The sequence below is a fragment of the Glandiceps talaboti genome, chromosome 18 (assembly GCF_964340395.1).
Source record: "Glandiceps talaboti chromosome 18, keGlaTala1.1, whole genome shotgun sequence".
NCBI classification, from domain to species: domain Eukaryota; kingdom Metazoa; phylum Hemichordata; class Enteropneusta; family Spengelidae; genus Glandiceps; species Glandiceps talaboti.
The window spans coordinates 15,780,001-15,885,338 of record NC_135566.1 but is presented as its reverse complement, the minus strand read 5'-3'; the positions used below and the strand labels follow the sequence as shown (position 1 = coordinate 15,885,338).

The window sequence follows — 105,338 nt, the reverse complement described above, 5'->3', positions numbered from 1 at the left end:
CAATTTGATTTTCCATGAAACTCTTCATTATAAACAAAAACATGTTTAATAACTTCAAACCCAATAGGCCAAAAGCCAACTTGTAGGACTGGTACTGTGTGAAAAACAACATTATAAATATGGTTACATATAAACCATTGACAGTTGTGACACCCACTTCTATTAAGTTGGCAAATGTCAGCTTCCCCATGAATATCACGAAATTAATCACATTAGCTAGCTGAAATGAAATAAAGTGAGTTTAAATCTTTCATATCTATTAAAGGCCCTGCAAAGTTCAATCAAATCATATTACATGCCAAGGTCACCCAAAGTATTAAAACCAAGGTCAATATGATATTCTGATATATTTCCTGGCACTGAGTATTTCATTCACGGTTTGTGTTTGATTTTCACAAATTTGATTACAGTCTGTAACTGGTGGAAACAGTGTCATTTTGAATAATGACTTGGTATGACTGGTGAGTCAATATCATGCTGTATTATCATAACGACATGAACTTGGTCAAAAAAAGTCATTGCATTTCGAAGTAAAATATAGTATTTTTTATAGCCAAGTTTTTATCATGACTGTCAGCAGACGACAGGTTATAGCTGTGAATTTTATTGTTTTTGAAAAAATTGATATTTGTGATCAAATAATTTTCTCTACCCATCTTGTTGTCAATTGTATGCAAATCTAATTTGTAGTAGAAAAGTAAAGAATACAAGTATTTTTAAATGACTTTTGTCGGGATTTTTTATTTGTAAACTAGGTTATCCTTTTTTTTGTGTCTCGAAGATGAGTTTTTAATTTATCTTTTCAGACGTGATCTGTGACGTGTTATGATATGACATCATGATCCCTGATAAGCTGTGACGTCAGGGTGAGAGAACAAATGGGCGTCGTTTGCACTCCGAGTTTTGCCGAATTGTACCGAGGCCACATACAAACAAACATGGCAGCTGCAAGTTTGTTGGAGTGGATGCCGGAATCCTTGTACGATTCAGCTATCCGGGCTTTAGTTACTAAGTACTCAAGATTTAGGAAAGAACTCAGATATCTTCCAGACAATATACAATTCGATATTTACTACAAGGTAGGTATACCTGACAAAAGTTGCAGACACGAATTGGTTGTGTACCCATCCGGAAGTCGCGATAACTTGATTCGCGTTGTCCAAAATTACCGGGAGAGTTTGGGGCATTAAATTCCATTGCAGAAAGTTTTCTACGATTATGATAAAATTGTTTATAATTTGTTTCCACAGGGTAGTAAGCACGCCGTGGTATCGGTTGAGAATGACGCTATGAAACAATATAATGTCGTCGTAATATTTGATGTCAATGCGTCCTATAGTGTTTAGTGTTGATGTGCGGTTTGAAAGCTATTCACACATCACAGTTCGATTGTTCGTGGAAGTCGAAATTCCATATACAGTGCATTATATTATGATACAACTTACAAGTATGAGAAAATGTCGAATTTAAATACTAAGTTTTAGCCGCAGTGCATCTGTAACTTTACTCTAAATTACGTGGCATGCAAAACGTAGACGACTTAAGTATGCCTTGAAATGTAAATAAAGCAAAATACAACCCGTAAAAAAATTCGATTATTTTGTAATGTCAGTAAAATTTTACTTGAACATTGAACTGATGGTCACTCATTTTGTATATTTTATATTTTTCAATGCCGATGTTTTTGTGTCTTATTGTCAACAGTATATTTAGCTTGTACTATGATACCTTTATAACAAGTGTAGTCAGTTTATACCTGAGAAGGTATAGATCAATACAGTATATTCCGGCCCTAACTTAAATTGATATAATAACACCAAGGCCTAGGGTGAATAGGTATATCATTCTAGCCACCAATTTCTGCAGATTTAACAGCTATTTCAAAACACAGAAAGTGATAGAGTTGTTACAGTTCATGTATTGTTAGTCTAGAAATGTAAATTTAGAGTGCAAACATCAGGGTTTACTAAAATCCGTGATGCCCTAAATAGTATGGTTCAGAAAGGGAATATTGAATAATGTTGATAATATTACTAGTTCTTGACTCTTAACAAATTTTATACAGATTTCATTAAATATGCAAATGTTCCCAGTGAATTTCAGTATTATTTAAAAATTATATGAAAATCCTTGCCCAAATTTAACGTCACATGTCATTTTATGTGAAGTGTCTTTTGATATGATGACCTCAATCGTCCATAGACAGTTGAAAATGCAGGTACCCAAATAATAGAGCTTTGTCCAGGAACTATAGGCTGTAGCACTAGCCTTTTATGTGTGCAATACAACATATCGTAAACTCAGTAGTTTTTTTGAAGAGACCACTGATCCTTCTGTAGTATCAGCTTGAAGATCTGTATAGCCTATAGCTATGATATAAGTGTGCAAGCCATGATATCATGCTAGAAAGCCTTACCATTTGTGAAGTGAAATACTGGCACTTGATAGTTTTATTCTTGTAGTTAACAAGGGTAAGACATTCATGTAATTCTTTAATTCTTCTTGGGATTTGCTAATATCAAGACATATGTGACCTCATCTTGTGAATGACTTAGCTCTTTAAAACTCTATGCTACTATAAGTCAGTCAATCAATATATCATGTATTACTTTCCCTTAAATATCACTTTCCTGATAGCCCACAGCTTGTCTGTTCATTTAGCCTGCCTATTTTCATTTTTGACAGTTTTTTTACACAAGGCAGATTGTGTTCATTTACGTTGCATTTCGCTTTTCTTTCTGACAGTTATATACACAAGGCAGACTATGTCAACTTGGAATGGAATTCTGTGAATTAGATATCTTTTCTAAAGTTCTACGAGCTAATGATAAAAGGTATGTGAATAAATTATGTGATTTTAGCAGACAAGGGTGGCCAGACATATTTCTGTGTTTTTCATAGTAACACCTTAGAAGGATGGGTTGTCTCTTGTTAATAATTGAAGAAAAAATAGTTTGAAAAAAGTAAGTGTACATGTTGGTAATGCATTCATTTAATAATTGTAGTACTTTTAACAGTCTGGATAACTTAGAAATGACAAAGTCAAGTGTTTTTTGCTGGGATTGGGTAACAGAAAGGGGAAAGAGGTAAAACTGGCAGTGTTTCCCCATAGAATCTATCATAATTTTGCTAGGAAACCCTGGTAAAATACTACGGGAACTTTGGTACATTTTACCTACTACCGCCCGTGAAAAAAAACACTGAAGTCAGAAGGAAACGATGAACCATTTGTTTAATTAAAGGTTCCAAATTTCAGAAATACATGATCATTTTCGCCCAAACATGTGCTTTTAGGGTAATGTTACCATCAGTAACATTGTGAATTTTTTTCTAATCCTGGCCATAATCAATCTTTTGAAATTATTTTACTTGATATTGAAGAAATACAGCATGCAGGGTCATGAGAAACACAGAAATACATAAAATTGCTCTTATAAGTAATACATTTATGGAATAGTAGCAGTCGGTGAGTTATTTGAAGTGGTTTGCTGTATGAATAGTGTACTGTGTTTACATGTAATGTGAACTCTTTTCCTTTCACTTTTTGTCAGGCACAAATTACATCATTGTTTTCAAGCTTTGATTGACCATGGTGTCAAAGGTACAGCAGTGTTATCAGATGCCTACTGCAGTTATTGTGAATCAATCAGGAAACTACCAGTAACAGAAATTGATAAAGCTGTGGCATTGGGATACTCACTAGGTAAGATCAAAACTCCACTTCTATAGAACTCCAATGATAGACCGGTTCCAAGATGCATTGCGCGTCTCTCCATACAATGCCATGTATTCTGTATGCGCGGAGGGGTTTGCACGCGCTACTCAGGGGGGATGGTTGTCACATGACGATACCTTTGGTTTACCGGTAAAATCCCTCTCTGTCATCGATGGCATTTAGTCTTTGTTTTATAAAATCACCCATAATTAAAGGTCAAAATGTCTTACCATCATTTCCTGCTGAAAATGTTATTTCAAATGTAATAAAGACAAAACAAGACTAAATGTAACAACATAAGTGACGTCCTTTCGCGCAATGCATCTTGGAACCAGAAAATCGACTATTATTGCTACTCTGTAGCAGATTTGTATCAGAAAAATGGAACTTGATAATATGTATATTAAATGCTACTTTGTAGACATAGCTTTGTACATTATGTTTAATTTGCTATTTATTTGTATGGGAGAAATGGAACCTGGTAGAGATGTACCTAACCTGAAACTTATTAGTTTTACATATTGTATCAGAAAAATCGAACTTGATGAAAATAGTAAATTTCTAGCGGTTCATTGAAAAGCGTGAAAATGTTGTTTTTGTTAGCATGGTCAATGTAATTATGTTGAGCCTTGGAGAGGCTTTTGTAATTTTTGATGCAAATGAAGTAAAGTAAATGGCAAGGTGACACCGCAGTGACGTTGATGTAATCTTGTGTGGTGGGATTTTCATGACCAGTGATTGGTCACAAGTTTGGGAGTAGTCATTTGGTTAGCTACTGCATTAGGCGGTTAGCGTGACTTCGAGAATTGGTGCCTTTCCAGGCTCATGCACGTAGGTACGAAAACATGTAGTAGGAGGCACAGACACGGCAGAATAAAATGTGAGCTTCCTCCTATATTTATTGCATTGTGAATAATGACTACTTGAGTGTGTGGCAGCATGTGAGTGTAGACAAAACCGTATCGTAACTGAAAATTTGTTGTGCTATCAGAAAGGATAAAATTTTGTGTTTCTGTTTCTCTGCGGTGAAATTTGTATCAGATATGTAAAAACTTCCTGCTAAGCCACTGTTGATTTGTACCAACACAATCAAGAAAGGTCATCATTCAAGTACATATGTATTTATAAAACCACTCTTTCTTTGGACAAATGGTTCAGGGTCAGCACCCAGGTTCAACTCTGGTTGATTGAATAGACTTCAAGAAGACAACAATCACCATTGGGATGTTTGCAGTATTTGCAACTGTGCTATGTAGTGTAGTTTACATTCATGATATACATTAGTCTAGTCAAAACATGGCAAATGATCAGGCATGTAAAAGGGGTATGAGGTTCACAAGATAAACAAAGGGAACATATACAACAATGTCAAGGTATCAGTATATGAAAGGAATGTGAAGTTCACAAGGTGGACCAAAGGAACATTTATTTAAAAAATGTCAAGATATCAGTACCGTATAGGAAACTTTTAAAATTAACTGAATGTGAAGTTCACAAGGTGGACCAAAGGAACATAGGATCCATAAAAATGTCATGGTTTACAACAGGTAAACATCTTTTATAGTTCCAACCAATGGGTAGAGTGTTGTTTCAGAGAAAGGTGTGTGTGTGTGTGTGTGTGTGTGTGTGTGTGTGTGTGTGTGTGTGTGTGTGTGTGTGTGTGTGTGTGTGTGTGTGTGTGTGTGTGTGTGTGTGTGTACGTGCATGTGAATATGAAAACTTGAAATGATTGTGAATAGCCACCAATTTTGAAAGTCTGTGTTTACTGTACTTTGTGGTCTCAGAGGTTTTGATAAAGTGGACATTGATTGACTATCTTGTTTGACCATAAGGAGGTGATATTTTGTATGTATTTGATGTAATCCTATAAATGTGGTGGTGTCATTCATTTCTCCATGTTGTCTAGTGCATTGTGTTCTTCTGTACTCTAATATAGTCATGATTCACCTCATAGTCATACATGTGTATATATACATGTACTGTATTACTAATTTCTATAACAGTAAATTTAATATTTTCTGAAAATTATTTAAAAACTTACAGCTGTGATTTGTAGTGATATAAATATGAAACAGACCAAAGGGCATTATGTAATAGAAGGACTTCCTTTTCGATCGTAGTAGATCCATGTTTCAAGTATGGTGAGGGAATTAGAATGCAGACAGAGTAGATTAGAGAAGGATATTGTCAGTAGATTGACGTTAGTGTCATCTCTGTGTAATTGTCATTGTAGCCTCTCACCTTGTGTTCAATACACCTAGTCAATTACCTTGACCTTGACGGACATATTCACTTTGCAAGAGAAGACAAATGTATAATCAGTATATAGAGATATGATAACATTGTAAAGCTACCTGAGAATAAAGATGCAAATTGGTCGAAGGAAGATTCATGGCGATGCAATGTCATTTGGAGGGGAGAATATGCAAAGCCAGCTAAGAATAGATATGCAAATTTAGAGTGGCAACAAATTGCAATGTCATTTGAAGGGAAGAAATTGCAAAGCCATCTAACTTCTAAGAATAGATATGCAATTTAGTGAGTGGCTATAAATTGCACTATTATTGGAGGAGGGAAGAAATTGCATAGTTATAGAATAGATGTGCAAATTTAGGATGGGGAGATAAATTGGGTGAAGGGAAATAAATTATTCTTTTACTGGAGGAGGGGAGAATTTACAAAGCTTCTGATAAATAGATTTGTAAGTTGAGGGAAAGGAGACAAATACAAATGCAAATTGCTGAAGAAGAGAAATTGCATTGTTATTGAAAGCGGAGAAGTTGTAATCATAAAGTCATTTAGAGATAGGGACAAATGCACAGTGATGTCATTTTAATAGAGATAGGTACAAATGTATAGTGATGTCATTTTAATAGAGATAGGGACAAATGTATAGTGATGTCATTTTAATAGAGATAGGGACAAATGTATAGTGATGTCATTTTGATAGAGATAGGTACAAATGGACAGATGTCATTTTAATAGAGATAGGGACAAATGTATAGTGATGTCATTTTAATAGAGATAGGTACAAATGGACAGATGTCATTTTAATAGAGATAGGGACAAATGTATAGTGATGTCATTTTAATAGAGATAGGGACAAATGCATAGGGATGTCATTTTAATAGAGATAGGTACAAATGCATAGGGATGTCATTTTAATAGAGATAGGTACAAATGTATAGTGATGTCATTTTAATAGAGATAGGGACAAATGTATAGTGATGTCATTTTAATAGAGATAGGGACAAATGCATAGGGATGTCATTTTAATAGAGATAGGGACAAATGTATAGTGATGTCATTTTAATAGAGGTAGGTACAAATGTATAGTGATGTCATTTTAATAGAGATAGGTACAAATGTATAGTGATGTCATTTTAATAGAGATAGGGACAAATGTATAGTGATGTCATTTTAATAGAGATAGGGACGAATGCATAGTGATGTCATTTTAATAGAGATAGGGACAAATGTATAGTGATGTCATTTTAATAGAGATAGGTACAAATGTATAGGGATGTCATTTTAATAGAGATAGGGACAAATGTATAGTGATGTCATTTTAATAGAGATAGGTACAAATGGACAGATGTCATTTTAATAGAGATAGGTACAAATGTATAGTGATGTCATTTTAATAGAGATAGGTACAAATGTATAGGGATGTCATTTTAATAGAGATAGGTACAAATGCATAGTGATGTCATTTAGAGATAGGGACAAATGCATAGTGATGTCATTTTAATAGAGATAGGTACAAATGCATAGTGATGTCATTTTAATAGAGATAGGTACAAATGTATAGTGATGTCATTTTAATAGAGATAGGTACAAATGTATAGTGATGTCATTTTAATAGAGAAAGGGACAAGTGTATAGTGATGTCATTTTAATAGAGATAGGGACAAATGTATAGTGATGTCATTTTAATAGAGATAAGGACAAATGCATAGTGATGTCATTTTAATAGAGATAGGTACAAATGTGTAGTGATGTCATTTTAATAGAGATAGGGACAAATGTATGGTGATGTCATTTTAATACAGATAGGGACAAATGTATAGTGATGTCATTTTAATAGAGATAGGTACAAATGTATGGTGATGTCATTTTAATAGAGATAGGTACAAATGTATAGTGATGTCATTTTAATAGAGATAGGTACAAATGTGTAGGGATGTCATTTTAATAGAGATAGGTACAAATGTATGGTGATGTCATTTTAATAGAGATAGGTACAAATGTATAGTGATGTCATTTTAATAGAGATAGGTACAAATGTGTAGGGATGTCATTTTAATAGAGATAGGGACAAATGCACAGTGATGTCATTTTAATAGAGATAGGTACAAATGTATGGTGATGTCATTTTAATAGAGATAGGTACAAATGCACAGTGATGTCATTTTAATAGAGATAGGTACAAATGTATAGGGATGTCATTTAGAGATAGGGACAAATGTATAGTGATGTCATTTTAATAGAGATAGGTACAAATGCATAGGGATGTCATTTTAATAGAGATAGGTACAAATGCATAGTGATGTCATTTTAATAGAGATAAGTAGGTACAAATGGACAGATGTCATTTTAATAGAGATAGGGACAAATGTATGGTGATGTCATTTTAATACAGATAGGGACAAATGTATAGTGATGTCATTTTAATAGAGATAGGGACAAATGTATAGTGATGTCATTTTAATAGAGATAGGTACAAATGTATAGTGATGTCATTTTAATAGAGATAGGTACAAATGTATAGTGATGTCATTTTAATAGAGATAGGTACAAATGGACAGATGTCATTTTAATAGAGATAGGTACAAATGTATGGTGATGTCATTTTAATAGAGATAGGTACAAATGTGTAGTGATGTCATTTTAATAGAGATAGGGACAAATGTATAGTGATGTCGTTTTAATAAAGATAGGTGCAAATGTATAGTGATGTCATTTTAATAGAGATAGGGACAAATGTATAGGGATGTCATTTTAATAGAGATAGGGACAAATGTGTAGTGATGTCATTTTAATAGAGATAGGTACAAATGCATAGGGATGTCATTTTAATAGAGATAGGTACAAATGCACAGGGATGTCATTTTAATAGAGAAAGGGACAAGTGTATAGTGATGTCATTTTAATAGAGATAGGTACAAATGTATAGGGATGTCATTTTAATAGAGAAAGGGACAAGTATATAGTGATATCATTTTAATAGAGATAGGTACAAATGTATAGGGATGTCATTTTAATAGAGAAAGGGACAAGTATATAGTGATGTCATTTTAATAGAGATAGGTACAAATGGACAGATGTCATTTTAATAGAGATAGGTACAAATGTATAGGGATGTCATTTTAATAGAGATAGGTACAAATGTATAGTGATGTCATTTTAATAGAGATAGGTACAAATGCATAGTGATGTCATTTTAATAGAGATAGGTACAAATGTATAGTGATGTCATTTTAATAGAGATAGGGACAAACGCATAGTGATGTCATTTTAATAGAGATAGGTACAAATGGACAGATGTCATTTTAATAGAGATAGGTACAAATGTATAGGGATGTCATTTTAATAGAGATAGGTACAAATGTATAGTGATGTCATTTAGAGATAGGGACAAATGTATAGGGATGTCATTTTAATAGAGATAGGGACAAATGTATAGTGATGTCATTTTAATAGAGATAGGGACAAATGTATAGGGATGTCATTTTAATAGAGATAAGGACAAATGGACAGATGTCATTTTAATAGAGATAGGTACAAATGTACAGTGATGTCATTTTAATAGAGATAGGTACAAATGTATAGTGATGTCATTTTAATCAATATCAATCTTTATTGCATAACAACATGCCACAGCAAGCATGGTAAAGCATACATAAATAACATATAATAGAGATAGGGACAAGTGTAGGGACAAATGCATAGTGATGTCATTTTAATAGATAATCAGACGGGACAAATGTATAGTGATGGAAAATACAATATTAGTAATCAATCACAGATAAACACAAACTGTAATGTCATGGAGGGGAGGAGGATGATTTTACAATGTAAAGAGTCTTAGATTTAGGAATGAAAGGTATACAATAGCCACTACTTTGGATGACTAATTGTGTATTTGTAACGTACCTTTAGTATAATGGGTACTGTTAAAGTGTGAATGCACTGACAGAGGTCACCAGACAGTATCTAAATGAATTGCCTGAAGTACATTTGCATGTCTTAGGTATGGTAGAAAACTGCCAGGCATTATAAATGAATGGCCTCAGCCCTGTGTATAGTGTACATGCATGGTCTTGGATTTAGAAAAACTGCCAGGCAGTGTAGATGAATGGCCTGTCTGTAGTGTACATGTATGTCTGGGATGTAGAACACCACTAGACAGTAGAAATGAATGGCCTGTCTGTAGTGTACATGTGATTGATTGATTGATTGATTGATTGATTGATTTTTATTACCTGTACAAGAAATAATTACAGATCACTTGGGAAAAAAATATTTATACACAATTTATACAGGCAATAGGAGTCAGAAAATAGCTTTGCTAATCAAGTCTGACCCCTATGTCTGGGATGTAGAACACCACTAGACAGTAGAAATGAATGGCCTGTCTGTAGTGTACATGTATGTCTGGGATGTAGTACCATCAGACAGTAGAAATGAATGGCCTGTCTGTAGTGTACATGCATGGTCTAGGATGTAGAAAACTACCAGACAGTATAAATGAATGGCCTGTCTGTAGTGTACATGTATGTCTAGGATGTAGAAAACTACCAGACAGTATAAATGAATGGCCTGTCTGTAGTGTACACGTATGTAATGTCTGGGATGTAGTACCACCAGACAGTATAAATGAATAGCCTGTCTGTAGTGTACATGTATGTCTGGAATGTAGTACCACCAGACAGTATAAATGAATGACCTGTCTATGTGTACATGTATGTATGGGTGTAGAAAACCACCAGACAGTATAAATGAATAGCCTGTCTGTAGTGTACATGTATGTCTGGGATGTAGAATACCACTAGACAGTAGAAATGAATGGTCTGTCTATGTGTACAAGTATGTATGGGTGTAGAAAACTACCAGATAGTATAAATGAATGGCCTGTCTGTAGTGTACATGTATGTCTGGGATGTAGAAAACTACCAGGCAGTATAAATTAATGGCCTGTCTGTAGTGTACATGTATGTCTGGGATGTAGTACCACCAGACAGTATAAATGAATGGCCTGTCTGTAGTGTACATGTATGTCTGGGATGTAGAAAACTACCAGGCAATATAAATGAATGGCCTGTCTGTAGTGTACACATATGTCTGGGATGTAGAAAACTACCAGACAGTATAAATGAATGGTCTGTCTGTAGTGTACATGTATGTCTGGGATGTAGAAAACTACCAGACAGTATAAATGAATGGCCTGTCTATGTGTACAAGTATGTCTGGGATGTAGAAAACCACCAGGCAGTATAACTATAAATGAATGGCCTGTCTGTAGTGTGTGTGCATGTATATCTGGGTTATAAAAACACCAGAAAGTGTCTGTAGTATACATGAATGTCTGGCTTTTAGCTGTCTGTAGTTTGTATTGTCTGTCTGGGGTGTAAAAAACCACCCTAGTAAGACACATGATCCTACCCAAATCATTACACAAATGACTAACAATCACTTTAGCATGCCTACTGAGTATGATAGTTATTTTTTCCCCATTGAAAAGTGAAGTATCCTGTTTCAGTGCATGTTACCTGTGATTTATATTAGCAGACCTATAGAAATTGTAGTTGTTACATTAACAAATGTTTTCTCCTAGCATTTAGTGTAGCTCGGAGAGCTGTCCTAATGTATTCCATTCTGACATTTGTGTATCAATTGATGTGGGAAAATACTCCATTGAATGGCGAGTTGCAGAGTAATCTTGAGTTTATACAGCTGTACATGTACTTGTATAGAGTCATTCAGTTGTATGCATTTATTCATGTCCCGTAGACTAGCTGAGGTACTGACAGTCGTGTCATCTCCATATCAAAGAGTTTGATCACAGTATAGCACGTGTACAATCTCTGTACAAGGCAGACCACGATAGTGTGAATCTCTTAAAGAAATGTGTTATTAGTACTATTTGACTACATGTATTTGCTTATCAATAATGCAAACACACACACACACACACACACACACACACACACACAAGGAGATGTTCGCCATCACAAAATTTTGAATTGGAGCAAAGATCATACTGTGTACATACAGTCTGTATCTCAAGTTTCAGTGTGTGTTTGGATTAAAATATTCAGCGTATAATGACAAGAGGATATCATACACAGAGACAGAGTAAACAAACTTAGGTGTTTTAAATGAAATGTATTTAATTATTTTGACGATGTTTGTTTTGAATATTATGTATTTGTCCTTGATTATTGGTTTCCATAAAATGCACATGTATATGATGTATGCATCACTTAATTATACTGGAAACTGAGTTATGTCTGACAAATTAGGTTGTAGACAGTTGACTTATCACGACCACAACCATGTTTTTTTTGTTGTGAAGAACAAGAGGGTACACTCTGTCTGAGTGTATGAGTCACCTACACCTGTGATTCTCAACCAAATTCATGGGGAATTCGACAGGAAATGTGAATTTTACAGTATTGTCTCCAGGGTTGTGAAACCATAGTAAAACGTTGCATGGTGTCAGTACAATGCGACACATTCATTGGTTTGTTTGAATACTGGCACAGTGCCACGCTGTACCAGGGAGATTCTAACATGTTAAAGATATTCTGTATACATACATGTATATGTACACATTAAGCAAAACAGAGTGGAATACTAATATTTGATAAAAATCCATACTTGAAGACCACACTGTAAAGTTGATTATTTAGCGATGTCAATTACATATATAATATTATAATGATAGATCCTCCATAAGAAGAAAAAAGTGATGCAGTCACCAGTTGTTGCCTTGGCAACAATTATTTACTCTTCTAATGTAAAGATGTATGTATTGATGTTTTTTTCAAATCGACTTTTTTCAGTCACAATTTTTATTAGAAATATTAAAGTAGAAAATCATAATTGTTATGTTAAGTGATGTTTTATGTTAAGTTCACTTGACCCTTTTCTTGAAATGTAACCAAAGATGTCGAATGTGGCAGTGCCGTCTTCAGAGATTGCATGTATCATAGATAAATGAAAAACATAAAATTTTACTAGATGAGTGCATACATACAGCAATTTTCTGATGAAAGAAAATCTGTCTGATGAATGCTGCGTATCTTTGTACATGTAGATGTTTCCATGGTAACAAAAATCACATGAAGTCAAGGTTGCTTCTGTATGTGGCAAGGCAAATACATAATTTTGAATAGTGTATCATATACAGACAGACACTGTATAGTATGTAGATACATGTACATGTATGTCACCAAAGTACACGTAGCAGTGCATTGTACTTCTCCGTGAATGTCAGTGTACATATTAAAAGCTGTGTCTATTCTATAGACAGCTAAAACAGGGAGTGTTCACCAAAAGACTATACAAACACATATACATGTAATGATTGCCATTGATCATTTGGCTAGTTGAGGTTGTCATTTTACTTACTAGGTAAGAGCCCTTTTATTGGTGAACACAGCAGGATCGTGACTGAAGAGCTTTTGAAGACTTCCCTCAATAACAATTATGCTGTGTTCAGCAGTAAAACTTGTCATGTATGAAGCAAAATAACCTCACCTCCATAATGATCAACTTTGTTTGTAAATGTACATGTTATTAGTACTGTGGTAATTGAGCCTTCAGTTTACTAAAGATAGATACAAAGTAAACTTACTGTTGTTGCAACATGTTGATACAACAGTGATAAGCTATTGAATGGATAGTCTTGGTATGGAAATGTTGCAGTATTTTATTGACAGAGTTCCATAAACGTGCAGTGTACTGTTTTGGGACTTCCAATGTTTACGCTATCTTGATCAAATGGTGATTAGAATTGCACAACAGAGGAACCGCTATCACCCACTTGAGTAATCTACCATATTGAAGGATGATAGATTTAGTTTGTGTCTACATATCTAGTAAACCGAAGGCTGGATTACCAGAGTAATACATATGAGTCTTCTGGCACACACTGCCTACTTTAGCAGTATTCCCTATATCAATTGTCACAAGTAGATGACCTAATGTGTCATCTGCATTTGATGACCAGATCTGAACTGCGCCAATATATTTACTTTGTCATGAAGTATTGTTGTATTTTAAGCTATAGCTAACTTTCAAAACGTAAAAGGTAATAAAAAGAATATGGCAATTTATTTCCTCCCTGGAGTCGTAAATTTGTACTTTTCATTCTTGATTTTCAGGAGGATTTTTTGCTGAGGCAGGCTGGTATCTAGCTGCAGAGAAAGTCCTTGTAGCTTGTGAACAAGTGTGCTCAATATATAATGATGTCACCCAATGGTTGAAAGCGTTGGAATGTTGTACTAGGTGAGTATGTTACACATTGATTGGAAACGTTGGATTGTTATACTAGGTATGTTACACATATTGAAAGCATTGTAATAGGTATGTTGCACATACCGGGTAGATCCAAAGGACTGTAATGTTATACTAGGTATGTTGCACAGATTCGAAGGACTGTAATGTTATATTAGGTATGTCGCACATAGATTCAAAGGACTGTAATGTTATACTAGGTATGTTGCACATAGATTCAAAGGACTGTAATGTTATATTGGGTATGTTGCACATAGATTCAAAGGACTGTAATGTTATACTAGGTATGTTGCACATATATTCAAAGCATTGAAATGTTGTAGGTGAGTATAGTGCACATTGAGTGAAAACATAGGAATATTCTAGGTATGTTGCGCATTGATTAAAAGTGTAGAGACATAAACCAATTTCGAACCAATTTAACTGAATCAGTTCCATTTATTTGAAACAATTTTGAACCAATTCTGATGAGGACAGGGATTATGTGTCACATAAAGCTTGAAAGGTTTGTATGTGTCACATAGGCATAAAGGTTTGTAATTATGTAGTAAGTATACATGTCACATAGAGCTTGAAAGGTTGTATAAGTCATATGTATATCACATAGGTTGAATGGTTTTTTTGTGTCACATCGGTATATATGTGTGACAAAGCTTGAAAGGTTTTAATGGTGCACTGAAAGTACTGTATGTGTGACATACCTTAAAAGGTATTGAAGTCAGCTGTGGTAGTTGTGTGTCACATTGAATGGTTTGAAATTATGTGATATACACTTAGGTATATTATATCACATACATGGTTGAAAGTGTTGGAGTACTTGTACCGGTATTTTGTATGTGTCGCATAGCTTGAGAAGTTTTGAATTATGTCCTCAGAGTTGAGTATATACATGTAGTATACTATGTTATTGGTACTGTTCATGGTTCACTATGATGAAGTGAATTTTGTATAACAAATGTTTAGCTCTATTATAAAATCAAAAGGATTTCATTTAGCACTAGAAACTATAAATGTACACATGGGGTTGTTTCTAAATCTCTCTCTCCATGTATACATATAGTCAAATCGACAAATCCTACAAAAAATTGAGCTAAATCTCGTGCTGGGGAAAGGGTGAACACGTAGACAAGCAGTTGTAATTGTTTACTTCATTTTCATTTTATTACAAACTCAACCTCCAGTCTTACAGTAAGTCATGTGAGAATGTAATAACTTATATCACTGTAGAGTGTTAAACTACTGCTGTCGGTGGTAGAGAGCAGAATGTTGTGCTAAAGACTCAGAAAGCCATTTGACTATATGGTGGAGAGAAAGATTGTAGAAACCAAGTCCTCACATATATAATTTCTAGACTAGACTTCACCTTGAAAAGTGACAACTTGATATCTAATCTGAATGTGATGAAATATTTATTTATTATATATGTCTGTATTGCTAGGTTAATGCATGTAAGGAATGCTAATTGTAAATATGACAAAGCTGAAGAGACGTACAATCTAGCTAAACAATACATAGAGAAATTGACAACCAATGGAATATCTGTCAATCTATCGTCTATACATGGAGAACTGTGTGCATTGCTGTTTGCCAGGAGTCACTATGATGAGGTATGTCCTAAAGACTTTATCAAATATGCTCTTTGATTAACTAGTATTCACAGTTTTTATAGCAAAGTTTACATGGTTTTGTCACATATGGATATTAACTCATTACTCTTGTGCCCCCCCCCCCCCCCCCCCCCCCCAATGTGGTAGGTGAGCCCTTTTGGGGATAGCTGAGGATGCTCTTTAATTAAATACCATATTCTGCCTTAATCGTAAATGCAAGTTTCTTCTTGCCATGGATGGATGCTTTACCTGATTTTTAGAACACTGGCATTTGAGTAATTCTACATACCTCTGTACCTGGATTAAAAGTCGCTAAAAGACCCAGTTCTGATTGTGATTAAAATTTGGGAAGAAAAAAAAATTGTCTGACAGAGCTGTAAGGAAATTGGTTCTGAACTTAAGACTCGTCCTAGACTGCTTGGCCTGCTGATACAACTGTCGATGAATGGAACCTGTTACAAACATGGAAGGTAAACAAATTAATTAGATTAATAACACTTGGCACAGCATGTTGGAAGTACAGAGACTTGTATTACATTTCATAGTTTGATAAGAACATCTTTATGGCATTTTTACTTGTACAAAACATGTACTTGAAATGCCAGGGTTACTGGTAATTTGTTTGTGAATGTGAACTATTATGTAAAGAGGCCATATAGAACTGTTCTTTTCAAACTACGAAATGTAATACAAGACTCTGCTGTTCCAACATGCTGTGCATGTTATTAATCCAATTGATTTGTCTACTTTCCCTGTTTGTAACTGGTTCCGTTCCTCCATGGGCTGATGTCAGCAGTTGTAACATTATTACAATTTAAACCTCTGTATTTCAAGGGGACTAAGCCCCTCTCCTTCAGTGGGGCACAAACTAAATTTACAGGAGATATTACCTGTTGGATTATTCCTATCATAGAATAGTGTAAATATTACAGCTTTTGAATACTAATGAAGATAGTAATTAAGTGTGGTTGCTATGTTACTGAGATAGCACTAAGAATCTGCAGTTGAAACATATATTAGGGGCCTTTAAAAATCAGCTGTGATGGAAATGATTTATTTTCTAAAAAAAGACAAGTATATTAATTATTATGATGAATGGATGTATATTATATAATAGAAATATATTATTGTTGAAGGGATATTCAATTATGGTGAAAAGTATCACATTGCAAGGTCAAATTACTGAAAGCATTTTTTTTTGTGCATAAATGGTTTCAGTAGGCTGACCTTGTTGAAATTATTGAAATTAATATGTAATAAAACCTGATGATCATACTAGATAAAATATGACTATACACCATCAAATGACTGAAATAATGTCTGAAAAGATTTTAAATTGTAAAAAAAATGAAAATTTCTACTCACAGAGTCCAAAATGTTCACTGATGTCAGGGGTATACTGCAGTGACAATTGCTAATGAGATGGTGGCGAAAAATTTGGATTTGTTTCCAAAATTTATTTAGGTTCTGTGAGTCAAAATTTTCGTTGTTAACTATGAACCCAGAGTCCAAGAACATCTAAGCTATTAAAGATAAAATGAAATCCTGACCTACCTTGCTACCCTATTTTCTGACGTCATGTCATCGGATAGTTTTTATTTTTTTCCTAAATAAGACATGTGACTGAAATAGAGTAATTGTTACTGTTCTCTGTTGTTATACTTGATCAATTTATACTTGATTTATACTCGGTGCCTGCAATAGCATTTTACCTCATGCTAGTAGAGGGTCAAAATAGAACGAGAAGGTCGACTTATTTTCACTAGCGCTTATAGTAATGCATGTGAAGCATGTGAAGCAGAAGTTATGGTGTTGACCGAGAAATCAAATGTTCATTATTTTTATGATGCACCTAGGCAGTAAATGTTCTATTTCAGGTACCGAGAATGCATTCAAAAGCTTGCACATTATAAGTTCCTCCCTTGATATGGTTTATATAGCTGTATGATAAATCTGAAGAGTCTAATAATAATGTCTTGTAGGCAGCGTGCGAAATTAACGCCGGTCCTTCGGCCCGAGACCAACAGATTTCCGTTCGGACCGACAGTTTTTCAGAATTACAACAACGTATCGGTCCTTATGACCGACTGAAATTTGGAGTAAATAATAACATTTATTCAAAGATATATCCAATTTCACCTACATGAATCTGATCTTGTGTTACCTATTTTACTCTCGACATCTCGTTCAAGTCAAGTGACACAGAGCTAGCTCGCTCCGTGTTGTTGTCAATGTTGATATCATGTCTACATATGACGTAGCACAGCATTTACTTTATGAAATTATGTTAGCAAACACATGATTGGCTGAATTTCTCTAATTATTTTTGTCTTGTCTAATCAGAACGTCTTACACATTCAGACTCATTGTACGCATTCGGTGCATGCGTCTTTTTCCGCCATGATATCGTAATCATTGTTGTAAAGTTTACTGTTCGAAGTGTATGAAACTTTTAACGTGTTTGAGACAGTTCCACGTTGTATTTATAAAGTATGTGGCGATATTTAGAAGGCGGCAATGAGCTTCCGAAGAAGAAGACGAAAGAGACACTGTTTTTTTTAAAGGCTGGTATTAAAGCCGGTAAATGTTAGCGGGTTTCCCGATCAATTTACCGGAGTTCCCCCATGTGTGTGGCCATGATCAAAACAAACTGACGGAAAACATATAAACTACTCTGAAAATGGCGTTGTAACTAATAAAAAAGGCAGGTACACTTCGTAAAACATCTTCAGTACGATAGTTTTGTTTTTGTAAAAACAGTAAAAAAATGCGTAGTCTGATTGCTTTCAATTTGATGCATATGATGATGTATGTCCTGTCATGTTGTAATCAACGTACTATAAACTTAGAAATGTTGCATTTTTGTTGCCATTGTTGTATCTGGAAAATTACTGCATCATGCCAAACACGGGTACATATAGTGGATGACACATTATAGTACAGTTACCATATCACGTTCCCACGTCAAAAACAACTCGCACTGTAAGACATGTTTAGCCATGATAGTTCTCTTCATCATGGTCAGATTTCTTACACAAACAACCAGAGACGATACTCAATACACCACGGTAGGGTATACGGGTAGGGCTTTATGGGGAGGGGGGGGTGGCTTCTGTACATATTTGTAAAGACTGAAGGAAGACGAAACCGCTCCGTGTCACTGTGTGGATGGAAATTGAAATAAAGCAAATGCACAGTTTTCAAGAGGGATAGTTATGCGACAAAACCTATAGTCTATAGTCTATAGGAACAGATTATGCGAGAATGAATATTCATAGTCTCTGGGTTCATAGTTACAGATGAAAACTTCTACTCATAGAGTCAAAAAGTACTTGCTTGTGAATCCAAAATTTACTTCCAAGATATTTTTTGACTCTGTTAGTGGAAATTTTATGAAAAAATAGTGGATAGTAAACAATTCGTTGTACTCTCTTTTACTTTTATATCTAAAGATATGTTGTATCATATTAAAGTTCAAAATCATTTAATCTGTAAATGGGGGGGGGGGGGGTAGATACAGGTAGTGAACGTGAACTGCATTGAGTATGGACCAGCAGTTTTCCTTAAGGACCAGCAGCATTTGCTACATGTCGGTCCTTGTGACCAGTAGTCATTTTCCCTTAAGTTCACACACTGCTTGTAGGTACAATATCATAATGAGATGTCCTAGAAACAGTATTAATAGGACAGTCAAGTACATTTGTAATTTGAGTCACGAAATAATCCTACATTAGTAACGATGTGAAGTAACAACACCCAGATGATTCTGTTGACATGTTAACACTAATAAGTATCATGTTTTAAGTTATGGTTGTGCATACTTGGTGGGCAGCAATAACAATGTACATGTAATGTTGAGAGTGAAAAATGAGTCTTAGCCTAAAATTAGATGATTAGTCAATTCTTTAGATCAACAGCATGTATGTAAATTGATATCAAATGAATTACAAGTACATGTACAGTCATGTCGAAATGAGTCAGAATGATAAATCGTTGTATCTATTGAAAGTTAGATGATTCTGTTTTCTTTCTTGTGTAGTCTCTGCAACACTTTGAAATGATTTCAGTTCTGACCAAAATTATTCATCAGCTTGGTAGATCATATGAGATCACATATGATTTACAAAGGTTATGACACACAAGTAGTTCAAAGTTTTTGGCATTGAGCTTTCGATCTGTTTTGGTCAACGATCCTCATCAGAATGACAAATTCCATAGTTATAGCTGATCACTGATTCCACTTCTGTGTCTATGCATGATGGTGGAAGTATTATAGCTTTCTTCCCTTTAAAAATAGCTCAGAGACTTGTCTATCTGACTCAACATACTATTACTAGACATGTGCTAGCAAACGACATTTTATAGCCAGAGATAGCCAAGTCTGTGAGCTCTGTCATAAGTGGAAGCTCATGAAGAATAACACCCTCACTTAAATTATTAATACAATTTTTGCTATGAGACTCGAGTATTAGAAGCTTTTGAAAAAAAGAATCTTACATAAATAAAACTACATGTATGGAAAGTGAAACAAAGAGAAATCGCTATATTGTGATATTTGTTTTGGCAATATTTCCTGCAACCCTTGTATGTCCTGTGTTGCACATATTTATCACAGTATAAAGTGTAAATTTGTATAAAGTGTAAATTTGTATAGAGTGTATATTTGTTTTTGAGTTGCGCACACAAGTGTATCATTCAATGGTAAAAATTGTATTTTAGTGTACAGGTCTATACATGTATAATTCAGTTTGCGAGACTTTGAAAATGTTGTAGTTAATGTAAAATATTCACTCGAAGTATACTTACCTATTGTATGATTTTCAAAGTGTGTGTTCAGTTATTTCAAAAAAATCATTCTATATACAAATGTATGCCATATTGATTATTCTGTTCATTAGGCTTTCAAATTTTATTAAAAATCTCTTGTGAGAAATCATTCCCAAGTATGCTGAAATTTATTAGATTTCGTTGTTTCAAACTGGCACAATGTGTGTTCAATCTCTCAAGACGTCAATCCCCTGAATATTGAAATGTTGTCATTTCTTATATTGAACAGGCTTTCAAAGTGTGTGTACAATCCCTTCAAGAAATCACCCCCTGTATGCCAGTTAAAGCTGTCATTGATGTCCTCAGGCAGGCTTCTAAAGCATGCGTTGTCAAAAGGGAATTCAAGAATGCTGAGATGTTGATCAAACATTCTGTCTTTTTGGCAAGGTGAGTCAACTTTATGTCAGTGTCATCCATCTCAGTTCAGGTTTGTGATTTGGTGTGATTAGATTTATGATAATGATCAAGTCTAATGTTACTATGGCAACATCTAGGTTTTATTGTAAACCTGGAAATCTTCGCTTATTTTGCTGGAAAACGAAAACTCAAAAATAAATAGTGACTAAAATGCCTTCTTGTACATGAACACAGTGTACAGTCTGGTCAAATAAGTAGTGACTAAAATGCCTTCTTGTATCACAGTGCAGTGTACAGTCTGGTAGTTAGTACAAATAAGTAGTGACTAAAATGCCTTCTTGTATATGAACACAGTGTACAGTCTGCTAGTTAATAAAAAATAGTCTTTGGGATCTAGTTGAAGACTGTAAAATTTGCAAAATTTTCTCACAGAGAAAATATCTAGGTTTACAGTGTTGTATACCCATTATCTTTAGCACAACTGAACTACATGTAAGTGTTATTGTACCAAATTTGCATGACAAAGAGTTTGTGTTTGTCTGTCTGTCTGTCTGTCTGTCTGTCTGTCTGTCTGTCTGTCTGTCTGTCTGTCTGTGTGTGTGTGTCTGTCTGTCTGTCTGTGTCGTTGTGTATCCATTATGCTGCAGCTTACAATGGTGATTAATTACATTAGTCACCAATATCATCTGATCATTCTTCATGGTTTTGTAAAATACCATAACATGGGGGGGGGGGGGGGGGGGGGGGTCACTATCTCGTTTCAACTCATAGTAACACCCACAGTCACTTGCATATTCCTTGACTGAAGAAAGTAAAATATTGGCAAATAACAGCTAAGTGTTAGCGTTATATTTAATATTCTTATTTAGTATGATTAAACAGGGAGAAGAAAATCACAAATTATTGAGTTTCCTAGTACTAAGGCTATACACATTATAACCATATAAGGACACCTACTGTAAATCACGTTGTAATCAGTTTGACACCTATCGAAATACTATAGTCACCTAAGTTCACCTTTACTATTATGAGTCATTGACAGGATGAACTGTTAGACCTGTAATGGGTAGATCACTAAATTTGTTGTCATTTCCTTCTAAGCTGTGCATGATTCTAAGTGATCCAAATAAAAGAAATGATTATTATTATTTATTTTTTTTGTTATTCGTAAATACATCTATTTGGTAACACTGAATTAACAGGAACCATCTTTCAGCAGGTTTTAATTTATTACTGTGTAATATTTATTATGTTGAATTATTCAATGCTAGGGCAAATAATAGAGTTTATATTCATCAAATGAAGTGGCTACTCATGCTTCAATTTGTGCCAAAATGAATATGAATCTAGCAAAAAATTTTATTTTAGAATGTCGCCATCTATTAAATCATCGTTTTTCTTTCTCATTTTACCCTTCATTTTTTTCTTCTTCTTCGTTTTGTGATGTTGTGGTGTATGCCATCATTATTTATAAAGGAAATGAAACATTTAAGAAAATAAAAAGCTGTTAGACACTAGACTTTACTAATTCAGATACATTGTACTTAGAATGTGTAGAGCTGATGTGTATGATGTTACAAGAAAAGTAGCGTGTCAAACACACACTGTCTGTACATGATTTAGTTTGTTAAATTCATTTTACAAGTTAGGAGATTTGTTTCAATGCTATGAGAATTAAAGTGGTAGGATTTTAATACCAAACAATTTAACAGTTAATATGTATGGTGTTACGAGAAAAGTAACATGTCATCACATGCTATCAGCACGATTCAGTCTCTTACATTCATTTTACAAGTATGATAATTACATGTAATAATATGTTAAGAAGTTTACTACCAGAAAATATGACAGTCTCATCGTGTATGGTGTTACAAGAAAAGTAACATGTCAACACATACTAGCTATCAGTATTACAATTATGTATACATATGCATGTAGGTTTGGAATCTAGCTTTAATGTTATAACAGTAATTATTAAAAGTTTAAAACCAGAAAAATATTAATTCTCCATACCTGTAGTTGCATTTTACCTCATGCTTGAAGGTCACAATAGAATGAGAAGGTTGACTTATTCTCACGTGTGCTTAGAGTAATGCATGTGAAGCAGAACGTCTAGGTGATAAAATTGTATTTCGGGTTGCAAGAATTAGTCATTCTTGACAAAGCAGTGTATTAACAATGACATATTTGAGGAGTACACTGTGTTGACATCTTAAGAAGACATTGTAGGTGAGCAGCCGGCCATGCTTTAAAATTGTGGCAATAATTGTGGTACATGAAGAACTAGAAGTGTTTGTAGTATCTGAAAAATATGAAATAGTCATTCGTGACATAACATTAGATTAACAACTGTGTTAACATCTTAAGAATACATTGTACAAATGTAGGTGAGGAGGGTTGCCTTAACATTATGACAATAATTGTGGTACATGTACATGAAGATTTAGAAGTGTACAGTAATATCAGCAAAATGTGAATTAGTCATTCTTGACGAAACAGTATATTGACAATGACATATTGGGTTGTACATTGTGTTAACATTGTAAAGAATACATTATACATGGCATAGGTTTAGCCTTGATTTAAAATTACAACAATAATTATGGTTGGAGTTTAATATCTGAAAAATGTGGATTAGTCATTCTTGACATAAAATTAGTTTAACAATGAAATGAACAGGCAAAACGTTACTTAGTAACAAAAACCGTTGGTCATAGTACAAGAACATATTATTACAATGACGTATTGGGTTGTACATTGTGTTAACATTGTAAGAATACGTTGTACATTACATAGGTTAGGAACCTTGATTTAAAAATTAGAACAGTAATTATGGTTGAAGTTTGATATCTGAAAAATAAGAATTAGTCATTCGTAACATAACATTGGATTAACAATGACATATTGGGTTGTACATTGTGTTAACACTTTAAAAGTACAACCATGCAGTGACTTAACAAATCTTTGTAATTTATGAGATATTTATGTACTAATAAATGTCAAGTAACAGTTTGATTTACAGGCATTATGTTTCACTAAATTGCTGGAGGATATCACGTCCATGTAATGTGTCATCCAGGCAATACATGTCGGCTTCCTATCAAAGTGGTCATATGGATGAAGATTGGGTATTTATTTATGTTGGATTTTTTAATTTATGAAACAATTTCGTGATGGCTTCCTACTTGAAAAATAAAAAAACTACATATGCCAAGTTGTTGTTTGTAGCTAAATAAATTGCAAAAGGATTAATGAACTTCATTATGTATTGAGTTCAAACACAGATTTTGTCAATGTTTTTCACACGTAGTAGGAAACCATGATAAAATTGTTGCGTAAATTACAAAAATCCAAAATAAATACCCCCAATATTCATCCATATGGCTGGGCCTCTTGAAAACTGCACTATCTGTAATTTGAGTATTATGTTTTCGATCAGAAAACCAACAGTACATTCACTGAAAATTGTTAAAATACCGATAATCTGATAAAATAGAAGTCAATTTTATTCATAAGTACCGTAACAGGCTGAAATCGTGATTGCATTTGGAGGTGATTCTGGAGTGCAGACCCAAAAATCAATTGGATTTATGATATCACATTATATGTACAGCTACATAAATGTGTTTACTCACATATTGTTCAGGGTATACAATTATTATTGTTATTATTATTATTAGACTTTATTTGAACTCGATAGACTGTTGAGCCAATGGTTCTTGTCACACAGTGTCGAGATAAAAATATACAATATATACATTAAAAATACCAAGAAGTAAAAATACAAACCAATGAAACGCATACAAAAGGCTGTAAATGGCAAAAACCATACAATATAAGGATCAAGTTATTACATCTTAGAAAATTGTTTCATGCAACATTCCAGTTGTGTGTCTACATGTAATGTAGTTTTAAAGGCTCAGTTTCAAAGTGTGAAAGACAGTTGTCTGGTAGAGCTATAGAAACATTTGTCCAGAACAAAAGAATGATCTTATGTATCAATGTTCCATTGATGAAATGATGAGAGAACCTGGGATTGAAACCCTGGCCTTTAATTTCTATATAGGATAAATTAGTGGTAGTCTGGGTGCCAACATGGTCTCTAACTAAACCAAAGCCAAAGTCCCTCAATCAGCACAAAAAGTTGTTCATCCAATCAATAGCATTCTGAGCTGACAGATATACCATATTTGGACATTACATTACTGCCCCCAATAAGCACTAACTTTATGAGGAACTGTGTTATTTATTGTTCGAATTTTGTGATTGGTTAACAAAGACATGATGTTAATGACTGTGCAGATGACTGTGATTGAATTTTAAATTGCATCTCCTGCATCTCAGGACTTCTAGAGTAATGACTTTGACTATACTGTAAGTGGAGGTGTAAATTGTAATGATACCATATATAGGAACTAGAATAGGTTAGATACACTTGACTGCTGGGTGATTCATTGCTGTAATACATGGATTTATGTCTACATGAGTCACTTACAGACATTTATCATGTACTTTCACGTGTAAAACTAGGAAATGTTTTATTCATGTGTCAATTTATACAGATTGGTATTTTGTATACCATTTAACTTGTGTGTCTAAATGATATGTTATTAAATAAAAGTAATGTATCTAAAATAATGAGAACTGTATCATTTTATAAATGTACGTACTGTATTATAAACACAAAGGGGCTCAAGCTGAGTTTACATATTTTGCAGATATAATTTTTTCTGCGTATTTAGATGTTATGCCCCAATATTTTTCTTTGTTCAGCCAAGGAAAATACGAGTGACCTAAAGTGGTCTTTGTCACTACGAGTTGCTAGACAAGTAGTGACAACCCTTAGGTCACGAGTATTTTCCAGCTGAATGAAGGAAATATTGGGGAATAACATAAGTATACCAGTACCATTCATATCAAAGAAAAATCAGGGAAAGTATTGGTAATTTTGGATGTTTTGACTCGTATTTCAAACACAGCAGAAACAGTGACATAGACACATGTTGTCGTTACATAGGTGCTAATTGTTGTGATATAGAACAACCAGGGTATAAATTCCATATTTATAGCTTGCGCATGGTACAAGTGTAAATAAGTATGGCACCATATTGTCTGAGGAATCTATTCCTGACATTTCTGATAATAGCAACATGTCATATAATGAAACTTATTCAAAATTTACCCATCAGGGGATTAAAAAGGGGTGGGGAGGGGGGGGGGGGAATGCACTTATCAACAAAGAATAAAAGGTATAGGATATTTGCAGAAATTTAAAATCCTTAATGGTAAAGAGTAAAATATATTGCTCATTGAAATTTACACAATGCTGTAAAAAATGCAGTAACTTATTTACAACGTGTGTTTATACTCTTATTTACAGGGAAAACTTTGGAACACGCCATCCCAAGTATGCAGATACCCTGCTAGACTATGGCTTTTATTTACTTAATGTGGACTCTATCAGTCAGTCTGTTATTGTCTACCAGGTAAGATGATCTCTCATGTGTATATGAAGTACATAATATCATATTTCCAACAGTTTATGTAACTGTAATCATAACGAACAAGAAATGAAATATATCGATCATATTTCCACAGTCTGTTGGTGTAATCAGAGTGAAGTTAGTGCGTTTGAAAGCATAAATTGTGATATCACAACTTGAATATATGATGATAAGAGATTCATTTAAAAGGTCATGGGTCAACTTGAAAACACTGTTATAATCTAAATGTGAGAGACTTTGATAAACTTTATCAAGCATTGTATGGAGGTCAATGTGCACCATTGAATGAGTATGACTTCTTCATGTACCCGGTAGCATGCAACTTGCAAGTTTGTTGTATGTGCATTCTCTCTCTACAATTATTTTAGAGTGCCAAAGCTTTTGAGCACCTTGTAAAAATCTCAATTTAAGAGAGGTACTACTTTTCGTATATTGATAATGAACTTCACCTGCCCATCAAGTATCATGGCTGTTCCTTTCTGGAGAAATTGCAATACATGTATCACAGGGCTCGAATTTAGCAGTAGTCCAGCACACATAGACTACTAAACATTGTATCTAGACTACCAAATTAGCAGTAGTCCAGGACACATAGACTACTAAACATTGTATCTAGACAACCAAATTAGTAGTAGTCCAGGACACATAGACTACTAAACATTGTATCTAGACTACCAAATTAGCAGTAGTCCAGGGTACATAGACTACTAAACATTGTATCAAGACTACCAAATTAGTAGTAGTCCAGGGCACATAGACTATTAAACATTATATCTAGACTACCAAATTAGCAGTAGTCCGGGGCACATAGACTACTAAACATTGTATCTAGACTACCAAATTAGCAGTAGTCCGGGCACATAGACTACTAAACATTGTGTCTGGACTACCAGTATATGGTACAAATGTAGTCTTATGAGGCAAATTGAAATCAATAGAAATTGCAGCTTAAACAGTTCACATGGCTAAATCTGCCTACAAGCATAGAAATTAAATTCAAGCCCTGACTATGTATATTGACGTGTAATAATGGTACTTGGAGGACTCAATTTTAATTGGTCGTCTTCTTAGAGACATCATTAATATTATCAAGACTATAAATGTTACATATTTTTTTGCTGTTGATAGACTGCACTGAACATTCGTAAAGCAGTGTTTGGTGGTAGAAATATCCATGTTGCGATTGCCCATGAAGACTTGGCCTATTCATCCTATGTTCATCAGTACAGCTCAGGAAAATTTGACGATGCTCAGTAAGTATATATGAAACTACTGTGTAAGTAACACTTTGAACAAACTTACTGATTGCTGAATTGACTTATAGGATTATGCCTGTGTCTAAGCACTGCATTGTAATCTTATCAAAAGGTCTACTAACAGTCAAAGACCTGACTTCTGGTATAAGCTGTTTAGAGTAATCTTAGAAGGCAGACATTGTCATTAATAATTGATGGAGTTAGAGGTGGAGTTTACCACCTGTGTGGTTATTGTTAGCACCTCCAGGTCCTAATCTGAAAAATTAAGAGTCAGGAATAGTAAGAGATTTTCAGTACGATTAACGAACAAGCCCCAGTCTGATCATGTTTTGTCTAAATTTGCATATACCATGTATAAATATCAACTTTGTATAACAACGCACACATTCCCAAGACATTCACATATCCACACATACCAAATTTATTTACTAAAATCACCAGCTGCTCGTTGTTGCCATGGATTTTCGTAGAGAAATCACTGCATTGTTCACTGTATGCATTCTAGTTTTACAATAACCCCCCATTAAGTTAGGGGCCTTTTAAGTTTTATACCACTGTCTCACCTTTAAGATAACAATATTACATGGGAGGAACCCCTACTCATTATTATGGGCAGAATTATCAAATTATCTTAGATCTTAAGACAAGTCATTAATAATAAATGTAGTTGATATTTTGATATTTTCCAATGAATACTTGTATTGGAGTGTGCTTGCATACTATTGGTATTTGTACAGCAGTGCAGTACTGAAAACGTTATTGCATACCTGTATTCTAATGAGTGTGTGAGTATTTCATGTACACTCATATGAACACACAGTGCTAATTTTATGACTGTTTTTTGATACACTAATGTTACAATAAAAGAACTTCATGACACTCGAGTACCAGAATATTGTAAATATTAATGTCTTTAAAACTTATTTTTTGATTTATTTTACTTGTAGTTACCACGCAGAGAAAGCCATTCACATTATTACTCAGATTTTACCATCAGATCATCTACTACTAGCCTCATCAAAGAGAGTTAAAGGTAAAGTGTTATCTTATTTTACTTCAGATATTTCTAAGACCATAGGCGTTCTTGTATTGAATCTTACATGTAGCCAACCAGAATCCGTCGTACAATATAACACTTAATATTCCAAATTAAACAAACAGAACCACCCAAACAATAACAATAACATTGTTGTCTGTGGTCTGCACTTGAGCTCTTTTCGAACAGAGCATTCTGAGGTACTGTATCCATATGTTTCGGCACATAATGCATTCTCATTGGTTCACTAAATCCACTCCACGCTTGTGTTTTGTACGAGAATTCTTAAGATAATGCATCAAATGTGGGTACAAGGCGTTTACAGAACAGAAAAAGAACAAATGACAATAAAAGTAGGAACCGGGGTAAATTATCATGCCAAGTTCACTACATCAGATTTTAATCAGATTGATCTTAACTTTACCAAAGGAGACATTAAAAGTGATGCTTTCCATTGTTAGTCATGATATGAATTTATTGTATCCACAGCACTAATACTGGAAGAAATTGCCATAGACAGTCATAACAAAGAAACAGAAAACAAACTACTCCAAGAATCACAGGATCTCCACTTATCATCACTTAACCTTGCTAAGAAGGCATTTGGAGAAGTTAATGTGCAAACAGCTAAACATTATGGTAATTTAGGAAGACTTTACCAATCTATGCACAGGTTTAAGGTAAGAGTTCAAAGTTTATGTACAACAAGTGAAAAGTAATGAAAAATGACATGAAAGACTACATGTGGTATTCAAAATGATTGAGCCACGGGAGATCAAAGCTATCTGTGCGTAAATTTGATGGCACAAAACAATGGAAATAGAGGTAAATAAAGACATCTAGCCAATTTCACCACATCAGATTTTAATCATATTGTGATCATGGTGTACAATGTTACGAGTAAGTTATTGTACCTAACGAAAAACTTTTTCAAAAAAACAAACCCATTCCAGTTGCAGCTAGTGCATCTTCAAACAACATCTCCAGGAACATTACATAAAGACATTCATTATGCAAACTTGTTGTTTTGGTGATTGTAGGAAGCAGAGGATATGCATGTGAAGGCAATAGAAATTAAAGAGAAGCTTCTAGGAGAGGAAGATTATGAAGTGGCCCTGTCGGTTGGTCATCTAGCGTCATTGTATAATTATGATATGAACATGTATGAAGATGCAGAGAAATTGTACCTTAGATCCATTGCCATAGGTAAGTTGTACCTTAGATCCATTGCCGTAGGTAAGTTGTACCTTAGATCCATTGCCATAGGTAAGTTGTACCTTAGATCCATTACCATAGGTAAGTTGTACCTTAGATCCATTGCCATAAGTAAGTTGTGCCTTACATCCATTACCATAGGTAAGTTGTACCTTAGATCAATTGCCATAGGTAAGTTGTACCTTAGATCCATTGTCATAGGTAAGTTGTACCTTACATCCATTGCCATTGGTAAGTTGTACCTTACATCCATTGCCATTGGTAAGTTGTACTTTACATCCATTGCCATAGGTAGGTAAGTTAGATGTACATAGTGCTATAGACATAACAGTGTCTGTGTGTGTGTCTGTGTGTCTTTGTCTGTGTTTGTATATCTGTGTATATATCTGTATCTGTATCTGTGTGTGCTTGCTTGTGTACATACTTGTCTTGGTATTTGGTAGGTATGTTGCTATTGTGAAATAGCATACTTCTATTCACATAATGTATTTCAGTTCAAAATTTATGAAAATGATCGTTATTAGTAATATGAATTTTGGATGATATTTTGTCACTTAATGCATCAGACAGCAGGTCATATAAAGAACAATGTGTTATTTCATTTCAGTGTGTATATCCTTCGTTGATTGATTGATTGATTGATTGATTGATTGATTGATTGATTGATTGATTGACTGACTGACTGACAGACACTGACTGACTGACTGACTGACTGACTGATTGACTGACTGATTGATTGGAAAACAACTAAGTATTTATACATTTGTGGCTTGATGTTATAATGACAATGGCATAATGTATTTGTATTTCCCAGGTATGAAATTGTTTGGTCCAGGTTACAGTGGATTGGAATATGATTACAGAGGACTGATTAAACTGTATAACTCAACAGGTGATTTTAACAAAGTACTTGAGTTCCATCAAACTCTGTCCAATTGGAATCAGCTACGGGAGAAAACAGAAGGTCCGGAAGATGTGCTTGATGACATTGCTAAACACAAAGCTGAGGCAACCCCAGAGATTGTCAGAGTATTTTTACAAAGGTTGGAATGAGATCCAAACGATGTCGGGGGAAACTTATCAACGAATCAAGGATTGACCAATACAATAGATGCCATTATATGATTGACTGTTATCAAAATTGTAGAGTAGTATGTTTATATTATATGAGGTGAGCGATGTACTGCGATTGGTTGACAGGTTGTAGATGTCAGCTGATTGCCATTCTGGACCAATTGTTTGTGGAGCTTACAAACCTGATGCAGGCCATCCAAGGTGTATCTGCTATCCCCTGTGTACTATGGTTGTGGGAAGCTGAGTGGAGCTGAGAAAGCAAGCAGCATTGAACAATCAGTGAAGTGTGTGGCAACATATTCGTAATGGCAGATCAATATATGGTATACAAATGTAGTTGTATGCATAATAGCGCCACCTAGTGGTAGCTTTAAAACTTTGTGAACAATTGGCCATTATTGTGATTAACATTCAATATAAGTAGCCATAGAATACAAAGGTGATATTTGTGTACAAATGTATGCATAAATTTGAAGGCCCTGGAATAAAACGTGATGTTGATTTTGATTACTTTGTGTGTATAGATGTAAATCAGTATGCAATATAGTAATACAGAGCACCCTAGCATAGTCACTGGTGATGGTTGGGTTCGTGTACAAACCTGATTTGGTGAGGCGCATGATTTACTTGTAGAATATGATGGCTATGATTTGTACATTGGTGATTGACAGATCTCTACAAGACTCTTGATGATTGACAGGTTTGTGCAGGGTTGATTGATAGGTCTAATAATGATTGACAGGTTTCTGCAGGGATCAGGTGTTGATTGACAAGACAAGTTTGGGCAGGTCTCTTATGTCGATATCTGCCATACAGACATTGGTAGCACTCTTTACAAACTAAACAAAAGATAGACATCACATCTTAAAGCAATTTAGAACACTTATTTTCAGACCGATTACATCCAACCACTGAAATGAATATGAAATCAAAACAAAACAAGAGTCTACTGTGTATGGTTGTTTGCTATCCCTACTTCACTAGCCTTTGTTAACATGTCATGTCAGACATTCTGTTGTTTTAGTAAGACAGTTACATCAGTGTTATGACTTGTTGTGAAACAGTTACACTCTCCAAACATTGGTGGCGCTCTTTACACTTCTTCACCACTGCTACAGTTGGGTTGCCGTTAGGTGGTTTGATGAAACATCGTAATAAAAAAATCACTAGAGAATGGTTTTGACAAAAATATCGTAAGACTATGCTATGATAAATTATTAGGCAGTGTTATCAGCTGTTTAAAGGAGAGGAAAATAAAGAACTACCTTATGACAGTAAGTCACCTCGGTGTGTCAAATTTAAAATAAAATATGTGTACTATGTCACATGATATGAGTATACCTGTGTAGGGAATTGTCCAATTGTTGCAGTGGTGGAATTACACAGTAGAGCGCCACCAATGGTCAGACTGTGATTTGGGCATGAGTGATTGAGTGTGTATAACATGAGGAAAGTACTAGTGTCATGAAGAAAAAAAAAACCTAACTTGGTGACACATTTGCGGCTATCATTACATGAGAACTCATCATCAGGTGAAGTGGTGACATGGGGGCAGTTCATCAAACAATGCAAGAAGCAACTTGCAACAAGTTGCAGAAAATCCAACATGTTGAATTCCTTGCGTCGCGCTAGGTGGCGTCGCAAGGCCCTGCAATAATGTGCATACGCCAAACAATTTCTTACATGCAATGGATTACTTAGTATGTTGCTCTCCAACTTGTCTCGTGTAACTTGGTCTTAAAAATTATATTATAGCAAGGCAAACAATTTATTTTAATGTTTGTTGAGGACAGCTGAAAAAAATCCTGAATAATGTAATGTAGATGAAATGCAAGCGTTGATTTTCTCTCTCCATCACAACCTTCTGAAAATTACTGAAATTGATACAGTTGTATATGGTATACAGTGTATATAATTGGTCAGATCTTTCCTCGAGACCCCTATGTATTTTTATAATAATAGTTATCTGAAATCATTATCAATACAGTTAAGGTAACACGTCTTGAAGTCCTCATCAGGATATCATTTTGTCCTAGCCTACATTCTATAGTTGATTTGGGCTATTATCCACAACTCGCAGCCTAGAATTATACTTCGAATATTTTACTTTAATGAAATCAGCCAGAAATGCAGTGCACATTTTTACTGGGTTTTATAGTCCACTCATTGTGTCAAATGATGTCATTAGCGTCATCTCATGATAAGACCAAATAAGGAGAGTGAGGCTGTGCAATGCAAGCATTATTATTATTATTGTGGTAATCCAGCCTTCGGTTTACTAAGATAGACACAAACTCAATCTATTGTCGTAACATGTTGATTCAACAGTGGTAAGCTATTGAATGGACATTGGTTTAGTGATAGTTTCAGTAGGGAGGCATTGCAGAGTTTCATTGACTTGAGTTCCATGAACTTACAGTGTACTGTTTTAGTACTTCCAATGTTTACACTATCTTGATCACAGGGTGTGATTAGAATCACACAACAGAGGAACCACTATCACCCACTTGTGTAAATCTACCACATTGAAGAACAATAGATTTAGTTTGCATCTTAGTAAACTGAAAGCTGGATTACCAGAGTTGTATTTTACCCCAATGGCATGTTTTATGAAACCACCCTTCTATACCAAACTATGTTATCTGACATATCTGTCAATTTGTATATAAATCTATGATAGCTTTTACTAGTATGGCCCCCATTATTTGTGCACACACCAACTTTTTACACCGTGGTATTAAATTGACTTCACCTCTGATGTCAAGTTGTCCAAGAATGATAGGAGCATTTGTACTTTATTTTAAAATTTTATTATGTAAATTTTGTCACACTAGTTTGGGGTCAATTAGAATGCAACTGGTACTCTACATTTTGTGAATGGAAAGAAAGCTACCATCGTCGTCGTAACCCATGTCTTCTTTTATGGCAACGTCCTTGTTATTTTGCAGTGTTGCGGAAGTATATAACAGCTCTGGTTTGCGAGAATGAACGCTATGTACTAGTCCAAAGTATTGCTATAAAGCATTTATGGAACAACTACTAGTCTACATAAATGATACATGTCTGAAGGGAGAACTTATCGAAAAATATAGCTCAACGTTATTTACGGTTGCAACTAGTAATTGATGTATTGATAGTGCAAGTATCATTAGAAAAGTGTAGCTCAGTCGTACGACTGGTACTCGACATAAATATTGTATGTAGATGTGAAGAGAACAAGGGGTAATGGCTAGATGGAATCCAGATTTGAAGTATGAATGTATATATGGGATTGAAACTATTACCTGTGATTTTAGTCACGATGGAACTTACATTAATTGTGTTATATCATATATAACAGTTTTGAAGACAAGACCCGTAGTGTTCATGACATGGTGAATGAAACCATCTGTTAATCAACCAAACTGTCGAGTATTAACCATGATATTACTTGTGATGGTTAGTGTTTTTGTTAAGGGTGGTAAGCAGGTAAAATCTACCTGAGTTCCCCTGTCGTTTTACCGGGGTCCCCCACCACAGTTATTGTGTAATGTATGGGAAACTATGCCTGTTTTACCATATTTCCCCCTTTCTGTTACCAGGGTTCCCGAACTTTAGCACAAACACTGATGGTTCATAAATTGAGATACACCATCTGGTATAGTTTTTAAAGACAAGCATATAAAGGAAACCCTCTGTTTATCAACTTGAACTGTAAGATACATCTCTCAGTTCTGCCCTCATTGCTGCCTTGTTGTGAGGATTAGCCGACATGGTATTGTACAGACTTTTAATCAATGACACCTACCCTGGTATGTGAAAACTAGACCTGTAGTTGCAAAGTTCAACAAATGTGTGAAGATAGGGGGATGACACTTGTTAAATCATGTGTTATATCTTACTTCAGTGGCAACCATGGTTTCAGCTTACTGAAAAAAGGTACAAACTAAAACTATTGTTGTTTGACAAGAGGATGTGTCTGTTTTAATCACACTGTTATCACAATAGTGTAAACACTAGAAGTCCCAAAATGTACACTTCCAAGATCATGGAAGTCATCAGAAACGACCACTCTAGTACAATTAGACCATTATCCATTCAATAGCTTGTATCAACGTGTCACAACAAAAGTTTTAAATTGAGTCTATTTTAGTAAGCCAAAACCTTGATTGTCATCGTCTTAATTTGAATCCTTAACAGATTTAGATAATGGTGTGTTTGGTTGGTGGAGGGTCTATGGTTTGGACAAAGAACCATCTGTAATGGTTGTATTTTGTGCAATCTTTTTATCGTACAATTAATTTTTTGGGGCAAGTACTGTGTGTGTGTGTAACTTTACATGTAATCGACTTACTAAATCTTTTTAAGTTATAGATAATTTATTTCACTATCTTGTGGTCATCATGATATATAATATTTTTCACTGTCAGATAGTTGGATTGTGTAGATAATGAAGTGTGAAACATTAACTTGTGTTCCAAACACTGGATCAGATGTACTTTTATTTTATTTGCAGATAGTAGGAAAATACTACTAATGGTTATTCAACTCTCAATTCGTAACTGCCAGCACTTAGCATATTTATGGGGCTGTCGAGATACGTCGTTAGCTGGTCGTACCTCCTAGCCCATGTCTTTTTATAGCCTGATTACGGTACTGTCGAGATACTTCGTTAGCTGATCGTACCTCCTAGCCCTCGTCTTTTCATTGCACTGTAAACAGGCTATGAGGGCTAATGATGTATCTCGACAGTGCCGTAAACAGGCTAGCCAGCACTAATATTGACAATGTGATAGTATTATATTTGTATTCTGCCATGGCATTATTTTGTATCTTTCTTTACATGGGGTTATCATACATCCATTCACAGCAACTCCTATTGAACTGTCAATATAATTAGTATCCACAATACTATTGTATGTATTGTTTATCAGTAGTATTACATGTAGATGTTTTCATTACATTATGTCCATGTTTCATATCTTGTACTTTACATCATAGACTGTGTCCACTGTCAATTACATGAAGTGATGGACTTCACTTAGAGCAGTTTCAAATCTAGCCTGTTTTCTGTTCTTTTGTGTTACATTGTCAGCTGTCGTGTCTTCAGTCTCAAGACAAGCATTGGCTATTAGTTGCAGCGGTATGACAGGTATAGTCTGTACAATGGGGCGCCCTCACACATCGGTCAACCCCTCAGGTGGGCGGTACGACATGACGTTTCTTAGTCCGTTACAGGTAATGATGTAACACAAAAGCAGTGTACAGAGTACTTAATATCCAACTGCTATCTAACTAACTAACAACACTAGTATACACAGTATGATTGTATCATGCTGCATCAATATTTTATACCATACATGGATTGATGGAACATTCACTTATAGCAGCTTCAAGCTCCAAGTGGTGCTATTAAATTAGCACTCTGCTTTTTTCTATATTATGGAATGATATGCAAACATTACTTAAATTCATTTCATTGGATCCATGCTTGATAATATTATGTAAGATTACTGTACTACCAGTATTTCTGTAGAAATGCATATACCGTACTCATTGTAACACTTTGCCTCAATTCAAAAGATATTACAGTGCTTCCAATCAAAGTCTGAACGATAAACTACTGCAACATATTGATACATTACCAAAGTAGGTCTGTGTCTTTGTACAGAATTTAGCAGGGTCAGATCAAAGATGTCATTACTAATAACTTCAATCATAACAAATTTCACATTTGGCGCCTCTTACAGTTACCAAGGTTTGTTGTCTAATACATCACTTTGTATATCTAGCTATGATGATATCTACCAATAGACATGGTTTATTTGCAACAATGAATATTGTGCACCCTTTTGGCTGTATTACCAATTTTAAACTGTTATTCAACTTTGCAGCAGAGTAGGCAATGTTGTGACAACTATAGCTACAATCAAAATGTAATTCTACATCAGTGCACCAGGGCAAGTTCAGTAATGTATCAATTAATATATTGCAGTAGTTCATCGTTCATACTTCAATTGAAAACACTGCAACACTGTAAATAGTTGTTGACCCAATCAGTGTACACACATCGTATAATTGATAATTGCGTTGATTTCTATGGTAGTTTGTCTGTGTATAAAGTAGTTGAATGGTGTAGAGTTATGTAGATATCAAATAGTACTTTGAAATGTACATGTAGACTGCCCGATGCAACATGTAGATGTAATAAAACTTGAAATAACTATTTCATAGTGTAATATACAGACTTTATTGATTCCAAGACAACACTTCATGTTACTGTCAATATCCTTGTGCCTCAAGTATTATCATCTCAGAAGTTCAGATAGTTGTGACTACAAACTTCCATTGTTTCAATAAAAGTCCTGAGATGAAATCATTAGAAGTGTGGATGTGTGTTTCATTATTTTCAGATTTGATTTGTCTGAGTGTTAATGTCTGGGTGTGCTAGTCACATAGATGGGATTTGTTACTTGTTTCTTTTTTCTGAATTTTGACCAACAGGCTGATTGGCTAATTGTATGTCTGAACTTTGACCCACTGCTGGTTGACTAATTGTATGATTTCTGAACTTTGATCCACAGTGCTGATTGGCTAATTGTATGATGTCTGAACTTTGACCCACTGCTGGTTGACTAATTGTATGATTTCTGAACTTTGACCCACTGCTGGTTGACTAATTGTATGATTTCTGAACTTTGATTCACAGTGCTGATTGGCTAATTGTATGATGTCTGAACTTTGACCCACAGTGCTGATTGGCTACTTTGTGTTGTTTCCGAACTTTGACCCCACAGTGCTAAAGAGTCCACATGTCATTCATTCTATCATTCTTGCCTCCAAACAGTCCTACAGGTACTTCAAATTCCAATGGAACCTTCCTCATTTTCTTCTTAACTTCCTTGTCAACAAGCTGTAAATACATAATTTGGTAGAAATGGAATTGTTTCAGTTGAGTGAATGTAGTTCTGATGACAAAGAAGGTCGTTGTACCAAGCCAAGTCTTTCACAAATGTAGTTCTAAATAGAGGACATTCAAAATAGCATAAAAGACCGGAAAGTGTACAAATACATACCCAAAATAACAAATATGTGTAGACGTGTATAATGAGTTTATTAAAATAAACTACAAATAAAGGAGTAAGTATGTAAATGTGACTCATAGCTAACTTGGGCCTTTATTACCTGGATATTATCATTTTTGGGTTTCACCAGAATTGTTGCCTCATACCCCTGGTGTGAGTGACACTGTAGCATACTCAAGATTATTACCAATGTACCAGAGATTACTTGCACCGATGCATGCGTATACTAGTGGTATTCACACTGCAGTGCAATACCGAAAACATAATTGCATACCTGCATGTAAATGATATGCAAACGGGGACATGATCATTCGTTCTACACAAAAATGCATGTTTGCATAGTGTCATTTTATGGAAATTTGTTGTTTCAGATAAACGAGTACCGTAATAATTATAATAACAGAGCCTCATGCCATGTGAGTTCCAGTGTGGGTACTCAGGGGTATTTGCACTCATGCTTGCAGTGTTTTCTGCTGCACTTTCAACTTGGTGTTTCTATGAAGTTACAAGTAATTGTAGATGATGTAAAATCATGAAGTGACTCCAGAACCCATAGTTTACGAAAATATCTCTATACTCCTTAAACAGTGTTTACCTCTGATTGGGTGAGTTCCAGTAAGTTTCCTATCTCCCATTCTTCTTTAGGAAAAGCTCTATTGATTCTTGATGCTGATGTGACCACTTCATGATAATAGTGTGACTGCAGTGTTTTCAGTTCCCATAACGAACTGTCCATAGCGTGACATTTCACTGGATCTGATTCCTCCATGTTGTAGGGATCATCTGTTAACTCTGTAACAAGGTACAAGTATGTACAATGTACTGTCATTTCATAGGCCTAACAAAAAAAATTGTGTGGTTCCGATTACACCCTAAGGTAGGGTAGGTAGATTTTTGATTTTGATTTTGTTTATATATTTTTTTTCATATGTGAGTGTCTAGTTCAGGTAGTTATGTTTTCTGTTGTTTTCCATATGGTCTATATGTTATTGGTTTCTTCTCGTCAGATGTATAGCTATTACAGATTGGAAGAACAGTTTTATATTGTCTTTTTAAGTTGATGTCAGTTTCCGCATCCACTATTTCTTGTGAGACTTCACAATTTTTGTGATTTTATCATTTTTTTTCTCAACTATGTAAAAAAAAAATTCGTTCAGGGTCGACAGTGAAAAACTAGGTGGGGTCGAGTTACTGGAACCAAACTATTTTTTTGTAGACCTTACTGTAGGAGTAGAGTACAATTTATTTGAGTTGTTACTTTCATGTGTACAAAGTTTCTTAAATAAAACTTATGGCCCTAGTCAGATTACGATTATAATTCTGGTTATGAAAACTAATTGTCTGGCAGAATTATAGAAAAAGTTGATCTTGAAAAGAATGAATCACATGTAATCCTTATAGCACAACTGGTAAGGGATCATTAATGCGAGAACCCTTTTCAGACCAACCTATCAAAATCTACTCCCTTAAACTATGAAAAGCACTCTTAATTGCATACCCCAAAGGGCAGCACATCCATAAACATATACCCACATTTAAATGGAGCCCCCCCCCCACACACACACACACCGTACATGTGTATATTCATGTGTATTCATACACTTGCTGAAGTAGAGTGGATGTCAAATGATCACCTACTGAGGGCGCCCTTAACACCTGCGCCATTCCTCACAAGGGTAATTGTGACATGTTTACCTGTGGGTCCATCTTGTCTGTTAATGAGTACACTCAGATTTGGATGTCTTTTGATGAGGTTACACACCAGTGGTATGACTAGTAAGCTGCCTGTAGGGGGCGCTGTCAGTGAAAGTCGACTCAGTTTCTTCACAAATGCTGCTACCAAGTACGAAGGTATATATCTGTAAGGAAGAAGATAATATTGGGAAACCAAAAACTTTGGGACATCAAGTAAAGCAGATGAAATCAGTCTCGTCTCCGTTCCCCTTTCACAATGAACTGAAATTTTCCTTTTTCTCACATTAGGGATACTCATACTCTGTTGAACTTTCTGTTTGCTTTCTTTACAACTTCACAGAACATTTCCCAGCGTCAAAATAACCCTGGATCACTTTTGTTATTTCTTTATACATACATCAGTGTTTGCCAAGAGTTGATCTGTAAAGTTATTTGATGTTGATACTTACGTTGACATCAGAAAGAGATCTGTCAGATAAAAAAATCTTGCTCTGTACTTGACATGGAATATTGATGGTTCTAGTAAGGCATATAGCTTCTTGTAAAAATCAGGATATTCTCTGTGAATGGAAACACCCAAATTTGAATCATTCATGAAGTCATTGCAAAAATATATTCACAACACAAACTAGAATACGACATCTCCTGAAGAAAGCAACTTGTTACAATGTACATTATGTTGATACCCTCTATCAGAGGATTAGAAAAATCACAGTGCCACTGATTGTACAATGGTGACCCCAAGAGTGAATAACTGAGCAAAATTATCATGCACTGCTGAAATTCAGGAACTTAAATAAAATAAATGGTTCAAAGTTTCCTTCTGACTTTAATTGTCATTTCTAAGTCATTCAGCATGTTAACGTATGATTATGAAATTAAAGTAAAACCAACATGGACATATGCACTTACTTATTTAATACTTTTTTTTAAAAAATGAATCAACTGATCACCCTTCATTTTTAAGGTATTACAAAGAGAAACACAGAAGTAAATACAGACACCCTATGATATTTTCATCACAAACCAAAACAAGAAAATTTCAAAATGGAAATTACAATGATCTGTTACACAAAAGTTAGTCTTTACATGGAAATATCAAAACAATTAAATATGAAACGATACTTACAAATTATGTTTATGAATTAGAATAAATAAACCATTCAAGGCAAGTAAACTAATGGCACCACCTATAAGAAGGGGGAGAACAAAACAGAGGGTCAACAACAACAACAACAACAACAACAACACTTTGCAAACATTTCATGACCATATCTTTGTGACAATACTTTGAATATCTCATGATTTCATATAGTCTAGCTGCTAAACCCTCAAGTTATTCTGCTAACTTTAAAAACGACAGCAGGTCGCATAGCGTCAAAGGTGATATCGAGGGCTTGCTGCACACCAGTGGTACTGTCATCCCTGGGTTTTTATTCAGCAATCTTCCAAAGACAGATCCAAGGTCTTGTTACAAGACTAAATTTCATATTACTAAACACTATATCACAAAATCAATTCAATACATATTTAGTCAAACAATGGATGTAGATGTACCTATTGATATACCAGTAGCTTGGAAAATATCTAATTGGCTCCAACAAAGTTTTATCAGTGAAAAATATACGTAGTAAATCTACCTACAATATTACTGGGAAAACATCTGTATTTATCAGTAAAAATATATGTAATGGGACTGGTATCATTCGTGTGTAAGCCTGCAACAACAATAGTTTAGTTTGTGTCTATCTTAGTTTGCCTATAGCTTGATTTCCATAGTAGTATTTGACATTGTAATTACTAGGTGGCATCAGTGGGTAAAGACTTACCTATGTTATACGACACTGTCAGGAAATCAATGAGTAGCAATGGACTCCTCATATGTGGTATAACGTGTTCATGCATAATTAACAAAACCTTCTTATAAATAGATGTAGGTAGAGGTAGTTGTAGGAATGCCAACCATGCATTGTCAAATACCCTCTTGTGTTCCTGAAATGTACAAGTGTGTAGAGATCTTTATGGTGATAATAGTAGCATCCAGGAATGTCAACCATGTATGTATCTGTGTGTGTGTGTGTGTGTGTGTGTGTGTGTGTGTGTGTCTGTGTGTAATGTATGTATGTATGTATGTATGTATGTATGTATGTATGTATGTATGTATGTATGTATGTATTTATGCATGTATCTATGCATGCATGTATGTGTCACTGTATGTATGTATGTATGTATGTATGTATGTATGTACGTATGTACGTATGTATGTATGTATGTATGTATGTATGTATGTATGTATGTATGTATGTATGTATGTATGTATGTATGTATGTATGTATGTATGTATGTACACACCCTGTTCAAGTAGCATTCTTGCCCCCACCCTATGTCACACCCACACACACATACACACATCCACCCTACCATGCCATGCTTTGTTGAATCTGTCATGTTCACGTAAAGTCATAGAGTCATACAGAAATGTTTCATGTTGTACATGTATCATTAAACTGTAATATACATTGTGTCATTCCATCCTCACCAGAAGGCGGGGCTGACCATTGTGTGAGGGCACCCTTTCATGGCGTACCTTACAGAGTTATGTATTATCTATCATAGATACAAAATTTGCTCTGTCTTAGAATCACATTATGCACAGAATAATAAAATGCTCTACATTGGTCAATGTGGCAAAGTATGACAACAATTTTTCTATGGTAAAGTGTATCTTGTGAACTGATTTTCAAATTAACACATGACATCTGCCATCGTCCAATGTCCCATCTTCTAGAAAACAAAAACTTTGCCTAAGGAGTTCAGTCATTCATAAAAATGGCATTGGTGAGGTTTGAACCAGCACCTTACAGATACCAAGCTGGTCACTCTAACTGTTTGACCATCATGTGATGATGGCTATACAGCTAATTATTAACCAACTACATATCCCAATTTCCTCACCCCATGGTCAGACCAACATGCAGCCCCATCTGAATATATCCATCCAATTCTGTAAAAACATCCCATCAAATACACTATACAGTGTAGCAACAATGCAACAGCAATAGTCGATTTTCCGGTTCCAAGATGCATTGTGCGAGAGGACGTCACTTATGTTGTTAGATTTAGTCTTGTTTTGTCTTTATTACATTTGAAATAACATTTTTATCAGGAAATGATGGAAAGACATGTTGACCTATTTGATTATGAGTGATTTCATAGAACAAAGACTAAACACCATCAATGACAGAGAGGAATTTTACGAGTGAACACAACCATCCCCTGGAGTAGCATGTGCAAACCCCGCAGCGCATACACAATACATGGCATTGTATGGAGAGATGAGTAATGCATCTTGGAACCGGCAACAGGTCTATGGTCTCACCTTGGGAGATGCAGCATTATGGCTGTCACTGTCTTCTGATAACTTGGTTAGGAAATGATCCAAATGTTCATCACCATCTCCTGGCATACATCTTGATATCTGTTCCAACAACGTGAACAGATTCTCCACAATAAATTTATTGTCCTAGGATAAAGACATATTAAATGAGTACTAAACATATCAATAATGAATTCAACAATTTTGACATAACAAAGAGGATAAAATAAAAAAAAAACATTAATTATGTTAATGTACATTTCTGATGCGATCAATATTTGCATAAAATTAGCATATACTTTTCTGACCCCTAAAGTATCATTATCAATGTCATTGATAGAAAGTTTCAATTTGTAGCACCAGCATTATTTTGTACATTTTAATCTTCAAATCTAATAAAAAATGGGTTTGATCAATTTACTATGTCACCTATTTATTTGCAATAATGTCAAAATCTAACAATTTGAAATCTAAAACTAGCAGACAAATGTCAAAACTCATTTTTGAAAATCTCATTATTTCTGCTTCTGAACAGCACCCCTAGTGGCCAAACTAAAAAATCTTTTGTCTTTCTGTTTTACAGGAAAATGATATTTTGTCTCCTGTGCTAGGAATTGGTCAGCAATCTGTACACATAACTTACCTCTGAACTCTTGTGTTTTTTTATATAAGCTGCTCTTACACTGATTTTGTCTAATAAATAATATCTGATGTCGTCATATTCCAAATATTCTTGAAACCTTCCAATGAGTTGATGTCGAACTATGTCCGATGATAGAAGTCCGTCTAGTATTTTCTGGAAATGGAGATTGTCAAGGTTAATCATCATTCAGTATAAGAATTATAATCAGAATGAGAATTAATGTATTTTAATAATTCCAATCCACTCTGGGTCAAAGTAATACACCAGCTCTGATAAACCTAAATGACACACAGTCACTTGTAAACTGAGTCAACTTGAAAGCAGAGATGTCCTAGTACAAAATAATTCTGTAATTACCAATAGCTGTGATAGATCATGCATACAATATTATCCCCTGTAATTGCAAAAGTAACACAAGTTAAGAAACAGAGCAATGATCAACCCTGCGATCTATGGTGTTACTTTCATGGTTCTGTTTTTGGAACAACGCTTTATGAAAGTTCTAAAATAGCTAATAACACAATTATTTGGTATTAAGACATCCATGACTTGACTCATAGCTTACAAGTGACTGTCATGTTACAGATTGCCTGTAGACTAATTCAAACCTGTTACTGTTAAGACAGACTGTAGAATGCATTAATGGGAGGTGCTCAACTAACTACAGTATGTAGTATGCCAATTATGGTGATTATATTTTACAGTCTACTATTTCTGGTTTATATAAAATACTATCCTTCTATATCAGGAACTCCGCATGATAACAAAAACATTCTTGACAGAAGATACAACAACTTTATTTTACAATTTGCTATAATTACAACTTTTTGAATTGCCTTTAAAGTTTACTACATTGAAATTAATGTGCATAAATGGTAGAAAACCACGTTGGTCTTTTCAATTGTATTAACTTTCAATTATTAACATCAATCATAGAAACAATATTTACTCAAAAAAAAATCAGGGATATGATCAAGTGACAACAGTCCCCTGGAGTAGTGTAAACACAGGGTATCCCCTTCTGCATGTACAAAATAAATTATGTTGTATGGGAAGGTGGGGGATGCATCTTTGAACCGACAACAGGTAACGATTAATATTTTAATGACTTACACTGAAGAGTGATTGGGGAAAGTAAAGTCCATGTTGCAGTTTCTTGACTGGGTGTCTTGACTGAGTCTCAACAAACTTCATTAGAGTACACAATGCCAATTCCTACAAATAAACATACAGCAAAATATGAATACTTTGAATCATTTCTATACTTCTATTTCCATATCAAAGGCAATCACATGAACTAAACAGTCAGTAAATATAAGTATAAATAAATGAAATATTTTTATATTATATTTTATATCTAAATTTATGAATATACATGTACTATATATTCAATTCTATAGTATATATCAATAATTTGATATTTCATAAATATGATTTAATAAATTTAAATGAATTAAATATAACTCTATTAAATGAAAATCAAATATAATTATGTCTGAATGTCTCATAATTATTTTGATAAATAATGACTTATAGAACATTATTGTCACCTGTACGTTAGATGAGGAATGATCCATTGCCTTCACCAACTTCTGGATACAATCTGTGTATCTTTCAAACAGCCATAGTTTATACTTGTTGGAGGCTGTCATTTTCTTATCTGGTTTACTTTCACTTGTTCCATCATAGATTTGATTAGTTGATAGTAGACTGATACAGATCTTATGGATTGATTTGATGGCTGCAATTACAATACCAGGTTCATCATTCTGTATAGATGGGGAAAAGGAGGACAAATGATTTAATTCGAGAAACAAGGGGGGGAAAAAGGAAAAAAAGAAATTGGGATTCGCGTCTAAGAAATGTTTTGAGTCAATGAGTAGAAATTTCAATTAGTATTAAAGAAAAACATATTAAAATTTGCAAACATTATCCATAAATAAATTGGGTTGAAACAATACTGTGATGTTATACATCTGTAGTTAGTACATTACACTTTACAAAACTCATACACTTCTCTATGACCCCCACCCCACCGCCTCATCTATTATGCAGTTGTCAGTCTATCTCTCAGTATCAATCCATTGGTAAACGTATGTAACTTATGTTATGGGGCACACGTGTGGTGATGACCACCGTCCAGTGTCAATAGCTTTCCCTCTAGACCAAGCGGAATACATCGAAACAAGCTCAATGACTGAAGTCACTCACCTCAATATATTCAAGAATGTCGATGATATTATTAGATTTTTCTTTACTGGCGAGGAATTCTTTGGTTTTCTGTTTAATATCGGCGATCGTGTTTTCCCTGGACGGCGCCATATTGGAAATGGTTTACTTTCCCAATCTGTGTATTCGATCTCAAAATTACCACGGCACAATCTCTTAATTAGAATATCAATATATAAATTACCATACTATAAAATCTCATTGTAATAAAGTACTGCTGAATCTAATCGCTTTACTTTTTTGATAAATTAAATAATGTCAAAGTGACGATTATTGATATTTTGGAAAATGCGTACTGACAATAGCAAGCTACTTCTACCACATCATCCTGCAGTACGTCGGAGTGATGCGTTTGTTGTGATATATTCACAGAAAATTTCGCTGCCGAATTTACTCCAAAATAGACAAGGTCTTCAGAGAAAATAGTAGATAGGGTATGCAGTCGATCTAACATTTTATGTGTCAAGGAAAATGGCAGCTGAGGACTCGATACAATCTGGTGTTGGGGAGTTGCCCCCGGAACTGGCGTGTCGGCCTCTCGGATTTATCGTATTGACTGGCCTGGATGTCGTATACAACGCTGTACATAAAGCTATCTGGGATTCATTCAGTGCTGGGAGACGTCCTGACCGTGTTCCATTGTCATTCACTGTATTCCCAGGTGACCATGAATATCCGAAATGTCGATCAAAGGTAGTTTTATATATTTAATATCTGTACATGTATTTGTTTTTTTAATTTCACATTCAGTCACAGACAGATCTTCATTTAATTAAATTTGTCATGATGGCAATATTTATATGTGTACATCATAATAGTATTTTAATGGATGTGTGTGTGTGATATGTACATGTATGTATGTATGTATGTATGTATGTATGTATGTATGTATGTATGTATGTGTGTGTGTATGTATGTATGTATGTATGTATGTGTATGTATGTATGTATGTATGTATGTATGTATGTATGTATATGTGTACGTTTATGTACATGTATGTATGTATGTGTATGTATGTATGTATGTATGTATGTACATGTATGTATGTATGTATGTATATGTGTATGTTTATGTACATGTATGTGTGTATGTATGTATGTATGTATGTATGTATGTATGTATGTATGTGTGTATCATGTGTATATATACATGTATTTATACTCACACGCTCACACACATTATTAATCGAGCAAGGAGGTTGCTAGTTGTTGATTGGGACTTGGGAGTTTCACACACATACACACACACATATGTGCACATGCTCATATATATGTTCATAGTGACTATTAGACACATTATGAAATTACAGGGCTTGGCAACCTAATTACTTCGAGATTTGCTCTGGGCGAACACTGGATTTCCATGCCTTGTACCATCATTTTGATAGTTAACCTATATTTTGTACACTATACTTACTCCCCTCCTCACTGCTAGTGCTACACGTCACTGCTTGATGTGCATTTCATTTTGATTTAGTTACTTTTTCATTTTTTTTCACTGTACCTTGAATTATATATCTAATTGTTTGTTTGATATCCATCCAGAGAAGTTCATATGAATGGTATATTCCAAAGGGAATATTGAAGACTGGTTGGATGAACAAACATCTAAACTTGGTACCAGCTGTGGTTGTTATTTTCTTTGATTTGGATTGGGATGAGACGATGTGGAAGGAGAGACAAATGGAGTGCGCCACCAGAGTTGAAGTTGTTAGGTGAGTAAGATTACAGCAGCAGAAACACCGGTAAGCTGTGTAGGAACAAAAGTGAGAACGGACACAATTACTGCTTGTGTCTGTCTCTTGCAGAGAGTGATTTATATACATTGTAATACAGTTGTTGAATCTATCCATCTCTTGAGAGGGTGATTTACTAAATAAATACTACATGAAAAACAGTGGTCATTCCTGTCATAATTTTGACAAACAGAACAAAAACATGTATCATATCCTGTTGCACACTACATGCAGACTATAACATGTAGACACGTATGCATCATGCAACAATGTATATAAATCACCCTCTGCAAGAGACAGACACAAGCAACCATTATATAATATCCATTCCGACTTCTGTGCCTTCACAGCATACCCTTATCTGCTGTGTACTGGGTTTCATAAAATCTTTTGTATTATGAGCCACTGTTGGATAACTATTGTCCAGTGAACACTGTATTCTGTACATATCACATGGCAATCAAATCATGACTTATTACAAAACATGACAACAAATTTATTTGATTGTTTTTCCTCAAAATAGGAGGTGTTTCTTGACAAAAAATATTTGGTGGCTTACTCCGTCTTCTCCCTTAAAATTATGATAGAATTATGAAATTTACAGAATATATGTCTTATAGTGCATCAGTTTGTTAGTATCTGTAATGAACACGTTATATTTGATGACTATTTACAGATCCAGTCTAAGTGGACGTGGAACCAAAGTAGCCGTTGTACTCATACAGAAAAATGCACCTCTACCACCAGGTACGTAAATACATACTTTGAGACAGACAGACACAGCCAGACATACATATATTTTACATACATATATACATACATACATACATACATACATACATACATACATATATACATACATACATACATACATATATACATACATACATACATACATACATACATACATACATACATACATACATACATACATACATACATACATACATACATACATACATACATACATACATACATGTAATTATATAATGAATTTGATATATTATAATTTAATGTCATGTTGTTTGTGAACACTTTAGGTGAAGATATGGTGGCAGCAGAGAGAGCAGCAGCTTTATGTAGTGCATGTGATTTATCTGCCAAGTCATTGTTTGTACTACCACATACAGATCATCTATTTGGATATACAATTAGGTAAGTCATTTTAACAGTAAATAATGATGATGATAATAATAGTTAACTTTATTTTAGACTTGATAGCCTCATACTGTCATAGGTAAATTCCTTTTTTCGTGAGGGTCAAGTTATCATTATCCCTAGCAAGGACCTAAAATCTATACCAGGTCCCAAATTATACAGCTGGGTTGACTGAAGCACAATCGTGGTTCAAATATTGCCCTAAGGACTTTAGCCACTCAGAGACAAATGGCAGAGGCAAGGCTTGAACCTGCAACCTGCAGATTCCAAACTGACCAATCAAACCATTCGACCATCATGAGTTGATCATATTTGAATATTGTGATATTTTGTGTATATGCCCTGTGGTATGATATGTGTATACAGGTCCTGTGTTTACAGGTTAACAACAGCAAGCCATATATTGAAGACCACACTTTTCCTCAGTGTACATATATGTAAGACTACAGTTATATATAGACTTCAGTAGAAAATACTGTTATTCTGTTGCCAAGTGTCAAGTGCGTTTACTAAGGAGTAAAGAAAATATGGACAGTCATGTAGTATTATAGATATGCGAGTCTATGAGTAATCTACTTAACCTGACTATTACTAGCATTAGTCTAAGAACTGTTTTGTCTTTGTTACAGGTTGGAGAATGCATTCTATGAACTGGCGCAAGGATACTACCATACAGAAGCTAGAAGAGTTAAAGCCCACAAAGAATTCTTAAACAAAACAACACACCAGGTATGTAGAGTAAAGTCCATGTTATCAGTAATAGACATACATGTTTAACAGGACTAAGGTACATAGTCAGTTTTCAGCTTGGCCAGGGTGGACATTTATAACAATGGCAGCTGCAGGGTTCTGCCAACATCCAACTTGAATTTGACGAACACCTTGTTTTGTGGGAATGAATGTTCATAGACTCTGGGTTCGTACTTAGTATTGAAATTTCTACTCACAGAGTCAAAAAATATTTTGGAAGCAAATCTGAAATTGCTGACGAGATGTTGGCAAAAAATTAGGATTCACTTCCAGATTGTTTTGACTCTGTGAGTAGAAATTTCATTACTTTATTTTGTATTCTTCCCCTGTTGTGCATAGATACTTCCCACATACACAAGTACATGTACATTGATTGATGTACTGAAGGACAACAAAAATAGTGTGAAAAGCTTTGTGAAAAACAGTTGAAATCCTTGTGAAAAAAAATGCATGTGTGGTGCTTTATTTGTAGTATAGTGTATTTTATATGATAGCAGAATTTGATGTACATTGTTGATATTTAGTAGTAACATGAGTCACAATCAAAATTCAGATTTTAACATTGGTTGAACTGTTTGCATCATGTAGTCTTTGTCTGTCAGAATTTACTAATAGTTATCTATTGACCATAACATTGGTTGAACTGTTTGTAACATGTAGTCATTGTCCGTCAGAATTCAGATATCTAATGACCATAACACTGGTTGTAACTGTTTTATCTTATAGTTGTTATTTGTCAGACATGCATTCAAGACTGCTTTCTTCAATGAATTAAAACAAGACACCCATACAGCATTGAAGTAAGTGTAATACTGTGTACTTTGTAATAAGGGTGACCATATTTTGTCCCCTGTTCTCATTACATGACCAACCAAAATGTTCAGCTCCGACATCAAAATATGAAGAAAATTTATTTTCACCTGCCCTTAGTGTTGAATAGCGCCCTCTCTGGCAAGAATAAAGAAGTGTCCAGACTGTCAGCGTCATCTACAGTCATCAAAATCGATGTGCCTAAAAAAACTCCCTGATTTTCTAAAAAATATTTTGATTTGAAACAAAGGTTGTAAGTGGTTGAAAATGTGAGCAATTTTTGCCATGAAATATCAAGAACTGGAAGTGATAATTTTTCAAAGGAGGCTACAGTACCCAGTTATCATGGCCCTCACTTTTAGTCTAAAACCTGTCTCCGAACAGCACTCCTAGTGACCACACTATAAAATCTTTTGTTTTTCTTATGACGAGCCTGTTATTTATTAACATTCCTGTATTTTTAACCACCAGGCAGTATAAAGTAGCGTATGCCTACGTAACAGAACTCCGTGCACATGATACAAACATGTTAGAAATCAAGACTATATCTGGTTTTATTAACTACAAGGTAAGTCCTACAACTGCTGACGTCAGACTGTGGACGAACGGAACCTGTTAGAAACAGGGAAAGTAAAAAACTGAATTCTATTAATAACACTTGGCACAGCATGTTGGAAGTACAGAGACTTATATTACTTACCATCATTTGATAAGAACAGTTTTATGGCCACTCTACATAATAGTTCACATTCACAAACAAATTTCCAGTTCCCTAGCATTTCATGTACACATAAAAAGGCCATAAAACTGTTCTTATCAAACCATGGTGTGTAATACAAGTCTCTGCTGTTCCAACATGCTGAGCCAAGTGTTATTAATCCAATTCATTAATTTACTTTCCCTGTTTTAGTAACAGGTTCTGTTCATCCATGGTCTGATGTCGGCAGTTGTATGCTGGCATCAATAATATTTAATATGATCCCTCTTCATTGTTGAATGATCAGAAATAAATCCTGTATTTTTAGTTTAAATGTGTTTAACTTGGCTTTAATACCAGACAACATTTGGTATAAATGGAAAAGTTTCTGAAAGTAATTGATTACTTTACCAGTCTCTCAGTAACTATAGACATTTAGTGCTTTTTTTCTTTGTCATAATGAAATCTTTCTTTCCTTTATTGCAGATCTGTAAATTATCCTTCCAACACAACGCCCCTCTAGATGCAATCTCACAATTTAGGAAGCATGTAGACTTCTATAAAAACAAAACTGGTTGTGCTGAGTTGGCCTTTGAACACTCCGCTTGGATGTGTAAACAGTAAGTATTCTCATCACAGTCGAGAAAACCCCTACCTCATTTGCATAATTCATTGTCAAGATTTGTACCATTTTCGGTCATGCAATCCTGCATCATGGCTGAAAATAAGTCTATGAATGTTCTCAATCATTCAGGTATGACATTAATAACAAAGTAATTACAATATATCCTACTGTACTTTCTGAATGGATTGTAATTACTTCTTTGTTGGTAATTTGTTTTCACAGCTGGCAGTACATGTTATACATGAATGCAGCAGCAATTCATGGTAATGTGTCAATAAATTGTTGAGGCCAACAATAGATATGTTTTCACACCATAACTTCCAAATATTTGCTTAGATCATGGAAGTGTAACCCACAGTGGGTTATACTTCCATGCTTAGATGTATACCATGTATGCTTGGGCTGACCCGTTTTGCATTACAGATCAATAACCCTATATTTTGATTTCATAATTACTATGTACATAAAACTTGTACACCAGTGTGCCCTCTAATGAGAGCCAAATTTTGTAGTTTGTGAGTCAAAATGATAAAAACTGGCATTTCCTTTGAGTCACCACATAGTTAGATATAGGGGAACACCAAATTTTGGTGTGTCACTAGAAATTGTGTGTGTCAGTAGCACGTCAAATTGGCTTAGAGGGCACACTGGTCACCACATAGTAAGAGATAGGGGAACACCAAATTTTGGTGCGTCACTAGAAATTGTGTGCGTCAGTGGCGCATCAAATTGGCTTAGAGGGCGCACTGTTGTACACTACTTGGAACTTATATTGCTGAAACACTACAGCTTAGGAACACTTAGCATAACAGAACCGCTGCTTTTGAAATTGATGCATATTTGTACGTTTAAATTGTATGTAATGTATGTACTTGTATCGTATGTGTGTGTGTGTATGATAACAAATTTGTTGCCCCACACTTTTATTTGTTTTTGCCTATTTTTATTTGTCAATGTTCTCTATATGAAGAATTCATCAATATAGGAATATGGAAATGAATTTGATATGAATATAACAAATTTTACATGGCGAAAAAATAGAAGGAAATGTATGTAAAAAATTATAATAGGCGAGTCTGAGGTCATCCCGTATTATAACAATGGTTCTTTAGAAACTGTGTGACAATATCACCTGTATGCTAGAATAGAGACTATTACTTGTTACAGTTACATTAACCCATTTCACTCAAATTATAATAACACAGTTTAATATTCAAATAAAAGTAAGTGACCTACTTAAAACAAATTAAATATTTGTAATAGTGTTGTTGAAATGAAAGTATGTAACCTTACTTCACACAAAGTGCAATAACATCGTTCCAATAAAATTGCATGACCTTACTTCACTCGTATTATAGCAATAACATTGTTCAACTTCATTGTTTGATTAAAATTACATAACACAAATTTGTAATATTATTATTATTATACTAAATTGTTTTCTTTCATAATATGACAGAGCCCAATGACGCATGAGTGCAATTGTGGTATATTCAGGGTATTTGCATGAGTGCTTGCAGTGTTGTCTGAGGCAGTACTTTCACAAGCATAGCAAGTGAAAGTGCAGCAGAAAACACTGGAAGCATAAGTGCAAATACCCCTGAGTACCCACACTAGAACCCCATTCTATGTTATTATTATATATGTTTAACTGAAACTACAAATTTCCGTAAAAATGACACTATGCAAAAGACATGTGCTTTTGTATAGAATTAACGATCACGTCCTCATTTGCATATCATTAACATGCAGGTATGCAGGTATGTTTTCAGAATTGCACTGCAGTGCAAATACCACTGGCATGCATACACTGGTGCAAGTAATCTCTTGTACACATGTAATGATTTATAAAAATTATTTTCTTAGATTTCAGATTTTCGGTGATTTATTTGATGAGGCAATCAGAGCTGGCCTGAATGCAATACAAACACAACATCCAGGCTTCTACTACCAGCAAGCTGCTAACCATGCTATCAACAGAAAACAACTATGTAGAGGGCTTTGTCTGGTAAGTTTTCATAGAAACTTGTGTTCTGCGTCACTCATATATCATTGAAGCTTTTGACTTGATCAAAATACTTTCAAAAACCTTGATTGAACCGTAGACCCTACACGAAAGGGTCTATGATTGAACAATTCTAGTGTACTGTATGTTTTTAATGTCAGTAAGAGTACTCTAGTACATTAGTGGTCTCCTCCTTATGTTGTTAATACTAAATAGCATAGTACATTAGATGGCAAGGTAATAGGTTCCTTGATATTTCAGTATACATATATAAAATGAATTACATCATCAAATCGTTTATGTATTATGCCTGAATACAAGGTACAAATTAGCAAGTGATGATTATATAAGTGCTTTAGTAAGTAGATATTACAGGTGCACAGACAGACAGACACAGACATACATACATGTGTGTGTGTGTGTGTGTGTGTGTGTGTGTGAGTGTGTATGTGAGTGTGTGTGTGTGTGTGTACATAGATAATAGATATTACAGGTGCACACACACACACACACAGACACACACAGACACACACACACACACACACACACACACACACACACACACACACACACACACACACACACAACCCATTATCTAGGTAGAACACAGAGTGTTGCACGACTCATTCTCTGTGTAAAACATAGCATTGTAAACATTTTTATCATTCATATATTGAAATCAGTCAGCAACCAGCATGCCAGACCCCAACCCTTTGGAAGATGCAGACAAGTTAGAGTACTATGGACAGCGACCATGGCGACAGGGTCACCAAAGCATTGACCCCCCTGATCCTGGCAAGGAGAAAGAAGGCATTCAGGCTCTTCAGTATAAAGAAGATAAAGTCGACCACTCGGTGAGTACAACAAGGTTGATATGGATAATGAGAAAATGACCAGGAAAGGAAATAAGTGATGAAAATTAGGAATGGTTTATGGAAAGCAAATTTGATAGTATGCGAGTACTTGATGTTTACCTGAAGTGACTAACACTATCTGTGTTGCCATTTTGTCAGCTGTAACTCACATGGAGAAATAGTATGAGATCTTGAGACGTGAAAATAATGAAATATGCCATTCATTTTACTTGTACTCAATTCAAAGTTTTGATTATGAAAACAGTTGTTGAAGAACATTAATTTACCTATCTGATATTATGAATGTGTTGTCAATTTGATCAAAGTGGTGATATACAGATTTGTATCACTGTCACCTTTGACTTTTTTTTTTTAAACATTTAACTGTATCATTGGCACTGTATGATACAATTTACAATACTTCCATAGAGGAGAGGTACATCTAGAACATGCAGGATTTATCGATCAATTAATCAATCAATCAATTCCAAATTTCTACAGTGTCGATTTCCAGAGCAATGTTCTGTTCAGTAGCACTGAATGGCTAAAGCACACCATAGGCTTTGGTGAACAAATAATTTAGCTCTTGAATGAATGTATGCACTCATCAAATTGTCAAAAAAAAGAACACAACTTCAAGTCTTGTATTTAAATGAGATGTCTGTACCCTTTAACAAATGCAGTGAATTTTGTTTATGGTTGTCTTTCCGCAGTGGATTATAATTCCTCTGTTAAGCAGTGCTGTAGCTCAGTTTAAGAAGTACAAGTCAGCTAGGATGAAGAGATACCTTAGTAAGTATACAAAACAACAGTAATAATATTCCTTTCTTTGTGCAGCCAAGGAAAATATAAGGGGGCCTTGTCACTACAAGTCGCTAGACGAATAGTGACAACCCTTAGGTCACAAATATTTTCTTGCTGAATGAAGAAAATTATTGGAAAATAATATAATTATACCAGCGCCAGTAATATCAAAGAAAAATTGGGGAAAGTAATGGCAATTTTGAAAGATTTGTGGCAAAATTCCAAAGTAAATAGCTGTCATCTAATTTGACTTCCTACACATGTTCAGATAACTATAAAGACTTCAATGTTTGATATTCTCAACCAGGTTTTTACCTTCTAAAGACCACATTATATTAAGCATTTATCGAAATAAGTTCTGAAATTTGTTTATTTGTTCCCACTTATGCAGTGCCTTAGTACTAAAGCAAGTAAAAATCAGAGTATGGGGGTGGGGGGGGGGGTGTTACATTATTTAGTGGGGTCAAACTGAACACCGCTGTTCTTACATACATAGTGGGTTTAAACCTAGACTGTAATTTATGCCGTGTTACTCCACCCTCACTGGTCTGTTCACTCTGGCACAGTGTCACTTACAGACTAGTTGGACCCAGACTGCAGTGGTAAGAGGCATATGAGTTAACCGCTCAGCCACCAACATCCCATATAATTTGGACCCCCTAAGTCACTATGATTTCTACTATGAAACTAACCATGGATTGTTGTATTTTGTATTGTACAGTGGTACAGATGGGAGAAGAATATTACCATGCTAAAGATTACAATAAAGCACTTACGTAAGTTATAACTCTATAATCAAAGATTTTGAAGTCATTATTGAAATGAAAAAGTGTGTGCAATTGGAAACCCCTGACTTGTGTTTGCCAAAAACATGTGCCTCATCCATACAATAACTACAGCTGACAAAAATGCATACTTATGACTATTTATCTGAAGGAAATAAGCACTTAGGAGTCATGAATATTCATTGTTCATCTAATGCATTTTCATGGATGCTAAGCCCCATGGGGCAACAAAGTACCTCTGTAAGAAAAATGGAGGTGAAAAACAGTTTCAATTTGGTTTTTCTTGGCAATCGAGCTAAATCTATGTGGTGTGAAATCATGAAATGACTCTCCAGAACCCAAAGTTTATGAAAATACCTTATTTTGTGAAGTTGCATTCCCCTGTATGTAATGCTTTACAGAATGCAAAAAGGAGTATATGTCGTGTTGGAACCACTACATGTATGTAGGCCCAAGTTCCAACCACTATGTTGTAGATTTCAAGCCACAAATTTTAATCATTTCACCATAATGACAAATACCTGCATATTTTCACGACTAGACAATTTTGCGATTTTACAGTCTTCATGTAGTTCACAAAGATTAATTTTCACTAATAACCATACTGGTACATTGCATTATGCAGAAATATATATTTTCGCCTCTACTTATTTTTGCGTTTTTGTTTTGTAGCGAAATTAGCGAAAATAAATCTTACACGAACATTTCCAGGTTTACAGCATCTGATGTAGAATGATAGTAAGTTTGTGGGGGTTTTTTGTTGTATTACAGGCTGTTAGACCGTGTAACATGGGACTATAGGAATGAAAGATGGTGGGGTTTGTTGACTTCCATACTAACCATGGCACTAAGGTTAGTAGTAATCAATATTTAGTTGTCTCTGATGATGAATAATATAGCGTTACATGAAACAATTTCTGTAAATTAAAATCCTGTCAGTGTGTGATTATGTTGATGCAATGTCATGTGTTTTGATGTCCCATGGTGACACTTTGATACATTTTCTAATTTTCCTGATGAAAAGTGTACTTTAGTATGGTTAGCTTAGGGATGATCGCACAATGTCGCACAAGCCCAGATTGCCACTAAATGAACCTTTTTTCATTTTTCAAAAAAAAACCCTCCCCTAAATGAAAATTCATAAGTGCAATGTTGACACTTTTATATATGATGTAAACCATGATGAAAATTGTAGTGGTCACACCACTATGATTGATGCAATGTAAAAACATGGTGGTAAACACATGATGGTAAACACTAAAATATTAACTGCAAACCCAGCACTGTATATCAGGTTTAAGTCTATTTTATTCAACTTATCAACATTGAAGTAGTAAACACAGAACCTGTTGTCATTGAAAGCATGAAAGTTTTCAAAATTTGGACATTTGAAAATGAAGTTCAGACACCCCCCCCCCCCCCCCCCCCCCATGAAGAAAGTTCGTTTATTGAGCTTGTATGAAGCTGTGTGATTGTCCCTTAAAACACTACTATTATCAAAATGAGTCAGGTTCTTGCAAACAGGACACTTCAAAACAATTCATTGTATTGTATTGTATTGCATTACATTGTATTGTATTGCATTGTATTGTAATGTATTGTATTGTATTGATCTAAACATTACTTCAGTATTGACATAATGAAATTTAATAATCATTCTATATTAAAATGTCAAAGATATAAAATATGAATACTTTTATGACTTGCCTAGGTGTGCGTATTTGGTTGCCAGTGTCAAGGAATATGTCACACTCTCACTGGAACTCATTGGTAGATGTATCCTTTACTCTTGTTAAAAAGACACTTTCTAACCAGAGAAATTGAAATATTTAACAACTGTATTGACACTATGTAAAGATAGTATATTTGAATGCTTGACTGTAGAGTGTTCACAGATCCAAGATCAAGCAATTCAGGTTTTCCCCAGGGCACTCTGATCTCCTCCTGTGTTAACACCTGAACCCATGAGGGTTGGTCCTCAGTTGACATGTTGAGAGACTAAGTGCTAATATGCTTATTGTTCTAGCCATTATAGATAAAGATTACCAGTATTCTAAATACAGAATATCGAAAAGCTAATGTTTCAGGTCTAAACCTTCCTAATTTGTTACACACTTATACTCTATACTTGATTTTGTATATGGATCGTACTCTACACACAGGGCAGCTTCAGGCCTGAAGTGTCAGTTTTTCTGAAATCTTTATTTAGACAGTAAACCTTCTACTGCATCTTTTTTGACCATAGAGGGCAGGCTATCCTACTATATATTGTATGTTTGCAGTGAAGCACTGTGTCAGTCACATGTTATGACACATTCGTTGTCAGTGACTTGTTACGACGCACTCGTTGTCACTCACTTGTGATGCACTCGGTCTCAGCTTCTTTTGATGCACTTGTTGTGACGCACTCGTTGTGAGTCACTTGTTGTGATACACACAGTGTCAATCATTTCTTGAGAAAGCATTAGTCATCCCTAAGGTCCTAAGGTAAAGCAGATAAAAGGAGTACACATCTGTTGAGTGTCAAATGTCGGATTAAGATTATCTGTACTGGTTATTTTAGACTGACAAAAGATGGACAAGTGTATAGGCACTCTGCTAACTTTCCATGGTTTACAGAATGATCTATTCATACATACCATTGCTCAAGTGGATTAGATTCATCTCATATTGTGTCTAATGAACAAATTAAGAATACTGTGTGCTTACAGTTGTATTTTATGAGATGGTCATGTCAATGGCGTTATTACAAAACTAAGACTATTTATTAGTCCTTGTATTCATTGATAAACCTTTGAGTGTTATGAGAATGGACTGATTGTACAAAAGGTACATGTTTGGATCCAAGGTACAGATTGTGCAGTGTTTTTGTTAAGGGCGGTAAGTAGGTACAATCTACCTGAGTTCCCTAGTTATTTTATCGAGGTTTGATCCCCACCAATGTTATGGTATAATATATAGAAACTATGTCAGGTTTCCCCCCTTCTTGTTACCAGGGTTCCCAGCCTTTAGTGAAAACACTGTTGTGTTAGGCTTAGAAGAGGAATAGGGGTACATCCTAAGTCTTTGATGTATGGCATTTATCATAGGACAGTAAAATATACGATAGTTACAGTGGAAGGGTAAGTTAGAAATGAATGGGACGTTTTAATCCGTCTACTACGAACCTTTGTTTAAAGATTTAATTATTCAGTATTAATATCTCTCACCCAATCATTACGTGATGGTTCGTAATTGATCAATTGATAAAAGTAGCATTCATTTCTAATTTACCTTTCCAACTGCCCTATTGATTCTTGGAACCGTGAACATTATATTCTCCATAGAATTCATCATGCATTGGTAATGTTTCAACTTGGAACACCCCCTCCCCCCACACACACACTCACATGCAACAACAGACTGACAGACAAACACAGACAGACAGACAGACACACACACACACACACACACACACACACACACACACACACACACACACACACACACATCCCACCTCAATTTGAGTAGTTTGTGAGGACCCATTTGTGTTAGGACCAGAAAAGCTAGGTTATATAGGCTATATTGTATACACTTGATACCTATTCATTATATATGTATATAGTCCTTTTAACGTTAACCTTGACTTCTTATAAGATGCCAAAATATCAGCTGAAGAAAAGAGACATATACAGATGAATCTAATACGTGTTATATCGGTATGTAACTATCTCTATTATGGCTCTTTTCTAGGAAGCTTGACAAAGCTATTAAATAAACTATCAAGATCAGTGAGCCTGATCACAAAGTTTCATATTGAGACAGACACCATAAAGATAACACACAAACATCACTTACAGTGTCTGCTCTGTAGACACCATAAAGATAACACACAAACATCACTTACACAGTGTCTGCTCTGTAGACACCATAAAGATAACACACAAACATCACTTACACAGTGTCTGCTCTGTAGACACAATAAAGATAACACACAAACATCACTTACACAGTGTCTGCTCTGTAGACACAATAAAGATAACACACAAACATCACTTACACAGTGTCTGCTCTGTAGACACAATAAAGATAACACACAAACATCACTTACACAGTGTCTGCTCTGTAGACACAATAAAGATAACACACAAACATCACTTACACAGTGTCTGCTCTGTAGACACAATAAAGATAACACACAAACATCACTTACACAGTGTCTGCTCTGTAGACACAATAAAGATAACACACAAACATCACTTACACAGTGTCTGCTCTGTAGACACAATAAAGATAACACACAAACATCACTTACACAGTGTCTGCTCTGTAGACACAATAAAGATAACACACAAACATCACTTACACAGTGTCTGCTCTGTAGACACAATAAAGATAACACATAAACATCACTTACACAGTGTCTGCTCTGTAGACACAATAAAGATAACACACAAACATCACTTACACAGTGTCTGCTCTGTAGACACAATAAAGATAACACATAAACATCCCTTACACAGTGTCTGCTCTGTAGACACAATAAAGATAACACACAAACATCACTTACACAGTGTCAACTAATTTAGTTCATAATATAAACAGTAACATCACACAAACTACTACAATTACAATAGACTTGAGGTATTATTTCTTGAAGTTCCAACAAAATCCATGGTCAGCAGCCAAATGAACTGTTGCTTTTATGCAGTTACTGTTTATATCATTAACTAAATAAAGAGTCCACACTGTGTATGCGATGTTTGTGTGTTATCTATTTTGTGTGTCTATCTCAACATGAAACCTTGTGATCAGGCTCACTGATCTTGGTACTTCATTTAATACCTTGCGCAAGCTTCTCTGAAAAGAGGTGTAAGTGTAATTTTCAATTTACTCTTTAGTATAGAACAGTAATAATGTCAATGTAATCAACTTTGTAAACCAATGTTCTCAGAAAACGAGAAAAAAAAGTTGACCAGTCTCAAATTAATATGAAGTATGCAGAAAGTTACATTGAAGATAGAAGCACTATAAACTAATAATCTGATATTGTGAATACATTATAAGTTCTGTAACAAAATGCTGAATGTTATCGTTCTTATGAATAAAATGATAGAAATATGATGATATCAAATCTATTTGAACATATAAGATTAGGAAATATTAGAATCTGGCTTGATATGTTGGATGTTGTGAATCTGTTACAGTGTAGCTTTCTATAGTCTGTACTGATACCTATCCATGTTTGACTTTGACAGAACAAAGCACCAGAAGCAGAGTCAGGGTGTCCCAGTGACAGTGTGGAGACCGCCAAGCAGCTGTGGAAAGAGACATTGAACAAAGATGAACCAGCTATGTTTACTGTAGAAATGCAAAATATTGTTCCATTTGGTAAGCATATAAAAAATGTACAGAAAATAGTTGTTGGTTGAATTTATTTCAAAACATTGTTGTCTTTAGGACTATACAGCAGTATGTCAGTCTATGAGACTTAAATTCACAAAATTCAGCCCCGTCTAGTAAATATTTTTTCAAAATCTCGACTTCCAAAACATTGTTGATCTAGATTGGATATATGTAACAGTAAATATTTTTTCATTCATTCTGGGGTATTTATGAGTCATGCACTGTTATTTTCCAGTGGAATGCAAGTCAAGGTTTTCAACATCCAGATGTACAGCTGATACCCCAGTAGTGTTACAAGTGTACCTAAGGTAATAATGCAACATTTCTGTTCCTGAGACTTTTCTCGAAAAACAAAGCAGATGATTTCGGTGGCATTAAGTCTCTTGCGGTTAACTTATTAATAACAGATGAGAACAGTATCGACAAATTTGAATTAATAATGTTATTTGCAATGGAGGAGGGAGTTCTGTTTACATCAATGACAATCCTGCTCTGCTGTGTTTACCAGAAAAGTGTTGTTATCTGTCAAGTAAGACTACCCCAACGTGCTAAATGATCATCTTCGATCATAAAATTATGTGACACACAGTCATGTGGTGAATGCTTCCTGTTTTTAGCTGTATCTGCCAGTTTTCAGTAATTTATATCATGTATATTTCAGAGCACTGTGCCAGTTTCCAATCCAGTTCTCCAAGCTGTCAGTATTACTTAGTAACCATGACTACAATCAGTTTTGCACCCTGACTGATGGACAAGGGGCAAGTAGCACTGGTGGTGGATCTCCTAGTAGTTCCCATGGCGACCTGTATCTCACTCCAGGACAAGTCAAACTATACACATTTCACTTTGTGGCATCACCAGAAGATGTGGGCAGAAAGATTGAGGTAAAACCTACATTAAAACTACATGCAAAGAGGCCATACAACTATTCTTATCAAACTATGAAATGTAATACAAGTCTCTGTATTTCCAACATGCTGTGCCAAGTGTTATTTAATCCAATTCACTTGTTTACTTTCCCTGCACAGGTTCCATTTGTCCACGGTCTGATGTTGGCGATTGTACATCAACTTCTGACAGTGATGTGTGAGTTGATTGTACACTGTACTGTGTATAAATGTGTGATAGAATATTTCAGAACCACTGTTAATCATTTGTTGTATTTTCTGTTTATCTAGATTAAGTCTGTAGCGTTGACACTTGGTAATGAAGACACTTGTTGTGCTATACTACATTGGACAGGTGCTGGCAATGATTCGGCATCAATGACAAACATACAGGAGGATGTGACAAGACGACGTGGTCAACCCAAACCAAATGAGTTAGACTGGGATTTCATTCATGTCGATCCATCTATCAGGTGAGTTAGACTGGGATTTCATTCATGTCGATCCATCTATCAGGTGAGTTAGACTGGGATTTCATTCAGGTGAGTTAGACTGGGATTTCATTCATGTAGATCCATCTATCAGGAGAGTTAGACTGGGATTTCATTCATGTAGGTCCATCTATCAGGTGAGTTAGACTGGGATTTCATTCACGTGAGTTAGACTGGGATTTCATTCATGTAGATCCATCTATCAGGTGAGTTAGACTGGGATTTCATTCAGGTGAGTTAGACTGGGATTTCATTCAGGTGAGTTAGACTGGGATTTCATTCATGTAGATCCATCCATATGGTGAGTTAGACTGGGATATTATTCAGGTGAGTTAGACTGGGATTTCATTCGGGTGAGTTAGACTGGGATTTCATTCATGTAGATCCATCCATCAGGTGAGTTAGACTGGGATTTCATTCAGGTGAGTTAGACTGGGATTTTATTCATGTAGATCCATCTATCAGGTGAGTTAGACTGGGATTTCATTCATGTAGATCCATCTATCAGGTGAGTTAGACTGGGATTTCATTCATGTAGGTCCATCTATCAGGTGAGTTAGACTGGGATTTCATTCAGGTGAGTTAGACTGGGATTTTATTCAGACTGGGATTTCAATCGGGTGAGTTAGACAGGGATTTCATTCATGTAGATCCATCTATCAGGTGAGTTAGACTGGGATTTCATTCATGTAGGTCCATCTATCAGGTGAGTTAGACTGGGATTTCATTCAGGTGAGTTAGACTGGGATTTTATTCAGACTGGGATTTCAATCGGGTGAGTTAGACAGGGATTTCATTCATGTAGATCCATCTATCAGGTGAGTTAGACTGGGATTTCATTCATGTAGGTCCATCTATCAGGTGAGTTAGACTGGGATTTCATTCATGTAGGTCCATCTATCAGGTGAGTTAGACTGGGATTTCATTCAGGTGAGTTAGACTGGGATTTTATTCAGACTGGGATTTCAATCGGGTGAGTTAGACAGGGATTTCATTCATGTAGATCCATCTATCAGGTGAGTTAGACTGGGATTTCATTCATGTAGGTCCATCTATCAGGTGAGTTAGACTGGGATTTCATTCAGGTGAGTTAGACTGGGATTTTATTCAGACTGGGATTTCAATCGGGTGAGTTAGACAGGGATTTCATTCATGTAGATCCATCTATCAGGTGAGTTAGACTGGGATTTCATTCATGTAGGTCCATCTATCAGGTGAGTTAGACTGGGATTTCATTCAGGTGAGTTAGACTGGGATTTCATTCATGTAGATCCATCTATCAGGTGAGTTAGACTGGGATTTCATTCAGGTGAGTTAGACTGGGATTTCATTCAGGTGAGTTAGACTGGGATTTCATTCAGGTGAGTTAGACTGGGATTTCATTCAGGTGAGTTAGACTGGGATTTCATTCAGGTGAGTTAGACTGGGATTTCATTCAGGTGAGTTAGACTGGGATTTCATTCAGGTGAGTTAGACTGGGATTTCATTCATGTAGATCCATCTATCAGGTGAGTTAGACTGGGATTTCATTCATGTAGGTCCATCTATCAGGTGAGTTAGACTGGGATTTCATTCATGTAGGTCCATCTATCAGGTGAGTTAGACTGGGATTTCATTCAGGTGAGTTAGACTGGGATTTTATTCAGACTGGGATTTCAATCGGGTGAGTTAGACAGGGATTTCATTCATGTAGATCCATCTATCAGGTGAGTTAGGTTTGGATTTCATGTGTCTTGTATTATTATTATTCATTAATATTAATATAAATCTGAAAACACATTTGCTATCCAGAGCTGTTTAACTGTCCAATCGTATTACAGTCCAACCACTAAGTACTCCCATGTTATTGGTTTTAATGATCTCTGTCTGTCTGTCTGTCTTTGTCTATGTGCATGTGTGAATGTATTTATGTCTGTGCTTCTGTGGTATGTGTCTTTGTCTACCTGTGTGTAAGTATGGATGTGTCTGTGACTGGATGGATATATCTGTTTTTAATTGTGTGTGTGTGTGTGTGTGTGTGTGTGTGTGTGTGTGTGTGTGTGTGTGTGTGACTGAGTACATGTTTGTGCATATTTTCATTTTATTTACTGATTGTGATAGATTGCATTGTTTGACATTGACTGAACTCTGTGTATTAATTTGTGTGTTATTTGATTGTAGCGTTATACCCAGATCCAGTGAAATGGACATTCAGCTATATCACAACCCACCAACCTTAATGAATGAGTTCTATTGTATCAATATAGTGCTAACGAACAATGAAGATGTCGCAATAGACAACTTAAGGTAATTAGCAAACTTATCCTATTTCTAACTGAATGGATAAATGACATTTATTTCACCAGATAACAAAAATAAGCTACACTTTCAAAGAAACATGATACAAATATACAAAATGAATACAAAACTAAATTTGAAGTGATAGGTAGTAAAAACAAAAATAAAGGTTTACCTTTCCCTTGTCAATTTCTCATACAAATATACTATAGATTATTATATTGACTTTATGATGTATATAAATTATGACTTATCTAGACTGGCACCTGTCCCTTGGGAGAATTTTTTTTTTTTGGTCTTATAATCTTTAATTTTTTTGAATTTGTTACTCACCTTTTTTTTTTAAATTCCAAATAACTAGTAATCTCCCAACGGCTTAGTGTTCATCTGCCTGTTTGCAATCACTCACTCAGGTCGCTATTTCACACCAAAGAACATGATTGTGTTTTTAGAAAATGTTATTCAAATACGGAGTGAAAAAAAAGCCGAGAGACTTCAGCAAGTCTATGAGTTATTTAGCTAAGACATGTAAGTATGCCTAGGTGCTTACACAGTGTTCATTATTCTGTCATAGTATTTCAGCTGGGTTGAAGGAAGGCCAAGACACTACTCTGGAATCATCAAGTAAGTTTATAACTATTAATATCAAATTACAATTGTATCAACCGTCTAATGAACAATCCAGTTTATACCCAAACTTACAAACAATTAATACTCATGCATAAGGCAAGCCAAAAATATGGAATTTATACCATCGTCATTCTACGTCACGACAATGTGTGTCATATCACGACAAGGTGTGTCTATGTCACTGGTTCTGCTGTGTTTGAAATACGAGTCAAAACATTCAAAATTACCGCTACTTTCCTGGGTTTTTCTTTGATATTAATGGTACTGGTATAATTATGTTATTCCCCAATATTTCCTTCATTCAGACGGAAAATACTTGTGACCTAAGGGTTGTCACTACTTGTCTAGCGACTCCTCTCTCCTAACGTCTCCATTCTATGTACACGCCAAAAAAAGTGGGAGATCCCAGCCTTTGTTTAGAAATCAAATCAAATCCTGCCTACAGTTCACACAGTGTTGATGTGTGAAGACCCATGTTTTTGTTGTCAGCGAAGTTTCATCCTTTTGTAGCACTACGATAAAATTAAAAGTAAACTGTTTGTTGTAGGTGTCAAAAACCATTGTTCTCTGACGGAAAATCAGTTCGTGGTAAACAGGTTTTCACTATAGTGGGTTCGTTCTAAACATTGTGATTAACATAGAAAAAATGGCATGATATCAGTACCTGTGACTAGTGTTTGTTGTAACCGAGTTTTCACTGTAAGTGAGTTTGCACTAACAGGGTTTAACTGTATACATGTATATCAATTTCAAGTTTCAAATTTATTTGTCAATGGTTACCATTACATTCCTATTGTATGTACAGACCATAAAACTGCTGCTATCTATCTGCTAGAACAACTGTGGCAATAATATGTTGTCAATTGATAGATTTTTATTGTACCATACATTTATCATGTACCGTACTTATACATGTTAGCGCCCTCACCCCTGCAAGGACCCAGTACTTTTTGTTTACATGATATGATATAAACATCATAAAAGTACATATCTTTTGTTACAACGCTTGGTGGTAGTAATTGTCATGTTTTATTTATTTTAATGTTATAAATGCATTAATATATGTAGTTTTCATAACTACATTTGTAAGTATATCAAGTGTAAAAGGGCTGTGTGTTTGTTTTATTTACAGCCCATGTATTCCTGGATGAAGTGACTGTTGGCTCTGTAGCACCTCCTAGAATTAAAAGCGTAAGCCTGGGATCATTACAAGCAAATGAACGGGTAAATAATAACATTGAAATCATAAAACCTGAAACAAAATGTCGTCTGGCTCAATAAGTATCTTACTAATATTGCTGCATTTTATCTTCTGGTGCAACTAAAATCTCACCAACATCGTTACATTTTATAATCTGATTCAACAAAAATCTTACCAACAGTGCTACATTATATCGTCTGGCTCAATAAATATCTCTGTTGGTAAGATATTTGTTGAGCCAGATGCTAAAATGTAGCAATGTCAGTAAGGTTTTAAAAATGTAGCAATGTTAGTAAGATTTTTGTTGCGCCAGACGACATTGTGTTTCATGTTACGTGATATTAATTGTAACATTGTCGTCAATCTGACTGACTATTGTCAAACCATTGTAAAATAGCTTTGGTAAGCGAAATGTAGTCAATAAAGGGAAGATTCCAATATGATGGTGTAATGATAAATAAACTATGCTTTCTAAACTTAACAGATTGAGAAGAAGTTATATGTGAGAGCCCTACAGACGGGAAGTCGTTTTATTTCAATAAAAACTATTTACCAAGTAAATGTTGACGTGAGTCATGAACAGCAGATATCTCAAGTCCAGTGTACTTGTTACAAGGTAAGATAGTAATAGATCTATGAAGGGTTTTTTAGTTGTACTTGGATTTTATAAAGTAAATAACAAACCAAACAGTAATGAATGTAGTATTATATTGTATCATGTTATTAACTATCACACATGAGTTTGATTAAATAACCACAGCTGTACAAAAGAATGGTAGTGTTCTGTATGATTGACCTAACTCAAGAAGGCAGGATTTCCTGTTTCTATGGCTTCCTTAACTCCCCACCCCATCATTTACACATATACATACATACTTACATGCATGCATGCATGCATGCTTCCATCCATCCATCCATCCATCCATCCATCCATACATACATACATACATACATACATACATACATACATACATACATACATACATACATACATACATACATACATACATACATGGATGCATGCATGCATATATACAGACAGACAGACAGACAGACAGACAGACAGAGACATGCACACACACACACACATTCATACATACATACATACATACATACATACATACATACATATAGGGAGACAGACAGACAGACAGAAGCACATGGTGCATGTTCATGCACACACACACACACACACACACACAAACAAACACACACACACACACACACACACACACACACACACACACACACACACACATGCATGTGCACATATATGTACACCATAGAAGACAAGATCACTCTTGTTGCTATGGCAATCCTTCAAAGATTTGTCATACATCTGATATCACTGTAATTTAGTCTAGCCATACCCAGTGATGATGTACATATTGTCTTTCTACAGGAGGAATCCATTGTGATAGAGACTGTGTTGCCATATGATGTTTCCGTTAAACTTGCATCTCTCAAGGTAAGGTCTAATCCTTTCTCCTCACTTTACCTGTTGATTTGCTTTAGGATGACCCAAATTATTTTTCTCTCTCTCATTACCTGACCAACCCAAATTCTCAGTTCCGACATCAAAATTTTAAAACAAATTTTATTTTACCTGAAGATAGAGAGGAGGAAAAAGAAGAGGCAGAGAATAGGGTCACTTTACCTAGATGTACAAGAATAACATGTACAAAAAATTTCACTGCATAAGAAGGATACAAATTTCTCTATTCTAAACATTTCAAATATTTGGTTGTTAAAAAATATTTAGTTGTTAAAGTATATTTAGCCACATGTTGTACTTTGATGCCATTTCCATGTATTTAGATTTTTAAAAAGTGAAATGAAAATCCAATGAATACTCAGTACATTAATTTTCCAACAGAATCAAACCAATATTATATACATTGCATAGAGTATTAGTATACTTTTACTAACATTTAGACACCTGGCAAAGTACTACGGTAAAGAAGTACAGCCGCCGACATTGATAAGTCTACATCTTTCTGCTTTGATTTGATTTGATTTGATTTGATTTGATTTATTTATCAGTTTGAAACAGTTGAACATGTCCACTCTGAGGAGCCATTCCTTCTAATGATAGACATCAAATGTACATCACCATGGCCCATCACCATAGAAACCAGTCACCTGACACTGGTAAGTATTATGGTTTACATCACCATGGCCCATCACCATAGAAACCAGTCACCTGACACTGGTAAGTATTATGATTTACATCGTCATGACCCATCACCATAGAAACCAGTCACCTGACACTGGTAAGTATTATGGTTTACTTCACCATGGCCCATCACCATAGAAACCCATCACCATAGAAACCAGTCATTTGACAATGGTAAGTGCAATGAGTTCAACTACCCCAAGTGTGTCACGCTGACATATATAGTATCACAGAGTTCTACTTTCGTTTCAAACGATTTACTAAAATCATGAACTTAGGTCAGGAGAGTGAACTTATCACTTCAGAATTTTACGAAGCTTATTTTGCACACCACTGAACAATAACGTTTTCAGTATTGCACTGCAATGCACTGCAATGCAAATACCAACGATATTCAGCATTGATACAAGTAAACAATAACCTAATTATAGTACATGTACTTGCAAATGAAGATTTCTACTTTCATACAGAGAAAAACAAAATTGGAAGCAACTCAGACTGTGAGTAGCAATGTTCATTTTGTAACTATGAATCCAGAAACCATGAACATTCATTCTCAAACATAGAGCACAATAGTAGCCGATAGACACGAGTAATTTGTTGGTATCGACAGAAATGAAATATCAAAATATCCAAGTGTGCACAAAAATAATGTAAAACAATATTGTACTATATGTTTTCTTTGAACAGTCAAATGAAGTTAATTCCATGGATGAAACATTGGAATCTCAGCTGACATCAGGTATGTGTGATATAATGGAAATTAAATTACAATGGATATAACACACATACAGTTGAGTTTCCAATCTGTTCTGGTCAAGTATGGAATCAGACTGATGAATTCCTTAGTTACAAGTGACCACTGGGTGGCAGTATAACCTTAACCGTTGTAATTCATGTGATCTTCAAAGCTGATGACATTTTTTTGGTGATGAAGAAAACCATTAAAGGGGAAAGGAGACCTTGTGAATTCACTATGTTTAGTAAAATCTTGGTTTATAACTGAGATCAAATGCATTTGTTTCATTCATTTTCACTTATCAGTACATAGCTGACGTCGATCCGAACTTAGACTGAAGTGATATATCAGCCTTCCTAGGCAATAGGCCATTCCAGACTACAAACAGGAAATTGAGAAAACAGCGCCCTCGCTCAAATTGGGGTATCATCATCTCATAGTACCATTTCTTAAGAGCTTTGTCCCTTGGTATTCTGTAAAAGTGTAAATCAGGGATGATTTTTGGTATTGTTCAGACATTGAGGAAAGCAGCACTGCTCTATGATTAACCAAGTAACCTATACTATGTATACCCCCAAAGTACACACAGACAGGAAGTAGAGCGCCACCATGGCAAAATTTGGAAAGGCCTATTTCCATTAATTTTCTTTACAGATGACTTTGCACTAACAAGGTTCTTTATTGCAGTGATGCCATAAATATGAAACTTATTTATTTTATTTTATTTTATTTTATTTTACTGCAGTATCTCTGAAACTAAATGAGGGTGCTAGCGAATGTTTCTGTCTGGTAGCACCAGCCAGTCATCAACAGGGTACCGTACCAATAGGACATTATTCCATCAAATGGAAAAGGTTAGTCTATTGGCTGTCATATATACTGAATGTTTCTGTCTGATAGTATCAGCCAATCATCAACAGGGTAATAAACATCTCTGTGTTGGATCTCAATATTGTCAAATTCACCACCCATACCCACTTCGTACAGAATATGTTAAAGTTTAAACAATACTCACATATAAAGTCCCGATGGAAAGCCCTAAAATTGAAAAATACAGAGCCCACACAGTGTAAGTGATGTGTGTGTATTATCTTTATGGTGTCTGTCTCAACATGAAACCTTGCGATCAGATTCACTGATCTTGATAGTTTGTTTAATAGCTGTGACTCACTTGCAAGAAAAGAACTGTAATATACCTTTAGTCACTGTAATGGTACAACGCATACCACTTTATGTAAACATCTGTGTTGGATCTCAACGTTGTCGATGTCAAACTAATCATGTATTTTCAGGACTTCATATGATGGCAGTCTACCCAGTATACAGACCATCCTGGCTTTACCCAGTGTTATGGTGGAGAACATCCCACTGTTTATAGAGACCTCTATCCCATCACATGGCCGAGTTAGGAGTCCTTTACCCGTAGAATATACTGTGTACAATAAAACACCAATGGTTCAAGAAATTGAGGCTGGTATGGAACCTAGTGAAGCATTCATGTTTTCTGGACATAAACAGGTAGAAATGTTATGTTATTTTTCAAATGTAAGAAGCAATTCAGAGACAAAATGTATGATATTACATTTCAAAAGATCAAAGCCAATTTATGTTTTGAGAAAAAACTTGTGAATATTGACTGAACTTAGGTTCAATGGCACTCAATCAATTTTGTACAGTAAGGTTTTTTTTTTTAAATATTGCCAGATATTATATTATCAATTCTCATTGTTATGACAGGTCTGTTTTAGAGTGTTGCCTAGCAACAGTCAAGTGTTAAATTACAACTTGTATCCATTGGTTCCTGGACATGTCAAGTTGCCACGGTTACATATTAATATGCCACGTTATCCTGGTGTAGCTGACGATCTTGGAGGAAGAATGTTACCTACTCACATATTTATTAAGGTAGATATGAAATATGTAGCATTCCTTTAGGCCTGAAAAAAAAATTCTTCGGTTCCGGTTACCCAGCCCCACCTAGATTTACATACCAATAACATGGTAATTTGCATAATTCTTTGTATAATGATCAGCGTGTAATATGTATGTATGTCTTCAATACCGAATCATACTCTGACATAGCTATATTTAACACATACATAAATGGACATTTGGAATCAGTCATTTCTCTTCACATGAATAATATTATAATTAATATTGTCATTCAAAGATACTATTAACTCAAGGATGGTAGAACACTTTTGAAGCATAGCAGAAACCTGTCAATATGTCAAGCATGGCAGCCTGGATGGCAAGGATGATGTTTGCACCATGCTGTCTCTATAGTGGGGAGAACAATGGTGTCAATTGTTATGCAAATTAGCATTCATCCTTGCTATCTATCCTGTGGAGAACACTGCACACATCTGAATCATTGATACATGACTTATGAATAATCCTTTTTTTTCTTTTTTTCTATGTTTCAGCCACAAGGAAAAGAATTAACAACAACAGAAAAAGTATCTGGTTAGATAGATTTCATGAGATTCTATGACCCCCCTAGACAATAATTATACTATGATTGTTCTATAAATATTTTAATAATGATGTCATAAATAGTTTTATGAGCTTCTGACCTATTGTTATCCAGATTTTGAGGAATTGACATGAGATCATCAGATTTCAGTAAATGGTACATGATCGTCAGATTTCGGTAAATGGTACATGATTGTCAGATTTCAGTAAAGGACATGTGATCATCAGATTTCAGTAAATGGCACATGATCGTCAGATTTTGGTAAATGGTACATGATTGTCAGATTTCAGTAAAGGACATGAGATCATCAGATTTCAGTAAATGGTACATGATCGTCAGATTTCGGTAAATGGTACATGATTGTCAGATTTCAGTAAAGGACATGTGATCATCAGATTTTAGTAAATGGCACGTGATCGTCAGATTTCAGTAAATGACATGTGATCATCAGATTTCAGTAAAGGACATGAGATCATCAGATTTTAGTAAATGGCACGTGATCGTCAGATTTCAGTAAATGACACGTGATCATCAGATTTCAGTAAAGGACGTATACTTCTATTTCAGTAACCGTTTGTTACCAAAAATGACCAGCAGCTTGGTAGATCAAATCACTGTGATCAAATGATGTACACAGGGTATAATACAAGACAGTCAGGCTTTCTTGTTAGTCTGTCTGACATGACTATCATACATGTTTGAATTGTATATACAAAAAAAAATAAGACAGATCAAATGATCAATGCTAAAAAAAAACTTTTGAACTGTTTGTGCGTTATAACCTGGTCAGTTATTAACTATGTTGTTATTTAGTAATCATCGCAGTGTAATGTCATATTTCATAACATGATAATGATATTTTCTAGTAATTTTGTCTGAGACTTCCATTCTCTAAAAACCCATGTAGGTTTAAGATTGTCAATTGTTATTATGTTATTGTCACTACATTGCATCCGGTTATTGGTACAACTCATCATTTTCCTTCGCTATGTCAACATTTAACTCGGCACTACTTTTTAGTTCAATAAATCATGTGTATAAACTATAATATTATATTGTTGTATTTATGAAATGGTTCAAGACTCTGAAAGACATAATATGTGAAGTTTACTGAAGTGAACTCTAATGTATATACTCAGTAAGTACTAAGTATATTAGATACAGTAGTATTCTGTGGTTTAATAATTCTCGCTACCTGCAATACAATTCTACACATCGCTGTGGAGTCAAATGGAATGAAGTCGCATGACAATGTCGACAACTACACTTCCGGTCGGCTATGCTAATACACAGGAATGTTTCTTTCCCATTTTCAGTTGTAGGCATCTCTTGTAATTTTGCTCTGGAAAGATACTGTACATATTTAAATTTCCCACCTCCATAATTATATGAGCTTAAAACTTGCATTTATCTTATTTGTTACAAATTAAACTGTTTGGAAGAAACATTCACGTGTATTGACATAGGCGACCAGAAGTGTAGACTGCGTTCCATTGACTCCTTAGCGATGCATAGAATTGTATTGCAAATCAATAAAATACATACCTCCCCCCCCCCCCCCCCAGTAGAAATATACAGTGTATGTTATGGTATAGTAGAGCAATACAGTGCAGTGTGGTATAGATACTGTTGATTACCCTACAGGTGTTGTGTGGATATTGTATTGCACTAGAGGATGTAGCATGGGGTGGAGGGGAGCAACTGGGGGGGGGCTCAAAATTGTGATCATGAAAGTCATAATTTAAAGACCAAAAAAATTGTTGATGTATTACTATCTCAATCAAATATGCTTATAGCTTCACAAAACATTCATCTCACTTGCACATGTACACTTTTTTTTCACTGCTTTGCTTAAAGTTGCATGCACTCTTCATATACTTGAATTGATCTGAACTTAAGAATTAGTGCTGGAAATTAAAAGCTTGAATCACGTCAACAATAAATATAACTTGTATACATTTACATCAGACTTTGTTGTATTTGTAAGACATGCTTAATGTATAACTGCCCCAATCAGCCTTTTTCACACCTAAACTGGGCATTTGACCCGTTACATGTACCTTCTATTCTCCCTAGCCAGAGGACAATTTTTCTACTTAAGCAACGAAATATAATACAGTGTACATCTGAGAGGGGCGCCACCATGGTAAGAGCTGTTTATTATGGTGACATGTGAATACTACGGTATACATTTACAAATTGACAATAAAAAGAACAGAAAGTTAATACGTCATCGCCCAGCCCATCGGGCTTATTTTGTCACTGTGACTATAAAATTAAATAACTGAATATAATCTCAAGGAACGCAAGAAAATGGGAAGCGCAATAAAAACAAGAATAACAAGGCTAGTGGTTTACAGCATGGAAGTAGAACCCCAGTAGTTCCATGTTTACAGCGATTGTCGATTCTACAGTTTTCGTCGTGGTATCGTATCACGCCCTCTTGCGGTCGGTGATGGTCACTTTTTCAGGAGGAGAATGGGCGAAAGAGAGTACTGTACCAATACTGCATCGTCAAAACCACAGCCTCTTTTACTGTACCCGTCCAAGAGGCGTCATTTCGTTATTTCGCAGTGTCCTGGAAGAAATAACAGCTCTGGTTAGCAAACTAGCTACGAAGAGATATTTCATCCATCGTATGATTCCCATGTCGTGGGGGAAATTATTTCGAAGGGGAACGCCACCGTAGAAATATGAAATAAATTGAATCTTTTGCTGTTTTGTCCACACATTCCCAGCTGTTTTGGGACCAGCAGCACAGATCTAGGGCCGGTTGATGTTCTCCTTTGAGAACAAGTCACCATGTCTGTTAAAATAAAACAAATGTTCATTGATACATTTTGTAACAAAACGAACTGTTCCATTTTGGTTTCTAATTTTGACCAACTTCTGACACCATCATGTAGCAATCAGTAAAACAGAGCCGAAGATACAGCAGAACTAACAATACTTTATCCAAGACGACGTAACACTCAACTATTAAAGTTATACATTCACATATATTAGCACTGACGTCTCTGTGTACCGTGTATTCAACAGGTGTTCACGGACAGCTAAGCTGATCATCACACATGTACTTTTGACTCAAATGTTGAACTCGCATGCATGTAAATTCTAACTAACAAATACATGTAAACCTATATCATGTCTTGAAAGCTTTGGATTACTTTTTAATACAAAAAAGTTTGTTTTAAAGTGTTATTGTTGCACGACTTTCTCTCTTAGGTATGGACTCGACCAAATTGCTCTTCAGTTGAGACATACTCTCTCTTCTCTGTGGTTCTTTTCAAATAACAACAATGCATTGCCTGCTCATCCCCTTTCATTGAATGTGACAGACAATAAGCGATCGAAGCGAAAATCCAACGTAACATAATGTCTTTCCAAGTAATCGCGAAATCAACAAAAGTATTAAATTTTCATTAAACAGAAGATATATTAAAGTGGTCATATGGATGAGGATTGGGTATTTATTTTGGATTTTTAATTTATAAAACAATTTTATGATACCGTTCTACTTGCAAAAAACAATATGAAACAACATTGACTAAGTCTGTGTTTGTAACTAGATACAAAGCAAAAAGCTAACAAAAAAAAGGTGTAAAAAAGTTTGTTATTGTACGTACAATAACAAACATTTTACACCTTTATCAGTCTTTTGCAATGTATTGGGTTACAAACAGGGACTTGGCATATGTTGTTTCACATTGACTTTTCAAGTACAACGTCATGATAAAATTGTTTTATAAATTAAAAATCCCAAATAATATGGCCACTTTAATTCTTTATTGTGATTGGTGTATATTAGACTGTAACTTTTAAACCAGCGACTCAAACAAATCATCGTATTAATAATATGTCGAACTGTCTTCACCATGATCATTCAATCCCAGCACCCATAGAACCAGAATACCACTTTCAAAGAAATTATAATATCGGATCTATTGCAGTAAATTGAACCGCTAAGTCCAACTGCTCTTCTGGCTCAGGTACAGGTGTGTTTTTTTCGAAATGCAAATTAGACCTAATTAATTAAGTTGGAAAAGTGATACCCACTGTAGACAGTAAGAAGAGAAAGCCGATATTTACGGGTTAGTGACTGACCCACGGTCCGCCATGTGCTTCCTTATACAAGGTGGTTATCACAAAGTGGTGATTTTAGTGTAAAGTTTATTAGCCGGGGTCAGCGACTTTAAGTTGTCCAGTCACTTGTTTACTAAATATGGAAATTAGAGGTAGATGTTTACTCGCATGTAATTTCAGTAAAGCAGTAAATTAGCATATGTTACGACAGATGGCTGGCTGGTACGGTTACTAAACGACCTTTGTGAATCTGCATATACTATGAAGGTCACCTGGTGGTAATTAGGATCATCCAATCATATGTGGCAATAGAGTTGTTTTTATACTACACGGTAGTATAAAAGGGACAGTGTTAGACAATTCCGGGAGCTGATCTCCAGAATTTGATCTGTGATAAACCTAAAACGTTGCTGTAGTATGCTGTTGGGTTCCTGTATGAGGAATTTCTGAATTCTGTTACTGCTTGGAAACTCAACGTTTTGTGAGTAGTTTTATTTGTCACAACCAGCCATCAGTAATTGTCAAATGTTCCCGAAGGTTATATATTTAAGCATTAGTTTTTTCGTACAGGTGATTTCGCTGTACAAGTGTTGTATTTTTTATTATTTTAGAGGAAAATTAGAAAAGGTTAAACCTGTGACATCTGTGTGTGAGTTCTTTCTTATTTCTACTGTAAGTGTGGTTTCTCCTCATCCTGTACTTAAAACAAAACCTCGGCTTTCGTAACAATGGCATTCTATATACTGTACTCCTGCAAGGACGTTACATTGACATATTCTTCTGGACACTTTCTCTAAAAAAAAAAAAAAAACCCGCAAACGTCGCTCTGACATTAGAAATATCATTCGAGAAAAGAAATGTGAACACCCTTAGTGTTAACTGAATACACATATTGTATAATATACGCACCTGCACGAGATACACCGCTAAATGAGTTTACGATGCAGTAAGTGGCCGTGCTAATGATTTGTTCTGCTATGGTATGAGAGGGAGGCGATTATTCTGCTCATAGGCCCCGGCACTCCAGGATCTATGGTTTGGTCTAAAATCAACAATACCTGCTGCTTAATATGGAATTTCACCTGGACAACTAGAATCACAGTAGTCCTACCATCAGCAATTAATTCGTTCATTAATCTGATTTAAATCCGATCTTGAAATACGACTCGATTCCAAGACCTTTATTTACATTTTCCTTCGAATTGTCTTGTCTTGTCGTATTGTGTACAAAACGCCTCAGGTGTCTCTAAATGTAGAGTCGATCAATCATGCATATCATTTGTAGTTGTGTGCAAGTGCTAGCTTATTTAACTCTGACAACCATTTGTTTTCATCTTAAAAGTCATTGGAGTTAACAAAACTAATGCTTACCCAACTATCAATTACAAGTCTGAATCACAAACGCAAGCTTGCGTTTTAATCATTTAAGGTTTCCTTTCACAACCCAATTTATCTTTTTCATAAGTGTGAATCCTGTTTTTTAACCCGTCTGTTGAGCGGCAGTGAACCACTTGATTAGCCAGCTTTCCTGTTCGCCTGCCTGGCATGCACGGCTATACTAATGTTCACATTTGCATTGTATATCCACAAATCCTGGTGTCTAAGTGCACAACTTGTCATCATCGAATGATAAATTTCTAAAGATCTTGTACGGCAAAAATTCACTCAGATGCTTTAATATCAAGAATACTTCAAATGTAGGGAAGCTAGAGAAATTGGTTTCACTCACTTCTCAAACCTCCGTTGTCGATTTGAATAACTTGCTGTCACTACATTTATGGAAGACATTACCGCACTTTCATGACTTGAGTTCTCGCATTAACAATATTGATTTGGTTCGATATCGACTTCCACTTTTCCAATCAGTTCTTCGTTACCTTCACATTGCTGTGCAGCACAATCCAATAAATGGTTTACAATGACCTTGACCAAGACCCACAACTCTTTGTGTGGGCCTTCTCCATTGTTTTTTTTTCTTGATTATTTTTTTTAGAGATGTCAATCATCGTCCTGATGAGAAGTAAGTGAATCTTTTGAGAACGGAATATTAAATCCGAAAATCAGCATTGTTCCATAGCCAACTCTAGCGCTAACACAGCTTTCTATGATTATATGAATGCGAAGTCATCTTTCTACCAGGTAATAGGCCTGTGCAGGGCCGGGGTCATACATAGCCACTGTGATGTTTCTATAAAGATTACAAGATAAGCCATATAAAAGTGATTGATCTGAGAAAAGTGACAACAATGCATAAGCGCCAGAGACATTCACCCTAGTAACTTGTATCTTCCTTAGCTAGAATTATGTTTTAATGCCCCGGTTATAGCTATTATAGTTTTAAGACAGGTATTACAATAATGACGTCATGTCTTAGGTTGCATTTACAAGCGCTTCCTAAAATCTGAAGTAACCGTCATTCAATCATCTCAAGGACGAATCATGTCAATGTATATAGTGGGCCATCAAGGAAATTATAGCCCACGTGATATTTGATATGTAATTTTCTCATTTGTTTACTATATGCCCCTTTACTCAGTGATACAACCCTGAAAAAGTCTTGAAATAAGCACTGACCTGACATGGCTGAACATACATACGTTTTCATTACCATAGCAGTTTGGTGCAATATGAAAACTTATGGCACGTTGGCAGTTCCGTCGCTCTTGCAAACGTTTTTTTATCCGCATTTTATACATTGTGTTACCTTTTAAATAACTTAGACCACTGCGCTTTGTTCTTGGTGTTGCACAGTATACTGTCCTCGTCCGACTTCTGTACCTATTTGCAGACACGCATTACCACTGATTGAATGAAATCATTCCTTATTTCAATATTGCCTACATTGAACAGGATACTTTTATTCACACACTCAGTTCTGTTCGGGGATTAGCAAACTAATCCTTCTTAATTCTACACATCTCTCTTTTTAGACCTCGTCCTACAAAAACGACTTTATTTTTAATGTATCTGTTTTGTACCCCTGAATATAAATATTTCTTTGAAAAAATGTCACAACTGACACATGGAATTCGAAGAATTTTCAATATCATAGTAAATGCATGGCACTAAAATACATTAAAGTGTCAATAAAAGAACTATTTTTCCTCACTTCAAACTGGCTTTATATTCATTGCACTACATTACATACCTCTACATACTACCGACTTTGTATTAATAGCACTATATACTGATTTGAAATTGATATTGCTGTTTGAAAACAATTTTGATTTTTTAGTTACCAAGGGGATGGGAGGGGGGGTCTGAGGCCTAAGTAAATAGAATTTAGTTTTTCATCCTACATTAAACTAATGCATGGTTCACAGATTATGCAACAACCAGGTAGTTGATGCCCCCAGTCTTAAGCTCTGCAGGTAAAAAGAATTTCTTACCTTTTGTTTTAAATATCTAAACAATGTTTAGGATCGGGGGCTTAAATTAGGGTCGGCCGTGTTATCGGAAACACACTGGTTTTTTTATTGGCCTTAACATGACTGATTCAGATGTTCAGTTATTTTTTTGATCATTCAAAGGAGTTTTATTTCCTTTCTTGGCTGCTTCAACACATTGTTCCATTGGTACATGTTTCATTGTTATTACTGACAAGCCACTGAAGATCTTCCCATGGTATGTTCAAAATTCTGGTACTTAATCAAACACTCCATCAAAACCTTAAGAAAAATCTAAATCGATTCCACTACTTTTGTAAAGCTATATAACATCTTCTAAAAAATTCCACCAGGTTTGTTTAGTAAGGTCTATATGAACGGAAGTCGTCACGCTGAGTACCGGACCGGGTATTGTTGAACATTCTATTGCTCAATATCGACCCTGACACACGTCTCCATAACTTTGCCAACAGTGAAGTAAGACTGATGACCGGTTACTAATTTCCAGGGTTTGACTTCGAATATCGGAGTAATATTTGCGGCTCTCCAACCATGAGGAACTTTTGAATTTGAAGGGAACTGTTTATGATAATTGCTGCACTGTAGTTAGTGGCTTAGTATCACTAACTGTTCTATTGTCCTTCTTTAGTTGACTTTTTCGATGACAGTGTGATTTTTAGCCACATCCAAGAGTGATGAATTAAACTTGAACAAGATCATGTCCACTAGCACCTGCACTCCAAATAATTGCCACAGATTTGCTTCATCTCGCAAATGTTCGCAGCGCCTCTCTCGTTGCGAGTGACAGTACGCATTCCGCAAATGATCTTTTTAGGGACGATCGCACAATGTCAAACAAGCCAAATTTCAACACTTTGTTCGTTTAGGGATGAGGGGATCTCGCATCAAGGCGATTGCTGAACTTCATTTTCGCACTTCTCATCAAATTTCGAAAACTTTCACGCCTTCAATGATAACAATTTTCTGTTGTATTTACTATTGAGGTGATCATAAGTTGATTAAAATTACTTCTAATGTGATATACAGTGCTGGATTTCCGGCAGTATTTTAATGTGTTTACCATCATGTTTTTACATTGCATCGGTTATAGTGGTGTGATCGCTACAATTTTCAGCATGGTTTATATCATATATAAATTTGTTGATGTCGTACTTGTGAAAGTTCATTTAGAGGGAGGGGGAGAGGGGTGTGTCCTAAACGTTACGAACGATGTTCCTTTATTGAGCTTGTGCGACATTGTTGCTCCTTAGTGGTCGCCACTATCATTCTTGACCAGTCAAGTCTGCACATCTTAGCAAGTTTCTTCCCACGTGCAATGCGGCAGTCACTGTCGTGTTCAGTTTCAAACTGTCTAGTTTTAACCTCATGTTTGCATTGTCGTACAATCATACAATACTACATTTTTAAGGTGATAAAACAGCGCTTTCCTAATGTTTTTTTTCATACATAATGGAAACAATGAATATATTATCATATATTTTATCTTCTTATATACGGATAATACCTATGACAACTAATTACCTTCAATGACGTACCACAGACAAGTAAGTCTGTGGGCGTACGAATGATCTGAGTCACGCAGTCTATGTAATACATATGTTTTACCCATTATCATTTACAGATTACAATGTTGAGGGCGATATTCTAGATATCATACAACTTGAGAGAATACCGTTTATCCACAACTCTCTCTGATCTGTGTGCCTTTATGTCCCCTTTTCTAGCTTACTTGATGAAAACTGTACTAGCGGTAACTGGAGTATGATTTTTATTTTCACTTATCAAACAACCAACAACATATGCTCATGGAAAAGGTAGAAATGTAGTACAGTAACATACTATAATCGTAATCGAGTTGGGGGAGAGGAGGAGGGGGCGTTGATTTTAGGGAGCGGACCCAAAAATAAATTTGATTGGATTTATTGCACCACGACGGTATGTGAAACCTACACAGGTATGTTTGCCCACATGATGTGGAAATTCTACTATTCGAAAATGTTAGAAATGTTGTAACAAAACCCTGTGTAATATTCATAAGTTGAAAATTGTTGTTATTATGATTACTGGGTTGGACGTTAGGAGCATATACGTTTTGACCCGTGTTACCCTAACACTGGGTGCCCCTTCAAATTTCCATTTTGTATTGACCAAATGCGCCCTCTACGACCATGGTCATTTCTTGGGTGCCATCAGATCCGAGCGTTTCGTCATTGTCAGCAGTTTAGCGTCTTTCATTCTCATATCAAGTACAATTGACCCTGTCATACGCCGGTTCAACCCAGGAAATTTTGAGGTTGACACTTTGATGTAGGTCTCCCATTTGAAACATGTAACCATAGAAAGTGCAAACAGGAGCCACCAAAGGTCAAAAGTCAAACTGTAACCACAGACAAGACACACTGTGCCTAACAAGTATTGTATAGCTTGGAGAGTACAACGTCCTCTATTTTCAAACTGTAACAACTGTCAGCTAGCTACTTCTTGCTTTGCGTGACACCGTTTCAAGGGCATTACGTGATTATTATTTTGTGCAGAATTAGACCATTCTTGTCTGCTTTGTTAGTTTTAATCGTTCAAGGACACGTCTGGGTCGATTAGGAACATGAAATGGCGAGGGAAACGTATTTAAGCAGTTAGTTATTTCAATAAGTAATCAACCGTTTTAAGTCTGCTGTAGTTATAGTTGCCAGTACATCCTGTCGCACAACTAAGGACTTTCGTCAGTGACAAAACAGAACTTTGTCAATCATACAGACTTATAGATGCATACACTTCCTACAGGCATACCGCCATATGGAACTAATAGGTAAGTTGCGTTTAACGTTTTCATAATTTCGTTTTCTTTGAAGAAAAAAAATCATAGTTTTGTACGAAGTTTTATATGTAAGCTTTAATACATTCCCTAAATAGAATATTTTGAAATGATGCGAACTTGTCTGGTTCATTTTCACTCCAAAAGTTTATGACTAAAATAGGACCGTGTTTTGAAAACATTGGAAATGAATAGTTGTGCATTCATTCATGCCAGGCTTATGTCTATCAAATTGTTACTTGATATTAACATTCCCAATGGTGTGTCCATTTCACACACTGTGTGCTATACTGTGTAGCGGCATGACGTTTCGTATCCAATTTTCACCAAGTACTGTATACCCGACGTTTGCTGTATACAAATAACAGTCAGCGGTTTCCATTTGAAATATTACTACCATGCACACCAACTTGAGACAGAGTGTGAAAAGGCGTTTCTTTATCTGGTATCAATAGTCCCCATTTTTTATGCCATCACAAGCTATAAACCATAAAAAGGGAGAAGAAGAAACAAAAACAGTTGGGAGAAATATAGCGGAGGAAATGTTTTCATTGTAACGTTTGGGGGACACACCCCTAAGAACGTCATTCTTTTGAAATCACTCTGTTTTTCTTTGCCTACTGAACTGGGATGTACTCTTTAGCAGTTTTTTTGAAAAACAGGTAAGGTCATTAACCTTTGTTTATCACCATGTGGCTCAGTATATAATAGATGGGGATTTGGTTTGGTCGGCGTTGACCTTAAGTGACCTATATTTTCTATTTGTAGAAATGATGAACACGAGAAAGTGATGACTATGTTGCGAACGTGACTAGAGAACAATCAAGTGATACCTGAGTGACCTTGTCCCAGTACATGTATATCAGCAGGTTACAAAGGATCATGGGTAATATAATAGCCGTATCTTACTAACACTGAGGACGAAGCTCGCCTAGTGAGTCACTCACTATATCGAGTTTGTATTTCACAGAGCAAAACCGAAATGTACGCCATAGATCGGCCTAATCGTCTTTAAAAGCAAGGATAAAGACAAACTCTTACCTCCGTCTAAGAATTCTTCCTGTTGTCAAGCGATCGTCAGCCGTAAACATAATCAGTGTGTCTTCAGAATGTTGCCCCGTGTTACCATTCCGTCAGCATATTTCCCTTCTGTGGTGCCCTTATTCATAATGCTACTGAAGTCTAACAAACGATCACAGAGCAAATTTGATTGCAATACATCATTTCTCCTTCGCTTCTTATATTTATCCATCATAAAAATGAAATAAAATGAGACATTTTATTCATCAAAGTGAAATTCATTCCCTTTTCATCCATGGAAGCAACACACTTTTCGGAGTCCCATTTATGTCGTACGTGACCTCGTTTCGTATTCTCAAATCAATGTTGTGTTTTTCGTTGATGTCCATGGTTCTTGAAAATTGAAATGGATTGCCATGGAAACCAAATATTGCCCTTGACATTGGCAAAGTAAGTGAATTATAAAATGATTATCCCAACTTTTGAAAAATCATTGAAGTCATCAAAGTATAACAGCCTAATCGAGTTATTCTCAGCTGGTATTATGCAGTCACCAACTTTACGCCTAAAGGATTGGTTGATAGCTGTGTAGAAATCATCAAAGACAATGGTAAGACGCAGTCCATGACGAAGATGGGGTTTACAGCGCTACATTGAAAATATTGATATTCATATTATAAGGAAGCAGAGAAGACCCTCACAAAGACATCATCTCTGATACAATCAGGACCGTGTCACCTGAAACAGTGCGTTGCCTGGCTTGACAAATTCTTATCAGTATTGCTATATTTCATCGGCCACTTCGACACATATTTGTACAAGTATTGCTATTTTTTTCTTTACATGTGACGCGCTTATCTTAACGAAATGTTACACTGTAACTAATTTGGCGACGATATCCGATAAGATAAATGTATTCCACACAAAGAAAATGTAGCAATATTTGTAAGCGTTTTGCCAAGCCAAACGACGGTTTGTTTCAGGTAAAAGTGTTCAAATTGTAACGAGGAAAATAGGAAATATCGATCGTGTACTTCCATGTCAAATTTACACATGTTCAATATAAGGATGATATACAGTCGGTGTTAGTTTTCACACGCAGTGTATGGATTGGTGTGACGTGGTTGGGCACACAGGTATACGTCATCATTGACAACTCATCAATACTTTCATGTATGCAAATCTGACTGGAAAATGTCTCAAAGTCAATTTGCCTAGTACTAGCTACAATAAATATACCATTGTTTATCATTTTAACTCTGGCATTAAGGAATTTTATAAGCCTTAGAAAGAGACGAAAATATATATATAAGTACAATGACCGCTGACATGACATGATTCTAATAACTAATTTTCGTGCACAAAAAACACAAAACATAAAATTTTCCGATTCTGATTTTCATGATGGAATTTCACTGCGATTGAAATTGCCTTTACTGTGTGCTTCTTCAGTGAACAGTTCGTAAATAAAAGGGCAGAGGTCATGACCCCGCAGGTCAATAAACGTCATTTAATGAAAGTAGATCAAGGGCAGAGCTGATGAAACGTTCTCTGATTGGTCAGTGCATCGGTGTCCGTTACACCTGTGGTGTGCTGGTATCGTCCCAATTGTACAAAACTCTAGTTCTGTACATCAGTGGAACTAGCGGAACATTCACAGACTGTATATTCAGCCTCATTTATTCCCTCATACGGAAAACGTGTTGCTAAATATTTTTGGATGTCATCTTTGCTAACGTAAATGAGGTAAGCATATATCTGTATTCTGTCCCCTTTCCCCCGAAAATCGTCCGCAAAGCGTAAAATGGTACTGAAGTTGAAAAAAACATCATAGAATATTGAACTTTATCAAATAACAAAAAAAATAAAGAATTAATGACACAAGATATATTTTTTCGAATTTCGCAATATGTGTATATGTGACTGGATATTATACATTCGATTTGATCAATTTACTTTGCAGGATAAATCGATTCATCGTCCTTCCACGTAAGTTTATTTCATGTTAAATGTGTGTGTTGTATTGTAGTTGGTAAATGTTGGCCTCTTTTTACGAGACATTCAAAGTTATGACACAACCGCACAAAACGCATTGATTACTCCTATCAGCTGCTTTGGACTAACTTGTTGAATATAGTAGTCAGCGTAGCGCAGTGAAATGTGGCAAAACAAACAAACTCAAAGTCAATGCGAGATTTTCCTAAATTTAAATCTAGTATACCTTATCCTTTTTTTAATACATCTGTGCAAAACATCAAAGTGATAAACAATTTCAGGGCTTTTTTTATACTTAGCATTGTAAGTTCTTTATTATGTTATGTAACTTCGTTTTCGTTTTAGATCCAGTAAATCTTACCCTTGTTACATATCTCTGCAAAAATGTTAAAGATGATAAACAGTTTCAGTTCTTTGGTTTTATATTAATCACTGCACGTCATATAAAAATCGCTGAAGTCACCAAAGTCAAAATACTCACGTTCAATGGCTACATGACTAATCAATATTGAAAGCTTCTTGAACAAGTAAATCTTAAAGACCAGAGTTTCAATCCCAGATTCTCGCATTAATATCATCTTACCAATAGAGCCATAAGGATTACATAGGATTATTCTTTTTGTTCAGTACCAATTTTTTTCTACATAGTTCTACCAGCCAACCGTTTTTCATACCTTAATTTTAATCCTTATCCGACTTTGGCCGATATAAGCTTTGTCTCGATGTAGTAAGCCAAGACGATGAATTCCAAAGTTTGGGAGTAACGTGTCAGAGGTCGAAGATATGACCACAATACGCACGTGACTTTTTTCAATGAATTTGTTAGTTAACCTTCACGGTCATTTTTTTACTTCCTAATGTAAGTCAAGTGAACTCAACTAGGAAGGCAATAACTATTAAGAAGCAAGACAGTTTTTATACTTCTACGTTATTCCTCAAGATTACAATAACAACTACTAGTATTATCTACTCAGATAACCAACTACATGTACTTGACATCACTCATCAAGACAACAAGTGTGGCTTCTCCGATTGTATAATGTAACACAAAACTTGTCATATTTCTGGCAGCAGGTGAAGCTGGAAAATTCAAAGCAATCATTCGGCTATTTTCTTAATAATCTGTATCAGTTCAGTACTAGCAGTGCTGGTTGTCTCACAATATAGTGTTGAGTATGAAACTGAGAGAAACATTCCTCGAGATGTTGAGAGGAGATGAAAACAGGATATCATGGAACTATTGGCACAACAACAGGATTTTGTTGTCTAGTGCCGCGTGGCCTTGTCACACTAGGGTAATTTTGATATCTATAACAATTTGTAATATATAGTTTCATTTCAAACTATGTACATATGCTAGCTGTGAAGATCAGTTCACAAACCAAGAAGTAAAATTCAACACCAGTAGTATACATCTCTAGAAAAGTGTAGTCAGGTTTATGTCTGTCACACCTGTGTTGATTATTACTATTGAGGTTTTGGGTTGTACAATAGCACCTCGCTAACTTACTCAGCTTTGAAATCTTGCAAAGAAGTCCTACTGCACTTGGCATGTGTTCAGCCATTTTGGGGGATTTTCTACAAGGGTTTATGGAAATATCAAAACGTGATATCGTAACTCTGTGTCTATATATGGTTTTATTTTAATATCCAGGATTGTTGTATATACAATTTCGTGGTAAATTAAAGGTGCTGTGGTTATTGTATAGAACTGGTGTATAACGTCTACATATATGCACTCTGTATATAACTTCAAACTCGACAAATTCGACCAGGTGCTTTCCGAGTCCGGTGCTACTTTGCGTTTTTACTTTATAGATAATTGGTGTCTCAATTTAAAAAAAATACAAAAATTGTATCTCCGTTTTTCAGCACGACAACTCCCTTTCGTCTGTTTACGAGACTTTTTGTGGTTGATTTTTATCAAATCTCCCGAGTTTTTGGTCTTCCTAATTTCATTCTCTTTTTCTTTTCCTTGAAGAAATCCTGAGAATCGAAGTCGTTCGCCTTGACAGATTCTTCGCTTTTTTCCTGATGCGGTGGACGAGATATCTCGACCACTTAGTTGAACACGGGTGGCAGAATTATTGTCACAACATTTGATAAAATGAAACCGTATGACTTAAAAACGTAAAATCGAGAAGCGAAGAAAAGAACTTTGTAAAAGTTTGCTTTCACTCTTCGCTTGCTTACTTACTTACCACTCAAATCAATCAAAGATACCTAAATAAGCTTTTGATTACAGAGGCTGTCACCTCCTAGCAACAAAGGAAATTCAGACAAATTAGCTACTTAATAAGAATCTCGACTTGTCAATGGAACACTCTCATACTAATGCCAGTCACGTGGGTTGTATAAACAGTTAGTTTAAACCGTGTAAGAACATGAAAGCATTACCCGTAATCTTACTCACCTTGGGCGTAACTGATTACATTTAGAAAGGGGGGCAAAGAAGAAAACACGCCAAAATATTTGTTGTGTTTCTGAGTATCACGGATGGTTTCATTACGTATCACTTCCTAAGTTTGTATTTATATATACAAAGTTTTGCTGGTTTATCTTCACTGTGTTTGTGTCTGTGTATCTCAACGCGTACCCGCTCACCTCGTTTACCCCTGGTATCAAAACATTTCCGTCTCATTTCACTATTGTTCTGATGTTTACCTTAGCGGCATAGTATGGCAGCTAGAACACCAGTCTGCTACAAAAAGACACTAGGATATGAAAAGAAAGCAGTAACATCGCCAGTAGGTGTTTACTGCTAAATAGAATTGCCGACTTCAAACTCTCTATGGGTCCTTTGAATAAGGTCTTGATAAAGAGAAGGTATGGTTTCTCTGGACGGTAAATAGGTGAACGAGTTGAAAATGAGAACGTATCAATAATGCGAGTTATTTTAGGGACTTTTTTTTTACTTGTGTCCGGCAAATTAACGGGCAGTCTTTCCATGTCCATAGTTAGTTATCTGTCGTTGATATTTTCTTGGCAAATGACAGCTGATGATGAATGGACCGATATCTCTGTGCGTATGCGGTTGGTTTGCTTGTGCAGCTTGAGACACACACAAAAAAGACTTTTCATAAAAAACTTAAATGGGGAGGGAGGCACAGTTACAATTCATCGTTAGACACAAAGGATTGAGTGTCGTTTGTAACAGATTGTAAGCAGGAGAGTTCTCCGCGTCATCGCAGTTAGACTGGTGGTCTCAACCTTAACATGTTGGTGGCCACCTTCCGACGTCCACTTTTCATCACAGCCAAGTAAAATGAGAGAAGAAAGAAGTGGTCATAATGCACAACTCAATGGCACTATCTCATCCAGTTAACGTCCCGCTGTGTCACATTGTACGTTCACCTGTCAATCACCCAACAAGCCGACTCTCACTTCACGCGCATGTGCAAAATTGACGCAAAAGGTCATTCATTGAAATTCGGGTACCACCGTATTTGTGAACTGGAATTTCAACAAGTGGATGTCCTTTTTTGAGCAAAAAACACTTCTGAGTTATTTTTACAAGTTGATCCGATAATTCGTTCAACAGCTGCAAATTAAAATGTCAATATGTACGAAGAGGGTTTGATGGGCCAATAAGTACTGAAAAGGGTATTGGACAACAATGGTGCAATAAGCAATGTGTCCAGTCGAGTAAGCCGCGGTGTGTACTCTGCATTGTTCACCCGATGTACCTATACAAATCTCTTTACAAAACCAACGATTTATATGTAAAAAGTTCCCCCCATGAATTCACTGCAAATCTTAATTGAGCGAGACATGGTTTGACACATACAGTGAGAGAGCGTGTAGTTGGAGACTGGCCGGCAAGACCAATCAACGCAGTGATAGCATGCAGTGTGCTCTCTCGTAGACATCCAATGCAACGTATATGTTACGGAGATGTCTAAGTCTCAATGGACTCCATCTTGTCCGTCCGTCCGACTGGACTGCAAAGGTTAGAGCAAGATGTTAGTGCTTTGCTGTAATTGTGGATACGTACGTACCGACGTGTCGTATGGATAACACTGATTCGACAATGGTAACCCATAATACCGTTTACTTTTCATTTAGGGACGGATATGTTTGTTCATGGTTCTACTTAGTGTGTGTGAAATTTGTTTATTCAATACACACACGAAAATCACTAGGTTCACACCTACGAATACCGTAATGGCAATTTTGTTGGCTGAGTCGTATAGATGGTGTTACTTAGTTTCAATTCGGGGTTAATCCCCAAGAAATTAACTATTTTAAACCGTAGTTAATCGTTTGTAGAAGTAATTTTATCCTATGTGTCTATCTATTTATCCATCCGGCTTTCCATTGATTTGTCGATGTTCGCCTTGTTGACATGGGTGATCGTAAGCAACGTTGTCACTGTAGCCGGAGTACACTGTCGCAGTGGCACATCACATCTTGACATATACGGAGCCGGTTAACGCACAATCCACGCTATAGCACTGGTGGGTGAAAGACCATATTTTTCTAGTCTATTTTTCTGAGATATTCGTCGCTTTCCATAGTTTTCTGTGTCAGTTTGACTGTACTCGTCCGTATATTAAGAACAAAGCTCAGTAACTGAGCTTCTTATGTAGTTGCAGTTTATAGCTGGAATTCGGTAGTCCCTCAATTCGACTGTCTGATAGATTGTACAATCCGATGAAGATGTTATTTTAACTGTAACCAACCACCTCATTTTTGTTTCAAGTGATACTATGGATGGAGAGGTTCTCTAACACTTTGCCAAAAGGTTTCGGGTTGAGGTGACCCGGACAATAAGAACGTATGTATGCATTGACTGACCAGGACAATTTGGGCGGTCTATTGTGCAAGCGACATGCGAAGTCTGTCATACAACGCCACATCATAATCAACGCTCGATGACAGCACACTATGACTGGCGTCTCTTCTAACGGAATGAAAGCCTCGCCTAATCGTCATGTTACCGAGATCGGTGGGACTTTCGTTCGTTTAGAAGTGACGAAATATCAACATATATTTCCCATATTCGTGATTATTGGCTTTGCCCAAGTTCGAGTTTGTTGCGAATTATTTTTAGCTTTGTTTGGTGTATTGGGAAAATGAGCTGAGAGTGTACCGTGAATGTATCCACAGAGCTAGTATAGAGCACCAGAGATGTGTTACACAAAATCATGTCATCGCCACAGGTATTTGGTTTGTAACTAATTTATGGGTGTGAAAATGTCAGAGTTTTGTCTTGGTTTATTTTTCACCGAATTCTGTGTTAATCAGAATACTCATTCCCTGTGCAGTGGGAGGGACAGTGTTTGTTTCAAGAAAGATGGCGACCACCATGCTCCTCATTGGGTAGATTGTCAAATATTTTTTTTAAATAAAATGTTTCTTTTTTTCAATATTTCATTACAAATGTAGTTATTGCAGGCTTAAAAAGTAGTACCATAGTATTTCCGAGTAGATTTATTTTTGTAATTTTTGTCCGGAGAGTTTCTCATTAGGATTTGTGTGGCAGTCAACCTTCAATGGCCGTTGTTTAATATGATGTCTGTAGGCAGCTAGATTTAGCAGTCATGTCTGTCTGAAGGCAGTCCCTCACACCAGGTGATGAGCAATGATCAATTTGGAACATGAGTTATGAAAAAAAATAGGGAAACAACCATCGGAGACCATGTTGAGCGGGAATAACACATTCCACACTATGTATTTTAGACTGTTCAAAATTTTTAATCTATTGCTAATTTTTACAGGGAATTCGTCCATCTTGGTAGCAACTTGCATGATCTCATCGAACGAAAATGATATTTTACTCAAAAGTCCAAAGGTTTGTGCTTTTCAGGGAGGTCTTCTTGTCACTAACTTTTGCTTCATTGTATTTCATCAAAGTTAAACTGAAACTGCTAAGTTTAATATTTTTTTTTTTTTTACAAATTTTGAATTTTTTGGAGTAAGTTTTAGTCATGAAGACACGCAAATGATAACTGCCAGGACGGACATGCACCAGACATGTATTTTGAGTTCTGTTATTCTGCAAGGTGTAGTGTTTAAACCCGAATATTTTTTTGTTTTTACGTCAACATAGTATTGCCGTGTGTAAGGTAGAAAACTGTCAACGTATTCAGAGGCATGGACAACATATTTTATCACTTTTTCACTATTTCAAAATGCCTTGAATTATTGAAAAGTGTCACCATTGTCAGTTGTTAGATGGGTGCAAAAAGCAATCCAAATGCATGTTGTGGAGGAAGGGAAGCATAGCTATTTTAACAAAACTTTACAATTTTGTAAGGAGTCGATAGTAACCCTAGGAATTTCACATATTTACTTCTGAACAATCGTGCTAATTATGATTGTTTCCATGACAATTGTTTCTCATTAGTCGGGGTTTATTTACTTCAATGGTCACCCCTACGTGATAAGACAACGCGGCTTCTGTGTGATAAACATGGCGCTTTTCGACTTAGCTCTGGTTCCTCGCGTACCTGTAGTAGTAAGCATTTTAACCAACTGCTCGGTTTGGATCGTCCATGAAAACCGTTGTTCTGATATACATAGCAAGAATATAAAAAAGAAATTCTTTTTACGCAAAATTTGGAATTATAAAAAAAAATTCAATAACTTATCACTGGCAAGTTAAATATAGGTGGATTTGTCGAAGCTAGCTTGTCTTGGCTGTTTTTGTCAGTATTCATGACTTGCTAAGAATTGTTTCGTTCTAACACAGTGCATGTTTTTCTTTCATTTCGACCATTCTATAAATTGACCTTACTCTGTGGTACTTTTTTGTTTTCATATGTTAAGACTTTGAATGGTCGGTTTCTACTAAAGATATAGCTGCAATGATCAATAGGAGCAGACAATTTATAAACATAATCTGAATGTGAAAGATACTAAGATTTTATGATTGAAACCACTGAATGTAAACTGGTGTAAATGAAACGAAACAATCTATAACTTGACGGTTATAATCGAAGCTATTTCGATGTTAGCGTTATTTGCACAGTTCGACCGCTACACTACTGCTTGTAGCATCTAACACCGGGTCTGAAGGAAACCACGTGCGACATTGCAAGTCCCCCATGTACCGTTGTTGAACAATACACCTCGACCTCCAAAATCTAAGCGATTTAGAGACATAAGACTGGTAAAATGGATTAGTTTTACGTTGACGACAGAAAGTTTAGTGAGGACAGCTACGTACGCCATGACATTTAAATCCCAGAACTAAATTACCATTGCTAGTCAGGTAGTAAACGCATCGCAAACAGGGAATTGTGGTTTACCACAGCAATATTTCATATTCAGACATTTTCTGTCTTTCTCTCATAAAAATTATGATTTCGATACAAAATTCTGATAATCCAAACGTCAGTTGAAAATACCCAGTAGTTATTTACATTGCATAAATTGTAGTCTTCATACATGCCAGGTCGACAGGGAGAGCATAATCAAAGAAAACTACTGTCCGCCATTTTGAAATTAAATAGAATTCATATATGGCGGGAATTCATACAGTATTGTGCGTATAACTGATCGTGCAAACCTCCACAATTCACAATAGATATAGATTACATTTTTAGGTCATTTTTAGTTATTTTTTCTGCTAAAATTAAATCATTTTACCTACTTCTGAACACTCAGACGAATTCATAGGAATATATATGTTTGGCACTTGTACTAGTGAGACTGGGTTCCCAGTTCACTTACATGTTTTGGCGATACTTATCATATGGAGACGTTTTCAAAATGACCTAATATAAAACAGGTTACTGAGATTCTTTTTATATACTTTGTGATTTCCAGGGAGGTTATATGGAGATGTTTTTTAGGGTATTATGGACTGATATATGTTTGTAGATAAGATGGATTGACACTGTACACCGTGAGAACCACTGAACGACTGGGATAACTCTGTGATATGGAACATTGACAAACAGCACAGAGACATTATGGTCGTCTAGTGTCCTCGTTTCTTCAGACAACTCGATCACGAAAATTGAGAACCATATTTCAAGACATCCGCTTTTTTTCTCAGGTATTTAGTTCAGCAAATACCTTGTTAATAGTTGACAGGGGTTCCGACTCCCCTCACGCTCAGAAATCACTCATCAAATCCGACAAATGTCACATATAGTATGGTTGTTGTAATACTAGGGACACATTCACGGTACTACATGCAGTGATGGAAGCCGGATTATAAATGTTTAGAGATGATTTTGTTTTACTCTGCAAATTGGTTAAGATTTCGATAAATATCGGTGTTGTGTCTGCACTGATTGAGGAGATGTATATTGTAGTTAAGTGTAAAAACAACCAGCTTCTATTATCGCAATGTTAGAAACGTTTCTTGACCGAGAAACGATTTACAACAGTGCTGTGCAAATAACAGGCAACATGTAAATATCTCTGAATTTGTTCCTTGATAGAATCGACAATGAGTATGTCATTTTGTATTACCTTTTAAATGTGTTCTTGAATGTTCTGCTCCGTGGTTTTCGGAAGTCTTGTAGGGGTTATAAAAACAGTCAGGGCCATAGCATTGGATAGTACTGAACATCCAACAAAAGTTTAAAATCGGTATTGCATACAAAATGTGTATTTTTGTTTGTTGGTGTACAGAATATTTACAGACATCTAGACTTACTAGCTAGAGATCAGAAAGGTACGGGTTTTAGCAAAAGAGGGGAAGGAATAGTTGTAAGGTAACCGGTCAAGGCTAATGGTGCTTCTACACACAAGAGAAATAATATTGAACATTTATACACAAATGCATTAGTATAACCACCCAAAAACTTCAATCAAGACAAAATAAGACAGAGCTTCAACAAATCCTTATAAAATTCCAAAAAGTGTAGGAACCACTCCATTCTAGTTCGGTGACTAAATGTGTTGGATTCCTTGGAGAGTAAGCAATAATTAACACTCACCATGAACTAGTCCATGAAATGTTACTCTGCTCTATCAAACTATTGAGCTTTTTTAACTGTGTTTATTCTATGTATTACTGTATTCAAAGGAATATACACGAGTAGCGGTCAGCCAAGCGCAACCGTATACATTTTATTGCGGCTCGACATATCTTTTCACAAGCTTGTGTGACCAAAGCAATTATTGTAATTTGGCCGAACTGTTTCCATTCTAATTCCACTTCAATTAAAACAATCGAATAAAATAGGGGTCTTTACAATCAAAACATCGCCATGAAATTGAAACCTTCTATACATGAACCCTTCCCTTGCTTCATAGGCAACTTTGTTTTCGATTGCCGTCATGTTTCAGGTGGAGGACTCGGTATTCGCGAGTTGAGCTAGGTGACCGGGTTTTCTTTCTATTAATGAAATATTAAAGTGAGCATGGAAGCCCTCAGTATTCGGTGATAGTTCAATGGCTTATTACTCTGTGTCTTATTAGCACTCTTTCAAACAGTTTATGTCTTTGTCACTGGTTTTGTTGACATGGCTTCCCGAAGAGACCAGACTACCACCAACAGACAGACATAGTAACGAGTACTTTGTACACATTGTCTGTATTGAGACACCGTGGATTAGGGAACAGATCCTAACGTAGAGACCCGGACTATGCCTTTGTCTACATAGCGGTCATGACTTTTTGGACACAACAAGGGATTTTTCTTCCCTCTTGAGATAGCTGCCATAGATTTGTCCTGGATTAAGATTCACCAACACGTTTGTCAAAGTTTAGCTTAGTATTGTGAGATTGCTGGGTGAATTGTAATAGGCACCTTGGGGAGATGAAGGGTGGTGTCACACCAAACAGTAAATAAAGGAACTCAAGAATTCCTACTGGGAGCCGTGCAGCTGGTGCGATAACTCCCCTCTATCGGTGTACCACAAATTGCAGACTGGACTTGCATTTCGTATTAGCTATATACAGCTGTCGGAATTTCTTGTAATGCTAGTGTGGTCTCTCAGCCTGTCTGCATAACTTACTATAGTATAAGACCATGTCGAGAATGATAACCATAATGGTGGAATTGCTGGGCCTGGGTTGGTTCGTTGGTTTGTTGGTTGGTTGGTTGGTGGGCGGGTGGGTGTAGTGCGAAGTAAATTAGTAGTACCAGTGTGTTAGTAATGAAACAGGTGGATGTATAAATGTTCACCTACCTTAATTTTGTAATTATAACAGTTATGAGAAAAGGCACTTTTTAGGATTACACCTAACATGACGTCACTATAAGTCAACCTAAATCCAGATTTGCAGGATTCCCGACGCTTTTAAAGATTTTTTTTAAATATGTCACATTAGCTTATCTGTCAGTACTAAGAAAGTGTTGTATTCTAGGAAGAATTTAAATGTGCCTTCTTTGAAATTGAGTGGGTTAGCACAGTTGAGAGAAGATGGTGTATGATAATTGTCTGATAGGCACTCCATGGTAGATATAACAAACACACTAATACATCCAGACGTATTGAATTTTACACAATTTTTACCGACACGAACAAAATGGACGACGCCCTGTATCGTGACAAGGCTATCATTTATTTAAATCGCAAAACCTACGAACATGTTACTGCTCTCAAAACAAAATTGACGACAATATTCTACGTGGCAAAAACACGTTGGTATTGGCGCGTTTTATCCCCAGACAGGTATTGACTCGTTCTTGGTGTGCTAAAATTTGTATTTCGTCGTCAAAATGAACGTGTCAACGTCACACTTCAGTGTCCTCGGAAGGAAAACATTTCAATTTTTTCTCAAGGCTAGAACTAAAGAAAAGAGATATTCAGTAGATAATAACAGACCTTTAGAGATATTGCGAGTCGTTATTTTTAATTGTCGACTTGGCGATCACCATTCTATTAATTGAACAATAGAATGGTCTGAAACCATAGTACAATCAGATAGATTTGTGACATTTGTCGGATGTCTAACATACTGGTTTTGGTTGCCATGGCCGTAAAGAAAATGTGTCATTCAATTTCAATTCTGCCTTTTTAAAACACGTAACTGTGAGTCCAAGCTAGACACCTTTCATAGCATGGACATCTTAAAAATTCTCATCTAACCTTTTCTATTGCACATATATTTCTAAACATTAGTAAAATTATAATTCGTAACACTGTCATGGAAGCGAGCAAGACATTCTACAAAGCAATGAATTTGTGTTCTATAATATCGTTGTCTTTCGGGATATAGAACTGATATTACCGCCACATTCCTTAATTGACGCATGAAATCTTGCAGACGTTATTGACATAATCCGGAGAGGACACGAAAAAAAGGTGGGAAAATATATAGGTAGAGCCCGACATTGATAAACCAAAAAATGGCTAGGGACTCTATTACCATGTTGTGTGCAATTTAAACAATTTATGAACAAGCGAATGAAACTCTGGAAACTATTCAGAACACCTTCTAGTCTATTTTGGGGTTTTATTCTCTTGGCAAATGTGATGAATTCTACATCATAATCTTCAAGTTTTGGTTTTTCAAAACTTACACTTTACAAGTGAAAATACTGTAGAACAGTGATGGTTATCCAAGGTTGTTGAAATGTTAACATTTTATCAGCAAAATATCAAAAAAGTGTAAGAAAATAAAAACCGAAAAATTAGATCAGAAGGTGTCAATTCATAGTTCAATTGACAGAAAGTCTGTAAAATAAGGTGTGAAAAACACCACCCAGGGTAATCGCAACTATGTATACCTCTTTATCAGGAATGTTTATTTATCATTCGAATCAAAATGCAATTTCTATTTTCGACTGTTTGCGTAATGCCGATTATTGATAGTGTCGTCACTGTATATGTTACATCATGACCACTACCCTGAATAACAGCTATTCATGATCAGCTGTAACACGTCACCATTTTCTTTCTGCTAAGGTAATAACATTTTCTGTTTGATCGTCTTATTAAAGATGATGCTAGAAACTCAATTTTCGACCAACAAATCTAAAATTGGCTGCCTCTAAAAATCGTCAATTCTGATACTTTCAGGCGAAGTAGTTTAATAACGATCGTAATATAAACCTACTGGGTGAGATTTGTTTCAATTACTTTAATGACTTCATAGTTTTATTTTCAATCTGAATCACAAGTCATCATCGGATTATTGTCTTTTCTTACGATTCAGTAGACCGTGAAACAAATGTGTCGTTATTATTAAATCTCATTACACATCATTTGGGAGGAGAATTCATTACATTTCATTGTTTTCACAGAAGGAGATCATTATGTCTCTCTGATTGTCTTTGTTTCACCTTTATAACGAGGCTTACCATAACGCATCAATATTCACATCTTTGATAACAACTCTCTCTCTCTCTCTCTCTCTCTCTCTCTCTCTCTCTCTCTCTCTCTCTCTCTCTCTCTCTCTCACTCTCTCTCTCTCTCTCTCTCTCTCTCTCTCTCTCTCTCTCTCTCTCTCTTTACACTCTCCCACCACCATCTCTCTCTACTCCTTATCTCTCAGACCCTCTGCCCTTCTTTCCATCATATCTCTCTCTCTCTGTCTCTCTCCCTCTCTGTCTGTCTCTCTCTCTGTCTCTGTCTCTGTCTCTGTCTCTGTCTCTGTCTCTGTCTGTCTGTCTGTCTGTCTGTCTCTGTCTCTGTCTCTGTCTCTGTCTCTGTCTCTGTCTGTCTGTCTGTCTGTCTGTCTCTCTCTCTCTCTCTCTCTCTCTCTCTCTCTCTCTCTCTCTCTCTCTCTCTCTCTCAACTTGTTTGATAAACAACCGCCATGCAGCTTTAAGAATCCAGACTGTATCAGTTTACTGTCAGTCGGTGACTCACTCGAAAGTTTTGCTGCTGTGTCAAAGCTTTGGTATGATCAGAGTAAAGACTTGTCCTCAATCAATGGCTACATATTCAAAACGTGTTTCACCATGATTTCTGATTCTTAACATTTGTATAAATTTGTTTAAGGCTTTGAAATTCCATAAATTTGTGGACTTCACATAATACTGATTTTCCCGATCTTATCAAGATGATGTAATATTCCACATATCTTGGAAATGCTTAAAAAACAAAGAACTAATTATATTCTACGAAATTCGCATATTTATTGTAATTAACCATTTTGTAAAAAACGAACTATGGTAAATATTACTTCGATCACTCCATGTTCACTAACACGCTTCAATATCTCTGGCGCACATTGACTTTTCCAACATGGACGCCGGGTTGTTATATATTGTTACTAGTCATGCATACCTAGTGCAGTTATTGATTTCCACGATTTTTGAAATGAGACCATGTTATTCCAACTTTACGACATTAAAAAAATGACTTATGAAGTTTGCACAAAGTGTCGTTAGAAAGTATCAAACAGTCCAGGACAGAGAAGACAAATTATACAGTGATAGGGATAAATTTTCTGCTGATTTTGCACGTAGGCAAAATGAACCAGATTTATTTTGACGATGGCATTTGATTTATTTTCAAAATTGACTCCAAAGTCATTGTGAAAATAGTTTGGTTTTTGCGTATATCGATTTAAGCCTTATATCTTGTATAAGCGCAATTCTAGCACAGAATGTAGAAGATTGTAATTTAAAAGTGTGAAAAAAAAAAAAAGATTTTAGTTATGGTCTACTTTGAAAATAAAACATGGTCTAGTTGTAAAATTAGTTTACATCGTTCATCTCAGAAGAGTACCACCGAGTTTGATTTGGAGTAGTCTACGATAACAACTACCACTAGGCCCGATTTTTCCACGTTTATGCTTCCTAAACATATATTTAGTAGAACGTAGAATTTTAACCTGTGTGTTTTACAACGAATTCCCGCCAAATCTTCAATAGCAGCAGTTTTCAAATAAACTACCGTTTGCATAGTTTTCCCTATCAGCAACGAAAATAGCAATGGCGGCAAGTCTTTGATGAAACTCAGAATTTGCTACGATATTTCTAGATTTATGGCCCACTTCTGTGCTAGCAGACTCGGACAATATCCCCCTGTCTCCGTTGTACTGTGTCTGTTTGAGTTGTGCTAAATTATTACAAAATATTTGGAGCACGAGTATTCGGTGTGTTTTTTTAAAATCTATCTGAAATCATTCTGATCAAGTCTGAACATGTGTGTTACCGCCAACACGAGCCAACTGAAAAAAAAAGAAGTGAAGAGCTACAAACGAATTGTATAATGTTGCATTTCGAATTGGAAAAAGTTGATCTTTACTTTAACATAGAACAAGGCTATCAGATTTTGACTTGACATATTAGTACGGTCAAAATTTCGATTGATAATATGAATTTGACTACATAACGAATAAAACATGTTCAATGTACGCACTACAGTGACCAAAATTATCAGATTTCTGAATTTTGAACTTTTGCAAACAACTTTTGTTGTATTCATTGAATCATTATAGAATATCAAGATGGTGAAAATTCGACTTCATTTCCTTGTATAGCAAATTCATGGCAAGTTTCTCTTAAGTCGGTTACATAATGAAAGAATTCTCCTTGATCGAAAATCCGTTACTTTTTTACCATTCAAGGATATGCCGTGGCCACTCTATCAACACGAGTTGTACCTGTGTGCGTAACTAAAACAGCATACTCGGATCGGGGTAGCCTAAAATAATGGCGTCATGTTTACTTTGGGAATGATACGTGTTTTGATGAAAAACATAAAGGATTTTGTACCACCAAACAAGCTGCTACCACTTCTAAATAGTCCGAGGACGAATATTAAAAAACACAAGCTTATAACAAGGCAGGATTTCAAAGAAGATAGATTGGTAGCAACGAGCTGTAGCTTCCTTGAACCCAATAAAAATGGCGGCCATCGTGACTTACTGAGAAATCTAGATAAGATGAATGAGATGGCTGCATCTTTGTCTGTTTGAGGATCTAATGGAATGGAAACAAATAATGTATTTCAAAACTAGAAAATGTTTACCATTTTAACAGCGATTCTTTCAAACAGGTGACATATTGCAATATAAACTAGTAAAGACGGGGTTTTGGCATTTTAAAACATTTCAGTTCTATGCATAGTTTCTGATGAAGGTGACATGACAACATTCACTGTTCGCTATTTTTTACTGTCATGGTACATTTAACAGTGCAATACAGGATAAATTGACAAGATATATGAACGAATGAGGGGAGGGGCACATGGAATATGGAACTGGTAGGAAATGAATACCGAGGTTCTCTTTCTGTTTATTGGTACTATTTGAATGTGTTACCCTCACAGAGAAAGATTGAAAATGTCTGATTTTCAAACATGGACTCAAATAATTGGATATATGGCGTTACATGTCCATTCCCTCCCCCCAGTGTATAGAAAGACAAATGGCTGAAACGATTCCCTCCCTCTGTGTGTTGAAAGACAAATAAGTGAAACGGCTTAACGAGGAAGGCGGGTCTTTTCATTAAATGCAATTCTATGGTTGTCCAGCGGTTTACCTTGAAACCCGAACTGTTCTAGTTAACAGAGTAGGTGTGAGAGAGATGTCTTGCCCTCGTGTCTGCAATGAACAATAATACAACACTTCACTCCACAGCAAAAACACCCAAGCGTTAATAACTAGATAACAAACAAATTTCGTGCAAGGTTTACCATCTTGAAAAAACAACTTTATTCAGACCGAAGTATATTGACCATGGTAACCAATTGCAATTGTAAGGATCTGGGAATGAAATGCTGTGTGTATAAACGTAAAGAAAATCGAACAAACGCATTTCGAGATCTGATTCAGTTGCTGTAATACAACTAGAATATGTAGGTCAAAATTAAAAAACCTATCTAAACTTGTGGTCGTAATTAGGTCTAAATTACGACGAGTTATTTGCTCAATCTGATGTTATGTTTTCATTTCATTTATTTTACTTTGGAATTATTCATTTTGAATTATTTTTAAGTCTGCGTCAAAAATGGCGTCGTCTAAATATCCATATAATGAAATGTTGATCCATTTTTTTTTTTCAAACTTCAAAAAATCCAGGAACGGTAACCGCTTTAATAGCGTTCATGTTTTTCATACAAAGTCATTCCAACCGATTCTTTACTAAACTAACATCTGTGTTAAACATAACAAGAATTAAACCACAAAGGTACAAAAGATCGATGCACGTGGAAAAGCGATACCAATCGTTCAAGTCTACTTTATCGATTTTTGCACGGCTTGACTTTAGAATATGAACTTTAAAACAAACAATATGCGAACCCTTTCTACCCGTTCAAAGTGTTTCATATACAAATACTCAATCTGTGTGTTAACGTCGATGGATTTAACCGACCGACTTTTTCTTTAACTCCAGTCTGCCAGGTCCATAGCTAAAACCCCGTAGATTATATGTATATATGTATATGTATATATGTATATATATATTATTCCCGCCCTGCTTACCCAAGCATCGAGCACTCTATTCTACGAGTTTGATACTATTTACTATATATATATATATATATATATATATATATATATATATATATATATATATATATATATATATATATATATATATATATATATATATATATATACATTTTTGTATATACCGTTAGTTGCCTGATGATGGCAATAGCGTAAAACATTGTGTAAAGACTCCAATCGTGCTTGATATTATGTTAGTGTATTGCATTCCATACCGGAAATGTGGGTTTTTTTTGTATATAGGTTCGACTGTACGTCGTGTTGGTGATCGTTTCGTGGTACATCTCTGTCTCCCCAGTCAAATGAATCGTAACTATCCTGCATCTGTGCATTTTATTACTAAAAATGGCCATAGTGTATCAGATATGTCTATTTCAGGAATTTGTAAGGTTTCTGGTGATGAGGATCGATTGAGGTTGAGAGAGGAGGAAAATCATTTTCCATCTAGGAACGCTGCTGGAACCCCATGGAATTAATAGATTATTTACATCATTCCCTAATATCTAACTATGCGTATTCTATCTTTTAGGCGTTTTCTATAGGGTTCTTTTTGTGCGCGTAACATTTAGTTATTTCCAAGAGTATTTTACCATTTATAAAAAAAACTTGCGGTGAGTCGTTCTATTCCATAACATTTAGATATACAGTCAGGTGATGGATTACTATATATATTGCATTGATATCCTATGAGAAGGAATATTGATTCCAAAAGTTGGATTGAATTTATTTATCAGGACTGTTCTACTCATTACTTTTGCACTCCTATATATATATATATATATATATATATATATATATATATATATATATATATATATATATATATATATATATATATATATATATATATATATATAAAATGTAAAAGTTGCTAGTCTGTTATAGATTTCGATTTGAATTGTTTTTCTCAGAAAAAAAATGTAAAGAATTGATAGAATACATCGATCGTTACAAACAGAGCGAGACAAGGCCAAGGCCAATGACAGGAGGCTCTTCCACAAATTAATCTATTTCGGTTCTTTATTTTCTTTTTTAGCAAATGTGATAAATTTTACATCTTTATCTTCAAGTTTTGGTTATCTCTTAAAATGTACACGTTATAAATGAAAATACTGCACAACAATAATTGTTATCCAAGGTTTTTGAAATGTTGCATTTTTATCATCAACATATCAAAAAAAAAATATAAGCAAATAAAAACCCAAAAATAGATCACATGTTGTTGTCGTCATCGTACAATAGTTCGTCTAATTTACGATTTTTTTTTTAGATTCTCTATAAATAAAATAGCGTTGTGTGTAGGTGATTTTATGTTCCTTTTAGAAACGTAGCCATGATCGCTTATTTGATATTTTTACTAGACAAACACATATCAGAAGAGTTACAATCTTCTTTTTTGTTAAATTTTGAAATATGCCAAAATAAGTGAAAAATCTACAAATTGCACGTCTCATAAATTTAGGCTTAACATAAATAATTGTTTGGTTATGGTTGCCCGACCTCACCTAGCTTTTCACTGCCAACCTTAAACTATTTTTACGTATTCGAGGAAAAAAATAACAAAAATTGTGTGAAGTCTCACGAGAAATAGTGGATGCGGAAACTGATATCAACTTAAAAAGACAATAAAATTAAAACTGTTCTTCCAATCTGTAATGGCTGTACATCTAATAGAAAGAAATAAACAACACAGAAACCATTTGGAAAACAATGGAAAACCTGAACTAGACACTCACACAGAAAATAAAATAAAATAAAATAAAAAATCTACCTACCCCACCTATTCTAAAATTGAGCGTAATCAGAACGACATAATCTTTTTATTAGGCCTTATGGAAGGCAGGGACAAGTCGGGTTGTTCCTCTTCCAACAACCAATTTCTAACCAAGTCTAGTGTGAATCGAGCCAGCTACACCATACCTCAAACGTAATTTTAATTATAGAGACATCATGTTGACATTTTCAGTAAATTTAAATTCGTTTCAAAGTCTTTTACCACACAATCTCTTTAAAAATGGGTTTGCCTTAGGTTACATTGTGAATCCAAACGACATATTACGATATTGCCCTGCAAACACGACGACATGATAAACGCATAGATATGTTTCATTAACCTTGTGGTGGCTTATAACATGTTTACTTTGGCGTCTCCTTTATTGTATGAAATGTACATGACCTTTGAAATGTACAAAGACTTTACATATCACAGATACAGTAACATCATATATAACATTACATAGCAAGACTCCATATAAGAGAACGGATACCGGTCAATTTGTTTTATGTAACACCATTGATAAATATAAACAAAATGGCGGAGTCTATCTTTAGAAGTTCAAAATCCACGCTAGAAAAAAAATTACATCTTTTGAATTCAAAGCCACACTAGAGATAGTTTAAACAAATGTCGACTTTGTTAGGACAAAGTTTGGTGTTGTAGAAAGTGAGGAGAATTTCTACTTAACACTGCTATCAATTGTAGTGTGAAAATGTACGTCCCATGTAAAATGTGTCGTGTGTATTTCTTGATAACGGTTGAACACCTAAAAGATTTGAGCCATTTTTCACTTTTTTACGTTCACCCCCACACTGCTTTGTGTAAATATAAAATTTTGTTTCCAATATTGAAAGTTCAGCTTTATCAATTTAATTCGCTACAAATTTACAAAGTTCTTCAACTCTACAAGGAGTTAAACATTCTATATTGGCAAAGTTTCAGACAGTACATTCGATAAAATCTTTTATGTGAATTTCAAAATAGACATTTAATAAAGAATAAACGATCGGTAAATCATCATCCTTCATCAAGTAGTCATGTTTACCTTGTAAAAGCGAACACCACTACCAGTATTTTTCTCTGAAGTGGCAGCGCTTGTTTCCGATAAAAATAGTCAGGGGCACCGGGTGTTGACCAGGTGGTTTTGTAGCCTTCCAATAAAAGAAGTACCCCCTTCCTGGGTTTTCCATTATTAATATCTTACCTTTTTACTTTGAATTCTCTCTTCACCTGCCTAAAAATTAGTGTTAGGGAGAAATTTTTTAAGAAATCATTGCAAAGTTTGACCAAAGAGTCCAGACATCATGACTGACGAAGAGA

The 105,338-nt window shown here is 35.4% G+C and overlaps 3 protein-coding genes across 3 annotated transcripts; 2 read left to right on the top strand and 1 right to left on the bottom strand.

Annotated features, from left to right (window-relative positions):
* The first annotated feature begins 933 nt into the window (after positions 1 to 933).
* On the top strand, positions 934 to 31,958 carry LOC144448795 (amyloid protein-binding protein 2-like). Its single transcript, XM_078139089.1, has 12 exons — positions 934 to 1,079; positions 2,746 to 2,834; positions 3,552 to 3,703; positions 14,107 to 14,230; positions 15,678 to 15,846; positions 20,903 to 21,060; positions 26,411 to 26,516; positions 27,663 to 27,787; positions 28,738 to 28,823; positions 29,316 to 29,506; positions 29,867 to 30,032; positions 30,856 to 31,958. The coding sequence occupies exons 1-12, from the start codon at positions 939 to 941 to the stop codon at positions 31,092 to 31,094; spliced, it is 1,746 nt and encodes a 581-aa protein (XP_077995215.1). The 5' UTR covers positions 934 to 938; the 3' UTR covers positions 31,095 to 31,958.
* Positions 31,959 to 37,883: 5,925 nt separating this feature from the next.
* Positions 37,884 to 46,215, bottom strand: LOC144449503 (nucleolar complex protein 4 homolog B-like). The gene is made up of 11 exons (XM_078140049.1): positions 46,105 to 46,215; positions 45,444 to 45,662; positions 45,007 to 45,108; positions 43,894 to 44,046; positions 43,254 to 43,397; positions 41,704 to 41,866; positions 41,004 to 41,064; positions 40,324 to 40,434; positions 39,875 to 40,038; positions 38,775 to 38,971; positions 37,884 to 38,007 (listed from the first exon to the last, which is right to left on the bottom strand). Exons 1-11 carry the CDS (start codon positions 46,213 to 46,215, stop codon positions 37,894 to 37,896), a joined length of 1,539 nt encoding a protein of 512 aa, XP_077996175.1. The 3' UTR covers positions 37,884 to 37,893.
* A 260-nt stretch (positions 46,216 to 46,475) lies between these two features.
* LOC144448917 (trafficking protein particle complex subunit 11-like) lies at positions 46,476 to 73,400 on the top strand. Its single transcript, XM_078139279.1, has 30 exons — positions 46,476 to 46,815; positions 47,667 to 47,836; positions 48,534 to 48,604; positions 48,898 to 49,012; positions 49,645 to 49,744; positions 50,492 to 50,565; positions 51,047 to 51,143; positions 51,759 to 51,892; positions 53,764 to 53,905; positions 54,586 to 54,756; positions 55,470 to 55,548; positions 56,282 to 56,336; positions 57,117 to 57,197; positions 58,057 to 58,121; positions 59,982 to 60,043; positions 61,583 to 61,715; positions 61,966 to 62,038; positions 62,392 to 62,614; positions 62,909 to 63,090; positions 65,269 to 65,394; positions 65,960 to 66,009; positions 67,148 to 67,239; positions 67,701 to 67,832; positions 68,619 to 68,684; positions 69,260 to 69,367; positions 70,083 to 70,134; positions 70,877 to 70,985; positions 71,424 to 71,649; positions 71,869 to 72,036; positions 72,558 to 73,400. Exons 1-30 carry the CDS (start codon positions 46,594 to 46,596, stop codon positions 72,600 to 72,602), a joined length of 3,423 nt encoding a protein of 1,140 aa, XP_077995405.1. The 5' UTR covers positions 46,476 to 46,593; the 3' UTR covers positions 72,603 to 73,400.
* The last annotated feature ends 31,938 nt before the right edge of the window (positions 73,401 to 105,338 follow it).

Excerpts from the sequence above, each read along its gene's own strand:
- LOC144449503 (XM_078140049.1), bottom strand. The coding sequence starts at position 46,215 with ATGGCGCCGTCCAGGGAAAACACGATCGCCGATATTAAACAGAAAACC. Across the intron at positions 41,867-43,253 it reads ATAATGCTGCATCTCCCAAG|GAACACAAGAGGGTATTTGA; the intron begins GTGAGACCATAG and ends TGTACATTTCAG. Across the intron at positions 38,008-38,774 it reads TGGAACTCACCCAATCAGAG|CTTGTTGACAAGGAAGTTAA; the intron begins GTAAACACTGTT and ends ATGTATTTACAG.
- LOC144448795 (XM_078139089.1), top strand. The coding sequence starts at position 939 with ATGGCAGCTGCAAGTTTGTTGGAGTGGATGCCGGAATCCTTGTACGAT. Across the intron at positions 2,835-3,551 it reads CTACGAGCTAATGATAAAAG|GCACAAATTACATCATTGTT; the intron begins GTATGTGAATAA and ends ACTTTTTGTCAG. Across the intron at positions 28,824-29,315 it reads CTCATCAAAGAGAGTTAAAG|CACTAATACTGGAAGAAATT; the intron begins GTAAAGTGTTAT and ends TTGTATCCACAG.
- LOC144448917 (XM_078139279.1), top strand. The coding sequence starts at position 46,594 with ATGGCAGCTGAGGACTCGATACAATCTGGTGTTGGGGAGTTGCCCCCG. Across the intron at positions 51,144-51,758 it reads CTGGTTTTATTAACTACAAG|ATCTGTAAATTATCCTTCCA; the intron begins GTAAGTCCTACA and ends CCTTTATTGCAG. Across the intron at positions 62,615-62,908 it reads ATGTGGGCAGAAAGATTGAG|ATTAAGTCTGTAGCGTTGAC; the intron begins GTAAAACCTACA and ends CTGTTTATCTAG.